General features: G+C 50.8%; 2 protein-coding genes across 2 annotated transcripts; one reads left to right on the forward strand and one right to left on the reverse strand.

The window, feature by feature from the left end:
• The first annotated feature begins 23,441 nt into the window (after positions 1-23,441).
• FLI1 (Fli-1 proto-oncogene, ETS transcription factor) lies at positions 23,442-104,745 on the forward strand. The gene is made up of 8 exons (XM_054292904.1): positions 23,442-23,587; positions 59,763-59,971; positions 72,503-72,657; positions 76,368-76,571; positions 83,385-83,450; positions 98,463-98,525; positions 101,236-101,283; positions 102,267-104,745. The coding sequence occupies exons 1-8, from the start codon at positions 23,570-23,572 to the stop codon at positions 102,794-102,796; spliced, it is 1,293 nt and encodes a 430-aa protein (XP_054148879.1). The 5' UTR covers positions 23,442-23,569; the 3' UTR covers positions 102,797-104,745.
• A 13,985-nt stretch (positions 104,746-118,730) lies between these two features.
• KCNJ1 (potassium inwardly rectifying channel subfamily J member 1) lies at positions 118,731-119,846 on the reverse strand. The gene has a single exon (XM_054292976.1). It carries the CDS (start codon positions 119,844-119,846, stop codon positions 118,731-118,733), a length of 1,116 nt encoding a protein of 371 aa, XP_054148951.1.
• Between the last annotated feature and the right edge of the window lie 20,169 nt (positions 119,847-140,015).

Raw genomic sequence — 140,015 nt, forward strand, 5'->3', positions numbered from 1 at the left:
CACTGTCCCTTCCCCAGGCACTATCTCTGTCCAAGGCACTGTCCCTTCCCCAGGCACTGTCCCTGTCCCATGCACTGTCCCTGCCCCAGGCACTGTCCCTGCCCCAGGCACTGTCCCTTCCCCAGGCACTGTCCCTGTCCCATGCACTGTCCCTTCCCCAGGCACTGTCCTTGTCCCATGCACTATCTCTGTCCCAGGCACTGTCCCTTCCCCAGGCACTGTCCCTTCCCCATGCACTGTCCCTGTCCCATGCACTGTCCCTTCCCCAGGCACTATCTCTGTCCCAGGCACTGTCCCTGTCCCATGCACTGTCCCTTCCCCAGGCACTGTCCCTGTCCCATGCACTGTCCCTGCCCCAGGCACTGTCCCTGTCCCATGCACTTTCCCTGTGCCAGGCACAGTCTCTGCTCCAGGCACCTCTGAGGGCATTCACAGAATCCCAGATTGGTTTGGGCTGGAGGGACCAAAGCTCACCCAGTTCCACCCCTGCCGTGGATCCCAGGATATTCCTCAGTTGCTTTCCAGCGCTGGCACAGAGGAAATCAGGCCTTCCCTCCCCCCTCCTGCAGAGTCCTCTTTCACCCCACACCTTTCCCTGTGAATGGTTTGGATCCAGGTTTTGTCCCCTCCAGATTTTGCTGTCTGAGGCTGGTGGGAGATTCCCTGCCCACAGCAGGGCTTGGAATGAGGTGATCTTCAAGTTCTCTTCCAACCCAAACCTTTCTGTGAAATCTGAATTTCTGCCATCTCCTCTCCTTGCACAGGGAACTGCTGCTTCTTGGCTTCTTTTTTCCTGTCAAGGTTGAGATTGAAAGTGCTCAAGAAAACATTGTGTTCAGAGTCAGGTGTTTGTTATTCCTCATCAATGTCACAGTCTCACAGCAGTGAGCTCTGCAGTTCTTCACTAACAAGGCACAAAATGGCTCACTGTCTTTCTCTACAGGGTATTTAAAGGCTAAACTGTCCAATTAAGAAATTACACCTAAATTATTTTCACTCTTAACCCAATAACCAACCACCTATGGCCCTCAATGTGGACTTTTCTATCCAATTACACAAAACCACCCAAACCCATGGAGGAGAAGGAGAAGGAGAAGGAGAAGGAGAAGGAGAAGGAGAAGGAGAACGAGAACGAGAACGAGAACGAGAACGAGAAAAGGAGGAGAAGAAGGAGGAGAAGAAGGAGGAGAAGAAGGAGGAGAAGAAGAATGAGAAGAACATGGTGAAGAAGAAGATGAAGGAGAAGAAGGTGAAGAAGAAGAAGAAGAAGGTGAAGAAGAAGAAGAAGGTGAAGAAGAAGAAGAAGAAGAAGAAGAAGAAGAAGAAGAAGAAGAAGAAGAAGAAGATAAAGAAGATAAAGAAGATAAAGAAGAAAGTAAAGAATGAGAAGAAGGAAAAGGAGGAGAAGGACCAGCCTACACCTCACAAACTCCTTCTTGCTCTCTATATATGACTACATTCTAAAACCCTAAAACTCTAAGTTTTCCACCCTGTGATACCACACACTTCTATCCAAACTCCACACCACAATCCCAGTGCTATCATTCCATTTTGGAAGCTTCTCCACGGCCTCAGGTCAATGCAGTGTTCTCCTGGGGGTCAGAGTCTGTCAGCACAAAGTCTGAAATTCTCACATCCAGGACTCCAACAGGGAGCAGCTCTCCCTTGTCCCAGGCAGATTCTTTGGCCCAGAGTTGCTCAGGGCTGGGCTCAGCCTCTCCTGTGTCCCTGTCCTGCTCAGGATGCCCAGGGGCCCTGGCAGTGCTTGGCAGAGCCCTGATGGAGCCATCTCGTGGTGCAGCAAACCCTCACTCTCAGCATTGGCCAGGGACATTTCCATTTCCGTGGCTCCTCCAGCTGGAGCAGTGATCCCCAAATCCCCTTCCCACGGAGAGGCTGCTCCAGGAGCCTGGAATCTGCCTGGAGCCCTGAGCTGCTGGGACAGTGTGGGGACAAGGGTGAGGTACCAGAGCTCCTCAAGGGAAAGCCTGAGTGGGAAGGGCTAAAACACATTTTTCTGGGTTGTTCCAAATTTCCTTTTTATTTTATGGTTCATCTGATTCAGAGAGAAACCTTCTCTGTGGAGGAGAGGAATGGGAAACACACTTCCATGTCAAAGCCTTGGAATGGCATCAAGCTGCTGCTTTAGTCATTTATTTTCCTTTCATTCACCTTGGGGTTGGGGTTGTTTTAATCCTTTTCATTCCTCTGCCTGTTTATGGTTTTGATGGCTGTTTTTATTTTGGCTGCCTCTCTTCTCCCTCCCTTTCCTCCTGCTCTCTGTACCATCCACAGCAGATCTCACAAGGTGAGATATTTCCAAGGAATTGATCCCTGAGAAGAAATAATGGATGTGTTTGCTTGGTTGGCTGTTTTTCTGTGGAGATCAGAGCAGGTGGAGCCCCTTTAGAGCTCCAGAAAGGTCCTCAGGGGCTGCCTGGTCTCTCCAGAGCTGGAGAGCTCAAGTCCAGGTTGGCCAGGGAAGCTCTAAGGGAGAATCAGGACAAGAATTGAGGATTTTCCTTTAAGAAAAAGAGGAAAGAAGCAATCCCAGAGTGAGTAAAGGCCTCAAAATGTGGAGCTGGGCTATACAAGGCAGGGAAGCTTTGCCAAAGGCAAGGGCAACCTCAAGTTTTATATCCCAAAAAGGAAGATTTTTATTTCTTTTAGAAGAGGTGCTTCATGTAAAATTTACTGAAAAGCAAAGCAACAGCAAATCCTGCAGGGAACCTGGGGTCACTGGGGGCCACTTCTCTTTTCTGAAGAGGCAAAACTCCTCTGGAGGAAGAGGTTTGTTTTACATTTCTTTTCCATCTTTTCTTCAATTTCTCTAGTCAGCATTCTCTGGCCAGGGATCTCTGTGGGGCAGGGACCTTGCGGGGGTGGCAGTGCTGTCCCCAGGGCCACCCAGGGGAGCTCTGCAGGTGCCACTGCCAGGGTGCCATCACTGCCCAGGGTGCCCTGTCACTAAAAGGATGCTGGAGGGGCTGAGCACCAAAATCCTGGGATAAAGGAGGAGGGCCCAGGGCCAAGTGTCCAGCAGAGAGTGGAGAGGGGCGGGTCCTGCTGGGGAGGGCTCAGGAGGGCAGAGCTGGTGTGGGGTGAGGCTGTGGGGATTCCTGCCATGCCTCTGCCACTGCAGAATTAAATCCCTCTCCCACAGGAATTCCTGTCCCACCTCTGCCACAGGGATTAAATCCCTCTGCCACAGAGATGAAATTCCTATTCCATCTTTGCCACTATGGGATTAGGTCCCTCAGCCACAGAAATTCCTGTCCCACCTCTGCCAGAGGGACTAAATCCCTCTGCCACAGAGATAAAATTCCTGTTCCACCTTTGCCACTACGGGATTAGATCCCTCTGCCACGAGGATTCCTCTCCTCTCTCTGCCACAGAAATTCCTGTCTTGCCTCTGCCACAGGGATTAAACCCCTCTGCCACAGAGATGAAATTCCTGTTCCACCTTTGCCACTATGGGATTAGATCTCTCTGCCACTGAAATTCCTGGTTTTCCTCTGCCATAGGGATCTAATTCCTTTGCCAAAGGGTTTTCTGTTCCACCTTTGCCACTATGGAATTAGATCCCTCTCCACAGGGATGAAATTCCTGTTCCACCTTTGCTACTACAGGATTAAATCCCTCTGCTACAGGGATTAAATCCTTCTGCTACAGGAATGAAATTCCTTTTCTGCCTTTGCCACTATGGAATTAGATCCCTCTGACACCGAAATTCCTGTTTTTCCTTTGCCATAGGGATTAAATTCCTTTACCAAAGGGTTTCCTGTCCCACCTTTGCCACTATGGAATTAGATCCCTCTCTACAAGGATGAAATTCCTGTTCCACCTTTGTTAGTACAGGATTAGATCCCTCTGCTACAGGGATTAAATCCCTTTGGCACAGGCATGAAATTCCTGTTCCACCTCTGCCATTACAGAATTCAATCCCTTTGCTACAGGAATTCCTGACCAACCTCTGCCAAAGGGATTAAATCCTTTTGCCACAGGGATGAAATTCCTTTTCCACCTTTGCCACTATGGGATTAAATCCTTCTGCTACAGGAATGAAATCCCTTTGCCACTGTGGGATTAAATCCATCTCCCACAGGAATTCCTGTCCCACCTTTGCCACTACAGGATTAAATCCCTCTGCTACAGGGATTAAATTCCTGTTCCACCTTTGCCACTATGGGATTAGAGCCCTCTGCTGCAGGGCTTAGATGCCTCTGCCACCGAAATTCCTGTTTTTCCTTTGCCATAGGGATTAAATTCCTTTGCCAAAGGGTTTTCTGTCCCATCTTTGCCACTATGGGATTAGATCCCTCTGACACCAAAATTCCTGTTTTTCCTCTGCCATAGGGATTAGATACCTTTGCCAAAGGATTTTCTGTCCCACCTTTGCCACTATTGGATTAAATCTCTCTCTACAGGGATGAAATTCCTGTTACACCTTTGCCACTACAGGATTAAATCTCTCTGCTACAGGAATTCCTGTCCCACCTCTGCTACAGGGATTAAATCCCTTTGCCATTATGGGATCAAATCCCTCTGCTACAGGGATGAAATTCCTGTTCCACCTCAGCCACTACAGGATTAATTCCCTCTCCCACAGGAATTCCTGTCCCCCTCTGCCCCGGGATTCCTGTCCCACCTCTGCCCACCCCACTGCCTTGGGGTCTGAGGTTTTATCACCCCATCCCTGAACTTTCCTTCCTGCCTCTGATCCCTGAGGTTTCTTTGTCCAGGAAATGTCACTGTCACCCTCCTGCCCCACCCCACAGCCTCAGGGGCTGGTAAAACCCCACAGGAACTGAGGCTCACACCAGCCCCTGCCCCAAACTGCTTTAATGGGAGTTCTACGACATCCCACAGACACTAAATCATTTCCTTGGATGTTTATAAACAACAGGAGTGGGAACTCCCATGTTCTGTAAATGATCAGGACTTTTCCACAACACCAAACTCTCACTTTTTGTAACTCCACAATAAACACTCCTCGAAATAAACACTGCAAACATGTCCTCAAATGCAGGCAGTGAAAAGAGAAAGGTTCTCATTCCCATCCAACAGACAGGGAACAAGGAAATTAAAATTCCTGGGGCACTCATGAACCTTCACCTAATATTCCTTTTTCAGGAATAATATAGCGTCCAACAATGACAGCAATCCCTTTTTTCCTATGCCCTCATTTCATCTCTGGAACTAAAGCTTTCCCTGTGTTGTGATAGTGATTTTATCACTAATTTATGATTATTTATTTGAATACACTGACCACATCCATCACTAATATTACGGTGAAGCATATTCTATTTCAAAGGTGGTTTTCCTGCTAGAGAGTGATTTAGCAAAGCTGAAATATTTGTCCCAAGAATATTTACAGGTACACATTTTATTACAGATATACACTTCAGAGTGGCTTTGCAGATTTTCAGTGGACTTCATCAAAGTGCCTTTAATGATTAAATAATTAGTGGAAATGAAGGAGCAGATCCATGCTAAAATGTGATTTCTGGGCTTTCTGAATTAAACTTTTTTGCATTGGTAATTTATGACAAAAAATATTTTTCGTGGTAAAATTCTACATTTTTCTTTTTTAACGATGGAAAATGAAAATAAATTTTAACAGAGAGGATTTTTCTCTCAGACTAATAGTTTAATTCCAGGAATATGGCTAATTTTAATTCCATTTAACTGCTCCTTGCAGCTCCAGCTATGCAGAAGTACCTTTGTATCAGATGCTGCTTTAAGATAGCACAGGGAAAAGGCAGAAACTGCAGCCACAGAGGGTTTTTATCTTGTCCCGAACCCCGCAGCAGCACAGCAGATGCAAACCCAGCTGGACATCTTTCCCTGGTTGTTGTTCCACCATTTCTTCCCGAATCCAGAGATTCAGGGGAATTCAGGAGCCTGGTTTTACCCCAGCTCCTGGACTCACCTGTGCCCCTAAAGCACAAAGTGGAGGTGCCTGCAAGGGGGGCAGGTTATGGAAGGTGTTTGGGATCCTTCAGAACCCTGGGGAGGTTCTGCCCTTGGTCACTGCTGGACCCTCCTGCTTTCCCCTCCCAAACACCCAAATCTGGGTTCTGCCCTTGGTCACTGCTGGATCCTCCTGCTTTCCCCTCCCAAACACCCAAATCTGGGTTCTGCCCTTGGTCACTGCTGGACCCTCCTGCTTTCTCCTCCCAAACACCCAAATCTGGGCTCTGCCCTTGGTCACTGCTGGACTCTTCCATTTCCCTCCCAAACACCCAAATCTGGCTGCTGTGGTGGCCAATTTCACTGAGACAGTGGCACCTCCCTTGTGGCTGCTCTCCTTGGCCATTAAATTGTGGCCCAAGCCTGGCAGAGGAGCAGGAGCCAACAAATTGTCATTATTTGCTCATGGCATGTGAAACAGTGGTGAACAGCTCAAACCCCCACATTGCCCTGCCAGGAAGGAGAAACTGAAGCACAGCAGCGTGTGTGTGGTTCCATGTCAAGCACTGGAGCTCCATCTGCCTTCCCAGGCTTTCCCCTTATTCCTAATTAACATGTTGAGGAATTTTAAAATGTAATAAACATTATTTCTAAACAACCCGAAAGGAAAGCTTGCTTCTCTCCGGTTTGATGTAAACATTTATAGCACAGCTCCATCCTTAAACAGTTAATCTTATAGTGACCTATTAAAATAAAATGAATTGTGTTATAATTCATCCTAAAGCAACCTCAGGGTGAGTGTATCAGGTAACTCCTGCTTTTGCAGCCCTCATGACGTTTTTAATCAAATTCAGCTGTAATTGCTGGAGCATTCACATGCCTCTTTTAATACCCTGCCTCCATTTGGGACTCATATGAGTCTGTTTTCTCTTAACGTAGCTAATAAATAGAAAACATGAAAAGAGCACATTTTGCAGGGCTCGGAGCTTTTGCACCGTTCCGTTTGTGGCAGCGATTGTCTGCACTTGGCAGTGCCCGGATAAATCCCTTTGTGGGGTGGAACCCGCTGCGTTTGTGTGCTCGCACCCCGTTAAAGGGACAGGGACAGGAACCCAGAGAAGATTTCATCGGCATCTTTATAAACCCACGGCTGATGGAGGCTGGAGCGTCGCTTGTGAGCATCTCCAGGATGCTGCTGAAATGGGGCTGTGCCCCCGAGATGTTCGTGCAAACAAAACCCCTGCGCCTTTCCCTGCCCAGGAGCAGGGGGATGGTGCTCGGGGCTTTGCAGTCTCCGACGCTACAGCTGCTTCCAATTTGCCAGCAATTTTCTTTTGGGCTAGTAAAGCTCCCAGGATGGCTGGAACTGGCCACATGGGCTCTGCCTCGGCTCTGGGGTTTGGTTACAAGGGCAGCAAACCCAGCTCGGGATTAGGGGCTGGCGTTTCCCCTGAACCTGGCAGTGCTTTACATCCCAAATTCCCGTTAACGCCAGCCTTTAAAGGATTTTTCATGGCAGGTTGTGGTGTGCGGGAGCCGGGCTGGGATTACTTTAGAAATGCAGGAAAATGAGATCGGGGCAGGGATGCACCGCGGGTTCCCTGCCCCGCCAGGAAAGGGGAAAAGCGTCGGTGACCAGGAGAGCGGAGCCCGGGTTCTGTGTAATTCACACGTGGAAACGTGAGAAAAGAACGAGCGATGGCTCTGAAACGTGAGCCCGTGCGGTGCCGCCTGGGCACAGAGCTGTTCCCGTCCTCGCACAATAATGAGATTAAGGCTTGCAAAGAGCATTTTTAACCCCTGCACGCGATTTTTAAAAAGCCTTTAATGATGATAACGCTGCTTTTGATTTTAAAGGGATTTTTTCCCTATTCCCTTTCTGTCCTGGTTGTTGCCCCGATCCCTTCCCTCCTGCGTGTCCCTCCTGTCCCTTTGCTTTCCCTTCCATCCCAAGGAATCTTCTCCCTAAAACCCCGTCCCCTCACCTTGGGAAAGGCTTTCTCTCGCCACAAACAACAACAATTATAATAACAACAAAGAATCCGAAGAATTTCTATATTAAAAAGTGGCGAGGTCCCTGGTTGCCGGGTCCGGGTCTGAGTCTGTTTTCCTTGGAAATTGGGAGGAATGCTAAACGCCTCGTCTACCAGGGAGTAAATTGTGTGCGGAGCTCAAGGCACGGCTCCCAGGTTGCCCTTTCACCCCTTCACTTTATATGTTCCTCTTATTAAGGAGAAAAATGTTTCAATATGTTGGAATTTGGGGCAAAGCCGGGAAGGAGAGAAAGAGAATAGAGAATGGAAGAACATTTTCCAAATAGTTTTGGTAACCCTTCTGAGGGTTGCATTTAAAATTGATGTTGTACTAAAATCCCTGGAAGTTTTTGCCCAGGTTAGAACAAAATATTGTCTGTGAAGGTTTCTGAGATGACAAAATGCACCAGGAACGTGACTCCGGTGGGGAAAAACCATCCCTAGATTGAAGATGTGTTTCCTTTCCCTCCTGAACACGTTCCTGTTTGATAGGCTCTTGTGAAATAGCTAAAAAGAGCTGGAGGTTTCGGCTTGCGGGGAGAAATGCGGAATTTTTTAACCAAAAGAATCGTTTGGAGCCGCTTCCATCGCGCTCTCCCAGCCCGTGCTCCGTCATGCTTTGGGTTAACTCTTTTCTAGGTAAGAGTCAGGAAAGAAAACCTCAAAATAAGGACCGATGATTTAAAAACGGATATTTGAAACTTCCTTATTTTAAAAAGGGGATTTAAAGTAGCACTTGAGCTCCACTCAGCGTCTCTTTTCGGCTTGACTCCTCAGCAATATTTTTTTTTTTAAGTTGGGATTTTTTTTTCCCCTTTTTTTTTCTTTTTTCTCTTTTTCTGTTTTTGGAGTGTTATTTAAAGTCGCTCACAGCGCCAGGAGGGCTCACGGGGCGAGGATGCCCCATGGCCACGAATAATCTGAGGGAACAGCTGGAATATTGATAAGGGGGGAAAACGGAAATCAAATGAAAAGTAGAGGGCAGAGAAGCAAGGGAAAGGAAAGCAAAGCACGTCCTGGAGCTGCGAGCAGCACAGAAGCCCCCTGAGGAAATGCCTGCTTGATGCAGCCTGTCTGGACGGGCTGGGAATTTTAACTTCGGCGCTGCTGTGGATCCAACGCGTTGAAATCTCTCTTCTCCCCGCAAAACTGCAGCGGCGAGGGCAGCTGGGTTTGCTCCCAACCTGGATCTTTACAAACTGCTCTGCCACTGGCTGAGGGGAAAGGCTCCAAAAGGTGAGTCCTTCCACCATAGCAATAAGAATAAGGATTTAAAAGCTGTTTAAGGGGCCTTTTTCTGTTGCGGCTGACGCTGGCAGGGAGAGCCGATTGATAAATAATCCGCTGCAGGCTCCTGAGAAGCGCTCCAAAATGTGCAGATGTATTTATTTACATGCACAGGCGTAATTACAACAGGGAGGTAAAGGAGGCGGGAGGGGGACGCTAATCAGGGGTAAAGAGGAGAGCGGGGAAAACCAATATGGGAATCCTTGACCCCAGAAAATTTACTGGCGAGGCAAAATTACCTTGTCCTCCGCTCTGCCTGCCCCCACCCCCCGTGGCAAGTTCAGAAGCAAAAGAAACTGGAATGTGTTAGGAGGGAGGACGACAGGAAAAAAAGGAATTGTACTTATCAGAAACACATTGTCCGCCTTAGAGCCGCTTGCCCTCCCGTGCCAGCTGGACGGGCAATAAATACTTTAAAAATCAATTAAAGGGGGGTTACGTGCAGATAGCGAGCTTTTATTTTCCAGTTGTTGAGCTGTGGGGTTTTTTTGTTGTTTTTATTTCTTTTTTCCTTTCCCTGAACTCCACGGAATGTTCTAGGAGTGCGGGGTCTCAGCTTCATTAGCGCGGGGCTGTAATTAACCCGAGGCTGGCTCGGATCAGAGCGGGACAAGCCGTCAGGACCGCACAGCTTTTCCTCAGGAGCTTGGAGAAAATCCCAGCCCGGCCCCGGGGGCTGCGCGGCTCCTGCGCGGCTCCTGCGCGGCTCCTGCGCATCCCTCCCGTCCCGCCGGGTCCTTTCCCTGCGGCAATTCCCATCTCTGACCCTTCCTTCCAGCACACAGCATCAGGCGGGGGTGTGTGTGAGGGCGATCCTTAATGATTCACCACTTGCACTTCGCTAATTACACTTCGCTAATTACACTTTGCTAATTGTTTCTGGCGCGTTCCACAAGGGCTGGAGATCAGGGAGGACAAATGAAATCGGTTTGTGGGGTGTTTTGGTGGCTGTGGGGTTGTTTTCCCGCACAGCATCGCTGTCAATCTCTGCAGGGACGATTTGGGGTTGGAGGCAGAAAATTCCCGGTTCAACAGGAGCTCATCAAACCTGGCGAGTGCAGGAGAACAGATGGGGTGCCCTAAACAGAGCCTGAGCAGGACCCCAAATAAAAACGGGATTGACAACCCCGAGTTCTTTTAATATTTCCAGCGATGCTTCCTTTCGGGGTATATTTTAATTTATGGTTTAATTATTGTTGGTGGGGAAGGCTCCTTAAATCAGTCGGGGCCGGCGGGTTAATGGCTCGGGATGGTTTCAATGAGCCGGGAGAGGCAAATGCCTCTCGCCCAGCCCGGGGAAAGCTCGGGGTACGAGTCAATGGGGTTAACTAGGCTCGACATGAAAACACGAGTATTTCAGCTGGCTTTTAATTGTTGGCTAAGAAATTCAGTTAATCAAATGTCAAACCTTTCCCTCTGCTTTGGTCTAACATGAAGGAGGATCTTTTCCTGAGGAGGAGGGAGAATCCAAAGGAAAAACCAAACTGGCGTTAAAAAAGAGAAATAAACCCCTGTTCTGAGAGTCCCTTACTTGATTTTAGTTACTGTGTTGATGTGGTTCTCTGTCCTTTAAAAGTAACATTTAAATGCTTGATCATTCCGCTCTATATTTTATTACCAATCTTATTATTTAGATCAGGCTTTATTCCTTTATTTTTCTATATGCAAATATGTGACTGGGAGTGTTTTTGTGATTTATTTCAGGTCAAATTTAGGACCTTTAAATATATCTAATAAACAAGTAAGGATGTTTCAGACTGTCCCAGACACTTCGTCTTACGTCAAGGTAAGACATGACAGCATCTTTAAACAGGTAATGTCAAAAATCACAATCCTCCCAAATTCAGTCATTTGTGTTGGTTGAAAATCTCATTCCCTTTCTTACTGAATTTAGCAGGAAAAAAAAAATCCCTTGATCTTCAGTGGGAGAGGGGTCAGAGACCGAAATATCGAATTTATCCTTTTGGAAACATGCAGGGCTGAGTCAGAAGTTGTATTATCGGGGGTAAACAATGAGTTCAAGTGGATTTCCCTTTTGCCCCTCATCGCTGCTGGGTTATCTGTGTTCAGGCTGTGTTAAACTCCAGCTTTGCTGCTCTGGAAGCAGCACAAGGGGCTGTGCTCGGGGCTCTGTCCCAGAGCTGTCACCGTGGTTCTTCCATTTCCTCCCAGCTTTCCCCAGCCCCTTTAGTCCTCAGCCAGGGCTGAATTTCCTCTCTTCTCTCTGCCGTGCCAGCTCCTGAGCTCCCTGTGCAGGATGATCCGTGCAGCTGGGTGGTTTCTGCAAGGTCCATTCCAGAATGGATTTAGAGGGGGAAATATTGAATGGGCTAAAGGCAAACATCTTGGATGTGGATTGTCACACCAGGCAGTGCTGTGTGACACCGGGATTTCTTTCTGTGCTCCTGAAGTTTCTTTCTGTGCTTGAATATTTCCATGTAATTTAGTAGGAAAATTTACCTTGTTTCGGTTTTTAACTGATATTACCTTGTTTTGGTTTTAATTGATATTACCTTGTTTTGGCTTTTAACTGGTATTACCTTGTTTTGCTTTTAACCGATATTACCTTGTTTTGGTTTTAATTGATATTACCTTGTTTTGGCTTTTAACTGGTAGTACCTTGTTTTGCTTTTGACCGATATTACCAGATCTTGCACTTTAAATACTTGTTTGCATTTATATATTTATTTATTTATAGTTTTAAAAAACGATCTTACAATATATTTTGATGGGCCACTTCTGCTTCTTTCTTTTCTAAAGATTAAAACGAAAACCCAAGCAGGGCTGGCACAGCCTTGTCCCTTTATACCTCAGCTGAGCTCTATATTATATTTGACATCATATAGGGTTTTTTTCACAACAGCTCCCAAGAATGTAAATAAACCAAGCCTGGGACATCTGGGTTACACGTTTGAGGCAAAGCCTGCATGCAGCAGCACTTAGGGAAAATCTAAACCACAAGCCTCTCCTGTCCCTGAAGAAACACAGGAGGGTGTTAACTACAACTGGGTGGATAATTTGTAATGAATAATTTATTACAGGAATTTGGTCTCTCGTTTTTTCCCCCCTTTCCCTCTCTCAGTGATCTGTGCCCCAGGATTCCTGGGGATGATCCACTGGATGATTCCTGTGAATAATCGCCAGGTCATGGCTCAGTTTGGGCACTTGTGGGACAATCAGCAGTGGAAATGCAAGCTTGGGATGATCCCAGGTCGTGTGGCATTGGCTGAGCTGTGCAGCTGCTCCACATCACTGCAACAACTCCAGCCAGGAATGGGCAGGGTTCCCCATGGGCTGATAGCCCCCAATCCCACTCCCACCTTGGTGCTTCAGGGAATCTTGAGATAATTTTGCTCTGTAAGTTCTCATAGCTCTGGGTCAGGTTCTGGAACAGAAATTGTGGAAAGCAGCTGGAATTCCAGTCTGGGGAATGAAATCTCATCAGGGTTCAAGCACAGGAAGGTTCCCTGGTGTGTGACTGGCTGTGGGGAGGCAGGGAATGCCCTGGGATGCTCTGGCTGCAATGAGGAGAGGAAGGCCCTGTCCATCCTCTGCAGTGGTGTCATTGCCCTGGGCTGGGAGCAGATCCAGGGCTGGTCCTGTTGGGAGCAAAATTCCTTTGGAATGGTGGAAGTGAGGCCTGAAAAAGTGGCCATGGCAGCAGGACTGGGATCCTGTCCCTGGCTCAGCCTCAGGCAGGGCTGGGCTGCAGGAGAAGGGCTGGGCCAGGGTTCTCCTCTCCTGCCAGGAGTTGGTGCTGTATCCACCAGGGAGAGCTCCCCAGGTGGGACTCTCAGTGTGGAGGGAGGAATGAGCTGTGGGTGCTGGGCTCTGCCTCTGGCACAGCCCTTCCTCCTCAGTTGAGGGTGTTTTGGGCAAGGATTCTGTCTCTGCTGCTTTGTCTGCAGAGCTTCTCACACTCTGGTGGCACAGGGTAAATTATTTGTTCCTGTGCTTAAAACATCAACAGGATTTCCATGGAGTCTGACCCAAAATCCTCTGGAGACAAAGGAAAGGTCTGCCCCTGGCTCTGAGGGGTTTGAGTTGGGCAGCTCTGTCCCAGAGGGACCAAAAGGTGCCTGGGCAGCTCATCCAGAGCTGTTCATAAAGGTGGGAGTGTGGTGGAATCCAGGGAAGTTTGCACCCTCAGCACATGGGTGAGGTCAGTCCCTGCCCCTCTGGGTTTGGTGGCACCCCCAGTGACCCAAATGCCCCCAGAGGCAGCAGAGAGGCTCTGCCAGTGCCTGTTCACAGGATTGCTGGCATGATGAATGCTCCAGGCAGTGGAAATGTGGGTGTGGATCCCCTCCCTGCTGCAGGGAGCTCTGGGCACCCCCACCGTCTCTGCTGCCTCTCCCCATCCTCGAGGGTGGCTGCAGCTGAGCCAGGTCCCACTGAGACCCCCCTGCTGCCCACCCTCACCTGGGAGGGCTTCCCAAGCTCTGGGGAGCACAGAGATGGAAAAGGAGAAGATTGAGAGATGATTGAGTCCCAATTCCTCTCTCTTTGTGTGTCCTTGCCCCTTTCCTTGCCCCTTTCCTTCCCTTCTTATTAAGATCATTTCTTCTCCACCAAGCCTTGCTTGCTGCCTTATGGAAGGGAGAAGTATTTTCTCTGTTACTTTTATGGGATGTGTACACTACCCCCACCAGACAAAGAGAGATGGGGATTGATCTTTTCTACAAATCCTCCCCAACAGACGGACAGTGTGCATTCACTTCAGGTTTCTTCTGTGCCTTGGACAGAAAATGCCTCATCCCTCCAGGCTGGAGCCCAGAGGGGGCACCTACAGAGTGTCCCCCACCACCCTACAGGGTGTCCCCCACACCTGCAGGGTGTTCCACAGGAATCCCAGGAGGAACAAATTCACCAAATATCCCGGGACACCCTCAGGCCATGGGGTTTTTGTCATGGCTCACCAGAAGCAGCCTGAGGTGAGGTGAGGTGAGGTGAGGGAGCTGCAGGAGGCAGAGCAGGATTTCATCGAAAATGCTTTGTTTTAATGAGGATTTTTGTGTGGAGTCACTCGGATTGGAACTCAGGGCTGGAACCTCGATTTCCATCTCAGCACAGGGGGGTCATTGAGAGCACTGAAAACAGATCCCATGGAACAGGGGAACCAATCCCATAGAACTGACAGGGAAACTGGATCCCACAGAACTCCTGACAGGGGAACCCAATCCCACAGAGCTCCTGAGAGTGAACCCAATCCCATGAAACTCCTGAGAGGGAACCCAATCCCACAGAACTGACAGAGGAACCCAATCCCAGGGAACTCCTGACAGAGGATCCCAATCCCATGGAACTCCAGTCCCACAGAGCTCCTGACAGGGGAACCCAATCCCATGGAATTCCTGAGAGGGGAACCCAATCCCATAAAACTGACAGGGGAACCCAATCCCATGGAATTCCTGAGAGGGGAACCCAATCACATGGAAGTCCTGACAGGGAACCCCAATCCCACAGAACTGACAGGGAAACCCGATCCCATAAAACTGACAGAGGAACCCAATCCCATGGAACTCCAATCCCATGGAGCTCCTGACACAGGAACCCAATCCCATGGAACACAAATTCCATGGAACTCCTGACAGGGGACCCAAGCTTCTCTCTCACATTCACTTCTTATAGGGGCCTTAATTCAATGGAGGGCTGGGAATTTGTAGAAATATAAAATAATTTTGGTCCTTCATGGCTTATTCTGCATAAGTGTTGAAGAATTTCTATTCCTCAGGCCATTAGGGACTGGCTGATCTGTGAATATTTAATAATTCACAGTGTATCAGAGGGCGCTAATCTCATCTGAACACGGGGACTTGACTTTAGAGAATGAAACACAGAATGTAATTGGGAAATTAAATTTTAAAAGAAGACAGCACTGCAATCCTGACTGGAGGGATATGGAAAGAATTAGAGCCATAAGCAAAGCAACATGACCTGTGAATTCTGATTTTTTAATTATGCCCATTGTGACAGCTCCTCCAGGTCACAGCAGCCCTCGCTCCCCTCCTGCCCCCACAGAGCTCTCGGATGTGTGCAAAGGCACAAGGATTATTTGGGGGTTCATTGCTCACCCGCGCTTTTCTCTGCCCTTGGGCAACATCCAAACGCTTCATTCCCTTTATCGCCTGCTGCTCGCACACTCAGAGCTTCTGCTTTCGCTTCCCGTGCCCTGCCCGCTCTGAGACTGCCCGGGGCCGGCTCAGCCTCTCTCCCTTGTTGCCTCTGGAGCCCTTTTCGTTCTCCTAGAGCCCTTTTCCTGCTCCTGAAGCCCTTTTCCTGCTCCTGGACCTCCTTTCCTTCTCCTGGAGTCCCTTACTCCTCCTGGAGCCCTTTTTGTTCTCCTAGAGCTCCTTTTCCTGCTCCTAGAACCCCTTTACTTCTCCCAGAGCCCCTTTCCATCTCCTGGAGCTCTTTTCCTGCTCCTGGAGCTCCTTTCTTTCTCCTGGAGCCCCTTATGCCTCCTGGAGCCCTTTTTCTGCTCTTGGAACTCCTTTCCGGTTCCTGGAGTCCTTTCCAGCTCTTGAAGCTCCTTTTCCTGCTCCTGGAACCCTTTTCCTACACCTGTAGCTCCTTCCCTGCTCCTGGACCTTCTTTCCTTCTCCTGGAGTCCCTTTCTCCTCCTGGAGCCCTTTTCCTTCTCCTAGAGCTCCTTTTCCTGTTCCTGGAGCTCCTTTCCTGTTCCTGGAACCTCTTCCCTGCTCCTGGAGCTCCTTACTCTTCCTAGGGCCCTCTATTCTGCTCCTGGAGCTCCTTTCCATCTCCTGGAATCCTTTCCAGCCCCTGGAGCCCTTTTCCTTCTCCTGGAGTTCCTTTTCTTTATCTGGAGCTCCTTTCCTTTTCCGGGAGCTCCTTTCCAGCTCCTGGAGCTCCTTTCCAGCTCCTGGAGCCCTTTTCCTTCTCCTGGAGCTCCTTTACTGCTCCTGGAGCTCCTTTGCTCCTCCTGGAGCTCCTTTCCATCTCCTGGATCGCCTTCCCTGCTCCTGGAGCTCCTTTCCAGCTCCTGGAGCCCTTTTCCTTCTCCTGGAGCCCCTTTCCATCTCCTGGAGCTCCTTTCCAGCTCCTGGAGCTCTTTTCCTTCTCCTGGAGCCCCTTTCCATCTCCTGGATCGCCTTCCCTGTTCCTGGAGCTCCTTTCCTTTTCCAGGAGCCCTTTTCCTTTTCCTGGAGCCACTTTGCTTTTCCTGGAGCTCCTTTCCTGCTCCCCGAGGCCAGACCCCTCCGGGAGGTCCCCTGGAGCAGGAGGGGCTGTCCCGGTGTCACCCCCGCGGTCCTGCAGCCCCAGCCCCGGGCAGGGCACGGAGATGGAGGTGATGGATTCTGCTCGAGAAGGAACCCCAGGTTCCCGCTTTAAGCCCGGGTTTAAGGCAGCCCTAAGGTTTGTGCTGCAGCACAAAGGAGGATATTCATGCAGGGAAAAGGGGCTGCGTGGCTGGGAACAATATTGGGTTTGTTCTTGCTCTCCCTGCGCTGCAAAGTTTACAGAAGCCCTAAAGAAAAAGGGGGTAAACTCTTATTTTAAGGACAAAACAGTGGAGGTTTCTTTGGAGCGGGCACTGCCGAAGCCTGGCACGCCGGACAGGAGCAGGGAATGGGCTGCCAGGAGAGAATATCCCGGGATCTGGTTCGGTTTGCAGCGGGGTTGGTGTAGGGTCAGCCGCAGGTGCTCAGGGATGGGCAGGAACAGGAGCTGCTGAGAGCCCGAGCCCGGCAGGAACGGCAAAACCAAAGAACCAAATCCTCCCTGAGCTGGCGTTTCCCCTCTCCGGGTGCTGATGTTCCCACTGAGCGCATCCTCCAGCGCTTTGTCCTTCTCTGCTTTTTCTATTTTATTTTTTCCCCGTTTTCCCCATTGCTGGCATCCCGGAGGGTTCCAGTCCTGCTCCCCGGCACCTCCAGGGTGGGCACTGCGGTGGCTCCGGGGGCAGGAGCTGCTTGAGCTCCTTCTCACTCACCTTCCGCCTAAACTAATTACGTTTATACCCAATCCTTTCTCTTTCTTCCCATTTCTCGGAGTACTAACGCTGCTAAATTGTCGGACTTTTAGCAACTCGTTCATTAACGCCTTATGACAACTTGGAGCTTAAGGATTTAGGTCTTGTTTGCACCGATCTCTCTGTTTTAAAGAGAAAAATCCCTCTCCGTGTCCCCGTGCCTCTCTCCCGTGCTCAGCCCGGGACTGGCATTGCTCCTTCCCGCTTCACCTTCAAGACACGGCTTGAATTTAAGTCGAGGTGGGAGAAAAGTTGTTTTTCTCCTGAAATTGTGGCACGTTGGAGCTTTCTAAAATAAATCGGGCACAAGGGACGAGCTTTTCCAGTGACCTCCGTCTTCAGGCAGCAGCAACCAACCCCCTCCCCAGCTCCGCGACCTTTTAATGGCTCCATTCTTTCCCAATTTACAGGAAAAACGCCCCCTCCCAATATGCTGGATCCGGGGAATTTTGTATTCCAGCCCTCACGATGCTCTCCCAGCCCCGTGGTTAGAAGCAGAGGAGGTGTGGAGGGAAAGGGGAGCGAAAAGGGAAGAAAAGAGAGAGTGAATGCTAAGGGGAAAAATGCTTTAAATCTTTCCTGTAAATCTCCAAATATATGAAGTCTGAGGAACAAATTCAAAGCAGGCACGGCCGCCTGAAGAGAAGTTAGAGAGAAATATTCTGTTCCATTCAAGCGCATCAAGGGTCTCGCTGAAGTCTTGTTTGGCTAAGGTCAGACGAGACTGGGTTCTCCAATAAAAATAAATCTCAAATTAATTATGGCCTCAAGCGAGGGGCCAGACGTTCGAAGCTAGTGCACTGCAGTCTGTTTTCTTGGCCTTCGGTATTTTTGTTTTTTGTGCCTCGGCTTTTCAATAACTGCGGGATGGGGGAGGGAGGGAGGGAGGGCGGGCGCTGTTTTATTGGGACATGGAACTCAAATAAAAGCATCCAGGACACCCCTGGCTCGCCCCGCTCGCCCCTCATTGCGATGCAGCTTCAAAGCTCCCGCATCTTCTCCACCCCGCTTTTAAGACATTATGTTTTACTTAGTAGCGATTAGCGGGGAATAACTTCCCTGCTTCAGCTCCCAGATCTGCTGTTCCTGTGGGGAGGAAGGACCCGATCCTCCAGTTCTGATCCCCTCTCCCGATCCCCTTTTATTGCTGCGGCTGAAAAGCGGAGGTTTGCCCAATTCGTTGGGTCTAAAATTTGGATTCGTTTCGGGGGGGGATTAAATCCCAGGGCTGCAGTTTGGGCTTTTTGCTTGTAAGAACGTGGGGTTAGAAAAGAAACAAACACGTCGCGTTTTTCTTTCTGCGATGGGGTCAGTGCCAGGGGAAAGTCAGAGTCGGGGATTTTAAACGTTCCCTAAAGCTGGGGGAGAATTTCCCTCCAGGGAAGGCTGGAGCGGGATAAACTCCGGCCCCTGCAAGCCCAGAATGACGGAATTGTGCCCACGTTCAGAGGGAATGGAACCTGTGGCAGGTTATCTGAAAAGCGGCTATTGGATTATATTATATATTATATAGTATATAGTATATACTATATAGTATATACTATATACTATATACTATATTATATTATTGGATATACATTATATTATATATTATTGGATATATATCACACACAATGCACCCGCGGGCTGTGGAAATACACGTGCCTGGAAAGCTCGTTTTACAAAGGGGACACTTGGTCACATTTAGTGGGAAATGAGGCTCTTTCTAGCCACAAAGCCCGGCCGTGGATGTTGGGGTTTTCTGAGCTCTCCTCCTCTATCCCCGCGTTATTTCACAGCCACAGCTCCAGGCTGGGCTCAGAGAGAGCTCAGCTGATGCTGTTGGGGTCACAGAGGGTGACAGAAGCCAATCCCCTCTCCCCTCCTCGGAAAATCAGATTCCCAACCTGCAGTGGGGCTGGGGAAGGTTTCCATTGTGTTTGTTCCTAGCGAATAACCGGACGGTTTTAATTATGGAGTGATGCCCGCTAATCCCGCGTGGGTAACAGACAGAAAATCCAAATCTTTGGGGTTCTGGGAGGGATTGGCACAGAACTACACCGAGGGTTAACTCCTTTGGGTCTGGACACGAAAAAGCTCCAGACCACATCCCCCCAGTGGCTCCTCATTCCCTTCGGATCGCGGCGTTTTCACCCTCTCCGTGTGGGGCTGGGAGCAGCCCCAAGGACGGGGACAGGAGGTGGGGACGTGCCAGGCGCCCGAGATCGATATTGAGCTAATTAACAATGCCGCTCGACAATTCCATTTCATTCGTTAACGGAGTGACATATAAAACTAATAATAATAAATAATAATAATAGAGGAGTAACTGATTTCTACCAGCCCGTCCCGATGTAAGCATTTGAAATCTTCGTGGTTGCCAAGATCAAATGATTTTCCAGCTGTCTGGCAGTGACCACATGAAGCAGATCCCAGTTCCTTTGCTGTACGTACATGAGCATCCGAAGGGCGAGCGACAGATCCAGAGTGGCGACAGATCCTGCTCGGCCCCGTGCCCGCCTTTCCCCCGCCTGCCTCGGCTCCCTCCTTCTTGGTTACATGCAAAAACAGCTAAAAACCCAGTTAGATAACAGTTAAATACTCAGTGAAATACCAGGTAAAAGCTCAGTCAAATACTCAGTTAAATAACAGTTAAATGCCCAGAGTCACGGCACAACCACCTCGGATGATTCAGAGCTTGGCGTCCGGAGGTTATGAATATTTCAGCCTTTTCCAAAAAGTATGGAGTAACTTCAAAGGTGGCTTTGGGTTTGGCTTTGAGGTTTTTAGGGGGTATTTGTTTTTTGGGTTTTTTTTTAATTTTTGGGGGGGGAGGTGGGGTGGAAGGTGGGGGATTAAAACAAAACCAGAAAGAAAAAATAATGCAAAGCTTCTATTTTTCGTTATTTGGGCGGAAAAGATCAGATTGTTCGGCTTCTCCTTGGAGTGTGTAACACCTCCGCTCATTCCCTTATCTCTTGGATTCTCCCAAATGTTGCTTTAGACCAAACCTCGGAGGAGAAGCGCGGAGCATCCCTGCCAGCCCCGCTATCACGAGTGACCGGAGCAGGCTCCGCTCATCCCCAGACATGCAAAACAAACCCCTGCGGGTCACGGTGCCCGTGTGGCCATAAAATGCAGAGCTGGGTCCCAAAAATATCTCCCGGTGGGAAGGCGGGGGGGTCTGTCTGGCAACTGCCCGGCTTTGGGATGCGCGGAGGGGCCGGATTTGATTGTCCTTTCAGCCCGGAGCTGAAGGGACAAAAACCCCCTCAAAGGGGGCTTGAGGGTGTCGGGCTCAGGGGTTTGAGGGGGTCGGGCTCAGGGGGTTTTGGGGTTGAAGATGGGTGACATTCAGCGTTGGGGTTGGGCTCAGGGAGTTTTGGGGCTGTTGGGCTCAGGGGATTTGAGGTGTCGGGCTCAGGGTGTTGGAGGAGTCGGGCTCAGGGGATTTGAGGTGTCGGGTTCAGGGGTTTTGGGGGTGTCGGGCTCAGGGAATTGATGGTGTTGGGTTCAGGAGTTTGAGGGTGTCGGGCTCAGGGGGTTTGAGGGTGTCGGACTCAGAGGTTTTGGGATTGTTTGGCTCAGGGGTTTGAGGGTGTCGGGCTCAGGGAGTTTTGGGGCTGTCGAGTTCAGGGGTTTGAGGGTGTCGGGCTCAGGGGGTTTGATGGTGTCGGGCTCAGGGGGTTTGAGGGTGTCGGGCTCAGGGGTTTGAGGGTGTCGGGCTCAGGAGTTTGGGGTGTCGGGCTCCTCTCCCGGGAGCTGGGCCCGTTTTCAGGTGGTTCCCCCCCCTCTCCCGGATCCTCAGCTGCCCCGCTGTCGGTCCCGCAGCCCGACTCAAAGTTTCCCTGTGAGGTGGGTGGGTGACAGAGGCTCCTTCCAAGGGATTTTCCCCCTTTCCTTTCGCGGTGGAGATCCTCAACCTGTCCTCTCCCTCACCCCCCACCCGCGTTGTTTGCCGGGGCTGGCGGGGAGCGCTGTCTAGAGAGGAAACCATTCGGGTTTTAAAAGGATGCGTTTCACTCTTCCCTTTACCCTCTCGCTTTTCTGGTCGCTGTGGGAACGCCGAGGGGGGAGCCGGGACCGGAGCACTGGGGGAGAAGGGGCAGGACAGTGGGCACGGAAAAGCAAGAGGAATGAGGGAAGCAAAGGGTTAACGGTGATTTCTTTTAATTGAACTCCAGTTTTGTGGCCCTAGGCGAGGGGGGACCTGACCCCGCTAGCAGCATCCAGATGTGCGGCTCTCGGGGGACCCCGCGCAGCCCCGGAGCGGGGGGCAGGCAGGAGGGGCCGGGGTCGGGCGCTCCCCCCGCTGCAGGCGGCCCCAAGCGCTGGCGAGCAGCGAGCCAAAAACCTCCAGGTCTGGTCACGTTCAGCCCCGTGTCTGCATCCGAACTGAAAAATTGTAGCTGAATTGATGAGGCTAATTTCGGAGGAGGGGGAGGGAGGGGAGGGAGGGGCAAGGGGGATCTGCGGCTCTCTCCTGCCAGCCTCGGGCTCGGAGAAATAAAGTATTAATAAAGCATCCCTGCCGCAGCCGGGGAGAAACACTGGTGGCATTATTGCTTTTCCCTTTTGGAAGGAGCAGGGGCAGGATAACTCTGGATATAACTTTGCTTCCCCTCATCCCCTTCCCCGTGGCTGGACTAAGGACAGGGGGGAACAAAAAGCCTGGACGCGACTGGCACTGCACAAGGTAACGCTGTCCCCCGACGGGCAGGGTGCCCTGCTGCCCTGGCACCTTCCTCTCTCTCTTGCCTTCCCCTCCTTTCCTTTCCCTCGCTGTGTGCCCGGTTTGTGGAAGGGGGGCAGGAGGGCTGTTGCATGCTGTGTCCGCTGTGGTTGTTCTGGCCTGGCCGGGGAGCAGCACAGGCGGGGATTGTCTCATTTCCCTTTGGAAAGGTTCGGCTTTTCCCGGAAAGAGGAAAACGCGCGTTCTGCTGCCGCTCGCCGCGCTCTCAATGAGGGAGGATCGCGCGTCAGGGGCTCTGGAGCGAGGTTTAGGGGCTGAGGGGTTTGTTTGCTGTTTGCGGTGCCCGTCAGGGCACGGCACCGAGCGGCTGTTCCGGTGCTGACTGGGAGGTTCTGACGTGGTTATCAAGTGGGGGTGTCCCCCCCGCTCTGAGGGGGTTTCACATCAGTGCGGAGTCTGGGAAAGGGCTCCGACACCTGAAAGAAGGGACAGAAACCATCCATGGCAGCGCCTTCCCTTCCCAGCCCCACATCCCACCCGCCAGAGCAGCGGGACTGAGCGAAGGGGCCGGAGCGGCCGAGAGCCTCGGCTTGCCCGCAGCCCGTGCTGGATCCGTCTGTCTGTCCTGCATTACTGCACTCTGTGTTGGATCCGTCTGTCTGTCCTGCATTACTGCACTCTGTGTTGGATCCGTCTGTCTGTCCTGCATTACTGCACTCAGTGTTGGATCCGTCTGTCTGTCCTGCATTATTGCACTCAGCGTTGGATCCGTCTGTCTGTCCCGCATTACTGCACTCTGTGTTGGATCCGTCTGTCTGTCCTGCATTACTGCACTCTGTGTTGGATCCGTCTGTCTGTCCTGCATTGTTGCACTCAGCGCTCGCTCCTGGCAGCGGCTGCACCCTCGGCTCACGCTCCGTGCTGGGAGGCGTGAAGGAGAGGGCTCGAAACATGCTTTAAATTCGCTTTAATCGCCAGAGTTTTTCTCTTCTCCCTCCGCCTGCCGTCACCGAATTGCATTTACGGTTTTCTCCCCTTAATTTTTCCCGTTGACTGGAAAACGCATTAATAAAAAAATCTGTGGGAAGAGACGGAAATTCAGTGAGTCAGGCGAAAGCTGCTCCAGCCAAAAGAAAAAAAAAAAATTAAAAAAAAGGCAAAAGCCCACGTTAAACGGAGCCGTGAGATGACACAGGCTGCCTAACACGGGGTGCGAGGCAAGCTCTGCGCTGGCCGGGCTGTCCCAGCGACAAACAGGAGCTGCGACAGAGGTGGCTATTGTTCTGCCCCCTCTTATCTAAATGGAGCAAATATCCTGTATGTAAAATATATATATTTTCACCAAGAAGGCAGGACCAGCGTAGAGACGAAGGTTTCCTCCTCGAGTGACTTCACTTCCCAAAATTAGCAGAAAAAAACGTTTCATCCGGTTAACTGTCTCTTTTTCGCTCTGCTGCAAGAAGGAAAGTTAAAAAAAGAGAGAGACCGAGAGAGAGGGAGGGAGGGAGAGAGAGGGGGAGAGGGGGTACGGAGAGAGCAGCAAAACCGCTGGAAGGGCAGCGACAAGAGCGAAAAGAGAGAGAAGGATAAAAAACTTCAGCAGGCGTCAGTCGCAGGCTAAACCGGGTCAATGTGTGGAATATTGCTGGTCCCGGCTGGAAGTTTTTCCCGATGGACGGCACTATTAAGGTAAGGGCAGGAGGGGCTGGGGGTCCCCTCGGGCTGGGGGGCTCTGGGAAGGGGCGCGGGGCTGGGGGCCGGCTCCGGCCGGGCTCCCTCCTCCTCCTCCTCCTTCTCCTCCTCCTCCTCTTTGGCCGCCGCTTCCCGGGGCTCTCCCGGGGCCTCCCCGGTGCTCGGGGGTTCGCAGCCGGTTCGTGCCCAGTGCCAGGGCCCGGGAGGGTCGGGCAGTGCCCGGCTCGGGGCAGTGCCAGCGGCAGCTCCTGCTCCCGGCTCGGAGCTGCCCCCGCTGTCCGTCTGTCCCGGCCCGGCCCGGCCCCGGCGCTCTGGCTCTGGTGGTCGCCCGTGCTCCTCCAGCAGCTTTCTTGGTTTTATTGGCGGGGAAAAAGCCCCGGGCTGGAGGAGAAACATCGCCCTGGCTCGGGGGAAAGGGAAGCAGAGTGAGCAAATAAACCACCAAGCTCACCAACCTCGGGTGGCCTTGAGCAACCAGGGACGCTGCTGGGGCTGGGAGCGGTTCCCCCTCTGCCCCCCGGCCGCTCCTTCAGCCCCTGCGGGACGGACCGAGCCCTTCCAGCTCCCCCAGTGCTCCTGCAAGCCGGGGCAGCACCGGGCTGCCTTTGGGGGACCCCTGTGTGAGTGTGACGGGCTCTTCTTGGGGAGCGCTGCGGGACAGGAGCCCTCGAACAGAGGAGCCTTGAAGCGAGAGACGCTGTGGGTGTGTTTGGGTTGGATGATTTCGAAAGATGCCTATCGCCTGCCTGGGTGGGGTGTCGAGCTCGCCTTAAAAGTGCCTTTTTTTTCTTTTTTTTTTTTAATTTTTTTCCTTTCTTTTTTTTTTTTTTTCCTATTTTTTTTAATTTTGCTGACCTGGGTAGAACAAAGCTGCAAACGGGCAGGAACTGAAACTGTCTCCCTTAGATTGCAGCTTGTGACAAGTGCACGGTTTGGAAAGGTCTCAAGAGAAGGGGGAGGGAAGGAGATGGACAGGAAGAGAAAATGGAAAGAGGAAAGAAAGAGGGAATGAAAGGGTGAATGTCAGCAAGGAAGGGAGAAAGCAGGAGTGTTGAAAGCACAATATTTGGGAGGCATGGCTGGAATAAGACAGGTTTTCCCCTCCACCTCCTCAGATCTGTAGCAAAAGTAACCTGGGCCTCATTCAGGATACATTTAATGCACCACAACTTTCTTTGATTTGCGGAGCCCTAAATATTGTGCAGTGAAAGTGCAGAAATTCCCCATCTGTGCCTTTGCGGTGGTGCACACGTGGACCTGCCGTTGTGCAGAGGCCAGGAGCCCCCTGCCCATCCCTGAGCAGAGCTGGGCTGTGCCCCTGTCCCCCGGAGCCCCCGGGAGCTGCTCGGGTCCCCGCTGCCCCCCGCTCCCCCCGGCTGCGGTTTGGGGATGAGGAACTGCAGCTCCGAGCTGGGCTCAGTCACGCTGCGGCCAAAGGAGGAACTCGGCCACAGCCTGGGTCACTGCCCGGGGCTGGGCCTGCCCTGGGGCTGCTGGGCAGCCTCTGCCTCTGCCCTGTGCCCGCTCTGCAGCCTCTGCCACTGCCCTGGGGCTGCTGGGCAGCCTCTGCCTCTGCCCTGTGCCCGCTCTGCAGCCTCTGCCCTGTGCCCTGCTGCCCTGCCAGGGCAGGGTCTGACTCTCCTGGGACTGGGAGAACCAGCATCCAGAGATGGGATCCAGAGACAGGATCCAGATATGGGACCCAGAGATGGGATCCAGACACAGGATTCAGAGGCAGGATCCAGAGATGGGATTCAGAGACAGGACCCAGAGATGGGATCCAGAGATGGGATCCAGAGATGGGACCCAGAGATGGGACCCAGAGATGGGATCCAGAGACAGGACCCAGAGATGGGATCCAGAGATGGGATCCAGAGACAGGACCCAGAGATGGGATCCAGATATGGGAGCCAGAGATGGGATCCAGACACAGGATTCAGAGGCAGGATCCAGAGATGGGATTCAGAGACAGGACCCAGAGATGGGATCCAGAGATGGGATCCAGAGGCAGGATCCAGAGATGGGACCCAGAGATGGGATCCCGAGATGGGATCCAGAGACAGGACCCAGAGATTGGATCCAGAGGAAGGACCCAGAGATGGGATCCAGAGAAAGGACTCAGAGATGGGATCCAGACACAGGATCTCCTCCGGGGCTCCTTTACCTAGCCATTCCAGGCTCAGCAGGTCCCTGTTTGTCCCCTCTGCCAATGTGTCCTCTTTCTGTGCTCCTATCCTGCCCAAAGGATTAGCTGAGACTTCTTGTAAATTCTCATGCTGGGCAGAAAGAACCCTGTGGTTTGGAGGCAGTGCCAGCTCCCCACAGAGACAGTGGCTGCAGGGAAGGGTGAGACCCCCTTGCCTGGCTCTCACAGGTGAAGGGCAGCACGAGAGGATGTGGCTGGAGATGCTGCAGTGCCTTTGGTGTGCTGAGCTCTGTCTTTAACCCGTGCTGCAGGGTGGGTGTGACTCTGAGGGCACATCCAGAGCAAAGCAAGTCAACAGCGATGGTGCCCTCAGCTCTGCCCTGCCATGCAGGCATTGCTTTATCTCAGCGCTCTGCATTTGTGTTGGGAGAAATATGGCAGAAAGATGCACATGAGTGACTGGAGAGCGAGAAAAACACTGAGAAAGGTTCTTTCATCATCTACAGCAAGAACAGGGGCGGTCCCAGATGAAATCTGAGTTCCGGCGTGGGGAAAGGCACTTCCCACCCCAAACTCAGAAATATTCCTGTCCTTGGAGAGGACAACTGCTGGATTTGGGACAGGGCTGTGCCCTGCTGATTATTTTCTTCTTGAGCAATTTAAATTTGACAAGTGGCTGTTTTTTAAGCCTATGCATTACTATTGCACAGACTAATTGTTTTAATTGAGCTGAAGCCTTTAACTGCAGGCTGGCAAATGCAGGAGTTTGGGTCCAGCCTGCTTTGCAAACCTCTACCTTGCCTGCAATCTCCAGCATTTGGCTTTGTCTCAGGCTACATTACCAAGACAGGCTTGTACTTTTACTCTTCATCTTTTTGTCAGAAAGGACCTTGATGACTCTGACTGCTGTTTTACCTCCCTAGAGTAATTTACCTGCACACCTGCCCAGCTGCAGGTGAAGGGATGAACCCACTGGAGCCTGGAGCTGTCCCAAGGGCTCAGAGCCATGCTGGGGCACAGAGCATGGGCAGAGAATAAACGTGGTTGGGATGATCCTTGAGGACATGGATCCCACGTGGACATTGAGTGCAAGTGTGAATGGAGTTGGCCTCAAGCAGGGAATTCCATGGATATAAACATAAACCACAGGATCAGCTCAGGATTTTAAGTCACCATTCCCCACCATGCACTGACTGACATCACATGTGACAGTGCTGAGCCAATGCCCCATAGAAATGAACCCATTTGTATTTATTCTCAAAGGATTATTTATCTTGAGGAGAATCAGGTCACCTGCTGAGGAGGTCGGTGGTGGTTTTTGCTGCATTCTCTAAATAATCTGTGTAATCTGTGAGCAGAACTGGCTGGCTTGGGAAGTGTCCCCTGCTCAAAGAGCTCTGTGGAGGAAGAAGTGCAGGAAATCTCAGTTATTTCCACCTTCTGTTCATATTCTGCCAATAGCACTGGCAGATGATGATTTGAGCCAGTGTAACTGCTGACTCTTGTGTTAGCACTAACTGTAAATAGTCACCAACATTTTTATTGTGCCCCTAGACATTCAAATCCCATCTTCTTTGGGTTAACACCCCACTTTGACGGACTTGCATTGTGTTTGTGGGACTTGGGTTTCACTGCCTCACAATAAATCAGAAAAGGGCACATCTCAACAACAGCAAGATGCTCATGCATGGCCTTCCTCACAATAACAACTGGTGTGGTTTCGAGCTGCTTTAATTGTTTCAGTTCCACTTTATGTGTGGAGAATAATTAAAGCAAATATACTGGCCAGAGCCTGCCTGTTCGTGAAAAAGCACATTTTGTGTGGCTCTTGCCTTCATTCCAGGAAAATAAAATTATCCTGATGTTGAGGCCATCAGAGAGCCCCTCTGAGGGGCGTTCAGCGAGGACTTCGCATTGTGGAAGAGGAGGAGAGCAGGTCCTTGAATGCAGGACTGGTGTGTTGGCGTTGCCATAGCAAAGGGTGGGGCCGGGTTTTGGAGCAATCTCTGTCGTTTGTGAGCTGGAGGCGTTTGCTCTCGCTCTCAAACTTGGCCGTGGGGATCTCAGACTAAGAAAATGTTTCCTTTTTGAGCAATTTTCGTGTCTGTTTGGCTCTTTTTAATCACCCCAGCTTTGGCCCCAGAGGGATGGCCTTTCCTGGCTAGAGGGTGTTGACTCCTGGGGCAAGGCTCCTAATCTCCACACTGGAAAAATAATAAATAAATCACAAAGATTTGAGGGACAACAACTTTCCATGTTGCTGTCCCTCAAAAGCAATTTGGAACAAAACCATCTGGAATTTCCAGGGCATGAACAGCAATGTTCCCTCCTACCCTAATCCTCATTCAAAGATACTTATATTGCATAATAACTTTCTAACATCAAAAACTATTTAGAAAGGTTTTATGATGGGGATATTTTTTTATGGGGATATTTTTTGATGGGGATATTTTGAATTTTCCCCTCGAGATCTGTGTGCAAAGGACATCTCTTCCCTTAGCATGAACCTCCAGCCTTGGTGTCCTGCTGGATGCTGCTAGATCAGAGCGTTCAGTGCTGACTCCCAGTTGGCAGCAAACACTGGGAAAGCCTTTCCTGAGCCTGTAATGTACTTTTTCCTCCTCAAAAATAGATTATTTCCTCAAAAAAAATGAGGATTTCTCTGAAGAGAACCTTTACCCAAGAGAACAATGCAAGGGCTTGGATTTGAAGCCCTCGGGGTATTGCTGTCAGGCTTTGAGGTGCTGAGAGCCTGGTGTAGTTTCTCTTCACCTCCACAGGATGTGGTCACTCAAAGGAGTAGCAATGCGTGTCTTGAGGATTTCATGCTTTTATTTGAGTTATTGATTTTATTTCTGGGCGATTCCTTCTGTGAGATGAGGGGAGGAGCAGCCTGTGTCCCTGCTCACAGGATTCCTGCCCTGGCATTCTGTGGGGTGCAGGATGCTGTTCCTTGCAGGGTCACCCTCAGGAGCAGCACAGGGGAGGCTGCAGCTCGGGGTGAGCTCTCAGATGTCACCCTGAGAGGTGAGATGTGCTGGGGGAAGGGCACTTGGAGCAAGGTCTGCAGGCAGCAGAGTTTATTTCCTTCAGGTCTGCCCTTCCTGGACTTACAGGAACGTTTTCCCCTTGAGTTCAGCTCCCATCTGCTCTGAGGGGTCAGGTCTGGAACACATGAATGCACAGCCTCAGCACAGAGCACCTCCCTGCCTTTCTTCCCCCACAGCCCATCGGTGTTTGAGGTTCCATTACAGCCCCTCATCAGCTGCCCTTGAAAAACAAAAGTGTGTCCTTGTGCCCGAGCTCACCTGAGCACTCACAGAGAGTCCCTGTGTCCCACCCTAGAGCTGACATGCACCAGCAGGAGCAGGGCAGCATCACCTTCAGGGGTTCGGGTATTTGTGGGTTTGCTAAACCCCTGAAGCTGCAGAAGCCTGGTGTGCATGGATGTGCCCCTGGAAAAAGCAGGTCTAACACATCCAGTTGAGTTCTACAACTTGGTTTGAAGACAGTTTGCACCAGAAATGTGAAATTCTCTTCACATCTCTCACCTGAATTGGACAGCAGGTCTGTTTCCCTGCCTGTGCCTGCCCTGTGCTCTGGTGCACACCTGAACACAGGTGCCCCATGAAGCCCTGGCATCTAAAGGAGCTGCATGAGGGCACCTCAGTGCCAGAGGCCTGTCACACAGCCCTGGGCAAGGGCCAAGGACATTTTCTGAGCCAACATGAATTTTCAGAGAAGAGTGTGGCTGCACATTTATAGCTGGGTTTGAAATACAGCCTAAAATATCCCCCCCAAATGTGGATTTCTGCCTCCCTTGGGAATCATTTGTCTGAGGTGGAGCTGAGTTGTGGGTGCTGTGTCACCTCAGACACGTGGGCAGGCAGGGGGTGCCCTGGGCAGTGAGAGGGTGCCATGGGCAGTGAGGGGGTGCCCTGGGCAGTGAGGGGGTGCCATGGGCAGTGAGGGGGTGCCATGGGCAGTGAGGGTGCCCTGAGCAGTGAGGGGGTGCCATGGGCAGTGAGGGGGTGCCATGGGCAGTGAGGGTGCCCTGGGCAGTGAGGGTGCCCTGAGCAGTGAGGGGGTGCCATGGGCAGTGAGGGGGTGCCATGGGCAGTGAGGGTGCCCTGGGCAGTGAGGGGGTGCCATGGGCATGCAGGGGGTGCCATGGGCAGTGAGGGTGCCCTGGGCAGTGAGGGTGCCATGGGCAGTGAGGGTGCCCTGGGCAGTGAGGGTGCCATGGGCAGTGAGGGGGTGCCATGGGCAGGCAGGGGGTGCTCTGGGCAGTGAGGGGGTGCCATGGGCAGGCAGGGGGTGCCATGGGCAGTGAGGGTGCCCTGGGCAATGAGGGTGCCATGGGCAGTGAGGGTGCCCTGGGCAGTGAGGGTGCCATGGGCAGTGAGGGGGTGCCATGGGCAGGCAGGGGGTGCTCTGGGCAGTGAGGGGGTGCCATGGGCAGGCAGGGGGTGCCAGGGGCAGGCAGGGGGTGCTCTGGGCAGTGAGGGGGTGCCATGGGCAGGCAGGGGGTGCCATGGGCAGTGTGGCTGTGCTCTGGGCAGTGAGGGGGTGCCATTCCCACCCTTCAGCTGTATGCACAGCAATGTGTGCGCCAGGACAGTGCCTGCTCTGCTCTGCTGAGTTCCAGGTATCAAAGCCTTTGAGATGTTGATGCATTTTCTGCTTGTTTTCTTCCTCCCTCTCATTACCAGCCACATAATTACTGATGTGCATCTCCCCTGCGGTAACACCCACCTGGAAGGTGGCTCTGAGCTCACCACAAACGGTGCCTCCCTGTGCCTCCTCCCCCAGCTGAAGCTCTCCCCAGCCCCAGAGCAAAGGGATGTGCAGCAGGAGCTTCAGGCTCTCCTGACAAACCTCTTGCTTCTCCAAACAGCACCGAAGGCAAAACTTGGGAATAACACCCTGGCAAGGAGCAGGGGAAATAGAGGAAGAAGCTTCAGTCTCCCAGGGGTTGTGCAATTCCAGCCTTTGCTTCTCTTCAGGATGCTGCACAGAAAATAACCCTTCATTCATGTTCAGCATTCTTTCTTTTCCTGATTTTTCACTAAAATCCAGTAAGAAGCACAGCCCAGGAGAGGAAGTGTTATGGTTAAGCTTGCTGCTTTATTTGTATTTATTTCCTTCTTGTTCTTCCAGCATAGACCAGCCTAGGACTCTACCAGGGCTGTGAAGGAGTCAGAAACAATTAAAATAAATTAGAAAGCCTTAAGCCCAGCCTGCCAAAGCTGCACACCCAGGAACTGAACGTTACAATCCTTGTCAGTCATCCAGAGGCAGTGAAAAATAACCCAGTGGGCAGCAGAGCCTCTCATTACTCATCTGCTGATTCCTCATTCAGCAAAAAACTGCCCTTCTTAATACTGCTGGTTTTGATCTGAGGGGAAGAGATAAATCAGCAAGAATACAGTTTTTTAAGCTGGTTGATGAGTGAAATAAAGAAACTGGAGTAAGGTATGGTAGGGTCAGGGGAAGGTGTGGTGAGTTCAGGAAACCGACATCTGTATGATGAGAAAATACTCATTTGAATGGCTTTTATAGCAGCTTTTCTTCAAAAAAAAAAAAAAAAAAACAAAAAAAACCCAACAAGATAAGGAAAATATTAGGAGCGGTTAAAATACTCTTTTTACAGCTAAATGCAAAATTTGGCTCTCTGGTTTCTTCTGAATATCTCTTCTTGTTGTTCCAAGCTTGATTGACTTATAACTGCATTGAACCAACCTCACATCAGTTCCTTTTTATCAGCCAGAGTGAGACTTCCTGTGCTCCGCAGTCTGGTTTCCTGATGTGTTTCCTTTTTCCTTTTAACAGAACAAAGGAAACTGTAACTCCTCTGCTGCTCCTGTTCCCAATCTCCTTGGGACTGCACACACTCTCACCATCCAAGCTCTGCCTTGTCTTTTCTGTGCCTGGAGCTCCAGTGCCCTCCTCATCTCTGCCAGCTGCAGAGGGGCAAGAGCTCGGTGCTATTGAAAGGAAACCACTGCCACTGGCAGCTTTCAGCAGCCAAAATGTAGTAAAGCACAAAGGGAAACTCCTCACCCAAAGGCCCAGTGTGTCACTGCAGATATGGGATTTTTAATGTCCTGCTGAGGTAAATATCAAGTGTTGAGGTCTCAGTGATTTGCTCAGGCTGATGTTGTGAAGTTTGATGCTTGAACCTGGGAATTTATGTCCTGAAATGTGTGGAACTGGTGGAAATGCTCCCCAAAAGGTCACACATGCACAGTCACTGCCCTGGCACACAGGGAACAGCAGCTCTGTATATTATATTTTAAATTGGATTACTTTCAAACCGCCCCCTGAAGGGCAATTCCCCTCTGGTTTTCCCTCAGCTGTGAGGGGCTGCAGCTCCTTCAGTCCTCCATTCACACAAGGAACAGCCTATGGCTGCAAAATCCAAATCCTGCCCTGCAGTGGGGATCCTTTTCCTTGGGAAAGCCCTTTTTACCCAGCTGTCCTGCTGAGATGCTCCATCCTTTATAACCCCACATCTCAGAGCTGAGGCTTTTTCTGCACAAAAATCCCAAGTTCTTGCTCACTTGACTGACAAGGATCCCTTGTTTTCCTGTTCATACAGAGGAACACGAGCTCAGAGCAGGACTGGTAGATGGCTATAAAAATCCTTCAAACACAACCAGAATCCACTGGACAAGTGCAGAGCTGATGTTAGTGCAGAGTTCAGAGCAAAGCTGGGCCTGATTCCCAGGAATGGACATGGGATAGCTGCAAATTCCCACTGAAATCAGTGTAAGGAGTTCATGCTGAGGTTTTATCCCTTCGTCCAGACCCAGGAGCTCAGCAGGATTTCTGTGAATTCTGATTAGAAAGGAGAAGGGAAATTGGGCTGTGCAGCCCCTTGGCCACCCTTGGAGCAAAGGGAATTTGCCAACTCAGCCTGCCCAGAGCAGGCAGCTGAAATCCAAGGCTCATTTATTCAAACCATCAGCACTCAGGAATGGCAGAAAATGGAACAGGATTGGAGATTCTGGACGTGGCTGTTTCCTGGCTATGCCAGAACGTGTCTGTGGTGTGGAAGGGTGGCCAGAGCAGGGCCCTGGTTACACCAGGCTGAGGCAGCAGAGGGTTCAGGCAGAGTTTCCAGGGAATCCTGCTCACCCAAGACTGAGGAATCAGTAAGAGCTGCATGACTTTGATCCAGGAAAAGAATTAACATCATTTGCCCCTCTACAGAACTGCCTTTCTGTACATTTCTGTGCACTGCTTTGAGGTGTTCTCATGCACCTTTACAGTCAGAAATGTCATTTTTAATCTAATCACTTTGGACTGCCCAGCTAAAGGCATCAGAAAATTATACCCGACTGTAAAATCCAGGGGAAAATCAAGGAAGCTTTGTCTTCTCTGCTGTGTTCTGCTTATGGAACAATTTCTATACAGTGTAATTCACTTTCCATAAAAACTCCATTGATTTAATCCCTATTAAATTCTGAGGATTTGTCTGTGAGGGTTGTGCTGCAGCTCAGCCTTTAGGACAGGCTCCTGATTAGAACCAGAAGTTGTGGCTCTATGATTAATTCCCTGTATTATGGGAGTTGTCCCCAGAGGTTCCCATCAAGGAGAACCCTGGCACGTAGAAGGAATAAGAGCCCAAAATCCAAGCAGGCAAAGGGAAAAAGGAAAAACAACCAGGAGATGAAATGCAGGAAGCATCTGGTCACTCAGCAAGGCACCAGCAGAGATGCAAAGATTCTGTTCACAAGTTTCTGGCGTCAGAATTGCCCAGGGACTGGTGAATTTTAAACACCTTCCATGGTTTTACAACAGAAAAATCACCAGAGGCAGCAATGATTGATACAGCACAGGCTGAAAAGGGGACAGATCCCTTCAACATTGGTCCCAAAAGCCTGAGAGCTGTTTTGAGCAGCTGCTGGGGGTGTTTCCAAGGCCACTGAGGATCCAGACCAGAGGTCCTTCAGGGCCACTTTGCTGCATCAGGGACAATTTTTCTGCCCATGACACTCCCAACCCGAAGCAGAATTCACATGACATGAGCTGTAACAGCCTTCCTTAATTAGATCTAATATGCCCATGTATATCTTTGCACAGCACAAATATTTATATTTAGCAGATATTTCTAAACTCATACATCTGACTTTGCTAGAACCAACCAAGCTTTAAAATAAGCACTCACTGGAGTGATTTGTTAGGCCAGCAGTCTCAGTATCATCCTGCAAATATTACCAAAATTGTCTTTAACAGCTCCAGTGACAGGGGAAGGAATGAGCCCTGGTGAGGGACAAAGAGCACGGCTCAGGGTCTGGGACCTGCACACATTTCTCCTAAATCTGTTTTTCTGCCAGCCAAGTGTGTGTGCAAGTTTCATATGTGTCACACTTGACCCCAGCAATGGTGAGCTCCCCAGGACACTGGGATTGTGCTGGGGATCTGAGATGTCTCCAGAAGCAAAGAGAGGGATGTCATGGCTCCAGCTCCTGCCCTGTCCACCCCGATCCAGCCTCTGGCCCAGCCTCCCAGGACAGGGTTTTGTCCCACCCCGATCCAGCCTCTGGCCCAGCCTCCCAGGGTTTTGTCCTGCAATCTGAGTTGCAGAAAGGGGAGCAGGAGCATGGCCAGGTCCAGGATGGAAAGTGCTCTTACCCACACAGGAACTGCACAGAGAGGATGCAGGACAGGACTTTGCCCTGGCACCTCTCGGGCCTTTCCTCTGTGCTGCTCTTGGCAGTGAGTCTGGATCCTCTGGAGTGTGAGCAGAGTGTGCAAGGCTGGGTAGAACCTTACTCACATGCAGCCCCTTAGGATCCTTTTTGTGGCAGGAAAAGTGTGAATCCAATCTTAACTCCAAACCCAAACTCATTCCTGTCAGGGATATTTTCTGTCTGCCAGTGTTGGAGTTGTGTCTCTCCCTTTGCTGCTTCCCACAGGGCACCCCAACCCCAGCTCACAGCTACAGGAAGGCTTTCCCAGAGCAGCAGGCAAAGGTTTCAACAAAGGGACAGAGTTCATCCCCTGCAGAAAGGGAAAGCAATGCCCTCAAGTTCAAGCTGCCTTGTGATAAATCCTCTGGATTTGCACCACGGCATATGAGAGCAGACGTGCTCTCATCCTCACAGGACACAGCCTGCTCGGTAATGGATGGAATAAACTTGCAGTTTGCTCCCTGCTCCTCAGTTTTGGTATTCTCCTATGTCATGTCTGCTGCAGGAAGGATGTAATTATGGTTGGTCGTTAGTGTGAGGAATTATTTGTGCTGCAGCAGTGCCTGGAGACCAGTGTGGTCTCTGCTGTGTGTAACAGGAGAGTCCTCCTCAAAATTCCTGAACAGTGAAGAAAAGTTAAGGCACTTAATTTGAACTCCAGAGTGGGAGAAGTTCTAGGGCTCTGCTCTGCTGTCACAGGACCAGGTTCTGTCATTCCTTTCCCAAAATCTCCAAGGTTTCTCTAAAGGATTTTCTTTCCACCCCCACTGCTCCCCATTGAGCAGGACTTCCGTAACTTCTTCCTTCTGAGGTTTGGACACTTTCTTCTGGCTTGGGGCTGGCATTTGCTCATGACTGATTCATACCTTTCTCATGCCAGCACCACTGCAGCACTTTCCCTTCCCAGGGCTTCTGTGGGGCATTTACAGACCACTGCTGTACCTCCCTCTGGCATTTGCTGGGACAAACAAAGCCCTTATGATCCCTGCATACCTTCCTTCTCTGGTTATTCCTTAGCCTGCACCTGATCCCATCTGGATTTGCCTTTTCTCAAAAAGCAGCACAGGCTGTTCCCAGGGCTTGGCTGGAAATGCCCTCCTGATGCAATCCTGGGATTGGGATGCTTTGGCTTTTTTAGGTTCTGGTGAATCAGAAAAATCTGTGCTGGTAATTGACTGCAGCCTTTGTGTCAGCAGTGCCCAGAGTGGCTCAGGCAGCTGTGGTGCCACTGTGGGACCTCAGGCACTTCACCTCTCTGTACCTCAGCAAACCCTCTGCTCCCTCCCTGCCTCCTCTGCTCCAGCTGCAGCAATGCTGTCCCAAGTTGGGAATGACTTTGGCTCTGCTCAGGAGCAGCAGAGATCTCAGTGCAGGCCTGTCCTGCAGTGCCATGGCATGGACTGACAGATCAGTGGTTGTTCCCATCCTTGTCCTTCATTAACATCCCACAGCCCCTGCCTGTCCTGAGAGGTGGGTGTAGCTCCCAGCCTTTGGGGTCCTGCATATGTTTGCAATGCGGCTTTGGAGAATGGCAGGAATGCTTTCCCACAGACCAAAGGCCACTCCAGAGGAGGAGGCAGGGTGTGAAGGCCTCCAGGTTCTCCAGGGGTTTGCAGCAAGTGCCCTGGAGGAGAGGAGGAGGCAGCAGAGTCCATGTGTGTGCCTGTGGAGATGCTCCATGGATCCACACACAGCACTGCCAGTGTCTCAGCAGGGCCCAAATGCCAGCTGGCTCCTTGCACAAGCCAAATTTGATGTGTTTAAAAGCCAGCAGCCAGCACAGGCTCAGGACTCTGCTTCTCTCTTTCATCCATCTGTTTCTTACCCTATTGCAGCGTGAGGTTCTGTTGTTTCAAAACTAACAGCTGCAGGCTTCCAAAAATAAAAAAGAATTCATGAATTAACATAACCCTAAGCCACAGAAACTCCACCTTGTGAGCAGGCCTGTGCTCACCATGTGCAGCTCTGCCAGGCTGGGGGAGCTCAGCTGGCCGGGCAAACCTTCCCAAATGTGGGAAGTGGAAGGTGTGGGCACTCAGCAGAGAGGGGACATCTGCATGGAACAGGGGAGCAGAGGAGCAGAGAGGGAACTGGCTGTGCAGAGAATCCCTCCAAGTCCTGACAGACCATTGTCCCAAGTGCCACCAAGGTCTGTCCCCACCCAGATCATGACCTCAGCTGTTTTCAGGTCCTGAGGGCTCCATTCTGGTTGAGCTGAGCCTCCACAAGGTGTGTGCTGCTTTCACAGCCTCTCCTGGCACACAAGAACCACTCTGTGGTCCCCTCACATTTCCATCAGTGCCTCATCCCAGGCTCCTCTCCCCCTGCCTGGGTGCTTGGGGTGCCCACAAATGCAGCAGTGGGGGAGACAGCTGGGCACCTGCAGGGCTTGTGCACACAGGGCTCAAAGGATGGGCAATGCCCTGAGCAAACAAAGGGCTCTGGAGTCATCAGCTCAGGGATTAAAGGGATGTGCTCTCACCCTGGACAAACAGCAGGCTAAAGTGGTGGAGTTAAGCAAACAGCTGTGAAATGGCTCAGTCTCAGCTGATGCTGATTTCATATATCACAGAGTCACTGCATGGGGTGGGCTGGGAGAGACCTTAAAAATCACCTTGTCCCCCCCTGTGCTGTGGGCAGGGATACCTTCCCCTAGACCAGGTTGTCCTGGCCTTGGACCCTTCCAGGGATGGGGCAGCCACAGCTTCTCTGGGCAATCTGTGCCAAGGTCTCAAGATATGAATTTATGATCCAGGACACTGGACATTCATCCCTGGCACTTTTTGTGCAGCCTGGAGAAGGCACTGAACTCTCAAGCAGGCCTGTCATTCCCTGTTTATCCTGCCTGCCCATCCTTGAGCTGGTTGGAATAGGAGCCATCCCCAGGGTGTATTTGCCCGGCACAAGCACAGGGACAACCTGAGCATTGCTCATCCTGTGTTGGCAGGTGAGAACTTCCCCAGGAATTATATCCAAGACCTGCCCTTGGATATTCACCTTCTGTTCTGACTCAGTTGAAGAGTTATGGAGATAAGGGTACTTCTAGAAGAGAAACATGTTCAGAAACCTGCCATTATCTGTGACAAAGTTTTCTTAGCATATGAGATTCTAATCAGACATCTATTATTTAGTAAGAAGATAAGGAGGAGAGATCTCTCAGCTGGTATCTGCTCTGCTCAGCAGATAACAATCAGCTCACATGGCCCTCTTCAGAAACTCTCAACTTTGGGCAGAATCAAACCAAGTGGAGTCTCCTTGGCTTTATTCCTCCTCCTTACCCAGAAACCCAGAGCAAATCATCAGAGGTTTCTGTGCCTTGATTTTCCTAATTGTAAAATAATAACAGGAAATGCTCTTCTGAGGTAAAGCTGAGAAGTGACAAATCTCCACAAAGAGTTTTGTAAGCCCTGGATAAAGAACGTGCAGGTGCCTGAAATGTCAGCAGAAAATCTCTCTGAAATCCAGTTCAAAGCAGCTGGATGCAAGGGTTGCAGCTTTTGAAACTAGGAAAGAACTATTTATAGGAAATGAAGTGTTCTGGGGCTTGTGAAACACAGAGAGAAACAGTCTGTGCTCTGCAGCCCTGCAGCCTAAAGCAATGCATTCCCAGGGGCCCCGTGGGACACCTGGTGCTGGGTTTGTGCAGTCTGAGCCCTCAGCCCCATCCAGGATGCACCTCAGAGAGCCCAGAGCCCCTGGGATGGAGCTGCATGGCCTGCCCAGTCCTCCCAGGACACTTCTCCTCCTTCCAGCCCTGACAATCAGAGAGGCAAAGACCACACTAGCCAGAGCTGGTCTGTGGGGCAGAGAGGTGTTTGGGGTGTCTGGGATCACAGACACCCTGTGCTCTCTCTGTGGGGCAGAGAGGTGTGTGGGGTGTCTGGGATCACAGGAACCCTGTGCTCTCTCTGTGGGGCAGAGAGGTGTTTGGGGTGTCTGGGATCACAGACACCCTGTGCTCCCTCTTTGGGGCAGAGAGGTGTGTGGGGTGTCTGGGATCACAGACACCCTGTGCTCCCTCTTTGGGGCAGAGAGGTGTGTGGGGTGTCTGGGATCACAGACACCCTGTGCTCTCTCTGTGGGGCAGAGAGGTGTGTGGGGTGTCTGGGATCACAGACACCCTGTGCTCTCTCTGTGGGGCAGAGAGGTGTGTGGGGTGTCTGGGATCACAGGAACCCTGTGCTCCCTCTGTGGGGCAGAGAGGTGTGTGGGGTGTCTGGGATCACAGGAACCCTGTGCTCCCTCTGTGGGGCAGAGAGGTGTGTGGGGTGTCTGGGATCACAGGAACCCTGTGCTCCCTCTGTGGGGCAGAGAGGTGTGTGGGGTGTCTGGGATCACAGGAACCCTGTGCTCTCTCTGTGGGGCAGAGAGGTGTGTGGGGTGTCTGGGATCACAGGAACCCTGTGCTCTCTCTGTGGGGCAGAGAGGTGTGTGGGGTGTCTGGGATCACAGGAACCCTGTGCTCTCTCTGTGGGGCAGAGAGGTGTTTGGGGTGTCTGGGATCACAGACACCCTGTGCTCTCTCTGTGGGGCAGAGAGGTGTGTGGGGTGTCTGGGATCACAGGAACCCTGTGCTCTCTCTGTGGGGCAGAGAGGTGTGTGGGGTTTCTGGGATCACAGACACCCTGTGCTCTCTCTGTGGGGCAGAGAGGTGTGTGGGGTGTCTGGGATCACAGACACCCTGTGCTCTGGTGCTGTGGTGCCCAAACCAGAGAGCAGCAGAGGAGCACAGCTCCCCTGGCCGTGCCTTGGCTCTCTCAGCACTGTCATTGTTTGATTTTGGGCTGCTGGGACAGGTGCAAATCTGCTTCCAGATCACACCCGGGTACATGGCAGGCAAATGTTCCCAAGAGGCTGCAACAACAGGAACAGCTCTTGTCTCTCAATGCTCCATAGAAGTGGGGGCTCTTCTGCAGCACCTGATGGGGCCTTTCCTCCTCTGCTGCACCTTTGTGTCTGCCTGGACAGTCATTTAGTGAGTGCCATTTGTGACAAGCTGGTTCTTAAAAGACAAAGGGGTGAAAAAAAAGGCACTTGAAATGAGTTTTGGTTTTTGAGCAAGCTCAGAGCCCTGTCTGGGTACGGGGGCAGTGCAAGAGTGAGTGCAGGTGTGGGAGGCTGTTGCTTCATCACTCAAAGAGAAAGGATGCACTAAAAGCTAAACAAAAAGATGCAGAAGGCAAATGAAAAGGTGCTAAAGTTATATAAAAAGATATACAAGTTATACAAAAAATGCACAAGCTAAACAGAAAGATGCAGATCCTAAATAGAAAGATTCACAAGGTAAATTAAAAGATGGCCAAGTTGTATAAAAAGATGGCCAGGTTAAATAAAAAGGTGAGCCAGACAGGCAACCTGAAGCATGGAGGACCTGCTCCCTGATAAGGTCACTCACCTGCTCTTCTGGGCATGAATTAGTGTGTTTTAGAGAAGTGCTTATTATCTCACTAGGACAAGGACACTTGTTAGTGCAGGAGCTGAGAAAGGTGCCCTGCAGCCCAGGCTTCCTCCCTCTGGTTGTACCTCAGTGGAGTGAGGCAGGGTGGGATGAATTTCTGGAATATTAGGACATTCAGGAATATCCTTTGCTCATTAACAGCAGGAGCTTCAATTGTTACCTTAGTGAAGGCAATGAGGACAGCCTGGAGTTTGTGGTTTTTTATGGACAGCAATATTGCAGATTCAATGAAGCTTCTGCACCCCCCAAAGGCACAGAGAGCCCTGGGATGAGGCTGGAGTGCATTCCCTGTTTGCCAGAAGAGCTTGAGGAGCATGAGGAGCTGGTGGGAGCCATCAGGCAGGTGACAGCAGCCACCAAGGCCCTACAGCCACTGCTCCCCTGGCACTGAGCTGGGCCCAGCACAAAGCCCTGCTGTGATGGGATCTGGACACCACATGGCCAGGGAGGCTCTGGGACATCAGGGAACACATAAAAGCCAGAGATGGGACAGTGTGGGGCCAACAGGCTGCTGCAGAAGGATGGAAAGAGAGACACTGGGTGACATGGCAGTGCTGCTGCCAGCTCTTGGGGTATTTGGTTTTCATCTGGAAAGCCTGAATTCTGCTCCAACTGCATAAGAACATCAGCTTTTATTTAATAGAACTGAATTTCTCAAGATTGCAGGGAACAGCTTGAAATGATATCCTAAAAAGTTTGAAAAGCCAGTTATAAATACAATTCCATGTTCAATTAAGGTTATGTTCAATTAAAGCGTGGGACTGGAAAGCAAAGCCCCTCATGGTTTGCTGTGTGCATCCTACTAAGGTTCATCAGCACCTGCCATGAATAAAAGTGTAAAAACCAACAGCAGGATGGCATTAGGAGTATAATTTTAGTGTGTGAGTGATGAACTGGCAAGGGAGGGTCAGGTAGAACCTGGGGGTCAGGGATGGACAAGGATGAGTTTATAAAGGGGATATGAGAGGACACATTTGGGGGAGCCTCAAGCCCCACTGATTTGTAGGATGGAGGAGGAAGCCCTGGGCAGAGCACGGCCGGTGTCAGTCCTGCCTCCGCCGGCACAAGGATGGGAGCTCTGACAGGTACGAGCTCATCACTTCGAAATGAAACCTGGCAGAGCCCCAGCGAAAGGCTTTTTGGGAGATGAGGTCAGGTTGATCTGCCCCCCCGACAGCCCATGTCGGGCTCTATTCTTGCCTCCCTCCCGCAGACGATGAAAGGAGCAGGGCTGGGAGCATGTTTATTAATTCGGGATGACAATAGGACACCTGGAGCAGCACCTGTCAGAACAGGATGCAAATGAGCTCGGGGAGCTGCCCGCGCTCCCGCAGCCCTAATGAAGCTCTAATAGCGCTGATAATGCCTCGCACGGCATTCACGGGGCATTGGCTCAATTGCAGTCATTAATGCGCCCATCCCGAGCCGCAGCTCCCATTCACGGGCACTTCCTGATGCTTTGCTCTCGCTGTTTGGTTTTAAACACACAAACCCGGGACTTATTATATTTGCAAACAATGGCCTCGTGGAGATGCTCTGATTTACTGCAGAGATAGAGGGGGGTGATCTTTGAAAGCCTAAATTAAAGCAGGATTTCCTTCTGTTTTCTCAAAGGAAAGGTTAACATTTGCTAATAACTGTCACAGGCTGCAAACGGTCTCAGTGTCATATGATGGATTTTTCTGATTGCTTTTAATCAAGGTTTTCAGATATCATGGGGTGTAAACAGAGAAATGAGCTGAGCGCTCATGAGTTGAACAAACCTCAGGAGATGTGACTCAGATAAGGAAGAACTGTTCTGACAATGAAGTAATAGCAGGTTCTTTGCTGCTCGAGTTCCACTTTTTATCACTATTATTTTAGCGTCCCCCATTCCATATCTGTGGCTGAGATAAACTGCTCAGCAGGGATGGACGTGTGCTTGCAAGGCTGTGTGGGAGGGTGGAGGACTCTTTACCCCACAGAGATATTAAGTTGCTGCCCTATCTACTTCACCTCCCATATTTGGAGGGGTTTTTTTTGCCTCTTCAGGGAAATTTAGATGAATTAGAAAAAGTCTTTTTACATGTTCAAATCAGAGAGAGATGGCAAAGGTGAGGCTGGGGATATGGAGATGATCTGTCCATGAAAATTATTACTTCTTGTTGGATGCCTTCCCTCGAAAAAGGGATAAATGGGGAGGTGTTTCAATACCCCATCTGAAAATAAAGGACACAGAAATTATCCCCCAAGAGAATTGCAGGAAAGGAGGAGTCTGTGCTGCAGAGCTGAGCTCTGATAAAAGGCATTTTGTGCCATCAGTTTCTTTGTTAATAGGACCCAAAATGTGAGAAGAACTTTAGTGTGGCTGCAGCAGGACCTGCATTTCTCAGTGACTCGGGACACTGATGTGTGAGAGGTTGTTTTCCTCTCCTGCCATCTCAGGGGGGATTTGCAAACCTGCAGAAGCCAAGTTTTGGGCTAACCCCGGTGGTACCAGGGCTCCCTGGGAGAGGAGGATGGGGGGGACTCCTGGTGCTCAGCAAAGCTGGAGAAGGCCAAGGAAAGCCGAGGGGATGAGGGAGTCTGCCAGGAGCACATGGGGTGAAGTGCACGCAAACCTCCAGCTGACACAAGCTGTGTCCTCTCCCACGAAAAGCTTCATCATAATCTGTGCAAACATCACTTCAGGATAAACACAATCCTGCTATAAATACCCCCGGCCATTTCCTGTTGTTCTTTCTGCAGCTTGCACAGGGTTTGTGTCTGGCTGAGGGTGTGACTGAGTCCACACAGTCACACACATCCCCTGCTCTGTGCTCCACTGAAAATGGCTTTTTCTGCTTCAATCAGCCACTCTGGGGTTTGTGCCACTGAGCTGAATGTTCATCTTCAATGAACCAGGAATATATTTTAGGGAAGGAATTCAGGGCAGCAAAATGGTAAATTCTCCTGCTATTGTGATAAGATGATTTGAATGTCTATATGCACTTAATTACAGTTAAATTAATGACACTTCATTACTTAATTACACTTAAATATACACTCCCCATCCCTGGAAGTGTCCCAGGCCAGGCTGGATGTGGCTTGGGGTAACCTGGGGTAGTGGAAGGTGTCCCTGCCCATGGGGTAGAACAAGATGAATTTTAAGGTCTCCAAACTCAAACATTCAGGGATCCTATGCCATGATTTGTCACATTCATCCACATTTCTATCCCAGGCTATTTCAATTTATACCCATTCTTAATTTTGACAGTCAAAGGAAATCAAGCACATTAAAACCTGAACTGAAAGAAGCAGAAATGCAAACTCCTCCTGGCTTGTTTTATGCTTGATATTTACTGAATTTTGTGGTTTAAGTGGATTTGTTATTTCAGTGAAAATGGAAGCAAAAGTCACACTCCCATCTGCTTGTTAATCACAGAAATACCTCAAGGAGAAAGGAAACAAATTGAGGGGAGGGCCCTGGATCCTCATGTATGAATTAGGTCTTTAGAGAACCAGATTGAAATTCCTGCAACTACAGAATTTTTAGCTCAGCAGTTTCATTCAAACCACTAATTATTTTTTTAAATTTTTTAAAATAGTGTTGGCAATGTCCTTTTTTACTAAACAGAATGAACTGAAAGCCTGGGTTATAAATACTTGGCTTAGGCTTTCTACCCAAATAGAGTTAAAAACTTTGGGTCATACATTAAAGATGACTTGGGCACATCCAAGGAAGATAATGTGCTGTTTGAGTCTTTAAACCTCCCTTCCCAAAGTGAAAAACAAACCCAGATTTACATTGCCCAGACTTATTGAGCTTGGATCTGTCTTTGTGGTTGGTTCTAATCAGAGAGTCAATCCTATCTTTATGAAGCTCCAGAAATTAGAAATTGTTCCCTCAGTGTACATGAGAAAATGGGAAGGGAATTTTTCAGATCATGGACAGACTGGAACTGCCCCACTGGGGAAGGAACCAGGGCCCCACTGATCCCTTTGCTGCTGCCCACAAAATCAGGCAGGAAGGCTCAGAAGCAGAATATTCTTTTAAAAGCTCACTGTAAACCAGTTTCCCTGTGATTGCAAGGCAGTGAGGCAGAGTGGGTGTGTGCTGTGAGAGGCAAGGAAATGGGAATTGCAGGCAAGGCTGGGGAGAAAAGGCCTAATGAATGAAACAGAGACAGAATGTTCTGTCCCTGCTCTGGCTGCTTGAGGCTTTACCTCTGTGTATTTTATATGGGCTGAGTGAAGGCACAGAGTAGGATCTGAGAGGGTTTAAATGAAGGATAAAATGTACTTGCATGCCTAATTCAGATTTTCCCTTTCAAAGATGCCCCTGAAGAAAGCCCTTGTTTGCACATCCCACTGTGGCTCAGCACCTGAGGCACTGCCCTGGGAACCCAAATCCTTGTGCTCTCAGCCCAATTTTGCTGCAGTTGTGCTGTGTGACCCCCAGAGAGTGATGTCCTTGGGCCTCCTGTGACTGTGTTACAGAAAAGTTGTTCAGAGATGAGAAAAGCAGCGTGAAATCTGCCCCTAAGGGTGACCTTGAGTGTGTGAGAGAGGGGCAGGCAATATTTTGACATGTTGAACAATCCCCACCAACATTTTTCCTTGATGACACTGAAAAAGTTATCTCCCTGGTTAACCCTGAGGTCCCCTGGCATTCCCAAACATGGAGGAGGAGGGGACAGTAAAACATCAGTGATTCCATCAGTGTAAGACAGGTAAAATGATCTCCACAGCCTGTGCTCCCCCAAACCTGCATTTATCTGCGGCATTAGGATGTGACCAATAGAAGGTTTTGCCCCACCAACTTCTCCTGGAAGCTGACTCCTATTTCCAACCCCTTCCTCCCCACATCCCTGGCAGTGCCCAAGGCCCGGTCGGGCAGTGCCCAAGGCCAGGTTGGGCAGGGCTTGGGGCACCCTGGGACAGTGGAAGGTGTCCCTGCCCATGGCAGGGGTGGCACTGGATGGGCTTTAAGGACATTCCAGCCCAAACCCTGCTGTGACTCTGCAATTCTAATTTTGCAGTGCTTTACCCATTTTCCCTCTTCCCCTTATTTTGTAGTAGCTCCATCGGGTGTTTTGTCAGCAAGTCCCCAACCAGGCCCCAGGTTCTTTCAAAGCTTTGTTCTTTGTGAGAGACTGATTTTTTTTTACTGACAACCCTATAAGCATCATCTGAAGCAATGTTTGGGATCTCTTTGTTGCCCCCATGGAAGAGAAATTCCATCATCACCCTCACCTCAGACCCCCAGGAAGAGGCAGGGCAGGCACTGCTGAATTGCTGAAATGTCACTCCCAGAGGATGCTGATGAGGAAGGTGACTGTAAGACCTGTCATGAGGCACTCCTGCTTCCTCCCTTGCATGTTCCTGTGGGACCTTCCAGCCAGGGAGAACCTGTGTCTTCAAAGGGGCCCCACTGAGCTTCCTGAGTGCTGAGGAAAATCAGATCCCCAGAAAACTCAGCTCAGGTTGCAAGAGCTGCTCAGAGCAGTCTGTGCCAGGTATCCCAGCAGAATCCACTTTTCCTTTGGTCTCTCTGAGACCTCCAGAGTCCTGACAGGATAAGAATATGAGGTAGTTTAAGTCACCATGATATCAAAATGCCAAATATTAGTGATATTGAGCTATCTGTGCAGTCAAATGGCATCAGCCAGAGCCAAAAGCAAAACAGATTTTCTTAAATTATTTCTAAGCATCCAATTGCTTCTTTAGTATTTGTATAAAGTATTTAAAATACAATTAAAAGTCTACAGATTCCAACTGCTTGGCTATTGGAAGTTTTCCAGGACAGATCCTATGTGAGTTGGAATAATTCTTGCATTCACACAAAACACACAAATACACAAAGAGTTGCAGGGAAGGCTGGAGGTTCACACATCACCCCAAAGGCAAAGACAGAGCTCCCAGTAGCTGTGCTGGCATGGGGAGCCTTAATTTGGCCCTGTCCCCAAAGGCTGTGACAGAATTCACCGTGTTTGTACCAAGGACAGACACAGGAGAGTCCTGTGAGATACAGTCTGACCTTTTCCTATGTGGTGGCTTTTCCTCAGAAAGATGAAATGGATCCAAGCCCTCCTGTTCCCTGGAAAGGCTGAGCTCTGACAGGCTGCCCTACCTGGTGCCTTCTCAGGTTTTTCAAGGCTTCCTTTGAAACTCCACTTTAGTTGGAAACCAATTGCAATATTTTAAGGAAACTGAAAAGGTTAAAACTGCAATGGAACACTCAGAATATCCAAAGCAAACTTTGGTTAATTTAAGGTGGAATTCTCTGGATAATTGTTTTGACCTTCTGTCCAACATTAGGATTGAAAATTTTCCTCCAGCCTCCATAATTTTCTCAGGATATGACAAGGATCTCCCACCACATTCTGGACTTTTCCATCCCTTACCCCATGGCCTTGACACCCTTTTTACCCCTCATTTTACACGAAATCTTTGGCTAGAGCTGAACAAACAACTTGGCTGCCGAGATAGTAAATGAGCCCCCATTTCCCAAATGTCACTGTAGTACTGAAACCACAGGACCATCTTGTGGCTGCTTCCTGGCCATTTCCTGCTTGCTTGAAAGCTGAGGAAATGAGGTATGCTGAGGTGTGAACTATGTTTGTTTGTATGGGGAGAGCTCTAAGAGACAGAGATACAGCCCATGACCAAGGTGCTGGGCTCAGAAAAGAGAAAAAAACCCAAAGAGCCCGTTCCCAAGGCATTTACAAATGAATGTTAAACACTGCACCTGGATTAACCTGCAGGGACTGCCTGACACTCCCAGCCAGGGCAGAACCTGGCCTTGGCTTAGGACTCTTCCAAGGTGTGCCCCAATTGATTTTCTTTGGGTTTAAGCCCTCAGTTTCACTAAAATCAGGAATGGGTCTTTGAAGGGTGCTTGGTTGTTGGTTTGGTCTGGTTTGATTTGGTCTGGCTTGGTTCAGTTCAGTTTGGTCTGGTTTGGTTTGGTCTGGTTTGGTTTGGTCTGGCTTGGTTCAGTTCAGTTTGGTCTGGTTTGGTTTGCTCTGGTTTGGTTTGGTTTGGTTCAATCTGATTTGGTTTAGTTCAGTTTGGTCTGGTTTGCTTCAGTTTGGTCTGGTTTGGTTTGGTTCGGTTCAGTTTGGTTTGGTCTGGTCTGGTCTGGTTTGGTCTGGTTTGGTGTGGTTCGGTTTGGTCTGATTTGGTTTGGTTTCATCTGGTTTGGTTTGGTTCAGTTTGGTTTTGTCTGGTTGGGCTTGGCTTGGTTTGGTTTGCTTTGATTTGGTTTGGTTCCGTTTGGTTTTATCTGGTTGGGTTTGGTTTTGTCTGGTTTGGTTCAGTTTGGTTTGGTTTGCTTTGATTTAATTTGGTTTGGTTTTGTCTGGTTGGGCTTGGTTTGGTTCAGTTTGATTTTGTCTGGTTGGGTTTGGTTTAATTTGGTTTGGTTTGGTTTGGTTTGATTTGGTTTGGTTTGGTTTGGTTTTGTCTGGTTTGGTTTGGTTTGGTTTGGTTTTGTCTGGTTTGGTTTGGTTTGGTTTGGCTTGCCTTGGTTCACTTCGGTTTGCTGTGCAGTGCTCCCATTCTCCTGCCAAGACAAGAGCAGGGCCACCCCTGGCAGTGACCCAGCCACGGGGACAGTGTGAAATGCCAGCCCAGGACTGGCACAGCTCAGGTCACAGAGGTGCCCCTGAATTCCTTGGGCTGGGATAGCCCCTTGTCCCCCCACCCTGAGGAACCCATTTGGTACCAATTGTGCCAGCCCTGTTCATCAGAGCTCTGGCAGCCTGTTCAATCCCCAGCCCTGGCACAGAGCTGGCTCTCTGCAGGGTGTGCTGCTCGCTGTGGGCAGGGCTGGGGGCAGCCTGGGTTATTAGCAGGGAAAGCTGATTGATTTATGAGAGCAGAAGTCTCCTGTGCTCCAGCACAGGTTATTCTCCAAATGCAAACTCTCCCTCACTTCACACACACAAAGTGGCCGAGTGCTGTGTTATGAATGGGCCCCTTTGTTACCCCGGCCCGACACCACAGACTGTTTAGTTCATGTCTGTGCTTTAGCAGAGGAGGACAGGGTCTGCAAGACAGATGTGCCCTTTAATTGCAGGGAAATATTAGAAGATCGTTAAGCCATTTCTGACAGGGCTTTCCTCTGGCTCGGGGAGTGGGGAGCTGTTTCGGGAAGGCCAAGGAGCAGCCCTGTCTTGCCAGCCCCACAAACAGGACCTTGTCCTGCTCCCTCACCCCAACACTAAACAAAACCAGAGGAGCTTCACTCAGAAGCCCCAGTTTGCTGCCAAAGCTGCAGAGCTACATCTCAGAGAGAACTCTCCTTGCACTGCATCTGATAAAAGGCTTTTCAACACAGCTCAGGGGACTTGCCCTGCTGGAGGTAAGAGCAGCACTATCAGCTCTGCTGAGAACATAGAGATGTGCCGAGGGTTCTGCTTCTTATTTGTGTTACTGAGCCCAGGCTGAGTGTAAGAAACTCTCCAGCAAAAGGAAGACACTTTGCAGTCAGCTCAGAGAACACCCCAGAGTGCAGGGGGAAAGGCAGATCCTCTGCTCTGCAGTCAGCTCAGAGAACACCCCAGACTGCAGGGGGAAAGGCAGATCCTCTACTCTATAGGAGAGAGAGCTTTGGGGGCAACCTGGGGTTTAATCTTTGTTTAGTTTCACTGACACGATGACTTGGAGCAGCGTTTGGGTGCTTTGTGTTGGTTCCCAGGCTGCAAAATTACTGGAACAGCTTCACCTGAGATGGTGGCTTTGTTTTTTGGGATCACTGCTGTGACAGAACTTGACAACCCCTACTACAGTTATCAACTCAGAGCTAATGATTTTCATTTAAAATACAGCAAAATAAACCAGGACAAAGCCATCACATTGATTGTACAGGGGATCTGCTGAGGGATAACTGAGTTCCACAGAGGTCTGAGCAGGGGTCCTGGGGATGGCAGAAACCTGCAGAACCAGCCCCAAACTGGCCCTTGGGGACAGGGTGAAAGAGAAGGAGAAGGATGTAGAGCTGAGTGACCTGACCAAAGCCACAGCACTGAGCAGGCTCCAGGCTGGGATTTGCCTCCTGGCAGCCCTGGCTCCCAGCCCCTCCCAAACCCAGAAGGAGCCTCTGCTGCAGCTCTGGTCTGCCCCCCCTGCAGCAGAACATCCAAAATTCCTGCCAGGGGCTCACCCATAGACCCTGCAGCACCAGACTTTGGACCTCCCAGGCATGGAAAACCATCCCTGGGCACAGACTTGGACCATTCTGGGATTTCTTGTGGTGCCAAGGGACCTCATTTATCCGAGCCAGGCTCAACACCCTTCTCAGTACCACTCTGATAAAGCCAACAGCCTTTCTGTTAATGGTCACTGATAAGAAATTTTGGAGAGGGTTTTTTGCTCATTCTCAGAGGAAAGTCAGTTTTGCTTTGTCTATCAATCCTACCCCTGGGATAACACTTGGCTGTTCTGTGGCCTCCTTCTCCAAGGACAAGGGATTTACAAAATCTGAGCTCTTTGGGGGGCAGCATCACACAGACAGGGAAACTGAGGCATGGGGACATTAATACAGCTGTGAAAGAGCCCTTTATTTCAGTTTTACTCTCACATCTGCTGTTGGGTGAGCCAGGAGCCAGTATTCACTGCCTGGTTCTTGTAGATTCTTGCTGATTCAAGCCTGGTTCGTGTAGCTGTAACACCAGAGAAGGCCTTGGGTGTGTTTATTTAGTAGGAATGTTTGTCCTCAGCAAGAGCTTCACTATGTTTATGCAGCAAAGGCTCTTTCCCTGCTGCAGCTCCCTGGACCTGTTGGTGGGGTGGTCTTTGCTCTGCCATGTTTGATATCAGGAGCAGGAACAGCACCTTGTCAACTCCTTTTTGCATGGCAATGTTAACTTTGGGCTCCAGCCCAGATGCCAGGATGAGATTCAGCCTTTTTGTCCAAAAGGTAGGTGTGATGGCAATCCCTGAATCCTTCCAGGACCTTCCTCTTGCACCATAGTTAAAACACTGGTGTTCCTTTGTAAAGAAATCAAAAGCTCCTGGGAATTTCCACTGGTGTAAACTGGGTTTTCCTGTTCAAATATTTCGATGGAGATTGACTAAGAAAATATCTCAGTGTAATGCTGCTGAGCTGTTTTCCTTGGAATGCCACGGGCAGGCTTGTTCACAAAATCTCTGCTTTTGCTATAGGCGTAGGCAGAAACAATCCCCTCACTGGAGCCACAGGGGCTGGGCTCAGTGCACAAGGAAAACACAGATCCTGCCATCCCAGCAGGGTGGCAGCCCTCAGCTCCACTGCCAGGCTCAGCAGAGCAGCTGGGGTGTGGGTCAGGAACCAGCAGAGGCTGCAGTGCTGCACAGGGGCACCCGAGTGTGCCCAGGGACAGGGAAATGCAAACCTGGGCCAATCAGGAGATTTAAACCTGATATTTGAGAGGGATTTATGGCACTGTGGCTCCCAGCACCTGGAAATGGGAGTGTGATTTGTATGACTGCAGGCTCTTTGGGAATCTCTCTGTCAGGACCTGTCTATCCCAGTCAGAGCCATTTGTCTGCTGCAGAGGCAGAGATCAGACTCCCAGTGCTGGATCAGGAGCATGCATGTGTTCCTTGGGGAACAAACAGGCTCCTGTGAGTCCTGGACCACCTCCCCCCTCTCGTCTTATCTCTGGGCTCTGTGGGATGCAGGCCCTGAGCCCAAGGAACCTGCTCTGGGCTCAAACCCCGAGTTTGTGCTCTGGATGTCTTGGACACCCAGACTCTGACCTCATATTTAACCCAAACCCAGCTCTGGCCTCAAACCCCAAGTTTGTGCTCTGGATGTCTTGGGCACCCAGAGCCTGAACTCACATTTAACCCAAACCCAGCTCTGGCCTCACACCCTGAGTTTGTGCTCTGGATGTCTTGGGCACACAGAGCCTGAGCTCAGATTTAACCCAAACCTGGCTCAGGGCTCAGGACACAAATAGACTCAAGCCCTCAGACTGGAAAACCCAAGGCACATCTCATTTTGGATTCAGCAGCAGGATTATGTTGGACTTGTGTTTTCCCCCATAGTGTCCAGACCTTCACTCTGCACTGTAGGTGTCAGTGATGGATTATTCCTTATCCTTCCTTTTAGCTGAGCATTCCCTCGAGAGCTGCTGAGGTGCTGCAGGCTCCTGGCGCGGGGAGCAGCGCAGGCTGTGCTCGCTCCTGGAGATGCTGCTGGGATCCTTTCATGCTGTTGTTTTTCCTCAGTCTGGGCTAAGTCATCTCGGGCTGCAGGAGCTTGTTTTGCTCTCTGTGGATGGAAACAAAGCAGCCCCCGATGGCCGCTTCCTGATGGGCTTCCTGCGATTGTGCAGGGAGTGGTGTCAGGGAACAAAACAGGATACGGCACGGGCTTGTGAATGTACCGGGGACAATGGTATCAAAGTGGAATAAAAATAATGAATGGGCACTGCTGGAGCCTTGAGTCACAACCTGAAATATTTGTGTCTCCCGAAGCTGCCTCCTCCCACCTCTTGAATTCCTGGGAGAATGCTCTTTTTACAGTTTCCAGTGCTTTGGCAGTAGGAACCCAAAGAGAAAAGATAAGGTTTCATGGTTTGCACCTATTCCTTCATGCTTTTAAGACTCTGCTTTCTGTCCTTTTCCAAAGGCAGCCTGAGAGGAAGCCCAGAGATGGGACAAACCTTCTCTCATAACAAACTCCCAGTATTTTGGGGCTTCTCCATTTGTTGTTTTCCTTTTTAGGGCAAATCATTTATATTGAAAAGCTTCCGTTTATCTCTGCATGTTGGAAACAGAACCAGCAGGATTGTCACAGTCTCAGTTTCTGACACAAGTAAAAATACCCCCCAGAAGCTCAGCTTTGAGGGACAAGGTAACACCACTGGAGTGGCAGATGCAGCTCAGGGTGAGCTCAGCTCTCCTGACACAGTGCTGGGTCCGTCTGCAAAGTCCTGATGGAATACTGGCCCCTGGGAAGAGCCTCTGGCAGCACATCAAGGTGAGGGGCTGGGCACAGGGTGCTCCAGGACAGAGCTGAGGTCAGCACAGCATTTCTGCATTTGTGCTCTGGGATTCTTGGGGTTTGTCAGCAAGCCAGACTCTGAAACCATCTTGCAGTTTCCCTCCCTGTTTCTTCAGCAGAGAAGACCATAAAAATGCTACAATAATATTTACTGAAGGGTGCATGTTCCCAGTTAGGTCCATGTGTCTCTGTTTACAAACACATCTGCTCAGAGCAAGGCAATTATTTTAGAAGCGTGAAGGATGAGAAATGAAATGAAAAGGAAGGTGAGCTAGAGCTGGGCGGATTTGAGTGCTCAGCCCTGGGAAGCAATCACCCAATAGTGTCAGTCTCAGTGAGAAGGGGATACAGCTTTGGAGGAGAAAAGCTGAGGGCACAGAGGAGTGGAGATACCAGCACAGGAAAGTGACTGAGGGGAGTGTTAATACCTGGCAAAGGCTGATTGATTTTCTGGGAACATGACACAGCTTGGAAAAGATCTTATGAGATCATGAACAGTCCTCAGCCTGAGCAGGGTCAGGCTGGTTAATCCATAGAGGTGAATCCTTTTGAGTTCTGTGTCACTTCAGGCTCCTGGGAAAATCTCCAGCTCAGCACTGTCCATCCCAGTTAGAGCCATTTTCTGGCTTTTATCAGATGCCAGATTTCTGGTGATGCAGTGAAATTACCTGCCAGGGTAAGAAACCTGGCCCAAGCCATGCCAAAGGTAAACTTCCAGCACTCAGGACAGGTTTCACTCTGGCCTCATCCTGAATTATCTCGTGTGTCCTGGTTGGCAGAGCCAGGCAGGGAACAGAAGCCAGGGAGTTCTCTGGGAAGGGCAGCCAGAAGCTGTGCTTTGTCCCAGCAGACACACACCCCATCCCAGTGTCAGTCCCAGCAGGGTGGGGACCCTGGGGAGGGAGGGCAGGAGTGCTTGGGGAGCTCCCTGTTCACAGCCCGGGGATGGGATGAGCCAGCTGGGGGCTGACAGGGCTGTTCCTGCTCCAGGCACAGCTGCTGCTGCTCATGTTCCAAGGGAAGAGCTGCAGCACAATCCAGGATTTCAGGCTGATGGGATGGTCCCTCCAGCCTCAGCTTTCACCACATTTACTTTCCAGAGGTCAAGGGGCCACAGAGATAATTTGAGCAGGTTCTTTTTAAATTCTACATCCATTCCTGGGCCTGTGCTGAGACCTCACAGAGCCTTTTCCTGGGGATTTCCCACAGTTCCAGGCCTGGTTTAAGCCTCCTTATCATTATGCTTGATGCAGCAACTTGCTGGGAAAGAGAAACTGTCACCTGGTTATTCCCAGTTGGCTGGAAAGAAACCAAAATAGGCCCTGAAACCATTAATGTGAAGTCTAGCCGGAGGAAAAAAAAGTCTTTGGTCCAGATCCTATAAAAGTGTGCCTGAAGTAAAGTGCTTTTCTGAGAAGTGAAGTACAGAAGAATGATTTATATTTTTATCCTTTTTGAGTCTGCTTTTGGGGATCTTGAGATGAAAATAATAGAGCATTGATTTTAGCAGCCTTCTTTTACCCACTTGATACAAAATTTCATGGGAATAATGACCATAAAAATAACCCCCAAAAGATAAAGATGTTTTTTCCTTCTGAGGAGTCTTGCCAAATCATTTTGCCCCAATTTTGAGCTAATTTCACCATGATTTGGTGCCTTTCAGTGTTTCTGCTCTTTCTGCTGCTCTTATTCCTGCTTTGTTTCCCCCTAACATGAGTTACCATGTTGTGGTTTTGCAGACATTTAAATTGTGAAGGAATTATGGTGTGTTCCAAGGCTGCCAAGGTACCCTTGGATGGAGCAGCCTGGGTGGAAAGAGAAGGAAGGGGGAGGAAAGGGAAGAAAAGGCAGCCTGGGCTCTTTGTCCTGGTCAGTGTCCTGCTCTGTGGCTCTGAGCAATTCTCCAGTGCAGACTGGGGCACAACCTGCCGTGTGGGATGCCCTAAAATTAATGAATGAAACCCCTCCTTTATAACCACAGAAATCCTCAGATCTGCAGAGCCTTGGACACAGTGTTAAAGGGTTACTGCCATCTTAACCCTGAGTGCTGCTGCAGCAGGGAAGGGGGCTTGGAGCAGCCTGGGATAGGGGAAGGTGTCCCTGCCCTTGGCAGGAGATGGAACAGGAGGAGCTTTAAGGTCCCTTCAAGCCAAACCCTTCCATGACTCTGTGACAGCAGCCTGCATCTCATCCCATCCCTCCTGGGGCAGGGCCAGCTCTGGGCAGGGATTCCAGCAGCTGGGATCTCCCAGTCCCACCAGCAGCAGTGGGGAAATGCTGTGAGCAGCACAGTGGGGTACACTGGGCAGTGCTGCAGGTGGGTACCAGGGGGAAGAACAGGGCAACTTGAAGTGACAAGTGACATCCTGCTGCACTCACCAGGGGGATGATGGATCTCCAGCTGCACCCAGGAGACGCTCCTAAGCAGGACTTCAGTGAATTGTGAAGGGCACAAGATTGGGTTGAGGTTGTTGGCAATCAAATGGTCATGATTACAGTTTTCTAGGGGGAGTTCTGGGGCGTCTCTGCCCCAATCACATCCTCTAAGGAAGGTGGAATAGCAGGAGCAAGCCTGAGGAAAAGTGGTCTGGAGAAGCTGCAGAGGGAATTCTTGGTTTGATTGGGAGCAAGGGAAGAGTGGAAATCTGAGAGTGTGCCCAAAGGATTCCTGTGTGTGTCCCAGAGAGAGCACTGGCCAGGGCTCAGGGCCCCACAGTGTGCACAGTACAGAGAAGGGGAAGGCAGGGTGAGGGAAATGCCCCCAAAGATTGAGGGCAGGGATGAGAACACTCTGTGTTCCAATCCAGTGCCCAATCCTCCCTAATGTGCTGCCCCACAATCAGCACAGACCTTGCTCCTTTTTGAATTTCTTATTTGACTCATTTTCTTGTAAGTCTGATGTTATCTCTGTGCTCGTATGAGATGCTGGCAGCAGAAATGCTGACTTGTAACACTGCAGTGCCAAAGTTATCTCTACTCCAGGGTTGCTCCTCGGAGCAAACCCTGGGCCGTGTGTGACACTGGTGGACTTTGGATTTTGGTTACATGGTTAGGTCTGGGCTCTTCAGGTCTGTGTGGGCAACATTCTCTTTACAAAAATATTTCAGGAGTGATTTTCTCACAGGACCAGGAGTGGTGAAATTTTGAGGAGGGGGAGAAAGGAAAGAAAACAGCCACCTCTCTAGCAATGGAGTCATCGCTCCATGGCACAATGGTTCAGGTACTCAGCACTGTCATCTCTTCTAAGGCAGCCTTTGTGGAGGAGGATGAAGCTTTGATCTTTAGTAATGCCTTTTAAATGTGGTTATGGCCAGAAAAATGATTGTGTTGTAGAGAGCTAAAGGTTGATGTTCAGTGAAATCTCATTGCACACACATTGCACACCTCGGTTATTGGAGACACCTGGGGTGACAGCACTGACTACTCACCTCACCAGCCCTTGTTCCCCTGGGCTTCCTCCTGTCTCAAATGTCCTGTTCAATTCATTAAGTCAAACCTTAGCTAAAGTGTGTGTGTCATCTCCCTTTGCAAGGAGATCAGGAAAACTTGGTTGAAGCACTGGTGGCTTGCCAGCCCTCCCAGAATGTCAGACCAGCTGTTCCTGCCCTCAGGGCCAAGGCCAAACTGTGCCTCCTGCTGTGTCCCCCTCACACCTGGGACCTGGGTCAGGATGGCTCATTGAAATAAAGGCAAACCTGATAATTCTCTCTCTTAGAACTGGAAACTGCTGTATAAATAAGAGGCACACCACAGATTCCTGCGTGAGGGATGCAGGAGTGTGTGCCAGCTCCTCCTCTGGGGCAGCCACTGGTGGGTTGCCCTGCAGGGGCTGGGGCTGGGCTGCCCAGGGAGCTGGATGAGCTGCAAAGGCAACATTTATGCCAGGAATGTGATTAAAACCTGGAAAAACTGAGGCCAGCCTATTCCCAGAGGCACTATAAGGTAACAGGTATGCCAGAGTAGCACACACGGCCCCTGTCTCGGCCTCAGGCTGGCCGGCCCAAGGCCACAGGCTGAGGCAGCGCCGTGGGAGGACCTGGCGGGCTGTACCCGTCTGGGCAGGCAGCGATGGCACCTGCACACCTCGGAGTGCTTTCCCAGTCTCCAAACACTAAGCAGCTCCCGATTCCAAGGATGAGAAGCTCGGTGTTTCAGGGAGAGGCCGCTCTGTGCCTCAGGCAATCCCCCTGAGCAGGCCAAGCCTGGCAGCTCTGCCGGGGAGCAGAGCCCACAGCCCCGGGCCAGCTCCGCCGGGGAGCGGAGCCCACAGCCCCGGGCACCTCCGCCGGGGAGCGGAGCCCACAGCCCCCGGGCAGCTCTGCGAACGAGCGGAGCCCACAGCCCCTGGCACCTCTGCCGGGCAGCGGAGCCCACAGCCCCCGGCCAGCTCCGCCGGGGAGCGGAGCCCACAGCCCCGGGCCAGCTCCGCCGGGCAGCGGAGCCCACAACCCCGGGCACCTCCGCCGGGCAGCGGAGCCCGCAGCCCCGGGCACCTCCGCCGGGGAGCGGAGCCCTCAGCGAGCACAGGGAGGGCGGTGCCCGTCCCCACAGCTGAGGCCGGGCCCTGCCCCTTCCAGGAGCGCTGGCCCGAGCCCCAGGCAGCCCTGGCCCTGCCCAGGGTTCCCACCAGCCAAGGCTGCCTGCTGCTTGCCCCTGTGTTTTTTTCTGAGCTGGATGTGGGCACAGAGCTGAGCTGGTGGCAGCGGGGCTGGCTCAGTGCCACCCGGCCTGCCTTACATGTCACCAGCACTGCTGTGCTGTGCCCCTGCAGCCGAGCAGGTGTCACCAGCCCTATCTCTCCTCATCTGCCTGGTGGCGCAGCTCCCCTGAGGCTGAGCCTTTGCTGCCACCAGCTCGGGTGTAGCTCGAACCACTCCTGCCCCAGGAGCTGCCAAGAGCAGCCAGAGCATTTGGATTTCTCCTCCTGTTTTCAGGATGAAACTGCTCATGCAGCACACGGCAGAGCTCCATCCCAGTGCTCCAGTGAGGTTACTGCTGTCCCAGTTAACACCAGTTGCATGCAGGCAGCTCTGAGCAGCCACTGTCTTTCACAGCATCCTCTGTCTTTCAAGGAAGATCCTTATCTGAGGAGGCTCTCTGCCACATACTCTGTGTCACAGAGCAGTGTGTACTTGCTTGTATACGTAAAGTTGTACTTTGTGCAGCCCCAGGATCTTGGTCCAGGGTTGTTCTGTGGAGTGTTGATAAGTTTGGGGGTTTTTGGGACAGCCAGAGAGAACCCTGCTTTCCAATTTTTTTACCACCAGAAAATTTCTTCAGAAGAAAATGTCTTTAGGCAGAACAAGCAGCCTGGAATTAAGTGTGCCTGACTAAGCTTGAATTCAGAAGAACCTTCCAACCCCTGCATAGGTCCTGCCGAATTGCCAGTAAAAATCTTGTGAGCAACCTCTCACACTGATTTTGTGGGATAACTCTCATTATCATTATTTTCCCAGATATCGTTTCCCAAAAACAAAACCCATTTTTTCTATGTTTTTAGAGTATGATTTTAGACTGGAAATCTCCAAACCCAAACATGCAAAATATTTATCTGATGAATTTGCAGTGGTACTCACATTTCCCTTGTCTCTGCCCAGCTGAGACTGGGTCTAGAGGGCCCTAAGCCAGTGTGGGCTTCACCCATCACCTCAGGTGGGAAACCTGACACTTTCTGGACTGTGAGGAAGTAGAGGGCTGCAGAAAATGTGTCTTTTGGGAACCCCTGCCTGGAGTGAATCCTGACCTCAGTGATTCAGAGGAGCAGCAAATCCTGAGCTCTGATGGGAAGGCTTTGCTCCCCTTTAAGACTGAACCATCTCTTGTTCTTGTACCTTCCTGCACAGGCAAAGTTTGCAGCCTGGAGATAAAGAAACCCTTTGAGGGGTTTCTGACACAATTCACACCAATCCTTCCCAGAGATACCTTAAACTCGCTCCCTTACTCTAAAGCTGAAAAAGGGAGGGGTATTTTTGAAAGGTTGTGAATCCACCAAGGAAAAGCTGCAGGAAAGGTTGAACACAGTGTGAGCTCCTCTCAAAACCACCACTGGGCAGTGTGGGGTAAAATTCCTTTTTGCTGTTTAGTGGCTCTAACCAGTGTGAGACATTGGCCACAAAGTGCAGCAAGTGCTGGAACTTCAGCAGGATTTATGCAGATGTTTGAGGGTTCCTCTGAATTCAAGCTTAGCCAGGCCCACGCCAATTCTAGGCCACTTTGTCTTGTTTGGGTTTGTTACATGATCTGAGATCAGAGATAGAAAAGCACTGCTTTTTGTAGGCCTGACTCTCTTTAAGTGGGTTAACTTCAGGGGGACTTTTGTGTTTACCCAGCAGACTGAATTGCTGGTGTTTTTTGTGACAATATCATAAGCCTGCTGGTATCTGATTTGTGCTTAGATTCTCGTGTCATTCCAGGAGCTGCACTTCTCTAAGCTGTCAAAATTTCTGTTTCCCTCCTTGGTTATGGAAGAATTTACAAAACAAACCTCTGAAACAACTACTTGGGGGAAGGGGGCGGGGAGAAAGCAATAAATAATTATTTTTAGAAACTCCCTGTTGAGGCTGTGCCCTGTGAATGTTGAGCATGGGTGTTAGCACACCCCAGGTTTCAGCTGTGTGTTCAGTGAGCCTCTGCAGCCCACACACCACTGCTGGGTGGCTTTTGAGCACTAAGAGCCCAGAGTAGGTGAGTCTGTAGCTTTGTTTTGGAGTCTGCTCCATCAGCTCACATGAAAGTGGGGGAGGTTTCAGTGCGGGAGGTTCCTCCTTCGGTTTCTGCCCTGCCACTCATAAAGGCAGCTGTGTTGTGTGTGGTTAGCTGAGCTCCCTCCAGAGCAGGCAGCCCTTGCCAGATGCACTTTGAGTCAGGCAGGGCTGTGCCAAAGCCATCCGGAGCCCGGCACTCCTCGCTTGGAAAACCCAAGCACATCCACACAAGGAAATTGATAGCCAGAGCTTCTTGTCAATATTTGGAGTTTCAGCAAAAGGGGGGGGGAATTAAAAAAAAAAAGGATAACAATTTCCTGTTTTTAAGCATTTCTTGAAATGCACAGTTGGGTAACACACAGCCCTTCATTTCCCACAAATAAACAAAAAGTGTAAAGTAATGCATTTTTTCCCCTACCACAAACACCCATAACTGTGACCTGCTCTGGCTGCTTCTCCTTCAGCAGCAACCTCAAAACACAAACTGCACACAAACCCTCCGAAAGGAGACGTAGAGACCTTCATGTGCCACTCCAGAGGTGTTTCCCTACACACCAGTTGGCTTTGGGGCAGCGGGGCAGCAGGTGGGCAGGTCGGTCACTGGGGCTGGGGCTGAACTGCTCACAGCGAGCATTGGGGTCACACAGCCCCCATGAGGTGACACAGCCCCCGTGAGGTGACAGCCCCAGCAGCTCCTCTGCTGTTTGCAGAGCTCCAGTGAAGCTGAACGCTGCTCCCACCCAAAGCCAGCAGCCAGCAAAGCAGAGCAGAGCAAGCCCTGGTTTGCATAAGGGCTCCTGGACCCCAAAGGCTCTGATTGCCCCTGGCAGGTAGAAATGGCAGCCAAGCAGAGCAGAGCAAGCCCTGGTTTGCATAGGGGCTCCTGGACCCCAAAGGCTCTGATTGCCCCTGGCAGGTGGGAATGGCAGCAGAGCAGAGCAGAGTAACCCCATGTTTGCATAGGGGCTCCTGGACCCCAAAGGCTCTGATTGCCCCTGGCAGGTGGGAATGGCAGCAGAGCAGAGCAGAGTAACCCCATGTTTGCATAGGGGCTCCTGGAGCTCGGGCCCCTGCTCCTCGGGCAGGTGGCGGTGGCAGCCAGTGCAGGGCAGCTGTGGGGCCCTGCAGGTGCTCCCAGCTCAGAGGGAGAAGAAGAGGGCAGTTGCTGCTTTAGTCACAGCTCTGAGGGCTGGTTCTGTCTCTCCCCAGGAGGCTCTGTCGGTGGTGAGCGACGACCAGTCCCTGTTCGACCCCACGTACGGCGCGGCCGCGCAGCTCCCCAAGGACATGACGGCCTCCGGCAGCCCCGACTTCGGGCAGCCCCACAAGATCAACCCCCTGCCCCCCCAGCAGGAGTGGATCAACCAGCCCGTGAGGGTCAGTGTCAAACGGGAGTATGACCACATGAACGGATCCAGGTAAGGACAGAGCCTTTCCACACTTACAGTCTTAAACACAGAATCCCAGCATGGGAGGAACCCGCAGGGATCATTGAATGCAGTGCCCGAATCCAAACCCTGAGCCCAAAAGAAGGCAAAGCGCACACTGTCCATTTGTGCTCTTGTCCTGCACATCAACATCTCTGTGCAGGACCATGCCCCACTCTCCTGCAATTCCTTCTTTTGTGACTCATTTTGAACAGCCTGAGCACCCTGCTCATGCAGTCCTGCAGGATGTGCCCCTCCCAGTCTCCATGGACACTGCACGGACTGGGCATGAGACTGCCAGGGCAGAGCTCATGCTGGAAATCCCACATTTCACCTCTGACTTCAGCACTCCATGGATGTGCTGTGTTTCCAGGGGCTCACAGAGGGAACTTGCAGCAATAATTGGAGTCTGCCAGTGAGGCACTGAAAGCTGCACTGCTGGGCTGCCAGGGCTTCCCTGGAGGACACCTTTTATTTGTGCTCTACCAGGCCATAAGCAACTTCTGGAAATGGAAAGCTTTTTGATGTCTCAAGCTGCACCAAGGGAAATACAGGTTGGATATCAGGGAAAAGTTTTTTACAAGGGTAATAAAGTCCTGGAGTAGCTGCCTGGGGAGGTGGTGGAGGCCCCATCCCTGGGTGTGTTTAACAAAGCCTGGATGTGGCACTGGGTGCCAGGGTTTAGTTGGAGTGTTGGGGCTGGGTTGGACTCAATGATCTTGAAGGTCTCTTCCAACCTGGTCATTCTGTGATTCTGTAATTCTGTGGAGAAGGGAGGAGACTGAGATCCTTTATGGGAGTCTGCAAGGTGGAACAAAGCCAAAGGCCTGTGCCTGTTGGCGTTCTGGATGCTGAGAATTTTAGACTTTCTATGCTAACAGACTCTGACTCCCAGAAGAACACTGCATTTAACCTGAAGCCATAAAAAAACCTTCCAAAATTAATTAATAACACTAAAATTACAAGTGTATCATTGATTAAAAAGATATAATATCACAAAGTGAAAAACTTAGTTTTAAAACATAGTAATAGATATAAAACCAGATAAAAGTTTTAAAACAAAACTACGTTATTCTTCTTCACCTTCTTCTTCATAAGTTTAAGTAGTATTTTATAATTAAACAGAAAAGTCCACATTGCAGACTTTCAATAATTCGTTGTAATAAAAATAAAAATAAAAATAAAAATAAAAATAAAAATAAACTAAAAGTAAAAATTAAATAAAAATAAAATAAAATAAAAAAAATAAAATAAAATAAAATAAAATAAAATTTAAAAAAATAAAATAAAAATAAAAATGAAAATAATAATAATTGTGCCCACCCCTTCTGAGTGGGTAGAGGTGACACAGGGAATTCAGGAGCCATTGGAGAAGGTTCATTGTGTGAACCCCAGAGGGTGCCAGGGGATGGTGTAACCTGCCCAGCTCACAGCCCAGCCCCTGTCATTTGTGTCTAGAGGTGAATCCTTTCCCTGATCAATGGGAAATGGAATGGCCTGAAAACATTTTGTTAATGGATTCTTTGCTTCTTTTCTGCTAAGGCTGGGACTAAATCTGAGATGTTATTTTTTGTTTGGACTCAGATGTTTATTAGTTTTTATCTATGTTACAGTCTCACAAGCTGTGAGTTCTAAGCACTTCAAGGCGCAAGGTAGAAAATGGCCCCATATCCCTCTCTACAAGTCTTTTAAGGATAAACTATCCAATTAAGAAATGACACCTAAATTATTTTTACTTTTAACCCAAAAACTAATCACCTGTGCCCTGCAATGTGGACTTTTCTATCCAATTACACAAAACCACCCAAACCCATGGAGAAGAAGATGAAGAAGAACCAGCCTCTGCTCTAAAACCTCCATCTTGCCTTATATATATGACTACATTCTAAACCCTTAAACTCTAAGTTTTCCACCCTGTGATATCACACACTTCTATTCAAACCCCACACCCACAATCCCAGTGCTATCATTCCATTTTGGAAGCTTCTCCATGGCCTCAGGTCAATGCAGTGTTCTCCTAGGGGTCAGTGGCTGTCAGCACAGAAAGTGTGAAATTCTCAGCATCCAGGGTTCCAACATTTTGTTATAGCAGCCCAGGTGGCCCCTTTTAGAATCATTACTACAAGTTCACAGCCTGGAAACAAATTTCACTTTCCTGAACATAATTTTTAAGTGCAAAAATTTCAGTTTATTTTTCAATTTTAAATATAGGTATAATATAGATACACTTTTGGGTTTTAGCAGAAGCTTTTAGAGTTCATGTTAATTTTTAATGTGATTTGAATTTCTAAGTCACAAACATCTTTGCATTTGTAGTGTTTCATGGTGAAACTCTCAAGGGGTTTTCTACTTTAGGGTGAGTTTAGCAGCACATTTTCCTGGTTTCTGAGAACACAGCAGAGCACAGAGTTGGAAACAGAAAGCAGCCTTGCCCCTCTACAGAGAGATGATGCTGTTATAGACATCAAACAGCAGCATGGTGTTTTTCCCTCATGAGTGTACAGTCGATGCAGATTTTGCCCTCAGATAAAGGCCTTTGTGGCAGTTGCTCCCTCGTGGGGATCATTTGCAGGCTGAACTCCATCTCACCCTGCCTGTACCTCAGTGGCATTTCTTGACTCCATGAAATCCCTGTGGGTATTTGCACTGTGTTCCCAACCTCACAACTGGGGTGAAATGTGGGAAAAGGAGTTAATTCCTGAAAAAGCATAACACAGAGAGAAGGATGGATCTTGAAAGTGCTTGGGGTTTTGATAATCATGGGGGCTACCTTTGGCTACCAAGGATGGTTTTGTCAGGAAAAGGAGGAAGGAGCCTTTGCAGCATTGCCAGGCTGCCTAAATCAAGGCTGGGGCAGTGGATGTGTCCCTGCCCATGGCAGGGGATGGGATGGGATGGGATGGGATGGGATGGGGTGGGATGGGATGGGATGGGATGGGATGGGATGGGATGGGATGGGATGGGATGGGATGGCATGAGCTTTAAGGTCCCTCCCAACCCAAACCATCCTGGGATTCTGTGGTTGCTGCAGTTGCTCACTCCCCCAGTGCCAGACCCACACACACAGAGAGGTTCCTCTCTTTCCACTCCTCTATCCCAGGGAAATCTGGCAGGGAAAAGGAGCCCTCCACATCCCCTGAGCTGCCATAAACCACATGTGTCAGGGCTCTGCAGGTCCTGTAAGCACAGGCTCTGTATCATCCTGAGTGTACCTGTACTTATACAGCCAAATTCGAGTGTTCTGTGTGCTCTGGAATGAAACATCCTGGGCTGTCCCTCTGTGGTTATTCCTGTGTAGCCATTTCCTCCTTTGCTCAGAAAAAAGGGAAATAGCTCTGCCTGGACAAACTGATTCATGAGCAGCTGTAGGAGCCCAGGGAGCCATGGAAAAGGCCCCTGGAGTGTGGTGGTTCTGGGCAAACAGGAAATCCTTCATCAACAACTTGCTCAAGACTCCAGGTTCTTGGACATAAAATATGTGCTCAGTGTCCCTAAAGAGAGGTAACCCCCTGTCAGGAGAGAAGAAAAGGCTGCTGTAATGTCAGGGCCATGCACTGCCAGAGCTCCCAGCCTGCCTCTGGATAAGTCCTTAGCATGGGAGCTCCAGGGCACCCAGGACAGGAGAACATTCCCTCCATCCTCCATGCCCTCCTCCCTGCCCTGCATGTCCATCCCAGTCTGTGGGGATGGACTGGGCCACTCCAATCACTCATTCCCCTGCCCATCAGCTGCCTGGCCAACCCCACACATGTGTGAGTGGACAATCCCAACCCCAATGCCAACCCCAACCCCAATGCCAATGCCAACCCTAACCCCAATGCCAACCCCAATGCCAATCCCAACCCCAACCTCAGTGCCAATGCCAGTGCCAACCCCAATGCCAATCCCAACCCCAACCCCAATGCCAATGCCAATCCTAATGCCAACCCCAACCCCAGTGCCAGTGCCAACCCTAATGCCAATCCCAATGTCAATGCCAATCCCAACCCCAATCCCAATGCCAGTGCCAATGCCAATACCAGTGCCAACCTCAACCCCAATGCCAACCCCAATGCAAATGCCAACCCCAATCCCAATCCCAACCCCAATGCCAATGCCAACCCCAATGCCAATGCCAACCCCGACCCCAATGCCAATCCCAACCCCAATGCCAATGCCAATCCCAACCCCAATGCCAACCCCAACCCCAATGCCAGTGCCAATCCCAACCCCAATGCCAACCCCAATGCCAGCCCCAACCCCAATGCCAGTGCCAACCCCAATGCCAGTGCCAACCCCAATGCCAATCCCAACCCCAATGCCAACCCCAACCCCAATGCCAGTGCCAATCCCAACCCCAATGCCAGCCCCAATGCCAATCCCAACCCCAATGCCAGTGCCAACTCCAATGCCGATGCCAACCCCAACCCAATGCCAATGCCAACCCCAACCCCAATCCCAGCTAGCTCCAGCTGCAGGCTGTCCAACACCCAGTGCCCCCCTGGCTCTCCTCTCTTGCTCTCAGGTGTCCCCTCCCCGAGCTGCAGCTGCCCCCAGCAGGCCCAGCCAGGCTGTGCTGTCACCAGGGAGTGCTCAGGGCTGGGCTTGTGTGCTCTGCCAGGGACAGCTCCAGGGCCTGGCAGTGCCAGGGGACAGCAGGGACACTGCCTGGCTCTGCTCTTCCCTCAGGAGCAGGCTGAGGGTGCTGTGGGGGTGTTTGGTCCTCAGCAGGGTGGCAGAAGGATCTCTCCAAGTGCTAACCAACATGGAAACCCCACCCAGCTCTCTACTCATGCCAGGATCCCCTGGTTTAGCCTCAAACTGGAAAGAATTTTCTAGATAAGTGCATCCTAACTGCCTGTAGGAGATGCCCAGGCAGGCATCAATCAATATTTTAGGGGAGAAGATGGGAATTCTGTTTGATTGCATCATTCAGATGTAGAAATGTCATGAACTCCTCTACTGTTATCAGAGCCTGAGGCAGGTTATGGCCTCACAATCTGCCCTTGCCCTCAGACAGCACCTTGCTCAGAGCAAAACCCAGTTAAAATCATATTTAAAAACCAAAACAAAATTTAAAAAAAAAAGTCACATTTGAAATTTTACTGAATAAGGGGGAGGAGGGTTGTTTAGATGAATGCTGGGTAAAGTTTAACCCAATTTACAACCAATATTATTAATAAAATTTTCCTTATATTTTACATAAATTCAAAATGAAATCCAGATCTTGACTGTATTTACTGAGTTTCCCCTAATGTGCATTTGCAGCTAAACTCAGTGAATGAATTTTTAAAAATAATACAAAATGTGTCTGATCTTCAAATGTGAAAGAAAGTTCTGTGCTGATGGACGTGGGCAAACTTCCCAGCTTTTTCTACCCTTGGATCAGACAGGAGCTCAGATCTTGCATGTCCATTGCCTTGGATGTGCAGGGGCAGGATATGCAATAAAACTTTGGGTGCACAGGAATATCCTGAATGTCTAAACTGCCCCAAAAGTGACTTTTGTGATGCTCCTTTAGGCTGGGAGCTGCTGCACGTGGATCTCCTCCACATCAATCAAGATAATTGTGATGAACTGGCTCATCCATGGTTTATCCCAGTTTTCTAAGGGAGATCAGCTCTGGGTAAAAACAGGCTTTAAACAGGGAACATCTGAAGCTGTCAGGACTGGGTGAGAAATGGCATGGGGAAAAATTCCTTTTTCATCTCTCTCCACATGGATAAAAACACATGGATGTGTATGGAGGTGAGAAAACCCAAAATCACATCAATAACAACATTTTCTTCCCTGTGAGGGTGGGCAGGCCCTGGCACAGGGTGCCCAGAGCAGCTGTGGCTGCCCCTGGATCCCTGGCAGTGCCCAAGGCCAGGCTGGACAGGGCTTGGAGCACCTGGGACAATGGGAGGTGTCCCTGCCCATGACAGAGCTGGCATTGAATGGGTTTGAAGGGTCCTTCCAGTCCAAACCCCTCTGGGTTCTGTGATTTGATGTTTCTTTTGTTCCAGAACATGAAAATACCGCCAAGGTTCGGGGTCCCCAAGGTGTTTGGCCCGGGGCTGTGTCAGCCCAAAGCAAGGGACCCGCTCTGGTGCCTGCAGGGAGGAGCTCCCCGTGTGAGCCCTCTAGCGGGATCTGCGGCTCCTTCTGCCCCAGCATCCCCCTCCTGCCTGCCTTCACCTGGCTGGGACAAACCCCCCATCCTTGCCATCCCTCTGGCCGTTCTGCAGCCTCTCTCAGCAGTTTCCCTCCTCCCGAGGCATCCCTGAGAGCGGGGTTGAAGCACAGGCAGATACAAGTTTGGAGGAGCTGGCTGTTCTCTCTGTAAGAGGGGGCCACAGGCAGGATCCTGGTGTCTGTTCTTCCTTCACTCAACAACAACAAATTAAAATGGGGCTTTACACCAAAAAGCAGCAAATTTCAAAAGAAAAGAGGGGTGGGAGAAATGAGGAATGAAAGGATAGGAAAAGAGGGATAGAAAGGTGGGGATAGAAAATATTCCCCTGAGTCAGGTTCAGAAATCCCTGAAATCTGTTGCTTTTTCGAGCAGAAGTCAAAGGTGGTTCCTAGACAGAGGCCTGGGACAGTGATGGTTTTATTTCCACACCTCTGTAGCCCAGGCTGGAGCTGTACAGAGGATTTACTGGTCAGTGCAGGCAGGCTGTTTGTCCATTTTGGCCAGTCCAGGAAAAACTGTCCCAAACAAAAGATGCAAACTCTGGGCATCCCCAGAGAGAGCTGCTGGAACAAGGAGCCTCTGGACAGTGGGAGTGAGCTGTGCTGAGCTGTTACTTGGACTCTGCCCCTGCCACAGGGGCTGTGCACTGGAGAACTTGTGAATGCAGCCTGTGCCTTCTACCTGTGGGCATCCACAGCCTGAGCAAATCCAGCAGGGACAGCACTGGAACCTCTGGGAGAAGCCAGGGATTGATCTGGCAGCTGAAATGCCCTGGCACAAACCCTTTCAAAGGATGAGGGAGTATTTCTGTGAATCCCAGCGTGCCCATGGGTGATGCAGGAGCTGAGGAAGGAGTGATGTTCCATGAATTCATCCATGGCTCACACTGCCTGCTGTCCTGTGACACTGTCATTGTTCCCCAGGTGAATCCTCCCCTGTGTGGCCACAGCTGCACCCCTCTCCTGCTGGGGTCAATCCCTCATTTGGGGTAGGGCAGGGGCTGCAGGGGGGACTCAGGCTGGCAGAGCTTCTCAATTACCAGGAAAAGGCTGTGTTTGGTAGGAAATGTTGGGTTCCAGAGGACACAAAGTTAAGGATCTTCTCCCTTCCTGTCACTGAAGACTCCATGGTGCTTTCTCAGTGTCCTGCCCAGTTGGGTGATGCTATTCCCAGTTATGTGTGTCCTACAGGGTCAGCTCTGGGTGCACCATCCCCAAAACTTGCCCAGAGGGAAGGGAGGCAGCTCTGCAGGCACAGGGACACGACCCTGCCAGGCACCTGGAGCACATTCAGTGTCCTGCAGGATTCATGGAGTGGCTCCTCTGCCCACAGTGCCCGGGAGGGACACCTCAGTCCCTTAAAGTCCCTTCAGACCTTTCTGCCAGAGATTTCTGGGACTTGGCTGTCCAGGTTGGGCTGCTGGGACAGAGCAAGGGATGGGCAGAGTCTGGAGAGCAGATTCTGTCATGTGAAAAATCGTCCCAAAAACCTGAGGGGATCTCACAGCCCCGGGGTTATTTTGGTCGCTTCACTGTGAGGGTCACTGTGCATGATGTGAGAGGGAGCACAGCCAGCCAAGGACTCTGCTCTGTCCCTGTGCTCATTCCAAGCCAGCAGAAGCATGGAGAGGCTCTTTACAAGGTGTAGGTATCCAAGAGTCTGGATATCCCAGAGTCACAGAATCCTGAGAGGTTTGGGCTGGAAGGGACCTTAGACACCATCCTAATCCAAACCCCTGCCATGGCAGGGACATCTTCCCCTGTCCCAGGCTGCTCCCAGCCCTGCCCAGCCTGGCCTTGGGCACTGCCAGGGATCCAGGGGCAGCCACAGCTGCTCTGGGCACCCTGTGCCAGGGCCTGCCCACCCTCACAGGGAACAATTCCCAATTCCCAATATCCCATCCAGCCCTGCCCTCTGCCAGTGGGAGCCATTCCCTGTGTCCTGTCCCTCCATCCCTGTCCCCAGTCCCTCTCCAGCTCTCCTGGAGCCCCTTTAGGCCCTGCAAGGGGCTCTGAGCTCTCCATGGATTCTTCTCCAGCTGAACAGCCCCAGCTTTCCCAGCCTGGCTCCAGAGCAGAGGGGCTCCAGCCCTGGAGCATCTCCATGTTCTCCTCTGGATTTGCCCCAGCAGCTCCACATCCTTCTTGTGTTGGGGGCTCCAGAACTGGACCCAGCACTGCAGGTGGGGTCTGTGCTGGAACAGTTCCCCATGGAGCTGTATGAGTGAAATATATAGAATTGTTTGATCACAAATAGTGCCTGTCCCATCTGCAAGGGCATTTTCCAGGGAAATTTTGCTCCAGAGAAGGATGGGAGAGAGAACTCTGGACCCCAGGCAGGGCAGGAGAGGAGGCTGGTCACTCACCAGGGACAGTGACCTATGAGCACAACAGTCTGAGCCCCTGGAGCACAGTGTGAGACGCCAGGGCACAGTGTCACACCATGGAGCAGAGTGTGACACCTGGAGCACAATGTGAGACCCTGGGACACAGTGTCACACCCTGGAGCAAAGTGTGAGACCCCAGGGCACAGTGTCACACCATGGAGCAGAGTGTGACAGCCTGGAGCACAATGTGAGACCCTGGGACACAGTGTCACACCATGGAGCAAAGTGTGAGACCATGGAGCACTCTGAGTGTCACACCCTGGAGCATGCTGTGACAGCCTGGAGCACAGTGTCACACCCTGGGACACTGTGTGACACCCTGGAGCATCATGTGACACCCTTGAGCACAGTCTGACACCCTGGAGCAGGGTATGACTCCTTGGAGCACAGTGTCACACCCTGGAGGACAATGTGACACACTGGAGGACAGTATGAGCCCCTGGAGCACAGGGTCACACCTAGATCACTCTGTCACTCCTGGATCATCCTGTCACACCCTGGAGGACAATGTGACACGCTGGAGGACAGCATGAGCCCCGGGAGCACAGGGTCACACCCCTGAGCATGGTGTCACACCTGGATCACAGTGTCACACCTGGATCATCACACCCAGATCATCGTGTCACACCCTGGATCATTCTGTCACACCTGGAGCAGTGTCACACCTGGATGACTGTCATACCCAGACCATGCTGTCACTCCTGGATCACACTGTCACACATGGAGCAGTGTCACACCTGGATCTCAGATACCTCCCTGGGCTTCCTCAGCCCAGGCCATGCCCAGCAGCACTCTGTGCCCAGCAGCACTCAGCACTCAGCTCTATGCCCAGCAGGTCTCAGCTCTGTGCCCAGCAGCACTCTGTGCCCAGCAGCACTCCGTGCCCAGCAGGACTCAGCTCTATGCCCAGCAGGTCTCAGCTCTGTGCCCAGCAGCACTCTGTGCCCAGCAGGACTCAGCGCTGTGCCCAACAGCACTCAGCTCTGTGCCCAAGCACTCAGCTCTGTGCCCAAGTATTCAGCTCTGTGCCCAAGTACTCTGTGCCCAAGCACTCAGCTCTGTGCCCAAGCACTCGGCTCTGTGCCCAAGCACTCGGCTCTGTGCCCACCCAACTCTGTGCCCAAGCACCCAGCTCTGTGCCCACCCAGCTCTGTGCCCAAGCACTCAGCTCTGTGCCCAAGCACTCAGCTCTATGCCCACTCAGTTCTGTGCCCAAGCACTCGGCTCTGTGCCCACCCAGCTCTATGCCCACCCAGCTCTGTGCCCAAGCACCCAGCTCTGTGCCCACCCAGCTCTGTGCCCAAGCACTCAGCTCTGTGCCCACCCAGCTCTGTGCCCAGCAGCACTCAGCTCTATGCCCACCCAGCTCGGTGCCCAAGCACCCAGCTCTGTGCCCACCCAGCTCTGTGCCCAAGCACTCAGCTCTGTGCCCAAGCACTCAGCTCTGTGCCCAGCAGCACTCAGCTCTATGCCCACCCAGCTCTGTGCCCAAGCACTCGGCTCTGTGCCCAAGCATTCAGCTCTATGCCCACCCAGCTCTGTGCCCAAGCACTCAGCTCTGTGCCCAAGCACTCAGCTCTATGCCCACTCAGTTCTGTGCCCAAGCACTCGGCTCTGTGCCCACCCAGCTCTATGCCCACCCAGCTCTGTGCCCAAGCACTCAGCTCTGTGTCCAGCAGCACTCAGCTCTATGCCCACCCAGCTCTGTGCCCAGCAGCACTCAGCTCTATGCCCACCCAGCTCTGTGCCCAGCAGCACTCAGCTCTATGCCCACCCAGCTCGGTGCCCAAGCACTCAGCTCTGTGCCCAAGCATTCAGCTCTATGCCCACCCAGCTCTGTGCCCAAGCACTCAGCTCTGTGCCCAAGCACTCGGCTCTGTGCCCACCCAACTCTGTGCCCAAGCACCCAGCTCTGTGCCCACCCAGCTCTGTGCCCAAGCATTCGGCTCTGTGCCCAAGCACTCAGCTCTGTGCCCACCCAGCTCCCTGCTGCTGCCCCGGGGCTGTCCCTGCCAGCTCAGGCACTTTCCCACCTGGCAGGAGCAGTGCCCCAGGGACCCAGCCGTGCTGGTTCACCCTGTGAAAGCCCCGTGTCCTCGAAGCTCCTCAGCCTCCCCGGCTGCCCCGGGGCCATGGAGCCTTCAGCAGTTGCCTCTCTGAAGGCGGATTTTGGTTCCCTGCCTGGAAAAACAGTAGGCGAACTAGTAAACCCTTAAATTCGAACATGTGTAAGTTATACATCTTATTTCCATTTTCCAGCAACATTCCCTTCGTCAGACATGAGGAAAAAATTACCGTCTGCCTTGGAATATCTCGGTGGAGCATTTATCTCCCAGCCATGATAACTGAATTTCAGGCACTGCTCCCTCTCCCCAGCTCAGGTTAAGAGACAAATTTGTTTAGTGTCCTGCTTGGGACTCGTGCCAGCTGAGCTCAGAGGGTGGGATTTGTGCACTGTCACCGTGCTTACCCTGCAGGGAATGGGTCCCTCCAGAAGCTCTTGGTTTCTATCAGGGGAGGAGGACAGCTCTGGGATCAAAGCATGGCCTAAACTGCCCTGGAAATGGCTCTGGGATTAAAGCCTGGGCTTGCTCTGTGCAGAGGTTGGGCACCAATTCCCCCCTTGGGAAGGTGAGGACAATGTGCCCTTCCCTGGAAGCCCCTCGAGGTGGGATGTGCCGTGTGTGCCTGGCAGGCTTGGGGCTGGGCTTTGAAGGGATGAAAGGCAGGAGCTGCTCCTGCAGCTGGAGAAAAGCACAGTCCCTGCTCCCTCTCGGGCTTTGGAGACTGTCAGTTCTTCCAGAATCTTCCCAAGGCCCTGCAGTAGGCTAGGCCTTAGGATGGTTCCACCTGAGCTGCTGGATGTCCCCTCCTCATCACTCCAGCACCTCAGGGGTTAAACTGGGGCCAGAGCCCTTTTGACACTGAGTACTGGGGCCTGAAGTTCCTGACTCATGCCCGGGGCATCCAAGATTCCCAGATTTCCTCACCAGGTAGTGAACTGCGGCACTATTAATCAGAGAATAATAGAATAACAGAATAATTGAATAATTGAACAATAGAATAATTGAACAGGCTGTGTTGGAAGGGACCCACAGGATCCCTGAGTCCAACTCCTGTCCCTGCACAGGACACCCAGCAATCCCACCCTGTCCCTGGGTGTTATCCAAGTGCTCCTGCAGCTCTGGAGGCTCCAAGAACAGACAAGCTCTGTCCCATTCAGCCCTGGATAGATGCTGTGCTGCCACCATTGGGTGTTCTCTGGGGACAGCCCTGTCCCTTTGGGTGGGTGTTCTGGGCTCTTTGTCAATGAAAGGGCTGTTCTTGATTCCCTGTGAGCTCTGCAGAAACACCTCAGGGCAGGTGAGCAGAGCACCTGTGTGCCACTGCCAGGCTCCAGAGCAGCACCAGGGCTGTTTGAGCACCACAGAGGGTGGAACAGCCTTGAGGGGTGTTTGAGCATCAAAGAGGGTGGAACAGCCCCAGGGGTGTTTGAGCACCACAGAGGGTGGAACAGCCCCAGGGGTGTTTTAGCCCCACAGAGGGTGGAACAGCCCCAGGGGTGTTTGAGCATCACAGAGGGTGGAACAGCCTGAGGGGTGTTTTAGCACCACAAAGGATGGAACAGCCCGACAAGGCTCCCAGGAGCAGCCACCCTGCCTGCAGGACTGTTGGAGTGCACTGAGCATCCAGGAGTGAGAGAGTTGGGTGTAACCCACAGATGGGTGTCCTGGGCACTGGCTCCTTACCTGGTTTGGGAGTGTTGGTATTTCAGAGCTGCTGCACACGTGGCCTTGTCTGGAGTCATTCCCTTGGAGGCTCCAGCTGCATTATCAGAGATCCCCTGTGTACCCCACAGACCCCTTGTGACACCCAGTAACAGGTCAGGAATGGCCTGAGTGTCTCCCATGGGCCAGCCCCTCCTGTGAGCAGGGATGGAGGGGCTCTGATGCTGACCCAGCTTTGCTTTGCCTTGCAGGGAGTCCCCCGTGGACTGCAGCGTGAGCAAGTGTGGCAAGCTGGTGGGAGCAGGGAGCGAGTCCAGCCCCATGAGCTACAGCACCTACATGGATGAGAAGAACGGGCCTCCCCCCAACATGACCACCAACGAGAGGAGGGTCATCGTCCCTGCAGGTACTGCCATGGGCTGGGCAGCTGGGCCTGCTCTGCCTGCAGGAGATTTTTGTTGGGTTTGTTTATCCGCTCCCTGAGGAATTTTCTCTCTTACAAACCATGCAAAAAATAAGGAAAATATCAGAGTTTCTGGCTAGAGGGAATTCCAATGTCCCAGTGCATGATCTGAATCAGAATAGGCAGCAGTTAACTGGTGCTTTTTCTCCCTTCCCTTCCCTTCCCTTCCCTTCCCTTCCCTTCCCTTCCCTTCCCTTCCCTTCCCTTCCCTTCCCTTCCCTTCCCGTCCCCTCCCCTCCCCTCCTTCTCCTTCTCCTTCTCCTTCTCCTTCTCCTTCTCCTTCTCCTTCTCCTTCTCCTTCTCCTTCTCCTTCTCCTTCTCCTTCTTTTTCTATTTTTTTTGCCCAGAATGAAGTGTTGTTTTGGTGTGCTGAACCAAATCCATCTCCTGTCATGTGTTAGAGGAGAATCTGCTTCCTGGGACACACAGGGGATGATCAAAGAGGAATGAAGTGGGCCCAAGTTTTAACTCCCCTGGTGCTCTCAGGATTCAGCTGCACTTTCAAGTCACACTGATTGATTCAAAATGAGCTATTTTGTTTCCATTTTTTTTTTTTTTGTAAGCAGTAGAAACCCAGAAAAATTTTATTTTGGAGGAACTGTGTTATCCTTCCAAAAATTGTCACACAGAAACATTCCTGTCCAGCTTTGTTTGTGTTTGGTGTCCACATCTGCTGCCTGGAGCTGGCAGGATGCTCTGGATGCATTTGGATGCTCAGGAGTGAGAGCTGCTGTGGGGGGAAGCCTGAACCTGGAGTGAGGAGCAGTTTCCCTGTGAAGTTTATAAACAGGGCCAGGAAGTTTCCAGCAAAGGAGCCAAGTGCTGGCCCAGTGACATCCCAGAAGTGGCCCAGCTCTGAGGCTCTCAGCAGGGCAGGAGGGCAGGCAGGCAGTGCTGGCAGGAGGAAACGCACTCGTGGAATTCAGCTCCTTGCTCTGAGCGTGGCTTGACCACGAGCAGATGACAGTTCCCAAGCATTTGTTTGCCATTTAGGATGTAAAGGAAAGGCTTGAACTGAATGCAGTGAGGAGAAGCCAATAAAGGATTGATGGCAAACCTCTAAATCCCATTCAGAGTGATGTTTGAGGGACTGGCTGAGCTGCTTGGGGACAGCAGCACGGTCGTGTCCAGTGTCACCCTGCCTGGAAAGGTGCAGCTGGCACCAACCAGTCCCTGTGGAATTAAAGACGTTCCAGGGGCAGTATTTATCCTGTGTGTTTAAAAAAACCAAGGGTGAGCTGAAGTTTAGCATTGTTGAAATAGGGGAAATTACTTTCAGTGCCCCCATGGAAGAGAAAATTTGGAATCTCCTCTTTGAAGGAAAGTAAAGAAAAGGACTTTCCCCCCCTTATGACCATTCACAAATCAAACCCTTGAGATCCTTGTGAAAGAGCAGAGATTTACCAGACTTTGGAAGACAATAATGAACATCATCCCAGATTTCTGGCTGCAGGAGAGGAGGCCAAGTCATCCAAGAAAGGCATTTGGATATTTTAATTTAATCCAGAATGGAGATTTATAGCGCATTAAGGCGAAGATAAGCAAGAATAATGTCACATTAGGCTTACAATAGTAGTAATAACGAGCTCTAAGCCATGTTTCAAGAAGGCATTTTCAGACACCATTCAATGTCTTTTATAGTGTTTAAAGGGAGGCCACAAATTCACTATACCCTCTAGATGTTGGGTTGTTTTCAAAACTCAAAACAAATAAGTCTTTCAATTAAAAAAAAAAAAATCCTCCCTTGAATACTTGCATTGTAAAATTTGCAGCACTTGGCCAGTGCTTAGAAAGCAGAATTTCAATTAACTATTGCCAAAACCTGAAGAAAATCCATCTGTCCTTCTCAGAGCACACTTGCAAAGGTGTGGGGCTGTAAATTCCTTGTTCTGAATTCAGCTTTCAGCAGCCCAGGTTTTCTGGGGATTCAGTGGGAAAAGGTCTCAGGTAAATTTCAGTTCCCTTGGTCTCAGCTCCCTGCTTGCTGTTATTGCAGGGCTCAGGTGCCCAGCAATGCCAGGTGTGGGCACCTCCTGACCTTTTGTGCCCAGGGCTGCCCTCAGCCTGGGCACCCAGTGTCCATCCCTGGGCTGAGGCGTTGCTTCACACCCCTAAATCCAGGCACAGGCATTTCTTGTTCTGCCCAGAGCACCCCCAGAGCCCTGGGCATGCTCCTGATCCATGTTCTCAGCTCCCTGCGATCTGAGTGTCTGAGGTCTGTCCCAGAGCTGGCCCAGCTGTTCATGACACATCAGACATCTCCAGAGTCTGAGCTCCTCTGCAATGCTGTGCAGCTGCAGCACAACATGAATGTGCAGCTCCAGCTTGGAAAGCGGATCCGTGGGGAGCAGCAGCACAGGAAACATCTGAGAATGCTGATATGCTCTGCAGAGGCTGTCAAGCACTGTGGCACCAGCTCTTGCTGGGCCCTCTGATCTAATGCCCTTTGCAGAATTCAAAGGCTCGTTGCTGTTTTGAACCACTCATCTCCACGGGGCTGAGCTCCAGCCGGGCTGGAGCAGCTCCTACGTCAGCAGCAGCAATAACCATCCCACAGCTGGAGCTCTGCTGGGACAGACAGACAGACAGACAGACAGACAAACTGCAGCAGCCCTCGCACAGCTGGCTGCGTACAGGGACAGGGCAGGCAGGGCTGTGCTCCTGCCCAGGGTGAACAACTCCCACTCACACCCAGGGCAAGCTGCTCTGCTCTAGCCACACTATTTTATTTTATTTTATTTTATTTTATTTTATTTCATTTCATTTCATTTTTTATTTTATTTTAGGTTTTATTTTATTTTTTATATTTCATTTTATTGCATTTCATTATTTTAGTTTATTTTGGTTTTATTTCATTTTCTATTTTTAAAATTTAATTTAATTTCATTTCATTTAATGTTACTTTATTTTATTTTATTTTAGGTTTTATTTTATTATATTATAGTTTATTTTAGTTTAGTTGAGTTTAGTTTTTGTTTATTTTATTTTATTTTGGGGTTTATTTTATTTTTATTTTATTTTATTTTATTATTTTATTTTTGTTTTATTTCATTTTTCATTTTTAATTTAATCTAATTTAATTCAATTTTGGGTTTTATTTTATTATTTAATATTTATTTTATTTTATTGTATTGTATTTCATTTTGGGTTTATTTTTTATTTTTTATTATTTTATTTTATTTTGGTTTTTATTTTATTTTTAAATTTTTTTTAATTTTAATTTTTTTTTTAATTTTACTTTCTGAGTGCCTTTGCTGACCATGACCACCCCATGCTCAGGGTTTCTCCTGCCAGCTGTGGGCTCCCTAATGCCCCTGGTGGGACTCGCACAGCCCTGATGTCCCTGCACAGCCTTGCAGAGCCACACTGGGACAGGAACTCCCTCTCAAAGGGCTCAGCTTCCTTCGGGAAGCTTTTTTCCAGAGAAAACTCAAATGTCACCAGGGCTGTTCCAAGCAGAGGAGGGAGCTTTGGGCAGCAGTGACCAGGCCAGGCTGTCCATGCTGAGCCCTGCTCCAGCACGGTGCCTGTTCATCCTGGCAAGGGGGTCAGTAAATTCAGTATCTCTGCCTGTGACACAGTGTCTGGTGCTGTGGCAGGGCTGCAGGGACTCTGAGGTGTGTGTGTGCCCATCCTGTGCTCTCCCCTGGCAGATCCCACCCTCTGGACCCAGGAGCACGTGCGCCAGTGGCTGGAGTGGGCAATCAAGGAGTACGGCTTGATGGAGATCGACACCACCATCTTCCAGAACATGGACGGCAAGGAGCTCTGCAAAATGAACAAGGACGACTTCCTGCGCACCACCTCCCCCTACAACACAGAAGTTCTGCTGTCTCACCTCAGTTACCTCAGGGAAAGTGAGTACTGCCCTGCCCACCCCAGCCCCTGCCCCGGGTGAACTCCCAGGGCTCCTCCTCCCTCCCAGGGAAATGAGCAGAGAAAGGCAAGCAGAGAGAGCAAGCAGGGAAACATGGAGTAAAAGGAGTAAAATGGGCTTGGAAAGTTCAGATGACCACAGATGGAGCTACTGGTGCTATCAGGGAGGTGAAGAACTGAGCAGGGCTCTGGAGGAGATTAGATAAGTCTCACAGATAACAACATCTGTGGCTATGTGATAAAAATACACAATTTGCCATGGAGATTAAGCCTGACATTAACTGATTTGTCTCAGGCAAACAATTCCATAGCTCTGCAGTCAGAGGGCTGTGCCCTCCCCATGAACAGGACCCACAACTGGCCAGGCTGGAGCTTTCCTGTGCTCCTGCAGACCCAGGTTTGTTGGAGAGAGTTCAAAACTCAAGAGTGATTCCCCATATGTGAATTTGCTGGCACAGATGTTGTGCAAATGACCCAGGACTGTGAGAGAAAGGTTATGGAAGCTCTTTATTGCTCCTTTCTGCCCCACACTGAGTATGGGATGGATCCAATCCCTCTTTTTGCTCTATTAAGCCCCAAACCCAGGAGCTGTGAGCAGCCTGGAAAAGTGTTATCCCAGCACCCAAACAGGAATGATCACCTTAGGGATGGCACATGCACCTGATGCTGGGAGTCTTAGATTTCAGCTTTTCCAAGACTTCTGTGCAATCATGATCACACCCACAGCTTCCAAATGTCTCCTCTTCACCTGTAAATGGAGGTAAAAGCATTTCCTTTCCCCACTGGAGTGTGCTGAGGGTAATGGTGCTCTGATGAGGCAGAGAACTGGAGCTGGGCCCCACATGCTCTGCTGTTTTTCCCAGTGAAACAGGGGTTTCATTTTATAGGGGTATCATTATTTAAGCACTCAAAAATCAGAAGAAGGTGCCATAAATCAAGGTGGAAGGGCAGGGAGAGAAAGGCAAAAGTGTATTTTCTCCACTAGAAAATCCAATTGTGATGAAAAGGCAGCTGAAGATGTCTCCTCTGGCCGGCGAAGCAGAGATACAGAATTTAGGGTGTTTCTTCAAAGTTGATCTCTCCCTGCCCAAAATCAGTGGGAGTTTCACAGATTCCAGTGGCACAGAAGTTAGATCACAGATGGGTGCCTCTGGAAGCCCCACCTTTATTTTTCTTGAGAAGTCGAGCCAAGGAAATGATTCACAACAAAAAAAAACCAAACTGTTGGATTTGAACAGTTGTCCCTTGTGACTGGACAATAAAATAATTTCCCATCCAAAATCATGGGCAAATTTCATTCTGTTTCATCAGAAAAGAGCTGCTAGTTCACAGGAAGCTTTCCAGGATTGCCTGTGGAATTGGACAGTTTCCTGGGAAATGGGAAGGCAGTTTTGTGCAGGCCAAACCTGCTGCCTGGGGCTGGGGAAATCGGGCACTTTGGAACCGGAAACGCTTCTCAATTCCCACAAGATAAACACCCAAGTGAGACACTTGAGCTGTGTTATTGATAAGGTTTGAGAATTGTCAGAGAAATTGAGTTGGATGGGTTCAAAACACACGAGCAGGCTGGATTTGGAAAGCTTGGCAGTGGAATTCTCCAGGTGGCATCTCCAGGATCATCCCCAGTGTTTGTGTCTTGTTGTTTGGGCTGACCAAAGGCAGCATCAGGGGAATTGCATGGTTGACCTCATGGCATGAGCCCCAAAGCCTGGGTTCAGTGGCCACTTTTACCATCTTTTACCACCTGCTGCTGCTCATTTGCTCAGGAGCAGCTTCTGCTTGATCCCCTGGACACTGAGGTCTGGTCACACTGGGCTCCATGGCCAGCAAGGCAGCACCAGGGCACACTGACATTCAGGACAGCAGTCCCTGGGTCACACCTTGCCTTTAAACACCTGAAGTGAGGAGGTTTTGCTGTCTGTAAGGTGGCACAGCCATCCTGCCTTCTCTCTGCGCCCCTCCATTGGGATTGTGAGGAATGATACCCGCTTCCAAAAGTTTAGAAGGTTTATTAAAACCTTATAAAAAATACAACAGAACACTGAATAGAGAAAATATTATGGTGCTGGGAGCAGAGGATTTTCCCCACCATGTGCTCATCCACACAATGGAGGTTTTGCCTTTTAACCCTTTAGCCCTCCCAAAGATCTGTCCATTGACTCCTTCTTCACTGTCCAGTGGTGGGGATCACTTCCTGACACCTTGAGGAGATCCTCTCTTACACATTGGAGGTCAGCTGTTGCCATATTAACAAGCCAACCCTCCCAAATGTCCCAAACCCAGACCACCCCCGGTAACAATGCAAGGGGGGGTAAAACATAACCATACATCTATAAAACTTCTTTTAACATATACTTAACATTTGCCTTTTAATTGTGACAGTCAGCCATGGCATTCCTCAGCTAGCACAGGATGGTGTCTGTGGAGCAGGGGCTGTGCCTCACAGTGCTGCCTGTGCCCAGCACTGCAGCCCTGCTGCAGCTGCAATATTTAAGTGCTGCTGCAATAATGATCATCAGAACATCCTGTCCTGCCAGGGCAGTGCCTGCAGTGATTTCTGTGCTTTTAAGCCACTGCAAAACCCGAGGAGCTTTGCTGGACTCAGGCAGACTGCTCACTCCTGTTTCACAGGGAATTCAGTGCCAGTCCATGCCACTTTAGGAGGATGGATGTGTGTGTGCTGATCCCAGATGTGCTCCTCAGAGCAGCTCCTGCCTGCTGGAGCTGGGCAGAGCATTCCTGCTTCCCTGCAGCTGTTCCCAGCCCGAGGACAGGCTGCTCTGGGCAGTGCTGGGTGTCTCCCTCATGCAGAAACCCCTTCCAGAGGAGCTGATGGCTTTTCCAGGCCAGCTTCCAGCGGATGTTCAGTGCTGAGCCTGGAGCTCAGTGCCATGGGGATTTGGGCTTTCGTTTTCACAAGTTTTCCCCTTTTGGAAGGGTGTTTGTCCCACAGACATTCCCTGGTCAGGGTAGGGAACTGCTGATGGCCACCAGCACAGGAGGATTTGGGGACAGTGCAGCCCTACAGGCTGGATTGCCTCTGCCCAGGCTCTCTAAAGGTGTTTGTGGTCTTGGGATGTTAAGCTGGATATGTGATGATTTATGAATCCTCAGCTTTGGGGTTTGTTTTCCAAGAAACAAAGCTGATCTGAACTTTCTGAGCTGTTTGCTCACCCGACAAGGAGACCCCCTGAAAATGAGCTTTCCCAGGAGGTTCTCAGCATTTTACACTCCTAATCAGGGTGAAAACTTCCTTAAGACCCCCTGAAAATGAGCTTTCCCAGAAGGTTCTCAGCATTTTACACTCCTAATCAGGATGAAAACTTCCTTAAAGCTGCCTATGAAATACATTATTTTGGCACATCTGAGTCCAGACTGAAAAAATAAACCAGCAATATGTGCATGACCTCAACACAAGCTCAGTCTCAGTTTTAGCAGTGGAAGGTTCAAGGTGAGCTGTGTAATGCAGTCAGGAGTAACCCAAACTCATCCCACAGCACCTTTAGCCTCTGGCTTAGGCCTGGCTCAGAATGGTGCAGTTGTTTCCTGTTGCCACAAGCCATGGAAGCTGGCAGGAACTCCAGAGCCTCTGTGATCCTCAGAGAGTGCGGAGCCCAGTCCTGCAGCACTCTCCATCCCTTGGAGCTTCCCAAAACACCCCAGTGGCTCTTTCAGGGAACTCCCTGCCCACCCCCTCAAACAACCATCTTTCTTTGCATGTTCCTTTTAGTTCCCTCTCCAAAATCATCAAGCCATGCCTTGATTTGCCTTCCTTTTGCTCATCCCCACACACTTTGGGGCTCCAGACTGATCTTTCTGCAGCACATTCTGCCTGGTAAATCCTCTCCAGGCAGCTGTTGGGCAGGGGAAGGGAGCTTTGGATGCATCCATGCTGTGTTTGGGATGAAGATCAAAAGAAGCTGAGCTGCCACCTCCATCCTTTCCCTCCCTGGTGGTGGCACAAAGGGGAAGAGCCTGAAGGGGAAAGAATGAGGCTGTGGTGAGAAGTAGAAAACTGTTCAGTGGTTTTGAGCCATGTGCTAATGCCCAACAAAACCATCCTGCCAAGTGCAGCAGGACCTGGATTCCAGCAGGAGCCGTGCAGGGCCTGGGGAAGGTGAGGGTAAAGACTCTCAAATTAAATAAACCTGAGACTGTGGAACCAAGATATTCCTGTCTCTCTGAAGGATGAGCTGCCTCGTGGGAGGGAAGGGTTTATGGGGAAAAACTCTCCTGCTTTCCTGTCCTTCTCCATCTTTTTGTAATGAATGCAAGGGAAATCAAAGAAAGGGAAGGGTGGGGGGTGCCATAAAATAATGAGTTTAAACATTAATTATGGGAGAATTAATGTTTAAACTCAGCCCTCACTGCATTAACCATAGCAGAGAGCTGATCCATCCTTGGTGTCGCTCACCCAGCGAGGGGAATGGAACAAAAATGAAAATTCATCACCCAAAGCTCTGCCCCCGAAGGAGCGAGGGCTGAGCAGCCTGGCTTGTGTCCGTCTGTCTGTCTGTCTGCGTCCCTCTGTCCTGAGCTGGGTCTCTGCCTTTCTCCTTTTCCCTCCTCCATTGAAACCCTTAATAGGAAACACATTTCCCTCTCTGTGGTGTTCCCACCAGAAACCTCAGACTGCCGGGCAAAGGTGAGAACTTTGAGCAATTAAACCGGGGGAGGCGCCGCTCCTTTCCAGTGGCTTGGGCTGCATTTTTTACCCTAAAGTAGCTGTAGGTTGATCCTGCTCGCTCAGTGCTATTCATCACCCCACCCCCACCGCCCCAGCCGCTCATTTGCAGCCCATTTAGTCATAGAAAACCACGTTTCTGAATTCCCCAGCACTTCCCTGTCTGGCAGGGGGAAGCTGGGCTGGGCGTTGCACTCAGGATTGCTTTAAATAACCTGAAAAGGAGAGAGTGGTGGACAGGAGTTTCCCCACAGATATTCAAGAAAGAAATGCCAAAGCCAGAAACCATGCGATGAAAACATGAGTTACGTGGACAGAGTTGTTTCAATTCCTCCAGCAGCCAATCTCTCTAAATATTCCAGCCAATCCCTTTGGCCATTGGCAGCTTTCTGAGCCAGGGTGCCCTTGGGATCCCTCTGAACTCTTTACCTCCTCGTTCACCATCCATCCTGCTCTCTGGAAGCATCCCCTGGTTTTGCAGCATATGGTACCATCCCTCCTCCCCTCCCTGCGAGCAGCTTTGTTTCCCAGCACCTCCTGCCTCTGTGTCCTGCTGGCTTGTGCAGCCTCTGGCTTTGTTTGCCTTGGGGAGGACAGAAATGCACTGCAGCACAGGGCCAGCAGCACCCAGCACCTGCAAAGGCTCTCAGATCTGCCAGGGACCTGCCCAAACCCCAGCTCTCACAGGAGAGACACTTGTGACGGTGGTTACAAGGGGTTTCAGGATGAAGAGAGAGGCGAGAATGTTGATTCCATGTTCAGAAGGCTTGATTTATTATTTTATGATATATATACTATGTTATAACTATACTAAAAAGAATAGAAGTTCTCAGAAGGCTAGCTGAGCTAAGAATAGAAAAGGAATGAATAACAAAGATCTGTGTCTCTGCAGAGAGCAAGAGCAGCTCTGCCATGAGTGGTCAGTAAATCCAAACATCCACAGGAGACCAATCACGGATCCACCTGTTGTATTCCACAGCAGCAGATAACCATTGTTTACACTTTGTTGCTGAGGCCACAGCTTCTCGGAAGGGAGAAAAATCCCAAGAAAGGGTTTTTCACAAAAGATGTCTGTGATAGACACTCTGAGAGCACTGAGGGGCAGGTGGGTTATTTGGGACCCAGAGGGACGAGCAGGGCTCAGCCCCAAGTCCTGCCCAGCTGCTGAGGGGGTTTCTGCCCTGCTGAGGGGATTCTCAGGGGCAGGATCCCTTCATGGGGGGATCTGCAGAGCTGTCAAAGCACTCAGGGCAGCATCAGTGCTGCTCCAGCCACAGCCTCAGCACAAACAGGACCCTGAGCCCTGTCAGGGCTGTCACTGCTCCAAGGGCTGCAGGAGGGTGAGCCCAGGGGTGATGTGAGCACACTTAACCAGACAGCCATGAAATGTGCATTTCATGCTGGCTTCCCTGGGCTCCCAGCATCTCCTCCATTTCCAGGAGAGTTTACAGAGAACCAGAGGGAAATGCTTACAAAGGAACATTCCCCCACAGACTGTGCAGAACAGAGACCCTTCCAGCAGTATCTTTCTGTGCTGCACTTGTGTGTCATGTGGGGCTGGAAAGGCCTCTCTGAAGCAAGGGAGCTGCTCCCAGATTCCCCAGAGCAGGGAGATGCTGGAATCCCAGTGAGAGCTGTGCAGCTGCTGGCCCCAAACCAAGCATGTGACACTCTAAAAATGGCCAAAAAGGTCCTGACAGTGCAATTTGTGTCTTTTCTCCTGCCTGTTCCTCAAACAGAAAATTTCTCTCTCACAGCCAGAGAGAGAAAAGCTTCTCCCTTATCCTGTCACACAAACTGTGCCACAGGCACTTCTGGAGGCTGTGCTGGGATAGATCCTGTACCTGCACAACCTCACCCCTTAAGATCAGTTTTCAATGGGGGACATCAAGGCACTCAGTGAGGGAGACAACTATCTTTATTTTTTGCAAATGAGGAAGCAGCAGCACATATGCCCTGCAGCTACCAAGCTTTTAGATGAGTTTCACAGAAAGTGTGTGCCTAATTAACAGCAAAATTAGCTTTTTTTCATGCCATTGACAACATTTCCTACTTGCCCTGATGGCTCCCCGTGCCCAGACTGCTCTAACTCCCTTTCTTTGCCTTGCAGGTAGCTCACTGCTGGTCTACAACACTCCATCCCACACAGACTCCTCACGTCTTGCCACCAAAGAAGGTCAGTGTCTTGCATATAAATGTCCTGGGTTTGATTGGGTTAAAACTAGACCTTGTTAATAATATCCTTGGCAGAAAATGTTCTGCTCCACTGTGCATTCACAGCACAGTAAAAAAGGAATAACTCTCACTGTGCAGCCCCACCCAGGCTGGAAATGCCATCTCTGCTTGCCCAGCCAGCACCGTGGCACCAAAGGTGTCACTGTCACACAGGTGTTTTGCTGAGCTGGTGAACTGCTGGCACATTTTCTGTTCCTGATGTGAACGGTCTGGAATCTCACACAGACAGCAAGGCTGAGACTCTGTTTTCCTCTGAGTTCACAGTTGAAAGGATCAAATCTCAAAATGAATTTCACTACTGTAAAGGGCGCTCAGGTATTCCAAACCCATCCACGGATCTGTAGCTCATTTCAACCAGCAAGGAAGACAAAATTTATCTCTTTGACACTTTCATTTTGGACTAGTTTGATTTTCTTTTTTGTTTCAATTTTTCTTTTTTTATCTAGTAGAAATTCTGACCATGTAGCTAAGCTTAGAAACTCTGGAGTTTAAAAGTTAATAACCCTCTTGAGGCTCCTTCAGGCCTTGGAGATGTTTGTGGGTCCTTCAGTCAGGTGTTTTAGGTTTTTCTCTGCAGCTCCAGCCCTGCTCCTTGTTCTTATTTTTATTGACAAACTGGACTCTCAGTCAGGAAAAAGTTGTGATCACAGAATTTCAGAATGGTTGGAAGGGACCTTAAGGATCATCTGGTTCAGTCCATGGCCACGGGCAGGGACAGGATGAAGCACATCCCTTACCTCCACAGAGAAGTTGAATTGATACAGTGAATATTTGGGTGAATTTATCACCCCCAAGTAGGGTGATAAAGAGCAAAAATCTGTTCTGTGCTCTGTAACTCCTGGGTAGGGACAGGAGCCTGTAATGGGGTTTTCCTTTCCCGTTGTGCTGCTGCAGGAACATTGGGTTTGTTCCCTGGGCTCTGTTCAGCTCCTCCTTGGAGAAGTTTCTGCCAGCCTGTCCGTGTGCCAGCTCCCTGACTGTCACAAATGGCTCTCTGCTCTTCAGGAGAACGTGGCTGCATGGACGAGCCACAATTTTGGATTAAAAGAACAGTGGGGAAAGGCAGGAGGAGGGACAAAACCTCCCTGCACTGAGGGGCTGCAGCAAACAGAGCCACATGTAACAGCTCCTGCAGGGAGGCTCTGGCTGCCTCCTTTCTGTGCTCTCAGAGCCCTCCTTTCCCCTGCATTTCACCCCCAACATCTGCCTCAGAGATGGGCACGGGGTCAGGGCTGCTCCTCCAGCAGCTCCTTCTGTCCAGCAGGAAAATCCACTGCAGCTCCTGGCACTGTTCTGTCCTCTGAGGCAGCACCAGCTGGTAAAACAGGGGCACTACAGGGACAGAGCCACTCAGGTGTGCTCTGACTGCTGCTTTGACATTAACAATAATTTATTTAAAGTTCATCCGAGCTGGGCTTGCACTGTGTAGTAGGGATAATAGTGGGAATAAATTAGGGACATGTGCTCCTTCACAATTTTCCCTTACACCCAAACCTCTGCTCATTCTGTCTCAGGCCAGGCAGTTGCTAAAAATAAAGCCAAGAAAAGTCTGATTTTTTTTTTCTTCAAGAGAAAATCTCTGTGTAGAACTGCACTCCTCTGAATTTTTAAACACTTTGAGACGTGGGCCTTGAGTCACTGAGACTGAAAGAAACTTGAGGGGAAAGTGTCCCTCCCCCTGCATTTTTAGTGGCCTCCAGGGTGTCTCTGTAGTGCAGCTGACAGAGCTCTGGGCTCACTGCTGTCAGCGTGGAGCCCTCAGCTTCACATGGAACTTTCATCATGTGTCAATAAAGGACCAAGCACGCCCTGGAGAGAGGCAAATAAAAATTAAGAACTACGTAGAAATGTTGAAATCCCATCTATTCCTCCCCCATTTCTCCCTATAGGGCATAAATTCCATCATTCCTTCCTCACTGGGTGTTGGTGCAGCACAAACTGCCCCACTCCACTGCAGCTGGCTGAGGTTACTGAGATAAGGAGAAGGGACAGGAGAGCAGGACAGGCTGGCAGATAAGGGACTGGGAGAGCAGAGTGAAGTGGCTCATCCAATAGCGCAGCAGAGACTCATGATGCTCATAAAACTGGACTTGGAATTCCTCAGGCTGTTTTTTTTAGGAAACAGGATTTTCCTTGTTTCCTTTCTAATGGGCTCACTTCAAGATGATATTCTCACTCCAAAACATGATATTCTTTTGGAAAGGGAATTTCATGTTAAAAATTATTATTTTTTAAATTATTTTTTTTAACTTCTCAAAAGATTAAACAGTTTTCTGCATGCCAATGCATCTAGAATCTACCAATCCTGTAAATATTTCTCCTCTCTGTGTCTGTGAATAAAAACAGATGAGTTTTTCTAACCACCTTCCCTTGAGGATTCAAAAGCAGGTGATGAAATAGTACCAACCATGCCAAAGATAGGAAAAAAATACCATTCTCTTCACTCCTCCTGTATCTTTTCTACATAACTAGTGCAAATAAGCTGCTTGTGCAGATTGCAGGGAGAGACAGGAGCCCTTTGCATACATTGACGCTGTGCTTTACACAACATGTTCCATCCACGGCTGGAAAAAAGAACCCACAGGTCAAAAAAAAAAAAAGTGCAGCTGCAGCACAGACAGCTGCAGATGTTCCAGATGCAGCCCAGGCTCTGCTGCCTCCCCCAGGACCACGTCCCAGGAGCTCAGGGAGCCTGGCCCTGTCCCAGTGCTGTCCCTGGGCTGCCTTTGGTGCCCCGGCTGCAGCTGCAGACCTGACTCCCTTTTTCCCTTCTGCTTGCTGCCCCCTCACTCCCTGCAGTGCCAGCTCTGCAGAGAGGAGCTGCAGCTCTGCTTTGGGGCAGAACTCTGCAGCAGGAGTTTTGGGGAACTTCTCAGCAGATCCTGAAGTCCCACAGTGGGGCCCAGGGCAGCTGGGTGTTCTCACAGCAGACAGGTAAAACCTTGTCCTGTTCCAAAGCTCCTGCTGCCTCAGCTGCTCCCTTCCCAGCCTCATAAACACTCCAAAGGATGGGACTGAGCGTCACTGGGACAAATTGTCTTCAGCTGCCTCCGAGGAGTAAATGGCTCTAATGAAAATCACCAGTGGTTTTTGGCTGGAGAGCAATTTTCTGGGAAATGCAGTGAGGCTGCTCTCATGGCTGAATGGAAAGAGCAGTGTCCCCCTCCCACTGCAGACATGGTCTGGGTCATTTTCTGGGGCTGTTTGGAGAAATGAGTGATCTGCTGTGGGTACTGGAGACAGGGACAGGAATCTGAGCCCACAGATCTGCCCCAGCCCAGGGAGACCTTAAACTGCTCTCCTGCAGAACGGTGTCATTTGAGCAGCTTTCCACAGGGAAATGGAAAGAATATTCGCATACAACAACATTGGGAGGCCAAAGGGCCACGTCCCCAAAGGGCTCTGAGCTCTCTGGCCTCACTCCAGCACAGTTTTAAAGTTTTTAGTGTGTCGGGGCCTGTGTAATTCCTGTGTTTAAGACTGGAGCAGAATGCTGTGCAGGAGCTGAGGCCAGGGCAGAGCTGGGGGCTCCCAGCGAGGCAGAGCCCTGGTGTGTGGATGTGTGAAGTTCCCTGTGGATGTGTGAAGTTCCCTGTGGCCATGCAGCCTGTGGGAATGCCTGGGCTGGGATGTGTGGCACTTTCTAATTCACAGAATTCAATTCACAGAATCACCGGGTTGCAAGAGACCTTCAAGATCATCAAGTCCAACCCAGCCCCAGCACCCCAACTCAACCCTGGCCCCCAGTGCCACATCCAGGCTTTGTGAAACACACCCAGGGATGGGGACTCCACCACCTCCCTGGGCAGCCATTCCAGAACTTTATCACCCTTTCTGTAAAAAACTTTTTCCTGCTATCCAACCCTGTATTTCCCTTGGTGCAGCTCGAGGCTGTGTGCTCTGGTTGTGTCAGTGCTGCTGGAGAAAGAGCCCAGCCCCAGCTGAGCACAGGCACCTTTCAGGAGCTGTGAGAGTGATGGGGGCAGCCCTGAGCCTCCTTTTCCCCAGGCTGGGCACCCCCAGCTCCAACACTGCTGGTCCCAGGGAAGTGGTGTTTGTGCAGGGAGGTGGCAGAGGGGCTGAGGGGAGGCTCAGCATCACAGCTGACAATTAACCACAGAGGTTCCTGGGGCTCTTTGTCTCCAGGTCATTCAGGATCTTGGTGCAAAAGGTGCATTCACACAGGTCTGTGCTCTGCACAGCCCAAGGTAACAGAATCCCAGAATCCCAGCATCATTTAAATTGGAAAAGCCCTCCCAGACCATCAAATCCAACCTGTGAACAATCCCCACCTTGTCCCAGCCCAGGGCACTGAGTGCCACCTCCAGGTGTTCCTTGGGCACCTCCAGGGATGGGGACTCCAAACCTTGCTGGGCAGCCCCTCCCAGTTTAACAACCCTTTCCATGAGGAAATTCCAGCCTGAGCCTCCCCTGGCACAGCCTGAGAGCGTTTCCTCCTGTCCTGTAGCTGTTCCTGGGAGAATCCCCAACCCCCCCTGGCTCCTGGCAGGGAGTTGCAGAGAGGGATCTGATCCTCCTTGAGCCTTCCAGATTTGGCTGAGAACAGTGACAAACCAACCCAAAGTCTCAGCAATCCAACTGAAACTCCAGCAGAGCACAGGGAAAAGGGATGTGGTACCTTTCAAAGAGGAAAGAAATCTCTGTGTGAATACATGAACAGGGATGGAGGGGGGGAATTTTAAGGGTTTGTTCTGTGGCTATCCCATATTTATGATCATAGAAGCTGTTGAGTGAACAATGAGGATGTTTGGGTACAAGGTGTGTGTTTGTGTGTTTGGTGGGACTGTTGGCAAATTTAAGAGAATAAATAAATTAGTGAACTCTGAAATCCAGTGTGATTTCCTGGGGCTTTGTACCAATGTTCGTTGTGAGGCCCTAAGAAAGAGTTTCCTGGTGTTGGAGCATCAATTAAAATCTCTCTCATTCCAATTCCCTGCTACCTCACAAAATATGGGTCTGTGCAGCTGCTTTTCTCCCCATCAGGGCTGCAGCCTCTGTTCCCTTTAAACTGGCAGGAACTCCTCAAAACTCTTCCCTCCCACTTGTCAAACTGAGTGACAATTTGGGGTAACAGGTTCAGATGTGGGGGGACTGGGGAGAGGGGGGCAGAGGCTGCAGGGAACGTGGTTGCATAAGCACAGTTCCCACAGGAACACCTCTCAAATTCCTGCATAAACCCCTTCTCCTGAAAAGGCCATTTTTGAGATCTAAAAGGTTGCAGTGAAAAATGTTGACCACGTCCAATAAACTCTCCTCTGAGTGTGTCAGTGCAGCTCCTTTCCACAGCAAAGGTTTTAAACTCCCCAGTTCAGCTGTGGCAGAGGAAAAGCAGCTGCAGCTTTGTGCTCTCCTAATTGTCTGTACTTGCTAAAACATTTTTCTATGATATTTGTGTGCCTGGTGATGAAATATCCCATTTTTAGCTCGGCAGCAGAAAAAGGGGAGGCTTTTTTAGCTCTCCTTTCATTTTGGCTGTGTGGCCAGGCAGGGATTTATGAGTTCAGGGGAGACAGTAGCCAGCGCGCTTGGATTTTGCTTTTTATACTTTCTTTTTTTTTTAATTGTTTTCCTTTGAAATTCCAGAGTTAGTGTTTTGTCTGCTTTCTCCCTGACCCTCTTCGGAGGCAGGCGTGTGTTTTTTCACCAGAAAAACTGGAAACAAAGAATCGTTGTCTTTAAGCTGTAGCAGGCAGGAAACCCAACTCACAAGGGATCACCCCGAGCCAGCGCTGTCCCAGAGTAGACTCCAGTTCTCTGAATTCAACCTGACAGCTTGTCTGGAGCACTTTCTAAGTAACCATTATCCTTCCTTTCCCCCAGCAAAAGAGCCATTATTATTTTGCCTGGAGTGCAGTGCAAGGAGTGTTTTTGTGCTGGGGGGGGGTCACACATTTGCTGGGGTGCCAGGCTCTCCCTCCCAAAGCCTTGGAAGTGCTTGGGCTGTTTCCTAAAACAAGAGTTAATTTGTTTCCTGATGATGACTTAAAAGCTGTAAAACTGCCATGGCTGTGCATGTGTGTCTTCCCTTTTCTCTCATGTGTGCGTGGCCTTTTTCTCCATGGATGTGAGGGTTGGGGTTTTTTACTTCTGCATTTGTGTGTTTTTCAACAAGAGCAACCTGCAGCCCGTCAGTGGTTTGGTTTTACACCCTGTGCTGGGGGTAACATCCAATTGCTGTGGGCACATTCCTGCCTGCTCCTGGCTGTGTTTGGGTGGTTCTGTAGGTGTGCAGGGGATGTGCAGCTGTACCTTGGCTGTGCCTGCAGCCCTGCGTGGCTCAGGAACATCTCTGCTGCCTGGAGAGCATCTGCTTTTGCAGGCTGGCTCTGGGAAGGCTTCTCAGGACACATTCTTCAGCCTCTGTGCACTGTGCATTGGGATTTCTGCTGCTGATATTAAAAAAGCAACAACAAGGAAAAAAAAAATCTTCCCATTACTTCCCCCTTTTCTCCATGCTGTGTGTCTGTGAGGCCAGCAGGGCTGAGGCAGACGTGGCTCAGGCAGTGCCAGCGCTGTGCCTGGGGATGTTCTGCATCTCTGGGGGCTGTCAGCTCTGCCTGGGGCAGCAGGGACAGACCCTGGGGCTCAGTGGGGAGCAGAGCTGGGCTCTGTGCCCTGTGGGGGCTCCTCCCTGCAGCCCTGCTCAGGGACAGGGACAGGGCTCAAACAGAGCCACCTGTCCTGAGCACACCCTGCCTCAGGGAATCCCCTGTGCAAATCACAGTCCAGGATGGGCTGGCTGGGAAGGACCTTAAAGCCCATCCAGTGCCAGCCCTTCCACCGTCCCACCCCTTCCAGTGTCCCAGATTGCTCCAAGCCCTGTCCAGCCTGGCTTTAGAGGACAGCAATCCTGAATCCCAGCTCTATTCCTGCACCATCCAGATCCTGTCTGCCTCTGGAAATGAGTGGCCTTCAGCCACAGGGCTTTAGTCCATCACTGATTTAGAGCAGTTCAGTCAGAAAGGTTTGATCCCTCTGATCTGTATTTCTATAAAGGCAGCAATTCATAACCAGGCTCTCAGCTACTTTCAGGCATTCCCCAAGCTAAATCTGTCCTTCACATCCATCTCTGCAGCAGATTTCTCACCTACATTCAGCAATCAGTCCCTTTCACTTGGTTGAGTTGACTTCAGGTCAAAACCCAGTGTTGTTCCTGGATTTGGGATCTGTGAAACAAGTTAACAGCAATGCAGAGATCAGAGAATCCCATAATCATTCAGGCTGAAAGGCCTCTGAGATCATTGAGTCCAACAGTGCACCCAGATGGATGCTAAACATGGCTTGGCAATATTTTTCAATTTCAGTATTTTTCAATTGGGAAATAATCAAACTGTCTGATGATGTAAAATAGAAGTAATTTTGAAATCATTCTGCACTCAATGAGTTGCTTCCTCTTAGTGAAGAGATTTAGAATTACTGATTTCCTCCTCTGCCCCTGGGAGTGGCGGTTCCTCAGCTCAAGGAACAGCACAGTGTGTCTTGAAGGGGAAAAGAGAGAGTTTGGTTGGGACGTCTCATGAAACCATGGGAACAGGCACAGTAACACTGGCCAGGAGTGACAAAGACATGTGGCACATGTGTTAATTAATTGTTTTAATTAGCAGAGATAGTAAGTTGACTGCAGTTCCTTGCAGGACAGGTGATGCTGTGAGGTTCTGAGGCTCAGTGTGACACACATGTCCCTGCAGCTGGGTAAATGTGATGGCAGAGCCTCTGGAAAAGGCCACAGGAGTCCTCAGACCTGCCCTGCTCCAGCCCCTGTGCCACCATCCCTGCCCACACCCAGAGAGGGTGAGAGCCCAGAGCCTGCCCAGCTTTGTGCTGAGGAGAGATGGAGCTGCTCTGCTGACCTGGGAGGTTGTACTGGGTGAGAGGCACTCAGAAATGTCCTGGGGGTGTGTGAGGGGCACTCAGAAATGTCCTGGGGCACTCAGAAATGTCCTGGGAGTGTGCTTGGAGCAGTCAGAAATGTCCTGGGTCTGTGGGGCACTCAGAAATGTCCTGGGGCAGTCAGAAATGTCCTGGGGGTGTGTGAAGGGCACTCAGAAATATTCTGGAAGTGCCTGGAAGGCAGTCAGAAATGTCCTGGGCCAGTGGGGCACTCAGAAATGTCCTGGGGGTGTGAGGGGCACTCAGAAATGTCCTGGGTCTGTGGGGCACTCAGAAATGTCCTGGGGGTGCATGTAAGGCACTCAGAAATGTCCTGGGCCAGTGGGGCACTCAGAAATGTCCTGGGGGTGCATGTAAGGCAGACAAATGTCCTCTGTGTGTGTGTGGCAGTCAGAAGTGCCCTGGGGGTGAGAGGGGCACTCAGAATGTGTCCCAGGAGCCAGGGAGGGACTCCATGGCCCCACAGTTCAGTGTTTCTGCCACCATGTGCAGCAGTGCCCTGGGTGCTTGGAGGAGCAGCTGGGGGTGGGTTTGGCCCCTGGGCCCTGCAGGAACTGCAGCCTGGGTTTGTGCTCTCCACCCAGAGCTCCTCACTGGGGTCCCCAGGAGACTCAGGGGCAGCTGAGGGCTGGGCACACACCTGGGCAGGCCTGGCATGGGCTGGGCTGGCAGCAGGAGAGGGGCAGGGTTTGTTGCCATGCTGGCACCTTTCCAAGGCACTGGGGGTGCCACCAGTCCTGGCCTCAGCTGGCAGGAGAGGCCCTGGGGCTCTGTGCCCTCCTCTCCCTCTCCCTATAAAGGGGCTGCCACAAAATAGACCCCAAGGGGCCACTTGGATTAATGGCAGGTCTGCACCCCCAGGACACCTGGCTCTGCTTTCCCCATTTAGGGAAGCTAATTTAAATTCCAGCCACCAGGCCATGGACCTTTCTTCCTCCTGAAGCAGGAGGGCCTTGCAAAACCCAGCCTGTGCTGTGCATGGAGAGTCCATGGCCCAAACCTGGCATGCAGGAGGAACTGTTCTGGGGCGGCCTGACTCACCTGGCCTGGAGCATGGGTGTTTCCAGGCAGGACTTGGCCTTAGGGGTTTCAATGAAGCAGATCAGGAGAAGGGGAAAGAGAAGGCTGCAAATCTGAATCTCCAGGTACCTGAGCCTCCTTTCCCTCTCTCCCTATTTAGTGGTTGCCACAAAATAGACCCCAAGTGACCACTTGGCCACATCACAAGTCTGAATCCCCCAGGGCACCTGGGTCTGCCTTGCCCCTGTCTCCCTTCCTGGCTCTGTCTTCATGGCTTAGAGAAGCCCCTTCCCACCCTCCAGCTGCTGAATTTCCTTGGAGTGCCAGCTCCAGGGATTCCTGGGCTCTCCATCCCTTCCCAGTCTTGCCTGTAGTGCCAGCATGGGTGGCATTCCAAATAAGATTCCCCTGTAGTTCCCACAAAGCATCGAGTCCATAAATGACCCAGCCCCACTGTGTCCATCCTAGAAAGAGAAAGGCCTAAGAAATGTTTCTGTTCCAGGCCCCAGGCTCGCTGTTCTCCTGGAAAGCCTCATCAGGCTGGTGGCACAGTGCTGCCTGACTCAGGCTGACTGAGAGAGCTCCTCAGAGGAGCAGGATGAAGGGGCTGTCAGCACTTCCCAGCAGCTCAGGAAGCTCAGGCACTGTGAGCCCATTGTTCACTGAACCCCCCTCGCCTCCCCTCTGTCCCAAACTCTCAGATTTATAAAACACCAGGGCTGGGTTTTTTGGGGATTTTTTGAAGTTTATCAGCGAGGGGTTGCTCCCTAATGCATCATATCTCAAACACAGCCTCCCTGAAGCCTTGCCCACTGGGCTGCACTCAGGCTGACAAGGATTTGGGATGGTGCTGTGGGAATCCACCTGGGGGTTTTCTGGCTGGTTTCCTGGGAAGGGAGTCTGTGTGTCTGTCCATCTGCCCCCAGCTATATCTATCAGTCTGTTCAGACTAAATATGCCCCAGAGGTGCTGGGAGGGGACCCAGCTCCAGGGGAGACAGGGGCTGTCTGGAGAGCTGAGCACAGAGTGCCAGGGGAGCAGCCAGGGCTGATTTGGGGTGAGGGAGTGGAGAGCAGGGCTAAAAGGGCCCAGAGAGCAGGGCTGCAGCCTGCCCCACACAGCCTGGCTCCTGGGGAAGGCTGGAAAATGCAGCTAAAGCCTGCAGAAAGTGCATTTATGCCTGGGAATAAATAAAATGATATTTAACCTTCTTGCCAGGCGCGCTGTGAGTGCGAATGTTTGCAAAGCTGTGAGATCCTCGCTTGAAAGGTGCTGTGAAAGTGCAAAGCATTATTAATATCCTTTACCTTCCTCCTAATAGACTGAGCATTCATGCTGGGGAATTTCTGGACATAAACCAGACAGCTGCAGAATGACAGTTCTTGAAAGCATCTATGATTTATTTTCTGCTCTTTAATTCCATTTTGTATTGAACACACATTTGTTGTAGGGCTCTTGTTCCATGGGGCCTTTTAAGTCTAAACCAGACTCAGGGACCTGATCCTTTCTGGGATAAATTTGCCCCACTTCACTGGAGCCATTTGCTGATTTACACCAGGAGAGAACCCCAGTCCAAGTCTTTTAATTGAATTTCCATCCCATGGCAAGTTTTGGTGTAAAATCTGAGTGGTTTAAATGACAGATAAGGCTATTCCTGTCACTGGCTGGCTGCAGTTCTGTAAGATCTCTTTGAGCCACTGGATGTCAGGTCCTGGGAATGATCCTGTTGTTGCAGGAACCTGCAAAAGTCTGGAGGGGTTCCCTGGCTCTGCCTTTTCCATTTTGCTTTAAACACATTCAGCTTTCGAGCCTGGGCCTGGAAGCCAGGAGCGCTGGTGTGGTTCTTTCACATTGCAGAGATTTTTTTGTGAAATAAAAATAGCTTCCTGAATTTAGATTTTTCTCTTTTTTTTCTTTTTTTCTTTTTTTCTTTTTTTCTTTTTTTCTTTTTTTGAGGGGGAGAGAAAGAGTTGGAAACTTACAGTAGCTGACTGCACATGGTGTTTCAATAGCAGGGTTAATTTTCATATTTAACCCTTCTTATTATGGCCAAGTCACACTCAGGGTTGAATCTCATCCTACAACACAAGGCTGCCCCTATACATCCCCACACTTTGCTCCATAATCCATATTTATAGAGGAAAAACTGAGGCAGAGGGACTCAGTCAGCCTGGATTAAACCTGAGGAGGAGGAGGAAAATGAGGAAGACCATCTCTCCAAATCATGGCCTATTTATTTACCCAAAACATGCTGATGACTCTGGATCAAGCAACCCCTTGTAGCAGTTGTTTCCCTTGAGTCAATGATCTGGCTCCTCAAAAAATCAGAGAAAACTGAAAATTTTCAGTGAGTTCCACTACTTTTTGGGAAGGAAATGTTCCCTTATTTTGAAAAGGATTTTTCTTTTGGAAAAAGAATTGCTGCCTTCCTTTAACAGATCATCATATGGCATTTCCATTAATGTTACATTACAGAACTGTTTATGGATTGAACAAACCAAAATGTCCATTAACATCTCAGTTGCTGGACATTGCTGGGGGTTTTGCTTTTCTCAGTGCAGAACTTGGGTTTTCCAAAGCGTTTCCCCAAACATGGCTGTGCTGTGATACCTCAAAGGGATGTCCCAGGGGAGCAGGGGGAGTCAGAGCTGCCTGCAGGGGGGAGATGGGGAAGGCAGGGCCTGCCCCGAGCCCTCCCTGCTCTCCTGCCCTTGGGAGAGCTGTGTCCCACTGGGATCCACTGGGATTGCAGCCAGGAAACCCCCTGCAAACAGCCCTGGTGTGGAGCAGGGACAGCTGCTGGGGCTGGGGAAAGGCCCCAACAGCACCAGGGCAGGGACAGCAGGGACAGCAGGGACTGCCCTGCTACTGCTTGTGGGGCCATGGGAACGGGGACAGCAATCTGGGATGGGGCAGGGATCTGGGATGGGGACAGGGATCTGGAGTGGGGCAGGGATGCTGAATGGGACAGGGATCTGAGATGGGACTGGGATCTGGAATGGGGACAGAGATCTGGAATGGGGACAGAGATCTGGAATGGGACTTGGATCTGGAATGGGGACAGGGATCTGGAATGGGGCAGGGATCCTCAGTGGGGACAGGGATCTGGAATGACAACAGGGATCTGGAATGGGACAGGGATCTGGAATGGGGACAGAGATCTGGAATGGGACTTGGATCTGGAATGGGGACAGGGGCAGGGATCCTCAGTGGGGACAGGGATGTGGAAAGGGACAGGGATCCCTAATGGGGTAGGAATCTGGAATGGGGACTGAGATCCTGAATGGGAACGGAGATCTGGAATGGGGACAGGGATCTGTAATGACAACAGGGATCTGGAATGGGGCAGGGATCCTGAATGGGGACAGGGATCTAGAATGGGACAGGGATCCTCAGTGGGGACAGGGATCCCAAATGGGACAGGGATCCAGAATGGGACAGGGATCTGGAATGGGGACAGAGATCTGGGATGGGACTGGGATCTGGAATGGGGCAGGGATCCTGAATGGGGACTGGGATCCTGAATGGGACAGGGATTCAGAATGGGGCAGGAATTCCTAATGGGGACTGGGATCCTGAATGGAACAGGGATCTGGAATGGGACAAGGATCCCTAGTGGGGACAGGGATCCCTAATGGGGACTGAGATCCTGAATGGGGACTGGGATCCTGAATGGGACAGGGATCCCTAATGGGGACAGGGATCCCTAATACGCCAGGAATTCCTAATGGGGACTGGGATCCTGAATGGGGACAGGGATCTGGAATGGGACAGGGATCCCTAGTGGGGACAGGGATCCCTAATGGGGTAGGGATCCCTAATGGGGACAGGGATCCCTAATGGAGACAGTATCCCTTTTTGGGACAGGTCTCCCTGCTGGAACAGTGTGGATGAAGCTGTCACCTCCCTCTTCCCGAGCTGTCCCATCCCACTCTTTGTCCCAGCTGAAACCACAGTGGTTTGTTTTCCAGTCTGATCTATTTGCAGTGGGGTTTGTGGTTTCTGCAAACAGGGAAAAAAACAAACAAGTAAAATAAAAATAAAAACAGGCAGATTACACGAGCTCTGTTTTTCCCCATTCCTCTCTCTTCCCTCCTCCTCTGGCTCCCCCTCTCCCCTCTCCCGTCCCTCTGTGTTTTCCTTTCCATGCCAATGACTGCAAGGCTGTCATTTCAAAGCCTCAGCGGCTTTCCCAGCGCTGCAGGAATGTGCCAGTGCCTGGGATGGATCCTCAGGGAGCTGCACAGCCCCACAGGCAGGAGGTGCTGGGCAGAGGGGCACTTGGGATGTCCCTGCAGGATGCTTTCCCCCTTTTGCATCTCCTTGAAACCTCCTTACTGCCACCTCAAATCCTCAGCCTCCCCAGGTTTAAAATCTGAATTTAATTTCTGTGAAATAGGAACAGGGTTCGTCTCCTCCTTCTGTGCCTGTGGTCTTGGGATGAGAGAAAGGGGTCTCCTATGAGCTGGGATGGGTCACATTGAATTCCACTGAGTGCAGGGACAGCACTTCATGCTCAGAATGTGTCAGGCTTGGGAATTGCCCACAGAGCCCCACTGCTGCATTTACAGCCCTATTTACCCTTCTGTGAGGGGCTGGGGGAGCAGTGGAGATGTGGGAGAGGAAAAGAACACAGGCCCACAGAAACCAAGCTGGGACATGAAGCAAAGCCAGAGTCTTACAAGTTTTTTTTCTAGGAAATGTTCTTTTCAAGCCCTGTGTGCCTGTTGTCTTTTGTTGTCAGATCCCTCCTATGCTGCAGTCAGGAGAGCAGGATGGGGCAGTAATGGGAATTCTGGCCTCTCCAAAAGTAAATTGTCCCAGTGGGAATCACAAACTGTGCAATGGAAGGCTAAAATGAGACTTGGGCACAGCTGGCCTGTGTCAGAGGGGCAGACGATTTGGGGACAGATAAGAGGTAGAACTGGGGACAGATAAGGAGTAGAATGATGTTATGGACAGAGTAAAACTGTAGGGCTTGGTTAAGGGGCCAGGAGCAAATCCTCTGCACAGACACCCTGTAAATCATGGGCCTGTGAGGGTTTTGGGGACAGATCTGCACATTCTGAGAGCTTCTGGCAGCTTTGCAGAAAGGCAAAGTCCAGCAGGCAGGTGGGGCCCCTGTGCTCCAGCCCTGCTCACACCCAGCTCTTGTTCTTGCTGGGCTTAGGGTGCCTTGGATTCCAATAGGGAGGTGTAGTATTTTGGTTTGTTTTGATTTGAATTTTGATTTTTTTCTTTCTGGACATCCCAGACCAATTCTCTGTCCCTAAATCTGTGTTGGCTCTGGGCCACTGTCCCTGTCCCCGGTGCCACTGCTGGGGCTTCTCCCTGGGCAGGGTGGGCCCTTCTGACCCCCAGCAAGGTTCTCCTGCTCTGAATCCATGTGGCAGCACCTGGCAGAGTCCCCTCCCTTTCTCTGCAGCTTCCTGAGCTGTGCTCACTCCAAATGTGAGAATTATTCTTCGAGTCACAATTTTCTGTTGTGAGAAATGATACACAATTTTCTGTTGTTAGAGCAATCTTCCTCTTGAAGGGATTTGTACAAATCATCATGATATTATCAACTAAATGTTTGATAAACCCCCAATTTTTTTTTTTTTTGGCCTAAAAAAGAATTTGCATTTGCAAAAAATGCGAGAAAAGCTCCAGTGTGGAAGGAGGTCGGCATTTGTACATTTAATAATCCAATTTTTTGTTCACAGCATAGATGCAAACTAGAATGGAAGCTCAGTTGCAGTAAAAGACAGAAAATTAATGAAGTATCTACATATTTTCCTGATCTCACTAACTATTTGGCAAATTATAAATATCTATGTAATGCTTTCCTTATTGGTACATTTTCATTTTATGCTGAAATTTTAAATTTCTAGGGACATCTCTTTATTTTATAGTGCAATCCCCACAATGTCAGCTCTTGGTCTGAGCAAACCTTTCCCTTGCAGTTGCTGTGATTCCTGTGGGATGTGGTTTGTACTTTGTACCTGTGCTCTGTCCCTCTAAACCCCTTCTCTCTTTCCAGGCCCTCCTGTCGCAGGGACACAAAATGTGAATAAGACAACGGAGCAGCAGCGGCCCCAGCCAGGTGAGAGTGGGGTCTGGGACCTTGGGCTGGGGGAGCAGGGACAGGCAGGGCTCAGGAGGGGCTGGGCTGTGCCAGCAGCTGCCCCCAAGGGGCTCTCTTGGGGAAGATGAAACAGGAAAGCCTTATCAATATGATTGTCTGGCAAAAGGTTTTGAGAATATAGAAACTATAAGTGAGATTGAAATGAAAGCAAGCTTTGAGATCCCTCAGTTACTGAACAACTGGAAAACAATGGTGTGGCCAGCTGAAGGTAAATCCCCTTTTGATGGAACAACACCCTCTGCTTGCAGACAGCTCCAAGGGTCAGAGCAGACCCTACAGCTTGGCAGAAGGGGCCCAAAGAGGAGTTTTTAGGGTTTAAAATGCAACACAGGATGGTGATGTAATGATTCTTATAGGCTGTATGTAAATGCTATAGGATTTGTATCTTGTACTAGATTGGTTAGTAAGAATCAAAGTATTCAGCACACAGAAGACTTATGACATTGTAATGGGAACTTTGCTCTCTTTTACTCTCTCTCACTCTCTCATCCCCTTTACCACACTCTTGCCTTCTGTCTCTTTATCTCTCTCTCCCTCTCTCAGCCCTGCTCTGAGCTGTGGCTGGCAGCTCCCAGCAGGGCCCTGCACCCAGGCCCTTTGCAATAAACCTCAGGTTCCAAGCCCTGGCTCCAGAGATCTCTCGTCTCCATCCGTCCCATCCCACCCCTGTCACTCCTGCAGGGCTCTGTGCCCACTCTGCCCCTGCCCAACCTGGGCCAGGATCTGCAGGGTCCCCTTGGAGCATCCCAGCCTGTCCCATCCCGTCCCATCCCAGTCTGTCCCAACCCACCCTGTCCCATCCCATCCCAGTCTGTCCCATCCCAGCCTGTCCCATCCCAGTCTGTCCATCCCAGCCTGTCCCATCCCATCCCAGTCTGTCCCATCCCAGTCTGTCCCATCCCAGCCTGTCCCACCCCACCCTGTCCCATCCCAGCCTGTCCATCCCACCCTGTCCCATCCCAGCCTGTCCCACCCCACCCTGTCCCATCCCAGCCTGTCCATCCCAGCCTGTCCCATCCCAGCCTGTCCATCCCACCCTGTCCCATCCCAGCCTGTCCCATCCCAGCCTGTCCCATCCCAGTCTGTCCATCCCAGCCTGTCCCATCCCAGCCTGTCCCATCCCAGTCTGTCCACCCCACCCTGTCCCATCCCACCCTGTCCCATCCCAGCCTGTCCCATCCCAGCCTGTCCCATCCCAGTCTGTCCATCCCAGCCTGTCCCATCCCATCCCAGTCTGTCCCATCCCAGCCTGTCCATCCCACCCTGTCCCATCCCAGCCTGTCCCATCCCAGCCTGTCCATCCCAGCCTGTCCCATCCCATCCCAGTCTGTCCCATCCCAGCCTGTCCATCCCACCCTGTCCCATCCCACCCTGTCCCATCCCAGTCTGTCCATCCCAGCCTGTCCCATCCCATCCCAGTCTGTCCCATCCCAGCCTGTCCATCCCAGCCTGTCCCATCCCACCCTGTCCCATCCCAGTCTGTCCCATCCCAGTCTGTCCATCCCAGCCTGTCCCATCCCAGCCTGTCCCATCCCAGTCTGTCCATCCCAGTTTGTCCCATCCCAGCCTGTCCCATCCCAGCCTGTCCATCCCAGCCTGTCCCATCCCAGCCTGTCCCATCCCAGTCTGTCCATCCCAGTCTGTCCATCCCAGCCTGTCCCATCCCAGCCTGTCCCATCCCAGTCTGTCCATCCCAGTTTGTCCCATCCCAGCCTGTCCCATCCCAGCCTGTCCCATCCCAGTCTGTCCATCCCAGTTTGTCCCATCCCAGTCTGTCCATCCCAGCAGGGTTTCCCTGCCCAGAGCAGCCCCAGGCAGAGCAGGGGGTGTTCCCTGTCCCTCCCCACCCTCCCTGCCCAGCACAGCTGCTCCCCATCCCCTTCCTCTGCTCCAGGCTTGGCTCTCTTGGAACCTGTTCAATCCCCAGCAAACTGCAGATCCAAATCACCACAAGCAGAGAGAGGCAGAGCACAAGTGTAGAGATTAGGGCTGAGGAGGCCCCACAGAAAGGGAAGGAATTCATTCCTAATAAATGCTTTGTGGGGTTTTCAAGAACCACTCAGCCTTGGTGGAGCCAGCCACAAACTCCTGTTACTCTCATCTCTCTATTGCTGTGCTTGCTTCACAAAGAGAGACTTGGGTGAACATTTCCTGCCCTCCCAGGGCTGCAAGCTCAGCTGCTAACCAGTGAATCTGAAAATCTCATCTGCTCTCTTTTTTATTGAGCTCTTTTTTTTGTTAGGAGGAATACCTTTGCTTCTGCTTTGTGGCTGTTCTCCTGTCTCACAGGTTTTTTTCCACGTTTGACGTACTCTGGTTGCCACACAGTGCAGGTTATGTCCAAGGAGATCCCAGACTGCAAAACCAGGCAGGTCTGAGAGCAGTGCCAGGAGCTGTGGCTGTGCCATTTTGGATGCCAAAAATAATGGTGGCAGTGCCAGGAACTGTGGCTGTGCCATTTCGGATGCCAGAAATATCTGGTCCTTGTTTGCTAAGAAAGAAAGAAGGAGCACCTCCAGGCTCTGGGAGAAGGGACAGAAGGAGTAAAGAAAGAAAAAGAAAATTTGGTTTCTAGAAAAATCATAATGACCTGGAGTTTCTTTTTGATGAAACATCCTTTAAATTTTCTTGGGTGATTTTTTTTTTTGTTCTTTATTTTATTTTTTAGATCCCTACCAAATCCTGGGGCCCACCAGCAGCCGTCTTGCCAATCCAGGTGAGTTCATTTTACATTTCAGACCCCCCTTACCAAAGAGGAATTTTCCTTTGGAGCTGCTGCTCCAGCCTGCACTGGGGGAGCAGCTGCTGCCCCTGCACCCCTGGGGGGACCTGAGAGCCACTGAACACAGCAGCTGTGACCTCACAAGGGCTTTTTGCCAAAATCCTTACAGAAAAGTGAGGAAAATGGTGCCAACAACATCTCTGTTGGGACAAAATCCCCATCTTGGATGTTCTGATCCAAACCCAGCGATTCCTGAGAAGAGTTTTATAGGGGGTTTAAGTGCTGGTCTCTCAGATTTGCAGTACAGATTAATTTTTCACTGCCTGCTGTGGGTTACAAGAAGAAAGGCAGAAAACATCTCTGAAAGTGACAGTGTAACTGTCCCTAGCACATCATCTGCAGTAAACAATCCCTGATTTTAGGGAGTAATTTGCCTGGAGCAAATCCTGCTCGAACTAACCAAACCTGTACACATGGGATGCCTGTAAGGAAACATCCCCCTAAGGCTCTTAACTTACCCTTAACTACTTGTACAACTACACTGAGTAAAACCCGGAGTCATCTGGGGAACAAATCATCCCGTGTAACCCAGATCACCCCCTGGAAAGAGCTGGAGGTATCCAAAACAATCTCCATGGCAAACAGGGAGCAGTGCAGGGGTGAAGTACGCTGTGCTGGGCAGTCAGTGAAAACTCTGCAGAGCAGTGTCCTCACAGCAAGCCCTGTTTATGAATACCCCGAGGATTTTAAGGCCAAAGGCAACCATTATGAAATGTAGTGTGACCTCAGGCCCAGGCCCAGAACAAAGGGCTGAGTAACTTGTTTGCTGGGAACAGTTTATCCCCTGCTCGGGCCGCCTTTCCAAGGCCCGCAGGAGCAGTTCCCAGTCAGATCGAGATAGCCCTTCTGTTTCCTGCCTTTGTGTGAGCCCGAGCAGGAAGGCCCGAGTCATTTCCTTTGCCCTGCTGTGTCTGCAGGCAGCGGGCAGATCCAGCTGTGGCAGTTCCTGCTGGAGCTGCTGTCGGACAGCTCCAACGCCAGCTGCATCACCTGGGAGGGCACCAACGGCGAGTTCAAGATGACGGACCCCGACGAGGTGGCGCGGCGCTGGGGCGAGAGGAAGAGCAAGCCCAACATGAATTACGACAAGCTGAGCCGGGCGCTGCGCTACTACTACGACAAGAACATTATGACCAAGGTGCACGGCAAGCGCTACGCCTACAAATTTGACTTTCACGGCATCGCCCAGGCCCTGCAGCCCCACCCCACCGAGTCCTCCATGTACAAGTACCCCTCGGATCTGTCCTACATGCCGTCCTACCATGCCCACCAGCAGAAGGTGAACTTTGTGCCCCCTCACCCCTCCTCCATGCCTGTCACATCATCCAGTTTCTTCGGAGCGGCCTCCCCCTATTGGACCTCCCCTGCAGGAAGCATTTACCCCAACCCCAACGTGCCCCGCCACCCCAACGCCCACGTCACACCGCACTTGGGCAGCTATTACTAAATGCTTTGATCTGCCAGTGGCCTTGAGCAGTCTGTTTGGACTTTTTCTTTACTCCTGGGATTTGTATGGTTTTTGGGGGGACCCTTAATGGATGATTGTGGCCTTTCTGGGGAAGAATTAAAACTGGATATTTGTTATTCCTGGACCAAACCTTTGACTTTTGTAACTTTGCCTCTTGTGTCTTGAACTGAGAGATGGAAGCTCCTGTGGGCCAGTAGTCTGCGTTTTCCTTGGGGTTTAAGGCTTGTGTCCTCTGTAGGAAGTGACAGTGAAGATGGTTCACCATTCCCTGGAATGATTACTAGCTTTTGAATGAGAGCAATTTTTAAGGATTCAAAGGCTTTTGACAAGGCAGAGATCCAGCAGTGGGTCATAGGAAAAGATGACCACAACGGGGTTTTTCTCACTGGCCATTTGACCATTCAGTGGAGGACATTGGGCTGCAGGGGACCACAACTGGAATCTTAGCTCTAAGGCAGAGGAGGAATTTCATCCAACTGGAAATTAAATATATATATATATATATATTCATATATATATATGTACATGTATATTTTAAGAAGTAAAGGGCATTGAAGGAACTTTTCTAGAGTACAACTTCACTTGACTGTGTGTGAACTCAGCAAGCAGCAGAAACCTGAACAAAGCATAAGGCAAAGTCAAGCACAGGCATTCCTGGGAACAGGAGGGAAGTGAATGAACGACAGCAGGTCCCTGGCTCCGCCCGAGCCGCGGGCTCTGGAAGCACCGATTCGCGAACGCTGTGCGTTTGTCAGACCGTCCAACCAAGGGTCAACAAACCAGAAGGCAAATTACTGTATAAATTATGCAGAGTTATTTTTCCCTATATCTCACAGTTTTAAAAGAAAGAGTAAATAAAACGAGTTGACCTCGGTCACAAATGCAGGTTTGTTTTTTACTATCAGCTCAGTTGTTTTTTTGTTTATTTTTTTAATGTAATTTGTACATCTTTTCAATCTGTACATTTGGGCTGTAGCTTTGTACTTTTTGCTAAAAAAAAAAAAAAAATAAGACACGAGTAATGTATCTGTTGGAAGTAGGCTTAGTCCTGCAATTGGATCCATGACTGACCCCCAAAGTGGCCAGAAACCCTCCAGATTGCCCTGGGTTTGTCTAGAGGAGAGGATTTTCTGTATTAGTCTGTTGTAGCTGTCTGCAAATTAACTCCACTTACTCCCATGTTTGCATTGAGGCTGATTAAAAACAGGCCCAACATCTCAAGGCAACCATTGAAATATTCTGTGATCGCTTTTCACCCAAATCCTGAACTTTGGGAAGATCTTAACCACTTCATAGATAAAACAACCAAATATCCCTCTTTTAGACGGCTTCTGCTGGGGGGTTCTGTGGAAATCTGACCCCTTCCAGAACTCTGAGCCATCCCCAGCTTTGCAGATGTGAATGTGACGCTGCACAAGCAGCAGTTTGGTGCCATAAACAGAGGGTAAACCACAAGCGTTTGGGGTTTGGAACAGATGTCTGGGGGGTGAGATTTCCATGTACAACCCATTAGCTGACTTGTATTAAGTGGCAGCCAATTAACAGGATCACAACTATCTAGTCTAGACCAACCCCTGGGACTCTGTGGGGCGGGATTTGGTCCATGTGCATCCCATTGCAGGAGGGGAGTCTGAAACCAGAGCATTGGAGTCTGCTCAGAACGTTAAACACAAGCACTGATGCCATTATTTAATAAAGACAAGATCAAGCTAATTGTTAGGTCTTAGTGCTTTTGGGGTGTTTTTAAGCAACATTTCTGCAAAAATCGCAAAATTTAAATATGAAGGAACTACCCATGGAAATGGGGCTTTTGCTACTATATATATGCAATATACTTTTTGGATATTAAAATATATATAATTTTGCAAGCTATCTTGGTGGGTTGTGTTTTTTTAAATGTATTAATGTTACAATGAAACAGCTGTATGAAGAAGATGATGTAAAAAAAGTGACAAAATAAATGATGGTTTTCTTCTCTAAGGCATCAAATTGTCCCACTCTCTCCCTCCCCTCTCACACTTGCATGCACTTGAAATTAAATTTAGCTGAAAAGGGAAAGAAAGCAGCTCCACAGTAGTGGCAACCCATCCTGATCCCTGTAGTATTGACCACTCATTCCAGAAAATTGTTGCCAGAGATGGGCAGACTGGATTTGGTTGTTGAAGGGATTAAAACCCAGGCTCTGGCTTTTGTCCATGGAGAGACAGAGAAGGTGGGAGGGCAGCCAGAGCTCAGGAGCTGAGGTGTCGAGATGGCTCTTGGGGTGCCCCAGGCCCCCCAGGAATGTCAGTGTGTGCCCAGCCTGCTCCTGTTTCCCACCTATCCCCAAACCCCAGGGAGAGCCAGTGCTCCACAACATTCCTGAGGTGGAGGCTGCAAAAACAAGCTCTGCCAAGGAATCTTCTGATTGTGGATAAAGGTCAGGCCGAGGCACTTCCTGCACTTTTGCACGGTGGTCCTGAGAGATATCTGGAGCTCCTGCAGACCTGATAAAGGCCTGGGAAGGCAGGGCTGCACAAGCACAGCACTTCCTTCCTGCACACAACCTTTTGTTGCTGAGGCCGGACAAAGCTTGATTGGCTCGGGAAAAGGGCCACTTCCAGCAGCCCAGAGCTGCTCCCTCTCTGGATTCCAGCAGGGTTGCTCAATTTAGTCACAAGAGTGAGTGGTTTGCTGCTTATCTCCGTTGTTTTCCACTGCAGCACCAGCGAGATTAATTCTGGCTGTGCAGCATCAGTGGAAATATCAAGTATTTTATTTGAATACCATGTCCTGCCCGCCTGCCAGTAATAGGAAAATCAGAAGATGAGATTGCACAAAAGCATCTAAAGGCAGAATCTGGAGGTTATCAGAGTGCAAAGATGTCCCTCATAGCAAAATTTGGCCAGCATGAACCTTTTGGGGGGGGGGGGGGGGGGGGGGGAGAAAAGAAATTTGAAAATAACCAACAATTTAAGAAGCATCTGATTCTGGGCTGCCCAGTGTGTTAAAGGAGCCCTCCTGAGATGGGAGGTGATCAGCAGCATCCCAGCTTGGGTCTTCTCTGCCTCCTTTCGCTAGGAGGATTAATGAAATGCCCTTCCCTTCGGGCATTGCTGGCATTAATCCTTTCTAAATATAAGTATTCACTAATATTTCTCTTTAGATTTTTTTTCTAGTATTTGCTAATATTTAGCTCTAGACAGATTTTTGCTTCCTACTCTGGGCATTCCCAAGGAATCCAGAGATCTTAGAGCAAGGAGATCTCCCCCCAGAGTGCCAGACAGCCTCACTCTGCTGGGAAACTTCCCAGGCACCTTTTGGAGCATTTTCACAGGACCTCGATAATTTACATTCCTCACCCAGAGAAAGAGAAATAAGACAGAGATTGGTAATTTGTACCAAAATCAGCCTGGCTTTGCCACATTGGAAGGGAATGGGAAAGGGGGATCTGCCCTCCCAGCCCCAGGTCCTGGGGCACACTGGGACAAGGCAAACAAGGAATTTGACAGCCCTAAAGCTACTCTGCTTTTGCCAGGAGGACAAGGCAGATTGAATTCAAGTATTGCAGGCTGAAATCAGAAAGTTTACCAGGCAGATGGTTGGGATCACTTGGCTGTGAGCTGGGAGTCAGAGGGGCAGCAGAAAACCTTCCCTGGGTTGATGTTCAGGACTCAGAGCTCCCCAGGAAACCCAGCTCCCATTGCACTCGGTGAATTCAGCTGCTGATTTCCAGGGATCTGGTATTTCCCCAGGATTTCTGTTCCACCAGCCTCAAACCCTGAATGGGATCTAATCAGATATACCAAACTGGAATTAACTCCACATTCCTCTGTATTTATATCTATAGAGAGTGCAACCTGTACATGGAGTAGAGTCAGCAGTGCCTTTACAGGCTCAGAGCTCTGGCTCTCCTGGCTGGATCTCTGTGCTGCTTTTCTCTGTTTGAGCTGGTCCTGCCCCTGTGTGTGTGAATTCCTCCTGCTTAATTACAGCCAGCAGGTTTAGAACCTGCTTTGAACTGGATTTTGAAGCTTTTTAACCCCACTGGAAGAAGGAGCTCCCAGCTTAAGCACTTGTTTGATGCTCTAAACTAGGGGATAAGAAATCCTTCCAGAGCCAAGCACCTGAGATCATTCCTGTCCAGAATCCCTAATATCATTCCTGTCCAGAATCCCTGAGATCACTCCTGTTCAGAACCCCTGAGATCACTCCTGTCCAGAATCCCTAATATAATTCCTGTCCAGAATCCCTAATATCACTCCTGTCCAGAACCCCTGAGATCATTCCTGTCCAGAATCCCTGAATGCCAGAACCCCTGTCCCATGCACACTGGTGCCTTCCTGCTTTATATACCTAAAAATTGTATTTTAGCCCTGAGGATGAACTTCCAAACAGCTGCAGATTTCTATCAGATTGCTGTAGCAAAGGAGAGGGATTTCCCTGTGCCAGGACAGGGGAAAGGGATTTCCCTGTGCCAAGACCTTCCCTTAGTAAAGACAAAGACGGATTTCTCATACTCATGCTCAACAAGTACGTTCCAGTCCAAATGAGACATTAATTATGAGGGAAATCTGCCATAACTTCTGTTGATGTAAATATTTAATGTGAGGCTGGAGTTGCCCAGCAGTGTTCCATCCATGTCCATGGCAGGACATGGCTGGGCCTGAAGATTTGTGCTCCAAGGAGGGATGGACCCAGCTGCTGTTTCCCACCTCTGTGTCACAGGGAAAGAGCCATCAGTCTGTAAATGCTGCATGAAAGCAGCCAGCTTCACTTCATTATCCTGTTACAATAATAGAGTTTTTACAGGCTGCTTTGCTGTGCTGATCCAGTATTTTTAATAACTTCTGTGAAATTAGTTGGTGAGACTTCAGCCTGCTGCCTACCCAAGTCTGTTCTCCCACATCAAACCCAGCGTGGCTGCATTTGGTGTTAATTAGAGCTGCAGTCCAGGGCCACGTCAGGGGCTGCGTTTATGAATTCACTTCAAAGACCTTATTTGTATATTTTTGCACAATACTCAGCATAACACACACATGACAATTTTCATATGTGAGATCAGAACTTGCTGCAAATAAAGCTCAGATCTTTCTGTCAAATCATTGAGAGACCTCTGATTAAGGTCGTGTGGAGAATGACAACATGTTATTTAGCTTGTGTGTCCTCATTTTTTCCACTACAGAGGTAGAAATCCCTGCACATGAAGCTCAGATTCTTCTATTATATCAGAATAGAATTAGAGATCCTTGGCAAAAATCAGCTTTTCAGGCTCCAGGAGCAGCAAACAGAGCCTGACACCAAAGAATGCGAAGACCAAGGGCAGAGCAGTTTTGAGGCCATGACAGCAATGAGCCCCTGAGCCCTGCACCCCACAGGGGAGAGCTGCCCCAGGGTCTGCCCAGTGGGGCAGGGATGGCACAGGGTGGGCACAGATGGATGTACAGCTGCACAGCTGGGTGTGAGGCTGGCACCCACCCGACCGGACAGGGACTGCAGCAGGAAGGGTTTGGGCAGGGGAGGTGCCAGGGGAAGGGACCGTGCTGCTCCAAGCCGGCCCACACAACGGGCCCGTGCTGCTCCCACCCGGGCCGGCACAACGGGACCGTGCTGCTCCCACCCGGGCCGGCACAACGGGCCCGTGCTGCTCCCACCCGGCCCACACAGCGGGACCGTGCTGCTCCCACCCGGCCCACACAACGGGACCGTGCTGCTCCCACCCGGCCCACACAACGGGACCGTGCTGCTCCCACCCGGGCCTGCACAACGGGACCGTGCTGCTCCCACCCAGGCCAGCACAACGGGACCGTGCTGCTCCAACGTGGCCCATACAACGGGACCGTGCTGCTCCCATCCCGGCCCAGCACAACGGGACCGTGCTGCTCCAACCCGGGCCGGCACAACGGGACCGTGCTGCTCCAACCTGGGCCGGCACAACGGGACCGTGCTGCTCCCACCCGGGCCTGCACAACGGGACCGTGCTGCTCCAACGTGGCCCATACAACGGGACCGTGCTGCTCCCATCCCGGCCCAGCACAACGGGACCGTGCTGCTCCAACCCGGGCCGGCACAACGGGACCGTGCTGCTCCAACCTGGGCCGGCACAACGGGACCGTGCTGCTCCAACCTGGGCCGGCACAACGGGACCGTGCTGCTCCCACCCGGGCCTGCACAACGGGACCGTGCTGCTCCAACCCGGGCCAGCACAATGGGATTCCGTCCTGGAGCTCTCGTGTGAGGCCGCAGTGGTGGAGGAGGATGAGGAGCCCGGGGCTCTGGCACTTCGGGGTGATTTCACCACCAGAGCCGGCTCCTTCCTTTCCAGGAACTGCTGCACGCTTGTTATTTGCTTTGGCTCTGCCGGGCTTTGTGTCTGCCGGAGCTGCGGAGCCCCGGGCTGGGCGCCCCTCCCCGGCGGCTGCTGCTGCTGCTGCTGCTCGGCCCGGCACGGCCCCCGGGGCTGGGGGGACACGGCCAGCCCTGGGACACGGCCAGACCTGGGACACCAGTGTCCCCAACCCAGGCTGGCGGGGACACGGCCAGTCCTGGGACACCGGTGTCACCAGTGTCCCCATACCGGGCTGGGCAAGGGTCTGTGTTCTCAGTGTCCCCAGTGTCCCCATACCACGCTGGCAGGGACACGGCCAGCCCTGGGACACAGGATCCATGTTCCTGGTGTCCCCGGTGTCCCCATTGTCCCCATGTCAGGCTGGGCAGGGACACGGCCAGCCCTGGGCACAGGGTCTGTGTTCCCGTGTCCCTGAGCAGTGGCTGAAGGGGGCTGTGCTGGGAGCACTGGCAGAGGGCACCTGTAGAAACCTTAACACCTTCCCTGGGTCTCCCTCATGACCCATGTATAGTACATACATATCTATCTATCTATCTATCTATCTATCTATCTATCTATCTATCATATCCATCTGTCTATCATCTATTATATACACTTACCACACCCCTGGAAGTGTCCAAGGCCAGGCTGGATGGGGCTTGGAGCAATGTGGGACAGTGCCCATGGCAGGGGGTGGGATGGGATGAGCTTTAATGTCCCTTCCAACCTAAAGCACTCTGTGATTCCACATAGATGTATGTATATTTCTTAGAACAGTATATATATACATATATATGAGATACAATTGTGTGTGTGTATTTATAGACACATTTGATACAATTGTGTGTGTATATATACACTTATTTGATATAATTGTGTGTGTGTATATATACACCTATTTGATGTAATTGTGTGTGTATGTACACATTTTATATAATTGTGTTTGTATATACACATATCTGATGTAAGAGTCTACTGAGGTGTTACAGTAAAACAAATTAAGAAGGGGATTCAGCTTGGGGCAGATGTTTCTGTGGAGGATTTAAAACTTCCCTTAATGCTCCATTTCTGGAGGCTCAAGGCTGACAGGGAGCTGAGCAGCTCCCCAAAATCCTCAGCCAGCACGTTCCAAGCTCTGCACACCCAGTGGCACCAGCACCCCAACCTTGCTGTGGAATCTGGGGAGCAGCATCCTTGTCCATGAGGGATGGAGGGGAGCAGGGGACCTGGCACGGGGGTGGAAGGAGATGAGCTTTGAGGTCCCTTCCAGCCCAGACCATGCTGGGACTCTGGGCCGGTTCCACAGCAGTGCTGGGGGAGCTCCAGGCACAGCAGCATGAAGGGATGTGACCCGGGCTTCCAGAACCATCCCCAGGGATGTGATGGCTCTGCAGGCCCTGCACAGTGACAGTGACTCCTGGAGGTGGCTCCCTGCTGCACCAGGAGCACTTCAGAGCAGGGAGAGCTTCATCTGAGCAGGAGCCTTGGGCACGGCTGTGAACTGACCCAGCGAGGCCTCAGGGCTGTCCCGGGGTGCTCTGTGATGGAATCACGGAATCAGTGAGATTGGAAAAGCCCTCTGAGGTCATGGAATCCAAGCATTAGCCCAGCACCACCGTGCTGTTGGGTGTTAACAGCTGGGGAAACTGAGGCACAAAGCAGAGAGCCGTGTCTGGTCGGGCGTTCCAGAGCACAGCTCCCTATGGAATATGGGTCTCTCCAGACCCAATCTCTAGTCTAGCTTTATCCTCCTCACAGAGGGACAGCAGCCAGGAATTGAGCCAAACTAGCTGAGATTTTAAAGAATTCGTTCCTGATCCCCCCTCTCTGTGCTGGGTGCAGCAGCAGCCGATGGTTACAGCCTCCAGCCTTCCACTCACACACCAACTCTGAATTCACCGCCGAGAATTCCCAACACTTCTGTGAAGGGCTGAATACACCCTGCTAGCACGGCCCGTGCCAAAACCGAGCCACGAATGCATTGAACTTTGTGTAATAAAACACGGAACAATCCCAATAAATTCTTGCTGTGCTTTTCGAGGCTGCCGCTGTCGCCCTGCGGAGTTTGGGGCTGCGGAGCGGCCGATCCGCAGGTGAGCGCTGCCATCCTGTGGCGGCCGCGCAGAAAACACCGCGGGGATCGCGGCATCCCTGCATCCCCGGTGGTCCCGGCATCCCCCATGGTCCCTGCATCCCCGGTGATCCCGGCAATCCCCCATGGTCCCCAGCATCCCCCATGGTCCCCAGCATCCCCGGTGGTTCCCAGCATCTCGGTGTTCCCCAGCATCCCTATGCTCCCCAATATTCCCTGTGCTCCCCAGAATCGCTGGGCTCCCCAACATCCCTGTGCTCCCCAGCATCCCTGATGGTCCCCAGCACCCCTGTGCTCCCCAGAATCGCTGGAGTCCCCAACATCCCGGATAGTCCCCATCACCCCTGTGCTCCCCAACATCCCTGTGCTCCCCAATATTCCCTGTGCTCCCCAGAATCGCTGGGCTCCCCAACATCCCTGTGCTCCCCAGCATCCCTGATGGTCCCCAGCACCCCTGTGCTCCCCAGAATCGCTGGGGTCCCCAACATCCCTGTACTCCCCAATATCCCTGTGCTCCCAGCATCCCTGTGCTCCCCAATATTCCCTGTGCTCCTCAGCATCCCTGATGGTCCCCAGCACCCCTGTGCTCCCCAGAATCACTGGGCTCCCCAACATCCCTGACAGTCCCCAACATCCCTGTGCTCCCCAATATCCCTGTGCTCCCAACATCCCCAATGGTCCCAGCATCCCTATGCTCCCCAATATCCCTGTGCTCCCCAATATTCCCTGTGCTCTCCAGCATCCTCGATTCTCCCCAATATCCCCATGCTCCCCAGCACCCCTGATGGTTCCCAGCACCCTCATGCTGCCCAGAATCGCTGGGCTCCCCAACATCCCTGATTGTCCCCAACATCCCTGTGCTTCCCAATATCCCTGTGCTCCCAACATCCCTGTGCTCCCCAATATCCCTGTGCTCCCCAATATGCCTGTGCTCCCAATATCCCTGTGTTCCCCAATATCCCTGTGCTCCCAGCATCCCTGTGCTCCCAACAACCCTGTGCTCCCCAATATCCCTGTGCTCCCAACATCCCCAATGGTCCCAGCATCCCTATGCTCCCCAATATCCCTGTGCTCCCCAATATTCCCTGTGCTCTCCAGCATCCTCGATTCTCCCCAATATCCCCATGCTCCCCAGCACCCCTGATGGTTCCCAGCACCCTCATGCTGCCCAGAATCGCTGGGCTCCCCAACATCCCTGATTGTCCCCAACATCCCTGTGCTTCCCAATATCCCTGTGCTCCCAACATCCCTGTGCTCCCCAATATCCCTGTGCTCCCCAATATGCCTGTGCTCCCAATATCCCTGTGTTCCCCAATATCCCTGTGCTCCCAGCATCCCTGTGCTCCCAACAACCCTGTGCTCCCCAATATCCCTGTGCTCCCCAATATGCCTGTGCTCCCAATATCCCTGTGCTCCCCAATATCCCTGTGCTCCCAACATCCCTGTGCTCCCCAATATCCCTGTGCTCCCCAATATGCCTGTGCTCCCAATATCCCTGTGCTCCCCAATATCCCTGTGCTCCCAGCATCCCTGTGCTCCCAACATCCCTGTGCTCCCCAATATCCCTGTGCTCCCAACATCCCCAATGGTCCCAGCATCCCTATGCTCCCCAATATCCCTGTGCTCCCCAATATTCCCTGTGCTCTCCAGCATCCTCGATTCTCCCCAATATCCCCATGCTCCCCAGCACCCCTGATGGTTCCCAGCACCCTCATGCTGCCCAGAATCGCTGGGCTCCCCAACATCCCTGATTGTCCCCAACATCCCTGTGCTTCCCAATATCCCTGTGCTCCCAACATCCCTGTGCTCCCCAATATCCCTGTGCTCCCCAATATGCCTGTGCTCCCAATATCCCTGTGTTCCCCAATATCCCTGTGCTCCCAGCATCCCTGTGCTCCCAACAACCCTGTGCTCCCCAATATCCCTGTGCTCCCCAATATGCCTGTGCTCCCAATATCCCTGTGCTCCCCAATATCCCTGTGCTCCCAACATCCCTGTGCTCCCCAATATCCCTGTGCTCCCCAATATGCCTGTGCTCCCAATATCCCTGTGCTCCCCAATATCCCTGTGCTCCCAGCATCCCTGTGCTCCCAACAACCCTGTGCTCCCCAATATCCCTGTGCTCCCCAATATGCCTGTGCTCCCAATATCCCTGTGCTCCCCAATATCCCTGTGCTCCCCAATATCCCTGTGCTCCCAACATCCCTGTGCTCCCCAATATCCCCATGCTCCCCAGCATCCCCGATGGTTCCCAGCATCCCCGTGCTCCCCAGAATCCCTGTGTTCCCCAACACTCCTGTGCTCCCAACATCCTTGTGCTCCCTAGAATGTCTGTGCTCCCAGCGTCCCTGATAATCCCCATAATCTCTGTACTCCCCAACATCCCTATGCTCCCAGCATCCCCAAAGGTCCCCAGCGTCCATGTGCTCCCCAGCACCCCTGTGCTCCCCAAAATCCGTGTGCTCTCCAATATCCCTGTGCTCCCAACATCCCTAATGCTCCCCAACATCCCTGTGTGTGGATGCCATGGGACAGAGAGAAACAGCAAGCGTTTGTGAGAAGTTTCAGAGAGCTGGAAAGATATGATAACTTGTTGACTATTAACAATTTGCAGGTGCTGTTGTTCTACTTTATTTTTCTGTTCCTCTCAAGGACAGTGTGTGAGAAAGATGTTTCTGTTAGTTAGTCAATGGAACAGAATCTATTGTACCACTCTATAAAAACTGTGGTTCTACTGGATAAAGTCTTCTTTGCCTTCTCTACCATCCTGCCTCTCATCTGTTCCTGCCCCAGTCCCAGCACACGAGTGACACCTGTGCTCCCAACATCCCTGTGCTCTCCAACATGCCTGTGCTCCCCAGCATCCCGACCTGTCTCCACGCTGGGCTGTCACAAAGAATGAACCTGGTGATTTTGCACAGCTGGTTGTGATGTGGTTGCCCAGGAGAGCAAGGCCTTAATGGTTTTTTTTTATTAAATTTGGCCAGCAGTGTTTAAAAAAAAGGAGACACCAAGTGAGTCTGTCCGATCTCCAGCCTCCCCTCACTCTTCCACCTCCCCTGAGCAGGCAGAATTTATGAATTTATGTGCAGCAGTGAGTTTGTTCAAGTGAAAGTGTCCCCAGGCAGATGTTTCCACCACAGGAATGTCAGCCTGGCCTCAGGAATTATCTTTTGTGTCTGTTTGAGCAGCCATGGAGAGAGCTTCAGCCTTCCTCACTCCTGTTCCAGTGATGCTGTCACAGGGTTAAATGTGATTTAACTGTCAGAGGTCCCCCAGGCTGCAGCAGCAGAATTTACCAGAGGGTTTAGGAACTTGCACATTTTCCCTCTCTGCTCACATTCCTGGCCTGGTGCTGTTTTCTCTGCTCCTGTGGGGAGCAGGAGCTGGGTCAGCACCACGACCATGGATCAAGGCAGGAGTGATTTCAGGGGGAAGAAACGAGGTGAAAATCCTGGCTGCTCCCAGCAGGATTCCCAAGGGTTTGCCTGGGAGGGGGAAGGGGTTGGGACATCTCAGCTGCCACCACTGGTGTCCTTGCTCCCTGCTGGCTGGTTTGGGGTGAGCAGCAGAGTTTCAGGGAATTGTGTCCAGGCATTCTGTGGCAGCCTGTGAGCGGTGCCTGCCACAATCCAGCAGTGCAAGTCAGTGGGAGCATCTGAACAGTGTGCCAGGGGCTTTTGTTGTTATTATTGTTGTTATTATTATTTAGGGGTGTCTTTTCACCAGCTCCTCCCAGAGCATGTGTGCAGACAGACAGCAAACCAGCACATGTCAGTTTACCAAAAGCAGTTATTTTAATTCATGGCCCTTTCTCCAGCAGTCAGCAGGATGCCTTATTCATTTGCCAGCAGGAGGGTAAATCTATTTCAAAATGATTGAAATATTATGCACAGCTTGAATGAGTGTTTAAAATAAATACAGTAGAAGAAACATGTTGTTTGTGAAATGAGAAGATAAATTAAGTTTAGTGCAGACACATTATTCCCAAGCCTGGCTGCTTGGCTTTCCCAGTGAAATCCTTTAGGCCTTAATCCAGCAGGCATGGTGTGGTTTGTTGCCCTGAAGGGCAGGCCTGTCTCCTGAGGCCTTTGCAGGGTATGGAGCAGGCTGTCAGCTCCATGGGGAGCCCCAAAGGCAGGAGGGCACCCCGAGGGAGCAGGACTTGGGCAGAGCTGGGGGAGTGAAGCCCTGCCAGGGTGAAGAGCCCGGCCTTTGTCTCCCAGTATCAGCTCTGTGGTTCCCTCCAGCCACTTCTGCTCAGCAAGATTAAGTTTATTTTCATCCTCTTAACTGAACTTTCTTTTAATGGCAGCAGGGGTGACAGCCCCCAAAATAGCTTTTCTCTGGAGCGTGTCCCAAGGGGCCTGTCCCCGATAACCTGCTTCCTGGCCAGGCCTTTATCTGCAGGGTGACAAACTGCTCTCCCTGGACAGCCAGAGGAAATTCCACTCATTGTTGTGCTGCTGCTGGGCTCAGCCTCAGCTCTATCTGCTGCTGCTGCTGTGGGGCTGCCAGGCCTTCCTGGGGTGACAACCACGGGAGGCTCGCTCTGGGATTCCCAGCCAGCTCCCAGCATCAGGGAGCCTAAGGGAGCCTGACAGCTCTGTCAGCTTTGGATCCATCCCCTCGAATCTCCTCTGCTCCTGGATCTCTTCCAGTGACACCAAAATACACAAAAGAGCTCAGTCACCCTTGCCCTGGTGCAGCTCTCTGTGCTGCAGGCTCCAAGGCAGGTGAGACTGTCAGCACAGGGAGCACAGGCAGCTACAGGGGACCAGGTGGGGGTCACATCTCAGCACAGGTAACCACCCCACAGGGGATCAGGTGGGGGTCACATCTCAGCACAGGTAACCACCCCACAGGGAATCAGATGTTTTCTCAGCACAGCTAACCACCCCACAGGGAATCAGGTGTTTTCTCAGCACAGGTAACCACCCCACAGGGGATCAGGTGTTTTCTCTTTGAGCTGTGGGAGCACTCCATGTTTCTAGAAATGGAGCAACACCTCCTCATGCTCACACTGCAGGTTCTTCCATCACAGGTCAGAAGAACATTGAGGTTTAGGATTTTGAGGGGCCTTTCCAGGGGCAGTACCTGAAGTGCATTGTTTGGGGACCCTCCAGGCTTTGGAGGTGTGCACCACCTTGTGGGCAGGCATGCAGAGCATTTGATTTCTTTTCCCCACTAGCACTAACATCCCAAACCAGTACTTAAATAGGAATCTTCCCTGACTCCTCATTGCACAGCTGGGTTTGACCTTTCAAATGGATTTGCTGATTTTGTCCAGTGGGGACACTTTTTCTGCTTCTCTTAAAGGCATCTTGATGCATCTCCTCTGCCAGGGGTAAGAGGGGCAGCTTGTGAGCCTTGAGCCCTGACAGTGCCACTTTCTGGAGACATTGCACCCAGGGAACTGCACAGGAAGCCCTGGGAGGAAATGCAGCAGCAGCTCTGGAAGGATGGAGCAGCCTTTTGGTTCAGACCACTCTGGGACTCTGGACACATCATTTCACTTCCCTGCTCCCTCTGAGATTTCTGTACATGACCACTGATTTCTTGATGTTTGTTTTGGGGGATCAAAACTGCCCTTCCAGGCTGATTATATGGGGGGCACTAAGGTGCTGTGATGATTGGGACTGTAGAGTATTTTTTACCCTGTTGGTTTGCAAGTTGCAATGCAGCACAATTAGAATGTCAGGCAGTATCTGTGAGTTACCTCAGAGGTCTCACTCCTGTTCTCCATGCTCAGTTCTGGCCCTGGTGCAGCCACTGTTGGTAGCTCTGATGTGTGATGAGAGCAGAACTTTGTGTGCTGACCTTTCCACCAGAGTGGAGAAGGGTGTGACAGTGGTGCACAGAGGAAAGAGAGACACAGCTGAGAATTGGCTTTTAAAGTGCTTTAGTGACAGAACTGTTCATACCATTGCTCTCTGTACAATGTCAGTGTTTATGTCCCATGGTACAGATGGCAATTGGAGATACAGAGCAGAGTGATTTGTTCTGACCCAAGAGAGGAGCTCACACTACACTGGGACCAGGACCTGAACACTCCTGGTTCCCAGAGTTTGATTTCCATACTCACACCGTGCTCATTGGCAGCACAGCTTTCTCTTGTCATCATCTGACCTGCTGAATTCTCCCCTTCTTTTAAAACCACTTAGTCCATCAGCTTTTAACAGGATTTCCATTTCACCACAGCATTGAAAATTGATGAGTTGAGTTACATCACTGGGAAGAGTTCCCAAAACCTCTTTGGTCTGCCACTAGGACTCTCAGTAACAGAATGAATTGGGGTGAAGAACCCTGACTGTGAGGAAGTAGAAATTCACTAAAAAGGTGTTGAAGCTTCTTGTTGCACTTATGTCAGAAATCAGCCCCAGAAAATGTTCAGCACTTCTCAGCTCCCACTGAGCAGGAGTTGTTTCCTGTAGGGATGCACATTTGGTTGTGGGGGGATGAACAGTTTGGAACCAAATCTGAAGCCAAATGTTGGTAGGAGGCTCCTGGGCTCTGTTTTTGTTTGAACAAGACCTTTGTGCTTCAAATGGGAAGATAATCTCTGTTTGCATTGGGGATTTTTTGGAAGGATACATCCAGAGCTGGGAATTTCCTCTCTTCTCCCAGTGGAGTGCTTTCTGCCAGGTGTAAAGGAATGAATGTGTTCTCCATCTCCCCAACTTTCTGGAGAGTTGTCTTCGAATGGTTCCCTATTCCCCATCCAGGCAGCTCCTGGGGCAGTGAAGAGCAGCTGAAGGCTGGGACAGCTGAGAATAAGCTGCAAAATTCCTTTTGTCCCAGAGTGGGTCTCTGCTTCTCCTTGGTTTTTCAGTTATTATTTCCATTTGGCTTTTTCCCTGAAAGGAGTCAAAGGCTTTCAGAGGGGAGAAGTCACATTTTGGAGTTGGAGATGCAGCAGCTTGGGCCAAGCTCTGCCTTCTCTATTTCCTAGGCTTGTGCCATCCCTTACTGCTCTGTCCTGCAGCTGTACCAGTCCCAAAGAAAGAGGGAAGGAATTGTTCCAGAACATTCAAACATGCTCAAGTTCCAGAGCCAGAGACTCTGTTTTCATAGAGGACTTCGGCAACCAGAAAATTTTTTGAGGTTTTGGCTCCTAAGTCCTTTAGGTTTCTTTAGCTTTGCCTTCTGTCTCACCTTTTCACGTTCTCCTTCCAGCAGCTGTGTATCTTAATTGTCCTAAAATTTCTTTCTATCTTTTCAGGCTTTTTAACACCTTTGCACACCCCTGAAAACTTCAGTGAGTTGGACATTCCAACATAGCAGCTTCATTAAATGTCCCATGGATATAAAAATATAAATTCTATGAAATATATATAGTGTAGTTAAATAGTGATCACTGGTATGCTGCTCCTCTTTGATTGGAGGCTTTTGAGGAAACAAAAGCTGGGTTAGAGCAAACCCAAACCTGCCTTTCTGTTTTGTTTTACTGATTATTTATTAATCCTCTCAAGACTGAATTCTCTCTGAAAATTCAGCCCCACAAACACCTGGCACTACATTTTTGTGTCACTGGTTTCATTGACTTCAGACAAGACAAAGCCAGGGTTGTCATAACCTTTCTTCTCTTTGGCTTTGGCTTCCTTCTCATTGTAGAGGCAGAAGGCACAGTGGGGAGTCTCCACGGCCACTGTCTTGCTGAAGTTCTGGAAGTCCACTCTGTATTTCCCTTCTTTGGTCTTGGACACGATGGGAGCGAAGCGGTACCCCCAGAGCACCTCCTCGGGGATGTAGGACGTCCTCACCTGGCAGGTGGCACTGGTGGCCTCCACGGTGCCATCCAAAAACACCACCAGCTCAAAGTCCTGCTGCAGGAGCGTTTCTGCTGCCATGTGGAAGAAGGGGCTGTTCTTGTCTATGATGTGGTAAATGGTGAGGGGCGAGATGAAGAAGAGATTCTCGTTGCCGGCGTCCACCACGAACTCGATGTTGACCTGGTCCAGGATGATGGTCTCCCCCTCGGGGGTGATGGTGGTCCTCAGCAGTTTCCCGTAGATGTGGCTCCCGATCAGCAGGCTCTTGCGGAGGTTGGCCACGCGGATCAGGAGGCAGAGCTTCCCCCCACGCTTGCTGATGACAGCGTTCTTGCTGAACGTGATGGTCTTGGCCCGGTTTTTGGACCTGGAGATCTTGGCCAGGATGGCCCCACACATGAAGGAGTTGATGATGACGCCCAGGATGGACTGGAAGATGAGCAGGAAGATGGCAGTGGCGCACTGCTCCGTGACACACCTGAAGCCGTACCCGATGGTCACCTGGGTCTCCAGGGAGAAGAGGAAGGCTGAGGTGAGGCCATTGATGTTCTCCACGCAGGGGGTGTGGTTGAAGGAGGGGTTGAACTCGGGCAGGTCTTTGTGGATGTAGGCCACGACGTACCAGAGCAGCCCAAACAGGAACCAGCTGCCCAGGAAGGCCGAGATGAAGATGGTCATCTTGTACCTCCACCTGAGGTCCAGGATGGTTGTCCATATGTCGATCAGGAAGACAAACCTGGACTGCTCCACGTTGCCGAACTCGATGTTGCACCTGCCATCCTTGGAGACGAGCCTGGCGCGGCGCCGGCTGCGCTCCCGGAGGCGGCTGGTGAAACGCTCCCGGAGGTAGCTGAACATCCCCAACTGCTGCTGACAGGCTCTGCAGGGCGAGAAACAACCACCAGGAGGGTTTAACCTCTGCCTGCAGCCAGGGGAAACTCTGACACAGGCCCTTGATTAGATCAAAGTGATATCATTTGCATATTTTCCCGCAGTTGGTGGGGAAGAGTTCCAGTGAGCTGGGGAGGAAACTCAAGAGTTCCTTGCCTAAGGAGCATTCCAGCAAAAACCAATCATTTAGGCTTGCTCAATAAACTCTGAGCAGTCAAGTGTTAATATTGTCCTGTGCTCGGTTGTGTAAGTGAAGCCTGGAGCAGCTATAACTCCATCATGGGCATGTGTGGGGAAAACTGCTGGGTTTGGAGACCTCTCTGCCTTTCAGGAGATGAATCCTGGTCTGTTGATGCAGTTTTCTGTGTGTCTTGACATTAGGAGACCCTGGATGAAATGTGGATAAGAAATTTAGGGACAAAGGGGAGCAGATGCAGAAGGCATAATTAAGGCAGACAAACAGTTATTTTTAGCATTGTTAGAGATGGGTTTGGAGGTGTGAAATTCAGACCCTGGAATCACACAAGCATCTCAAATAGGATTATTAAGTGAGAACAAAAGAAAAGATGAAACTCCAGCAGGAGAATTTGGGTGTTTGCTCACCACAAAGGTGATGCTAAGACTAAGAATGGATTTCTGAACCTGGTGCTTTAAAGGAAAGTGTATCTCTCTGTCCCTCTTATTTTGTCCTGTATGTCCAACCATGTTAACAAGAGGCCCAGGGAATAAGAGTCATTGAGAAAATGCTACAGATGTGTTCAGACTGGAATTTGGATCACCCTACATCTGAAAAATTCCAGTGTTGGAGCTCCTCAGACACACGGGTGTGGGGAGAGGCTGATGCACTGCAGAGCCAGACACTGCCTGGGGTGTTCCTGGGCCATCCTAGGGCCTGATTTTGACCCAAAACTTAGGAGTGTTCTCAGAAATGATTGATTTCTGAGTTTATCACCCTTGAAGCATAAAATGTGTTTGATTGCCAGAGAGGATGTTGGATTAGTGCACAGTGAGCCTGCCCTGGACCCATGTGTGCCTTTTTCTCTTGCTTTTGTTGAACAAAATCCTTCTGAATGCCTGAATGAGCTGTGTGCTGTGATCATGTGTCCTGGGGCAAAATGCTGCAGCTTCCAAACAAAGAAAGAACTTGAGGGGGAAATATTCCCAGTGCTGACTCACACAGGGCTGTTCTGGGCCTGCTGGGTGTCTGAGGAGGAGAATCCCCAGCCACACAGAGTGAGGGTTGGGTTCCTGCAGCTGCCAGGGGATGCTTCCTTTGGGAGAGCTGGGAGTGCACCTGGAATGAGGAGATGTTGAGAGCTTTGTGTTTCTGTTGTTACTTTACCTTCCCAATAGGGAGGGACAGTAAAACAAGCCTTAGGGATGACATTTTTAGAGCAAGCGAAAGATGCTACACCCTTATCTCAAACCCTACCTCCTATCACCAGCCCACCCAGGCTTCCTTTTGGTCAGCAGCAAAATGCTCGGGCTCAAATTGGTGGCAAGTGCACTGCCCAAGTTTTGCTTGATTTCACGTGCTAAAGTACTTGTGGCAAGAGCTGTTTACCTCTCCTAAACTCTAATTTCATGTATCCAAAATGATGATAATCCCAAGTGAGCTGTCAGACACTGGAGGGAGTTTGTGAAATTTGTCTCATTTAACTGCAGCCATTTAAACTGTGTGCCAGTTGTACAGCTGACACAGGGACTCCAAGTGCCCCCTCTGAGGGTCCCCTTGCCACCACAACAGCTTTATGAAGTCAAGAATTGCTGCTTGGCAAGGTCCCTTTACCCTGCAGTATTAACTTAGAGAAGCTGCCTGATGTCTCAGCTGGCTAAAGCAGAAATCCTCTCACTGGACCCAGTTACAGGCACCAGAAAACACCTTCACAGGGGTCAATCAGGAGCAAAGAGAAAGTATTAAATGATCAAGGACGGAGTCTAAGTACAAAATAATTGCATTTTGTAAAGCCAGAAGTAATTCTATTATTTAATGTCCTTGTTAGTATCAGCAGCCCTAAGAATAAACTCATTTCTATGTCTCTTACAGCTGCCTTCTTTCTGCACTTGGACTGAATCACCTTCCTCCCCTGCTCAATAAAAGAAAGAAATGAAGGTCACTTTGTACTGTACCTTTTCACCCTTTTGCTGTTGAATTTATTGGTTGCATATGGAGCTGACAGAGGTTAAACTTTAAGCCTGTATTCAAGGAAAGGGGAATGAGGTCACACTTTCCTGAGCAATTCTCAAGTTTTATTTTCCTGATGCATTTTTAATATGTCCATGTTAATGCATAGTTTGAACAGAAATAAAAGATTCCTGTGCAACACATTATTCCAAGAAATGATCCAGGGTTTAGACTTACTGTGCAAAAGCACCCAACGTCAGCTGGCCCTTGTGTTCATTTTCTGCAGGAATGTGAACATTGGCTTTACCAGAATGGCAGGGTGAAATTTTGGGATGCCTCAGCTTGTACATCATGAGCTGCACTTGCACTCCTTAGGCATAGAGGGGCTCCTGACCTCAGGGAATGGGTGTGGAGGGGAGAAATCTGCAGGAATTCTGGTTTCTGATCTGCCCATGTCCTCGCAGCAGGGGTGATGACAAATTACTGTCACAGTTCTGATCCAGCCTCCACTGACACCTCCTGGAATTTGGGTGAGGATCTGGACATGCAGCTGAACAGATAACAGCCACAGAAGAGCTGAGAACAAGATGCTCAGCCTGGATCCTTGAAAACAGGTCCCCAACTCCACCATTCTTCTCCTGCCTCTTTAAATTATCCATGGCCCCTTCTGAGGCTCCTTTACAAGCCCTGCTTAAGCTACCCTGGAGCAGATCAAAGAGGCAGAAGAATTACACCTCTCTTCAGGCAGGTTGACAAAGGAATTCTCCTTTCAACAAATCCTTTGCCCCCACACACAGCTGAAATGTGTTGATTTGCTTCAGCAGGAGAAAAATTCCCTCCTGGATAAGCATGCTGTGAGCATATCACCGACTGTCTGGAGGAGATTATATAAAGTTATATAATACAGCAATTAAAAGCCTGTTAATTCAAATCAGCAAAGGTGCCTGACTACCTGCTAGCTAATGTTTACCAGGATATGTTTCCTGTTGGGCCCAAGTAAACAGGGCAGTGCTGTCTGTGTGGAATTCTGTGCTGAGGGACTCAGGGAATGCTGCTGTCCCCAGGCATGGAGTGTTTACAGAGGGTGCCCTGCTCAGTTCCCCAACAGGGGCACATTCACCAATAAAAACCCCAGGAACAAACACGACCTGTCAAGGTTAGCTGTGGAAACAAGAACATTCCACTTCCCTGGCCCAGTCTTGTGTTTCCCAGTGATCACCAGAGGAAGGAAAAAGTTCCATGTTTCCATTCTCAGCTTTCCCAGCACTCCAGCAGTGCCTCCACCCCAAATATCTGAGCTGTTCCCTGTATTTCTGCCTCCTCTCTGCAGCCCTGCAGGTGGGTGACACCAACCCTGGCAGGTCTGAGCAGCTGGAGCTCCTCTGCTCCCCAGGAATGTTACTGAGTGCTTCTCTTTGCCCTTGCTTCCTTTCAGCTGGTCTGTTCTGAAAAGTATGGACATGGGGGATAATAACATTCAATTGCTCCTTGGGTAAGTTTTAGTGCAGGGAATTGCTTTAATCCCAGCCACGTGCAGCCCTTGAGGAGATCAGAGGGGAGAGGAAGGAAAAGGTGTTGAAAGTTTGATGGGGGCCTGATAAGAGCAAGGTTCCATCTCCTGCTCTGTCCCTCAGTTTGGTGTCTGCGGCTCCAGACTCCTTCCCTCCCTGCAGCAGAGGGTGAGGGAGCCAGGCTGGCACCAGGGATCATTAGGGGGAGACAGAGCAGCTCCTGAGCCCGCAGCCTGCCTGGAAACATCTTTGTTAGGGATTCAGAGGAAGTTCTAAGCAGCTTAGCTAGAAGAAAGGGGATACAGAGTTAAAGGATTATTTTTTTTCAGTCCTGTTCAGTTCTTTGCAAAACTCAGATCTTCTTTCAGTCCTTTCTGTGTTTTTCTTTTTGTTGAACTTTCTCTGAACAAAGTACGTGAAATATCCAATTCCTAATACCTTATCAAATCCATTTTTATTAGAATAGCAAACTCTAACACTTACTCTGATGGTGTTATCTGCTGGCTGCTCCACTGCTGAGCCCTTTGGGGAGGAGAGCTCCTCTGCCCTGTGCCAGCTGCCCAGGGCAGGAATGGGATGGGATGGGATGGGATGGGATGGGATGGAGCAGGAATGGGGCTACACCAGGAATGGGCCTGCTGGGATGGGATAGCAGTTGCACCATTCTGTCTTGTTGCTTATATCAAAATCAGAATCAAGGACTGCCACAGAAAGCTGAATCAATAGGGAGTGGAAGAAAATCTAAGGTGCCTGCAGCAGCCAGTTGGCCTTGGGGTCTGTCTGTAGAGAACCTGATTGGAACCATCCTCTGAGCATCCTGAGGGACACATCTGCCAAGGGACCAGACCTGCTGGCACTGGCAAGGTTCCTTCTTGGCCCTGGCAGTGCCACCATGGAATATTTATCCTTGGCAGCAGTTGGAGCTCTGAGCAGTGTGGCTGTGCCTCAGAGTGTCGCCTGACATGCCAGCTCCATGTGGGAAATGTGATCCTTCCATCCGGCTCAAAGCTAAGCTGGAGCCTTGTCACAGCTCCAGCCCAGTGACTGCATTTGCCTAAAGCCCAAGTGGAATTTCAAGTGGATGCCCCAAAGGGTCTGATCCCCTGCCTTGCCCTCTTCTCCTGCTGAACAGAATTACTGTGAGCTCTCTGGGCTGCCCCTTTCCATCAGGACAGGCAGGGGGACACCTGGGGGCATAATCCATAATATCCCCTGGGAAAATGGAATATCCTTGGAAGAGGCGTGTCCCAGCCCAGATTTCTGTGGGAGCAGGGAGAGGTCTCAGAGCTGCAGGAAGCAGGACTGGCTCAGCCAGGCCAGCAGAGCCATCACCAGGACATGGACTGTCCCCTCCCTTGCTCTGCTCATGGCCTGACTCTGTGGAGCAGAGCCCTGCCAGCTCTGACACCTGTGAGATGCAGGGACTCCACAGGAGCAGTTGTTGCTCAAGGGACTCAGGCACCCCAGAAATGCTGCCCTGCCCTGCCCTGCCCGGGGGGCTCTGCCCCTCTGCCTTACGTGAGACCTCCTCACTGAGCCTGGCACCTGTTCTGTAGGGTTTGGGGCTGAGGTGCTGCTGCTGAGCAGCCTCAGTGTGACTTGGGTGCCCCTTGGAGCCACTTCCATCATATTTCTGTGATAACAAACAGTCACTAATTCCACCCATGCTGTGCCCTGTACACATGGTTTGAAAGGAGGGGCTGCAGTCCCCCCCCTAGATGTGAAGAAATAATTCTCTCATGGGAACACAGGGCAGTGAATAAATGAAAGAACAGGCACTACAGCACTGGGGACTCAAGCAAATCTGGTTTTCTGAAAGCTTAGGAGTGTTTGGGGTCCTCAAAGGTTGAAATATTTACCTCAGATGTATAAATAAAGGATTTACAGCAATAAAGACATTACTGTCACTGCTAGCAATTAACAATTCTGTAATTAGTGCTGCACAGAAATTAATCCAGGGCTGCATTTGCTGGGGGAGAGCTAAAGGCTCCAGCAGACTGGGAGCAAAGGACACATCCCATGCACAAACCTGGGAAGGGTTTGGGAGAGGAGCAGAAGCAGAATTTCCTCCTGTCCTGGCCCTTGGAAACCCCTCTGGCTGCACAAAACCATCCGCCAGCATTCAGCAACAATCCCTTCCCAGGCACCAGGGCAAACATCAGAATTGGGTATTTTTGCAGTGCCAGGTTGGTTCCATGGCTGGCTTGAACCTCCTGCTGCACCTTCTGCTGGGACAGGGAATTCCCAGGCACAGCTCAGGTGCAGCCACGCTGGGATGTTGCCTCTGCACACACAAAACTGGGAGCTGAGCTGTTTCTCCAGCAGGATTTCTCATTTCTATTTTCAGACAAAAAGGTTTCCACTGAAAATACTCAGGTTTGAGTAGGAAATTGCTGTTTAGAATAAATAATTTCTCAAGCAAATTCTATCTTTTAGGATTTTTCATTTGGCCAAAAAATCCCCACAAATAATTCTCATTGCAGTAGAGTTGTGTGTGACATGTTGTGGTTGCGCGAGAAAGAAATAAAAAGGGATTTAACTCACCCTCAATGTTGCACTAGATTTCTGTTCTACTTTAAGACAATTGATTTTGATGGGCTGAGGAGCCTTGAACATAAAGGTTTTTGTTTTTAGCTGAAATGTTTCATGGAGAAAGGCAGGTTTTGTGTGGCTGCTCCTGCTCTGTGTTGCCAGACAAAGGCACTGCCCCGTGAATGTGTGAGAAGGGCAGATGGAAATGGGCTCTCACCTGGACATGTGGGATTGATCTGAATGCAGTGAACCCTCAGCAGCGAGGCTGGAAGGCAAATGCTGCACAAACACCCCCAAAAAGCCACAGGGGAAAGGGGCAGAGTCATGTGAGCCAGTTGTGCACATTGCCCATGCTGGTGTTCTTTGCTGAGCACTTAAGGGTTGAATCATTAACTCCCGTGGTGTTTCTGCAGGCTGGCAATGTCAGGTGTCAGTCACAGCTGCTGCAGAGCCCAGAGGCAGCTGGGGCTGGGGACACAGCAGGGACAGACTGCCAAGGCAGAGGCACCTGTGAGCAGGGACAGGGCTGGCCCTGCTCTGCTCTCAGATCCCTCAGCACCCAGCACTGCCCGGCAGGTGAAAGCTCTGCCCCCATCCAGGCTTCCTTCCCAAAGTGCTGGAGGATTTTTCTGATGAAAGCTCTGCCCCTGTCCAGGCCTCCTTCCCAAAGTGCTGTGGGTTTATCAGACACTGCTGTGCTGCTGGCTCAGCCAGGGCCCAGTGCTGGGGTGGGGGCAGAGAACTCAGCACTGGTCACCTCAGAGGTGGGGAAAGGGCACAGGGAGCATTGCAGCCCCTCTGGGTCACCTCAGAGGTGGGGAAAGGGCACAGGGAGTATTGCAGCCCCTCTGGGTCACCTCAGAGGTGGGGAAAGGGCACAGGGAGCATTGCAGCCCCTCTGGGTCACCTCAGAGAGTGGGGAATGGGCTCTGCTCCCTCACGGCACGGGAGAGCATTGCAGCCCCTCTGTGTGGGTCACCTCAGAGGGTGGGGAAAGGGCACAGGGAGCATTGCAGCCCCTCTGGGTCACCTCAGAGGGTTGGGAAAGGGCTCTGCTCCTCCAGGGCACACAGGGAGCATTGCAGCCCCTCTGTGTGGGCTCTGCACAAGGACAGAAACCACACAGCAAATGCTGAGGGACAGAGTCCCCCCATGGTGGCCCAGAGAGCAGTTCCAGCTCTGGAGCAGGGACGTGGAAAGGGCACTCAGAGCACACCAAGGGCCTGGCTGGCCCTGCCACACCACACTGATCCTCAGGGCAGGGTTTGGTGGGAGCCAAGGGAAGGGCAAAGAAAGCCCAGCCCTGTGTGGGACTGCAGCAGGAAGGGCTGCTCTGGGGTTTTGGGGTACAAAGAGCTGCTGGTAGCCCTGGTGGTGTGAGTGGCACCCTGGGGTCTCTGCTCTGCTGCCATCTCTGCCCTGCTCACAGCGCCAGGGAAAACCCCAGCCAGGCAGGGAATGTTCCCATGGAATGTGAAGAGCACTGTCCTCACCTGAGGCTGTAATTCCAGCCTTTGGTGCTCACCAAGGTGACTTTGGTTTCCCAACTCCCCCTGTGCAGCCTGGCTGGGTGCCAGGAGCCCGAGCAGGGCACAGAGGCCTGTCGCACTGCTCTGGATCAGCCAGACTCAAAGCCTGCTGTGCCAGGTTTCCAGTGGGAATGGCAGCCCCTGAGCACCCCCAGACAGCAGGGTTGGAGAGGAAAGACCTGGGGATGTACAGCAGGATGGGATGGGTGGGAGCTGCCCCTGAGATGGTCATGGCAGGATGCACTGGCCTGGAAACAGCAGGTGCTGAGCTGGGGCCCTGACTCTGTGTGCTCACATGTTTCCATCTCTCTCTAACTCCTGGTCCCTGTCTGCAAAGGAAATCACAATCATTTCTCTACTTTACGTGCAAGTTGAGGCTATTTTAGGGCTGAGGCTGGGGTTTCAGCAGATGCTGTTTTAGTGCTCAGCACCTCTGCCCTGCCCTTTGGAATACTGCAGCGGCTTCAGTAGGAACTGCAGGGATCCCTGGGCAACTGTCAGGGATTCTGGGACCTTTCAGGAGCACTGCTGTGCTATAAATAGAATTTATTGTGATTTGTTTCCCACAGAAGGCAGTTCTTTCACATTTTATCCCTTTCCTCATGTAAACACAGACCAAAGTGAGGGAGGCTTTCTCTCAAGATCAAAGTGTGTGTGGAACTCTTCCCTTGGATCATTCACAGCACTGCACTGTGTGTGAAGCATTTCCCAGCTCTGCCTGTCTCACCTGCCAGGGATTAAAGGCTGCACTGCAGCCTGAGTTCTGTGCTCATGACTTAGCACTGCACATCCCCTTCTTTAAATAACAGTACTTTCAAAGTAAATCCCACAAATACATCATTTACAGAGGGCTTTTCTACTCTTAGTTCTTCTGCTGCTGTTCTGTCTGTCCCTGGCTCTGCTGTTGCTTGGATCTGGCTTTGTTTTGCAGTTGAGCTCTCCTTGTTTCCTGAATTTCTGTGTGTGGGATCAGTGTCTCTCAGACAGGAGTAGTGACAGACCCTGAGCTTCATGCTCATGTGCCAGGCTCCTCTCAGTGTGTCCTGCCCCTCATTCAGGAGTTTCCCAGCAGATGTGTTGAAAGGAACATCACTCCAGACCTGCTCTCCATTAATAGACATTTTGGACTTCAGCTTCTGAACTCACTTCTTACCTCAGAAGCATGAAGGCCCTCCCTGGTATCTGCAGTCAAAGCCAGCTGGGCACAGTGGCACCACAGGGAATGGGAGGATCAGGGGGGACAATGCAGCCTCTTAATTCTCCCTGTACCTCCAGAAAGCAAAGAAACCTCTGGTGATGCCACAGAATTGCTCAGAAGGGAAAGGATTTGTTGCATTCCTGCACAGATGCACTTTTCCTTTGGATAATACAGGTTTTCTGCCCTGTGAATTCCTTTGGCTGCCCATGGTACGAGCTGAGCTGACACTGAAGCACATCAGGCACTCCCTGGTGATTTTCCCTGCTCCCTTTTTGCTGCCTGGCCCTGCTCTCCTGAGCTGCCCAGGCTGATGCTCCCCTTGAGCCAGCCCAGGCTGCACAGCCACACACCAGGCACCAGGAGGATTCCTGCCCATCACAGGTGCTCCAGACCGGGACTGATGGGTTTTGTCCTGCCCCGGATTCCCAAGATTTTCAACAACATCCATTCCAATCTCACCTCAGCAATTTCCATCCCTCAGCTCTCCCTGGCTGCCTCCCCAAGGTGTGGATAACAGCCCTAATGCCAGGGATGCACAGCACAGTCTCAGCCCCTGCTGTGGCCTTTAGGCTGAGCCCAAGGCTTAAGCTGGGAGAACCTGGCTTCAGAGCTTCCCAGCTGAACCCAGAGCTGGTAAAGGCATTTTGTGCTCTTTCATACAGGGTCTGATGAAGAAGATTTTGTCCATCTGGATTAGAGTCTGCTTGTGCCCAGCAGATTGGTTAAAATGTTCCTGGGATTTATTACAGTTTAATGCCATGGAAGCTAAACAAATTTCAGGAACAATTTTGAGGCTCAGATCTCAGCAGGCAGCTATTTGCCTAATGTCCTACTTTTTCATACATCTCCTGCAGAAAGAAAATAGCTTTTAGTTACACGGGAACCTGATTATTGCCTGAAATACTGGCACTGCAAATTGCCCCTTTTCAGACCATTTCCTGCTGTCAGGGCATGCTCAGTGCCCTTGAAGGTGCTGGGGAGCACGAGCTGCAGATCTAAAGGCAGGAACACTCTGCTTTGCCTGGGATTTGCAATATTTCACCAGCAAGGCTTTTTCTATCCCCATCCTCCAGTTACTTTTGTGCTCCTAATTATTTCTAGGAGTGTAATTGACTTGCAAGACATTCTTGGCTTGCAGAGTGCAGGGAGTGAATTATTGACCCGTCACATGGGTCATTGATGTGAGGAGACATCAGAACAAACTGGGTGCAAAGCAGCTACTCTGCATTCCTAATAGCAAATGTAAGCCATTAATAACTGTGCTGCCTGCTGCACTCAGAGCCTGCCCAATTTGGGTTTGACATGCATATGGCTGAGTTCATCCTCAGTGTAATTTGAAATTCATTGGGCACGGACTTCATCTCCTTCTGCCGCTTGAAAATCTCTCCTGTGCCGAGATGTGCTATGCTAATTCCAGACTTTATGGCTGACTTGAGATGTTACATTTGAAAAATCAAATCCAATTAAATCAACTTATTACCAAGGTCAGAGACCAGCATTCAGTGCATTCATTCCTTGCTATTTCACAGCAAGCAGTAAACTTAGGGAGCAGATTCTGTCTTAACCCAAAACCCAACTGATCTGTTCTAATCAAATGGCTTTTGACTGCAGGACCTAGGAAGTGCAGTCAAGTGATAAAGCATTCCCAGAGTCCAGCTGAGCTGAGTTCTCAACTTCCCACTTTTTTTGTGTATTATGGGACAAATATTCTCCTCTTTGTGCCTGTTCCCCATCTGCTCGTAAGATGGAAGAGGAAGGAGGGGGTTGGGGAGATAAATTCAGTGACTGCAACGTTTTGAGTGTGGAGCTGTGGGCTGGTAACAGCATCAGCTTGCTGTAGTCAGAGTTGGAATGGAGCACAGATTTTAGGAGAGTCTCAAGAGATGCCCCATTGCTATATTGGCAGGCACCTGTTTATTATCTGTGAAGGGAAAAAAGTTCTGAGAGTATAATATCTCAATATTCTCAGCAAGGAATGAAACAGAGGGAATATACAATGGCTTTTGGAGGGGGGCAAATATAAAGCTGATTTGCAGATCCTTTTGCAAATTAAAATCTTAAGTTTGGATTTATGATGAGCTCCCACACTGTGCGAGGCTTTGTATTTAAATTACACCATCACCAAGTGCCCAGTGGCTCTTTCTGCCTCTTGTTTTTCAGCACCTAATGTAGTTCCTGCAGGAGGTCCTTATGTTCCAGACAGAACTAGACAGAAAAGTGAGAGCAGTGTTGACCTCTTGGACTCCCTTTACTGTTTCGTTTCCAGGGAAAAACAGCTTAACCTGTCCAGGCATCTCACATCCTTCCCACTCATTTAGGAGCTTAAATCTGGATGGAATTTTCTGTGGTGGTGATTCATTCCACCAACCTGAGGGAACTCATTCAAGTGACTCTGGTGCCTCAGAATTCCTCTGAGCTCTCACAAACTGGCATTCAAAGTGAATTGTTTCAAACTTCCCTGGATCGTCAGCTACACAAGCAGTTCTAGGTACCAAGATTCCTATTTTAAGTTTTTTCTTCTGTTAAGTACCTAAGTTGAACCTGGGACTAAATTACTTCCAAAACTGAAGCTCTGACCTCAGCCATTAATGAGCTTTTAAAAATCTTGTATCAGTTGTGCCACTTTATGTAGGATTCAATTATGCAGCAAACCTCAGATGTTATTTGAGCTTTCCAAAGTTCTACTAAAGTGGTGTAAAACCCATGAAGGATTTACTCTCACCTCACTTTACCCCTTCAGACGTTTGAAGAGCTCAGGCATCTCATTTAAGAGAGGCACCAGAGCTCAGTTTAAATTTGGGGCTGGAGGAGCTGCTCTTCATGGTGTCTCCTCTCACCCAGGGTGACAAGATTAGACACAGCCCCCAGATTTAAACAAGAAAGGGAAGTGAGAGGGACTCTCTGGATATTAACAAACCTCCACACACAGAGAGGCCATTCAGGTCCCAGCAGCTCTGCCCTGTGATGCACACTTGTAGAACTGCCTGGTTTTCCCTTTGGGATGGGCATTCCCAGAGCTTTGAGCAGTACCTGGCAGTTTGTTACCCGTTCTGGGTTTCCCTGTGCACAGCTCTGCCCACAGCACACCCTGGCTGGGAGGGTTTGTTAAAGTGCTTTGCCTTTCTCATGGAATGCTGCAGAGGAAACAGGTTCCCATGTGCCTGCCCTGCTTTCCTCCTCACCAAACCCCAGCCATTTCAAACCTCCACCCTGGGCAAAGCAAGAAGGGAGCAGACCCTTACCTGAGGGAGGCTCAGCAGGGAGGGTGAGCCCTCATCAGCCCTGGGCTGCTCCCAGCTCCTGCTCTGGGGACAGGACTCCTGATGGGGCACCCAGAGCCTGGGACTGAGCTCTAAAGCTCCTTTTCTCTGTGGGCAGGCTGAGCTGCACTCCAGGCAGGGTGTGTGGTGCAGCTTTGGGATTGTGTGCCCAGGGCACACACAGCGGGCACTCCTGGGCAGCCTGGCTGGGAAGGGGAAATTCCTGTGTCAAACTGCCCTCATTGCTGCTCTAATCCAAAGATTTAGGGATGTGCCTTGGTCACAGGGGGCTGAGGTGAGCTGCTGAGCCCAGAGCAGCCCTCTGGAGCTCTGAACTCCTCTTGGGAAGGGCCTTTCCCACCACCACCCCTGCTAGAACCCCACAGTTCCCCTGGATGTGCTGCTCACCAGTGCTGGGCTGGGTCCACAGGGCTTCTGCCAGAGAGGTGAATTCCCAGAGCTGCACTCTTACATTTCTCCTGTCGAGGACAAACAACAAACCTGGATGGAGTTGGAAGCCATCAAGAACCCCATGGCAAGAAAATGAAGCATGGGAGTCTCCTTCCCCCACCTCCCACCGTTCTTTCACATCCAAGCACAAATCCATGATTAAGGCTTAGTGCCCTTTGCCCTCATCCTTCCCCACTCCACACAACGCTCCCAACAAGCAGGGCTGTGTTTCCAGGTCTCCACATGCTCTCCCCTCAATGTCTTCTGGCCAGCCTAGGCTCTGTCTGGAAACAAGGACCTCCTGCAGGAGCTGCAGCAGATGCCAAGCAGTAAAAGGCACAAAGAGTCACTGGACAATGGACTGAGGTACTCAGAGAGCCCATCCCTGCAGTTCCATGCCCTCTGCATCCAGCTCCTCACTCAGGTGCTCTGTGCTGCCTTGTCCAGCTCCCCTGGACTCTGCCAGGCAGAGCCTGGAGGGCTCCAGCAGCCCCAGCTGTGATCAGGGACCCCGAGCCAAAGGCTCTGGCCCATCCCAGGGACCCAGAGCCAAAGGTTCTGTGCCTGTCCCAGGAAAATTCCCTGTGCCACAGGCTCTGTGTCCGTCCCAGGAACATGGAACCAAAGGCTCTGTGCCTGTCCCAGGGACATTCCCTGTGCCACAGGCTCTGTGCCTGTCCCAGGGACATGGAGCCAAAGGCTCTGTGCCTGTCCCAGGAACATGGAGCCAAAGGCTCTGTGCCTGTCCCAGGGACATGGAGCCAAAGGCTCTGTGCCTGTCCCAGGAACATGGAGCCAAAGGCTCTGTGCCTGTCCCAGGAACATTCCCTGTGCCAAAGGCTCTGTGCCTGTCCCAGGGACATTCCCTGTGCCACAGGCTCTGTGCCCGTCCCAGGGACATTCCCTGTGCCAAAGGCTCTGTGCCTGTCCCAGGACACTGCCCTGTGCATGGAGAACACCTGGAATTGTGAGAAGCTCTCACACTGCACCTCTTTGGGCTTTTGGGACAGAGTTTAACTCCTGAGTGGCAGCTCTCAGATAAGCACCTATGGAAAAAGGCTGTGCTATAGGAAATAAAGGCTGAGTAGGAATGGTCACCTGTTCCTCTGTGATCATTCAAACCATTATCTGGTTATTTTTGTGATTCTATGGGGGAGATTTTCCCCCTCTTGTGCACTGAAGTTGCATGGTGCAGAAAATTGGTTTGTTTAAGCAAGAGCTCTTATAGTGTCTTTCATCAAATGTTCTCTGAGAACATTACTAATAATTCATTAAAGCAGCACTGTCAGCTGGAACACTTTTAATTACCATTTTCTGACAAGTCAACCCTTAAGTGGTATGCCCTGATTTTTAAATTTATTACTAACACATATGCAGATTTTTCTCTTTCCCTGCTGATGTTTATAGGGGATGAGAAAAGCAATTGACTGTGAGATTAAGGAAGTGAACCATGCACTACACATTGTCATGCCCAAAATGGAAGAGAATTTAAGGGTGGTTACTTTTTTTAACTTTGGAAGTTTTCAGAACCTTGTTCCTAGAGCTCTGAGCATCTTCTGCAGCTGAGCTGGGGGAACTTGTGCTCTGAGCTGTTGCTTCTGGGGAACTGAAACACCTCCCAGCCCAGGTAAGGCTGTGGAAACCCTGGGCTGATGCTCATTAACTGTCCACTTACACACACTTAATTAGCCCTGCAGTTACTCTGAAGTTTCACTCTGAAGCCCAGGTGGCTGCTGCTAACCCAGGGTTAAACAGCAGTGCTGGAGCTCCCACACAAATCTAACATGCCCTGAGCTTATCCCAGCCCAGTTTTTCACAGAGCTGAGGCTGAAGGCCCCTCTAGCCCCGTGGCACTGTCAGAAATGCACTCAGCATTCCCAGAGAGGAGCAGTGCCTGAGCTGCCATCAGCTGCACCTGCTGGCTGAGGGGACTCCAGCACATGCAGAGATTTTTTTGGCAGTGTTCTCCTCAGTAGCTGCTTAGTGGGAGCAGAAACAGAGGCAGAGAAGTGGCAAAGAGCTGCCCAAGGAGAGGTGAGCCAGTGAGAAGACAGACTAGAATCCACACATCCTATTCCACACAACAAAAAAGAAAAGAAAATTTTCGTTCCCTTGCTGTAGTCCTGACATGGTAAATTTGTGCAAGGAGACAGAAGGGACAGTCTAGGGAAATATGGTGGGGAAGCAGTAGAACAGAGCCCCTTACCTTGTGTCTCAGCCAGTGCAGCAGGGAGATGGGAGAGGAGCTGCCTGTGTCCTCCAGAGCAGGGAACTCCCACAGAACTTGGGTCCAGCAGCTCCTGCATCAAGAGAAGAGAGCCCAAGGCCCTCCTTGGCTTTTATGTGTGGCTGTGGCAGGTCACACTGGCTGCCAGCTCATCTGTATGCAATGGCTCATTAATGCTGGGCCTCATCTGCACGGGGCATGTGGAAGGCAGGGGAATGGGCTGCAGGAGAGATGGGGAGGCACTGAAGAGCTGGGCTGCCAGAGTTAAACAGTAATGCAGCCTCACCTGGGGAGCTGAGCTGCTGCTGCTGCCCAACGCTCCAGCCTCGTGTCCCAGCCCAGCAGCACAGGCACAGCACGGGGGCCTTGGCCACTGTGAGCTCCAGGCCTTGAATTGCATGGGGAGATGGTTTGGCAAGAACCAGGTGCCTCTTGATGCCCCTCATATGCTGCAGAACCCTCTGCAGCCTGGTTTAATGGGGCTGTGCTCTGGGAGCTGGCTGTGTCCTTGCCCAAACTCCTGGTCTAAACCTCCCTCATATCTGAGCTGAACCCCTGAGTCCATCTGGGCCCTTTGCAGAGGGAGGGCTGCAGGAGTGACCTCAGTGGGGCTGCAGGAGTCACCTCAGTGGGGCTGCAAGAGTGACCCCTCTGCTGTGGGGCTGCAGGAGTGACCCCATTGAGGCTGCAGGAATGACCCCACTGCTGTTCACTCCTCAGGAGTGACCCCACTGCTGTGGGGCTGCAGAAGTGACCTTTCTGAGGCTGCTGCCTCTCTCTCTGCACTGCCGTCACCTTGGAGCTTAGAGAAATGTCCATCTTTTGTAGTTCTCCATCTTCTTCATCCTGAAGGACCAAGTGACCAAGGCCTGGGATGATCCCACCCACCTGCAGACACGAGCTGTCTAATAAAGCAGTTCTGGTTCCCTCGTGCCCAGGAGGCATCTCCTCTCCTCCCTCTCAGTCCAAGGCTGCACTGCCTTGTGGAGGTGCCCATCCCTCCCCATGAGCAGAGGATGGCTGGGGCAGGCTGTATCCCTGCTGTAAATGAAGGAGTTCTCCCCTCAACAACCCCAGGGAAGCTGCTCTCCCCTCAGGGACAGAGCAACAAGCACCCAGTGCCTCTGGCCACCAGCAGGGACAGCTGCAGATGGGATCCTCCAAGGCCTGAGGAACTTGGGAACAGGTTTGGATGTTCAAAACAAGTTCTCTAACAGCTGAACAGAGGAGCTCTGTGGCTCAGGGAGGCAGTGCTGGCCCTGCAGCACTGCAAGGATAAAAGCACAGGAACAAGGAATTAACTCTGCTATTAGACACCCTTGTTCTAATAGCTCCATCATTAATAACAATTGGATCTCTCTCAGGCAGCCCTTTTCATCTGCAGAGCATGTCAGTCCCTCTGTTCCAGCTCCCGGCAGGCAGGTGGGTCACACCAGCACCTTTGGGCTTTTACAGCACCAGGAGCTGAGGATGGAATTGCTCCAGACCCTTTACCAGGAGATGATTGATGAGGTACACCCTGAAAGAACCTGGTTATTTTTATACCCTACCTACTACACTCAGGATTCCCATCTTTTTCACCTATTGGCAGTTCACGATGGCACAAATTAATTTTCTAGCATCACTTAACACACTGCAGATTGTTTAACATAATTTTACAAAGCATCTGGCTGGTTTTCCTGCACTGAAACTCAATGGGATTTTTCCCTCTAGCTTCAAAGAGCATAGCTGAGCCCTTAAAGGGATTTACTTCTGTTAAATATTATCCTCAAAACTGAGAAATTAAAAGCAAATGAGCTTTCTTCCTTTTTCCTCTAAGACATGTCAAAAGAATATTATAAAATAGAATAGCCTTCCCCAGCTTTCAGAGACTCCCCAAGTGAATTTCAATTGCAGGTTTTTAGGAAAGAGTGTAATTAACAATTTTATTCAGTCTGAAGCCAGAAAATACATTCTATATTTAGCATGAAAAAAAGCAGAGCAGGAGGAGGGGAGTAAATGACCTAGATTTTCACAAGTGACAAATGACTCCAAGGTGCTTGGAGCCCCCTTGGATGGCAGGGATTCCCACAAAGTGCAGAAGGATTTCTCCTCCTTGTCTCTCATGTTGGACATTCCAAACCACCCAAGGCACTCTCGGAAATCCAAGGGGTTCTATTTGTAAAACTGTTTATTTATTCACCTTGGGTAATATTCCCAAAATTGCATCCATAACCAAGCAATTAAATCCCATTTTCAGCAGCAACCTTGGTGTGCTGGCAGCTCTCCTAATTTCCAACACTGCCCACTTTTCTGAGCTTCCTTCATTGTTTTCCTGGAAATGTGTGTGATGAGAGCACCTCCCACCAGGAAAAATGGGGAAAACAAGGCATGACTGAGCTCCCATTTCCAGAACGTCCCTTGCTATATTTGCATTTTCTTGTCTTTCAGCATTCTGTTTGCCACGATAAAGGCAACATTTTCTATAAAAAGCAAGAGCCTGCTTGCCTACCAGCAGTTTTTCTGTCTAAATGCTGATAATCTCTGTTCTGTCAAAGGAAACATCCAATGCTTTTATCTCTTGGAATGGTTATTTATGGAGAGGTCTCTCGAAGATGCAATCAAAGATACAGACGTTAAAAATAGGAGGCGAGTGAGTCCTGCAGGCGTTGTTTATTCATTAACCTCGGTGCAGGAATCCTGGCAGCCTCCCAGTCCCTATTTACTGAGTGCTGGGCACGGGAGGGATGGAGCTGCAGTGCAGTCCCGGGAGAGATGATCCGTCCTTCTTGGAGAGGGGATCCATCCTTCCTGGAAAGGGGATCCTTCCTTCCTGGAGAGGGGATCCATCCTTCCCAGGAGAGGGGATCCATCCTTCCCTGCAGAGATGATCCATCCTTCCCTGGGGAAATGATCCATCCTTCCAGGAGAGGTGATCCATCCTTCCAGGAGAGGTGATCCATCCTTCCTGGAGAGGGGATCCATCTTTCCTGGAGAGGGGATCCCTCCCTCCTGGAGAGGGGATCCTTCCTTCCCAGGAGAGGGGATCCATCCTTCCAGAAGAGGGGATCCATCCTTCCTGGAGAGGGGATCCATCCTTCCAGAAGAGGGGATCCATCCTTCCTGGAGAGGGGATTCTTCCTTCTGGGGATGAGGTGATCCATCCTTCCTGGAGAGGGGATCCATCCTTCCTGGAGAGGGGATACATCCATCCTGGAAAGGTGATCCATCCTTCATGGAGAGGGGATCCTTCCTTCCCAGGGGAGATGATCCTTCCTTCTGGGGATGAGGTGATCCATCCTTCCTGAAGAGCTGATCCATCCTTCCTGGAGAGGTGATCCATCCTTCCCAGTAGAAGTGATCCATCCTTCCCAGGATGAGACACACTCTGAGCGGGTTCCAGCCGTGCTGGAGCAGCAGGGACGGGGGGCTGAGCACTCACTCTGCTGTCTGAGTGCCTCTGAGTCACTCCCAGAGCTCCATCCCTGGGAATAAGCACTGTCACAGCCCAGGGAAATGTGAGAGCGGGGCTTTGGCTCCTCTTGGCTTCCCCGCCAGCCTTCCCTAAATAATCCGAGCACGCAGGCAGGCAGGCAGAGAGTGTAAATCTCTGAGTGCCTGCAATGGAAGAACAGCCTTACAGATGGAGTAAATTATACCCCTCATCCCTCCCAGCACCTTCAAGCCTTGCTAGTAATGAAAGCAAAGGGTTTGTAATCACTTCAGCCTCACACGTTCTGAGCAGCAGCTTGCTGAAGCCTTGTCCTCCTCTGCTGAGTCTAATGACAAAATCTAAATGCACAGGCTGTTTAAATGCTGGCAGTGCATGTGGGAGCCCAGAAAGGCAGAGACCAGTGGGATTGGACTCCTGGAGGTCAGACACAGCAGCAGGGCCCTTGTGTTCTCTGCTCTCTCCTTTACAGAGCACCGAGGATGGGCCCAGAGAGGGGAGATCCCTCCTCAGACTAGACAGCCTGAGAGATGCCCTGGTGAGCTATCATGGGGTCACAGAATCAGGGAATATCCTGAGCTGAGAAGGACCCACAGGGATCATCCAGCCCAGCTCCAGGCCCTGCACAGGACAGCCCAACCATCCCTCTCTGTGCCTGGAATGTTGTCCAAACCCATCCCTACACTGCCCCTCCAGAGGATACTGAAATCACCCTGAGGTCTCCCCTCAGCCGCCTCCTCTCCCGGCTGAACAAACCAAGTTGTTTTTCGTCTTTCTGACACGTTCACACACTTCATTTTGCTATCATTTTCAGAGAACTGATGACAAGAATTTAGCACTATCTTTGAGTTGTTACACTGGAGCAGCTCAGCTGCCATCAAAAATTCCTAAAACTGTGGGATCTGGAATGCCCCCGGGTCCCTGGCAAGGCCTCAGGGGACAGCACCTCTGCTGGCAGTGCCACGTGGGGAAAGAGGGGCTTATGCAACTCTGCTGATGGACGGAATTATCCTCCAGCAAAGCTCCTTACCTGTATTTACTTGTAAACTTGGCAGAGCAGGGAGCACCAGGGAAGTCCTTCCTTTCCTGGAAGTGTAGGGCAGGGGGCACTGCCCAGAGGCTCCTCTCTCCATCCTGCTGGGCTCAGCTGCAGAACCGGCATGGGATGGGGATTCAGGGAATCCATCAGGGAATGCATCAGGGAATCCATCAGGGAATCCATCAGGAAATGCATCAGGGAATCCATCAGGGAATCCATCCAACCCCTTCCAGGGATGGGACATGGAGCAGGGAACGGGATCAGAGCAGGGAGTGGGATCAGAGCAGGGATGGGAGCAGGCAGGGATCAGAGCAGGGAGTGGGATCAGAGCAGGCAAAGAGTGGGATCAGAGCAGGGATGGGAGCAGGGATCAGAAGAGGGAGTGGGATCAGAGCAGGGATTGGAGCAGGGAGTGGGATCAGAGCAGGGATCAGAGCAGGGAGTGGGATGGGAGCAGAGAATGGGATCAGAGCAGGGATTGGGATCAGGGGCTCATGGCACCTCACATAGAGGGTGTGCAATCCCTCTTGCACAAACAGCAGGGTCACTTCCCTTTTCTAGTCACTGAATCCTTCTTTCAGAGAGTTAAGCTGAGCCTACAGAAGATAAGATAAGGCTTGTACTGATAAAGAGCCATGTTCCTGCACTGGCAGCCCTGTCTTTGTCACCTTCCCTGCACTCCTAAGCAAAGGAATCAGTAGAAAAAATGAGTGAGTGCTCTGAACAGTGGCACTGGCACCTGACTCAGAGGTATCTGAAATCTCTCCTTCTGCTTGGAGCTTGAAAAGCAGAAGTTTGACACCCTCTGTGTAGGAAAGTGTTGGAAGCCATAAAG

This window comes from Melozone crissalis, unplaced genomic scaffold (genome assembly GCF_028551555.1).
Source record: "Melozone crissalis strain CALT ecotype California unplaced genomic scaffold, PUWL_Pcris_2 ptg000120l_1, whole genome shotgun sequence".
Classification (NCBI taxonomy): domain Eukaryota; kingdom Metazoa; phylum Chordata; class Aves; order Passeriformes; family Passerellidae; genus Melozone; species Melozone crissalis.

Excerpts from the sequence above, each read along its gene's own strand:
- KCNJ1 (XM_054292976.1), bottom strand. The coding sequence starts at position 119,846 with ATGTTCAGCTACCTCCGGGAGCGTTTCACCAGCCGCCTCCGGGAGCGC.
- FLI1 (XM_054292904.1), top strand. Across the intron at positions 72,658-76,367 it reads GAGGGTCATCGTCCCTGCAG|ATCCCACCCTCTGGACCCAG; the intron begins GTACTGCCATGG and ends CTCCCCTGGCAG. Across the intron at positions 101,284-102,266 it reads CAGCCGTCTTGCCAATCCAG|GCAGCGGGCAGATCCAGCTG; the intron begins GTGAGTTCATTT and ends CTGTGTCTGCAG.